At 38.7% G+C, this 144,179-nt stretch overlaps 1 protein-coding gene across 11 annotated transcripts; it reads left to right on the forward strand.

The window, feature by feature from the left end:
- Positions 1-24,393: 24,393 nt before the first annotated feature.
- Positions 24,394-80,864, forward strand: CYRIA (CYFIP related Rac1 interactor A). Of its 11 annotated transcripts, none has more exons than XM_054279345.1 (13): positions 24,394-24,495; positions 40,406-40,456; positions 42,261-42,329; positions 60,880-60,959; positions 68,779-68,900; positions 69,807-69,912; positions 71,516-71,652; positions 71,737-71,814; positions 72,086-72,202; positions 72,297-72,376; positions 73,740-73,866; positions 77,564-77,634; positions 78,803-80,864. In XM_054279345.1, exons 4-13 carry the CDS (start codon positions 60,890-60,892, stop codon positions 78,864-78,866), a joined length of 972 nt encoding a protein of 323 aa, XP_054135320.1. In that variant the 5' UTR covers positions 24,394-24,495; positions 40,406-40,456; positions 42,261-42,329; positions 60,880-60,889; the 3' UTR covers positions 78,867-80,864. The 11 variants fall into 11 exon arrangements, with proteins under 11 accessions (XP_054135320.1, XP_054135316.1, XP_054135324.1 ...); XM_054279341.1 differs by lacking the exon at positions 60,880-60,959 and adding an exon at positions 61,146-61,225; XM_054279349.1 differs by lacking the exon at positions 60,880-60,959.
- Positions 80,865-144,179: the final 63,315 nt, after the last annotated feature.

The following is a 144,179-nucleotide window of genomic DNA, read 5'->3' on the forward strand; positions in this document are numbered from 1 at the left end:
TTTTCTGCATTGATGAAGGAGGAAAATAGAAAGAGGAGCAAATGTCAACACAGTGATGTGTTTAAAAGGTCAGAATTAAACATGGAGTTAGATCTGCCATGGGACAGGACAGCAGTGCACTAAAAAGGGAATGACCATCCCTGAGGAAGTGTCCTGGAAGTTCTGCACCAGGGCAACAGCCAGGAGTTTTCACTGGGTTTGCCAGCAAGGGCACAGCTCCCTCCACAGTGGCATCAGGGACATGAAAAGCCATCCTCTGAACTCTACATGGACTCCACAACCCTGCCCAGCTGCCAGCGGCTCTGCACTGGCCCTGAGGCATGGAGATGTAACAGCTCCAGCCTCTTGAAAATCCCCTAGGCAGCTTCCAAGCCATTGTCAGATCCCATTGACAACAGACCTCAAGGCTCTTCCTTCTTGTGTGAAAACAAAGCAAATATCTGATATTTCCCTGATTTTACTTCATAATATATAATATGACTGGAAACATGTAACTTGTAAATATGGACAATATTTGACTTAATTTTAATTTTGATCAATATCTCAAGGAATATTCCCAAGGATTTTTGTTAATACTGACTTTAAGCAATTAACAGATGTGATTCTTCTGCCAAATGCTAATTAAGGTAATAAAGTTAACAATCTGTACTAGGACTAGATCTCGAAAGGATGTACAGAAATTCTCCTTAAAAATCTGGTGCTTTTCCTTTAACAATCCTTCACACTCACGTTATGATGAACCCTATAGGAATTTAGAGGAATTTCACAGCAGTCTGGACCCCAGAGGATGCCATTAAGGAGCCTGCAGAAGGCCTGTCAACAACTACTCAATGCTCCCTCTCACCCATCCACCACCTAAAACTAATTAAACTAACTATGAACAAATGTCAGTGAAATCATAATATTTGCTGCAGGATGATAAGTCACAAAAGAAACAAACAAAGAAACAAAAACATAAAAAACCAAACCAAACAAAACAAAATAAACAAAAAAATTTTAAAAAACACAAAAAACCCCCATAAACCCCCCATAAAACACCAAAGTAGTTGTTAGTCACAGGGAAATATAAACAACAACAAGCTTTCCCTTCTTCTCCTTCCTCCTTTTCTTCTTCTTCTTCTTCTTCTTCTTTTTCTTCTTCTTCTTCTTCTTCTTCTTTTCTCCTAGTATATTTCATTTTGTTTGTTCTGAGCACCATCTGCTGGATGTTGCCAGCTTGCACTAACATCCCTGCCGGAGTGAGAACAGGTTATTCACACACACAGGCTGAGTGAGGCAGACCCTGCTGTCACATACAGACACCGCCCTTCATATAAATATCCTCCCAATCCTCATATAACATAGGCAACTGACATATGTTTTATAATTTATTTTTAAACACAGAAGAGGCACGCAGTAGGTCATGGGTCGCCTTAGTGTTGGAAGTGCTAAAATAAATCAGTGGTCAGTGGTACAGCGGAGTGCTCCTATGTCAGGCACTAATCTGCTCTTACCTCCAGACAGGCACAGAGTGTGCCTGGACAAAGACAAGCTCTAATCCTAATTATCAGACTCATGTTTACTTGGTGCTAAAAGGTGTAAAAAGAAGAGTTTAACCTTCCACTTTTGTTTTAGGCTTGCCACCCTGCCTTGTGACCACAATCTGATGTGTTTGTTCCTTAGAAAATTCCAACAGAATTTTTCTAAAATGTTTCTCCAAAATTTCACTGACTCTAGTACCTCCCCATTAGAGCCTATTAGACTTGTATAAGGAAAACACAATCTGATCTCATTTGTAATCCTCAAGACACCTACTTTAGAAGCTTTTCAAACTATGTGTATGTAAGCCATGATATTAAAGTGCCCACAATGGTCTTTATTAGCTGCAACTTAATTTATTTTTACATTAATTTTGCAAACATTAGGGGTTTTGGCAGGTGTTCATGAAAATCTTGGGGGAAATATAGCAATGTTGTACATTGTTATCTGTGCTGAGTCACTAAAATACAATCATTATCTGTGTGGACCTGATACAGTTATGAAGAGAACAAAACACTTTTGAGCAGAAAAGGATCCTTGACAGAGCTATACTTTGAAGAGGGAATGAGATAAAGAAGGAACCCTCTCTTCCAGAATTGTCTTTTATTTTTTGCCACAAACCCCCTGATTTCTCCCTGAAAACTGAGGCAAATGGAGATGTTGCTAAGGGCAAAGGCAAAACTAACTAGTGCAGAGGGAAGGAGCAAAACAGAACATCTTGAATCATATTTGAGAGGAATTCTATCCATGTGCCCTAAAATGCAAGCCACTTACTCCATAAAGAGCACATGCAAACAGAAACCACTTCAGGACAATTTTCACTTGTCAGTTTTCCTTTGGCAGCACAGGATACATAGGCCAAATCAAATATACCATCTACAGTGTTTACAATAAATAAATAAATGTCTTCTAGTTTGGATTTTATTGGGACTATATGAAGAATATGGAGATCTAGGTAATAGTATGTGTCTGCAAAGGGTACATCAAGAACGATCATTGTATATGTTAAAATACCCTCATAATCTCCTTAGAGACTTTCTTTTCTGAAAGGAAAAAGGTTATGAAAATGTTGCTTTTCTTTTTTTCCCCTTCCTTAGTGCCATTGTGATTGCTCTAGCATTCCAAAAGATAATATGCAGGGGTTTATAAGCAAAGAAATAGATTGCTGGGGGTCAAAATAAAAAAAAAAAAAAAGATACCATTTTACGCTATCATCAAAAGATGAAATCAACAGCACTATTGTCAATAATTTACTCTAGATGGCATAGCACTATTGCCACTGTGATCCAACTGAAGTAGAAACAAAAATATTTAAGATTTATGGAAAGATCGAGGAAACTGATGTTCTTATTGTCTGAAAATGTTCTTGCAACGTCTGACAATATTAAAACACATCTACTGAGGTAAAATCAGGGAGTTGTGCCATAATATAGGTTGAAATGGATCATTGGAAGTCATGTATCCAGCTCCCCACTCAAAGTAGAGCCACTTGCAAAGCTGAACCCAACTTCGAAACCATAAGGTGGTCAGGGCTTTGTCAAGCCTAACTTTGTATCTAAGGATCAAGATCCCACAGTCCCTCTGAGCAACCCATTCCAACAATTTATCAACCTCATTACAGTAATTGGCTTTGTCTTACTTCTTAATTGGGATTTTAGCTGTCTGCAGCTTGTGCCCACTTCCCCCAGCAGTAGAGGCTGTGCATCTTTAACAGGAATCCAGCTCCATCCTCACTGTAAACACTCACTAAACTGTTGGAGAAAAAGCAGCTTGTTTGCTCTTCCATGGGCTGGACAAACCCATGTCTCTACAAGTGTCTCCATGTCTCATGTCCCAGTCCCCCAGTCATCTTGATGGCCCTCTGCCATACTCAGCTCAGCTAATCAGTGTCTTCTTTGTGCTGAGAAGCACAAAATTGGACGCAGTACTTTCAAGGCAGTCTTGGGACTGCTGCACTGAATAGCCAGCAGCAGTCACATCCCTCTTCCTGTGGTCTCTACTAGTACAGTCTTTGATGTTCTTAGGCTTCACTGCAGTACACACAAACCAGCTGCATATAAACCAAACACTGCTGGGTGTTGTGTTGCTCTAATATAATTGTAATGTTGTTGTGCTGGACTGTAACTGAATTTCCAGAGGAAAATGTGTCATTAACTGCAGTTGTTATTTAATTAATAAAGATAACTTGTAAGCCATGTTATCTATTTTAAAGATAATGTCTTAACAAAGTTCTATAAGCTGGAGAATCCCTCCTAAGAGCTATACAACAAAATACCATGTGGAAGACACAGCAAATGCAACTGCAATAGAAGCACACACCCCTTTGCACTGCTGCAGTCAGTTTTATCCAACGCTAAAGAAGTTTGTAGAACTCCTACAGAGCAGATAATTATTACATTATGCAGAGGGGAGGAACTGAAGCATAAATAAGCAACTGAACTAATTTTTAAGTCCGCATTTATGGCCTAAATGACCTCTTACTGAGTGGGAGTTTTAGGAATGATTTAATTAGAGGAGAACTGGGTCAAGGCTAAATGCTTTTGAAAATCTCAAGCTACCTTTTCTAACTCAAGGTCAAGCAGAGAACAGAAGTCAAAAGGAAGCTCCACTCCTAATCCTTTAATTTATTTATGCATATCATACTCATAAGCAGTGAATCAGATTCCTCCTACCCAGATTCTAACATTCCCATTGGGAGCAACACAGAGTAAAAAAAGGGGAAAATCGGTTAGTTCCACAATTCTGGGGAATAAAAATAGTCAACTAAAGAGTGGATGGATGTAATAGTAGTAGATAGTGGGTTTTTTAGCCATTTTTAATTCAGATATTTAGTGTTAATGTACAATACATTGGTATCCAGAACATTTTTCACACATTGTAAATAAATTATACCCCACAAACACCATTTTTATCAGGGCAGCCTGTCAAGCTACCTTCTCGACCACATATTTTCACAGCATGATAAGACATTTGCTTATCTTCAAATCCTGAAATATCTTTTAGAAGTTGTAAGGACTTTTTCTTTCTATTTAATGATATGAATTTTTTTAAGTGAAATAAAAGATCTCAAAAATGTTCATGGGTGAACAGGGAGATTTTATTTTATTGTTTTCTTAGACAACACTTCAAGAATAATCTTAAAGACCTTAAAATTAGAGGTTTTTATCACAACAAAAATTAACACTCTTGAAAATGTCAACATTTTATAAAGTAATAGAACATAAAAATCAGGAAATAACCATACAAGTGATGAATGCCACAAGATGGCACTGCTTCATGCCATCGGCTCGATTTTATGCATCCTAAAACTACTAATAGATTAACAGAGATGATAAAATAAAACCAGCAAAAACATACATGTATAGGCTTATAAATATAAAATTATATTAATAAAAAAAATTAAAAGTTTGTTAAATAGAAGGTTCCGTAGAAATAGGCTAGAACTCATTCAGCAATGCCTCATATTTGCCTCAATATTATCCAGAGGTGGAGAGGGCCTGGAAGTAAAGAACTCATTAAGATTGCCTAGTATTAAAGCTTTCATTGCAAGACTTAAGATTGAGGAAATATTTGTCCTCACAGCATTCCTCAACCTTTTTCTTTCCTTTGAAAGATAAAATTCATCTACACCAGTGTCTCTACAAAACTTCTCTCTTTCACTGGTCAGAAAAAGTATTTTGCAGCAGAAAGGAATTCTGCAGTATGGGCACTTAGGCATTTGTGCAGTGTGTGTGTATTGACATTATTGACAAGCCTAAGAAGAATTGTACCCAAGCTCCCCAGAACAACAGTGTGACTCAGAGCACCGTGTTTCCATCCCAGAGAATAGGAATTTGTTTCAAGTTGGGAGAAAGGTGGATCAAAAGAACTTCTTGGGCGCACCCAATACATTCAGTTTGGTATTGTTGGTTGAAACTTAAAACAGCTGATGCCTATTCAGACCTAAAAAGTTGTGCCTCTTCTATTAGTGGGCAGCTCCATAAAGGTCAAGTAGCTTTATTACTCACATTCCTTCATGAATGTCAAGATCAACTTTACCTGGAAGGTCTTGTCCTAGAGCTTCTTTGCATTTCTCAGGGAACACTGTGTTCCCAAAGGCCTATGGATGAAGGCATTCATTCCCACTGACTTCACTGGGAAAATGTAGGCCATTAAATCTTTGCCTGGTTAGCAGTCTTTAGTTCTGCGTACAAGTCCAGCTGGGCAGCATGTCACCCAATTAATGTACAGCTTGTCTTTATGTCAATGCAGGGGAGGGCAACTTTCTCTCTTGTGGGAAAATGTCAATTTACAATATTTTTCAGGCATGTCTTAGGAAAACATGCCTAAGACCTTTGACTGAGTTTTGAGTTGCAATTCATCACAAGTAGAGCTGTGTCTTCAAATAAAGCCAAAGATAAAAGGAAAATCTATGCTGCATTTAAAGTGATGTCTGAAATTCTTTCCTTTTTGGATTATTTAAATATTACCCATATTTTTTTCTACCTCTGTATTTGGAACATATAGGAAAAGAAAGTATTTAACTACAAAATGTGTATGTCTGTGTATAACAGTATTACCTCAAGTATGAAATATCAAATTTGTTAAGCATTGCTAGAAGCCTTTCTAAAAGGTATTAATTTGCTATTCTAAAACATTTCCTGGCCCTTTCTTAATAGTAGAACCATTTAGGTTGGAAAAGACCTTAAGATTGAGTTCAACCATCAACCCAGAACTGCCAAGTCCAGCACTACACCATGTCCCTAAGCACCACATCTACATGCCTGCAGGGACAGTGACTCACTTCCCTGTCCCAATGTTTGACAACTCTTCTAGTGAATAGATTTTTCCTAATATCCAATCTAAACCTAGCCTGCTGCAACCTGAGGCCATTTCCTGTCGCCCTGTTGCTTGTTACTTGGGAAAAGAGATTGACACCTGCACCACCACCCACCCTGGTAAAGTGCACTGGCACAATCTGTCTGGAAAAGCTATGACTTCATTGATCAAAGTCCATTCCTCTCTGCTATTGGGGAAAAAAAATGCAGGCATTATTTTGGCAGCCTTCATGGAGAAGGAAAGCAAAAAAAAACCAAAAAAGGGGGAGTAGCATCAGAGGTTTGGAATACTTTAATCCATTATGACAGAAAGAGAATAATAAGTGTGAATCTTGGCAAATGATTTCTCAGCTCAGATCTTTATGTGTTTGCTGGGAAGGGAGGAGAGACAGGAGGGGGAAAAACAGACAGTGTTTGGAAGATTGGCTCAGGACCCTGAAATATGTGTTTGTAGAGAGTTCCTATTCTGCAGATAGTCCAGCCTTGTCATGTCTCTAAGCAACAAGATCTATAAAATGCACTTGCAGTAACAGAGAGTAAATGGCCTCAAATGTGCATAAATTTTAAGCCAGATCTGAATCTTTATTTCATGATTGCTTTCTTGTCACAGTAAGTAGGGGAATAAATATTGTCATGGCTTTAAGACCTTCATAAAGCTTATTATTTTTCAATATTCATATAATCTAGAAGTATTCATATTCAGAGTTCTGAGTAATGCTCAAAATTGTGGGCAATGCCCTTTACCTGAAAAATTAATCTCTTAATATTTTTCAGAGGATAGTGCTGGCAGAATGTAGAAATCTCTGGATTATGGAATATTCATTTGTGTTATACCTTTATGTAAAATACACATTTTTTCCAGCGCTTGTGATCTAAATGACTGAAACATTCATGTAAATAGTAATAAATGCATACTCTAAATCTAGAAATAAATTGAGTTGAATCATGGAAAGAAAAACATTTCATAATTCTGTTACAAGTAAACTTCTAAATTGCCACATGCAAATATGAAGTATGTTATGCCTATTCCATGTATATTTATATATTTACATAATTATATTTATTTTTTAATAAAAAATGTCACAAATTAGACTTAAATCTTTCTGGTAATTCACATTCATTAAAAACGGTACAAGAAACAAAATAATATTTTAAAATGGAAAACCAATGTTCTGAAGATTAGGAATAAACCAGTATTTATTAGACTCGAAAATTGGAGTTTTTTCTTTTTTTGCACCTGCATTAAGGTAACTGGTAACATTTCAACATGACTGAATAAGTCTACTATAATTGATTGACTTTTACAGCACAGAAACAGCATTCTATAGCACAGAATAGAGAGAAGATAGTAACAGCTCAAATGACATAGTAAAAGTGTGAATTTTGTCATCATTATAAAGTTGGTGCTATTGAAAATAAGAAAGTTTTATTTATTCATTAAATATGCCAAGGTATGTGTTTAGCAACAACATTCTGACTGGGAACACTGGAGTTCACTGTATAGCCAATACAATTTGCTATATAACTCTATCTAGAACAGTACAAATTAGCTCAGCTGGACAGGAAGCTGGGGAGGGTTCAGTGTCTGTACCTCACTTGATAAAGTCTCTTTCATTGATAACATCCTCTGGACTGGATAGTCTTGTCAAACAATATTAAACACCAAGCACACTTACAGACTCCTATAGAAGCATAGGTGCCTCCACCTTAAGCTGAATTCCACCCCAGATGTATTTCTAGAAGACCATTAGAGAGCTGATGTGATTGTTCACACCTTGATTTCTGGGATTGTTAGATAGGGGTTAGTGTTGACTTGGTCCCTACCTGCCACTGCAGAATGGCCTGAATCACCTTTCTATTTGACACATCTCTTCAAGGCTTCTAAATGTGCAAGGCATCCAAAAAAACAGTGGATATTTATGAGTGAGCAAGTGAACAGAGGATATTTTGAGTTTCAGTTTCCCTTTACAGAACAAAAATGGCTCAGCAAGCACCCAACATCTATAATTTTCCTGGCACCGAGTAGCTTTAGTATCCTTCTTTCTCCCCACTATGTCTTACATAGTCTGGTCTCTGCTTTCAGATAGTTCAAATGGCATTCATCTGTCCTATTTTACACACTTTTATATGATCTGATCTCATAGAATAATTTTCTAGTCAAGGAAGCTACGACACATTTTTAGACTGCAATTAAATGTGTCCTAAAGTACATGTTCAAAATAGGTCAGATGAATCACATGCCCATTTCTCCTGATTGTTTATACAGGATGGCTAAGTCAGGTGTACACATCTAAAGTCAGGTCAGATGAATCATGCAGTGTGGTATCCCTCAAGGACAGAATTGGAGGGAGGAGCTGCATTCCTTCCAAAGCGACTTGTTACCACAGTGTTGTCAGAAGTCAGAAAGATTAATTTCACTTGCATATTTGTATGAAGTATGATCGTCATTTTGCATGTTACTGTTTGTAAGTCTCAACAAGTGAAAAGTTTTACCGTGGGAAAATAGGTATATCATCATCAATATTCAAGTGAACATTTTAAAATTATTTGGTTTAAAAAGAAGAAGATAATAATGCTTTCACAGCATTAGTCTCAAACATATGGCACAAAAATTGTTGGCTTTATGTCTTTCTGCCATTCTGAGCACAGGAGAACAGCAAGCATTTTATGCAGCACAAGGAGGACCAGATAGACAATGACTTACTATGCATAAAACCTAGCAGTGAAAGGTCCATGGCTCACATAAATTAATCATTTAAAAAGGCTTGAATTTACACAGCTGGTTTATACCAGAATAATTATGATTATCATGTGATTATTTTGTTCTGGTACTAGGAGTCCTAGACCTAAATTTACTCTGTCCTCTAAACAAAGACTCAGAGTTGAATGAGGCCTTGCTGGGATGAATATTTTAGCAAGTGCTTTGTTCAGCACAGAATAATCCTCTTCACTTTTGATCCAATTCATCAAATCTTCCTTTATGCAAATACAATTCCTAGTGAAACTGGATTGTACACAGATCAGTGGAATTATGGAAGTTAAAAATAACTGGCAGCATCTAAAAGTTCAGCAAACAGGAGCAGAAGAAAGAGTAGAAAGCAGGGATGAAGGGGATGAGGGAGCTTCACTGTCAAACTGGCTTTGGTGTCAAGAGAATGCCACATGTTTACTGCTAGGCAATAAATTACTGCATATGGCCATGACATATGCATATGCAAGTTGATAAGCTCAAGGGGCTGAACAACCACAAAATGACAGGAAAGTTGAAAATACCTTCCTGATGGAGTTGAGGACCCAGAAATCCTTAAAGGAGGAAAAGACTTGGAGGACTAAACCTGAATGTCCTTCAAAGGCAGTTCAGAAGAACTTAATGAGTTCAGATTTGTGCCAGTTCTCGTGCAGCATGGAGATTTAATCCCGAGGGAAATATACACATATCCTTAGCCAGAGCACTGTGAAGTATCTATTGGTTAGTCAGACAAAGGATGAGAGAGATCTTTAGAATCTAAATATTGCATAAATGTTACATAAATGTTATTAGAATTTACATGAAAACTGTGTTTTTTAAGCCTTTATGGCATTATTGTTCACTCATAAGAAGGCTTATATGCCTTCTTAATAGAAGGCTGTTCATTTTAGCAACTCCCAGTTGGATGACCTGATTCTACATCCCCAAAGCTTGGAACTTGCAAGAGGTGGACACCACAGTAATGGATTAAAGTTATGTTTAACACCTTGCTATTTCTTTCACAATGGAAAACTGAGAGACCCAGAAAAAAAAGCTTCATAGACAGCAAAAAGAGATAGCAAAAATAACCTGTGGTTTGCAGCAGTCAGGGAGATGTGAGTCTTTATTAAAAGGGATGTTATGTGCCTTAGGAATTCTTTTTGGCTCTACTTTTAAAGCACATTGATGAATATTGTAACATGGCATTTTTTGTTCCACCTCCATGCATTCTATATTATCTATAACTATTGTGTCTCTGGGAAAGTTGTGAGTATTAAATTTATTTTGCTGTCTTGAATTTTGCATCCTAGCTTTTTTCACAAAAAAATAAAGGGAACAAAGGGAAAAAAACCTTTGAACATGTATTCATATGAAAGACAGTATCTATAAAAAAGATCATCTTGAAATAAACCAGTAGACCTCCCAGGAATGTTCTATTACAAATATTGTCACAGTTGGAATGAATACCTCTTGCAGTCTAAGCCTGCTACCATAACTGGTCTGACTCTGTTACAAGGCATCCCAAAGGGAAAAAAAAAAAAAAGGAAAAAAAAGGAAAAAAAAAGTAGCGACATTTTAACAACGTGCGATGACTCTTAAGGGCTGTCCTCATTGACTATGGCACAAACATCTAATGTTCCTGGTGTCACTTTCTACAATCAGCACTTTAGTATGTGCAGTAATTTTTTTTTTTTTTTTTAAGGAGATCCTATTTCACTAGATCTTTTGTAAGGGCTTTTTAGAACTGGTTGCACAGAAGCTGCCAAGACCCATATTTGCCAGTTCTTTGAATAGTTCAGCCTTCTCTCAAGTGACCTCTCTGGTCGCAGTTGGGCCACCAGCCCTACACTCTGTTCCTTTTCTTTTAGTACGCTTATAAACAAGGGTAACTGCAAGTGTGTATCTATAAAGAAGAAAAGCCATACAAGGTTTGATCAAGAACCAATCTGTGCCTTTACAACTGCCTACAAACATTTGACTTGTGACAGACTTCACACTACATTTGAATATCTGTAGTGCCACATATCTGAGGCAAAAAGTGATGAAATGCTCCTGCATGCATTTGTAGGTCTGACAGAAACACTGGCCTCTGATGAAGATTTAGAGCAGACATGTACAAAAAAGGGCCATTGGATTTTTAACTGTTAAGAAAAATAATTACTACTTTCTGACCCGTGGGAAGACAGAATTTAGGAGCTTTGCTTTTCTTATAAAACTTTTTGCTTGAGCCTAAGAGACATTAAATTCCATTAAAATTCATGTTTCTAACAGAAATATGCTGTTAAATAATTATAACAGGACTGCTTTTTTCTGGCCTTGGCCTTGTGGCACCATGGCAGGGACCATGACTGACCCTGTTCCCCCATCCTGGGCTCTGGCACTGGGGAGTGGTGCTGGCAGAGCAAGGGCACCCTTGGTGCTCCCCAAACCACCCCCTGCCTGCACCCTGCTGCTCATGACACTTCATTCATTTGAAACACAGAAATCCCCAGCCCTCCCCAAGGTGCCCTCTGCAGAAAATGAAAGGAAGAAGCTCAATATGCCGTGTCCTTTGCAGGGAACCTCCAAGGGCAGCTTTGATCCCAAGGAGAGCCTGGGCTGGCGGGCAGAGCTCTGCTCCCACCCTCTGTGGGCACCAGGAAGGTGCTGACAGCTTGTGCTCATCACCAGGCCAAAGCAGAAAGCCTCTTCCTGGTTCCTAGAATGGACTTGATTTGTAGATCCTTGCTCTAAAATTATAGTAATTTTAAGGAAAGGTTTAAACCAAGGCCGTAGGAAGCACAACTGATGAAATATTGTGGTATCTGTGAAATAAAGTGGGGATTTTGAGAACTACTTTCCAGATTAAGATGTCTAATTTCAGCCTCAGCCACAAACTTGCACTTACCACTACGACCATCACCCATATGTTTTGAGGTGACAGCTGCTACAGAAAAAAAAAAATATTTCTATAATCACAACACAATTTTGTGAAATACATTGTGAAATTTCTTCTTTTTCTTTCCTTCATAGCACATATCACTGCTATAGCTATGTCAATTATCTCAGCCCTTTATTGCTGTTCTTAGCAACTTATCCAGGCCATGATAGCCATTATGACTTGCTGAGATGCACATAGCACAGCACAGTACTAATGCTCCAGCTGTGAATGGGAATCAGGGATGGAGTCACATTTTTCCTTACTGCATGCAGGTAGTAATTAAAGCTACCAGAGATTTTCTTCATTGGATTCTCCCATGGCTCCCTGAAGTTCCACTCCCAAACTTTATTAAAAAACAATCTGTTCAATGTTTTTCTGTGCAAGGCATAAAGTCCCCTTGAGAACAATTGTTTGTGTAGTGATGAGCTTTTACTGTGCTTTAAAGTAGTTTTAATATTTCTGTATATACAGGAACACACGTCACTGTATACATGCAAGTACTTTGTTTGCAGTTTGGGTTTTATCAGCCTGCACTAACATAAACATACCCTTGACAGTTATGTGTCTATGTAGATACAGTATCATAACATTTTAAGACTTCAAAGATGAATTCTCGCTATTAGAGGGTTTTGGAGGTTCTGTTATATGCACAAGAAATGCACAACCAGAAGAAAAGGGAATCAGAACACTGTTTATTTAAGAAAATCTAATGAATACTGCAGTGTATTTTCATTTTTTACTTTACAACTTCATGCTTCATGTTTTCTAAATAAAATCTCCTCGTGGTATATTTGTGACTTTTCTAAACACTGCAGACGAAAAGTTCAGTGCTAGCTAACTTTGCCTTCTATCACTTTTTTCTATGACAAGAACGTGTGCACATGTGTTTCCTGCTTGAGGTGAGATTCATATTTACAGGATATGGAAAGTTAGCATGACAAAAGTAATGACTGTGTAGAAGGAAACTCACTTTCGTTAGCAGGCATCCTATTTACTCTACTGTCACCTCCCATGATATGCCACATGCCATTTCAGACACCAAAGCTCTTTTAGTGAAAACTTCCTGCACAGAAAATGGAAACTTTGGAAAAAAAAAAAAAAAAAACAACAAAAAAAAAAAAACACAAAACAAAAAAACTGAGTAGTCTGCCCTGGGAAAAAAATGTACCAGTGAGATCTTTCCTCAGATCTACCCGCCCAGCTTCTCCTGAGCCCACTGATTACATATGAACTTGATCACAGAGGATTATGAAGAATTATTTGGTGTAATTAAAAAAAGCCCACTTTTTTTTTTAAACCCACTGCATTCTACTCACTGAGAGGACTGGCTGTCTTCAAAATACTTTTTCCAAAACCTTTCAATTATGACTTAGGATAATTTTTCTGGCAGTGGCTGAGGAAGGATTCCTGGATAGAGAAGTAACATCCAGTGGCATTGGACAATAATCCCCAGCAGCTATCTATAGGATTACTGTGGGATAAAGAAGGACAGCAGTAAGTTTGCACTCATAAATCCTCATAAAATGGACCCAGAGACACAATCACTGTGTTGGAGACAACCACATGCAAGCCAGTGGCTGGATTCATAACAATCTGGGAGAACTGCAGGGCTCACAGTTACCCTGCCTACAGATGGGCACCACAGGAGCAGGAAATTTAAGGGAAATAATTTTCCATGGATTTAACTCTCCTACAAGTCCTCTGCGCTAAAAAACTGGGCCCAGTGTGATTGCAATTCAAAACACTGAAATTAATATAAAACCAGGAGAAATTCCCATTAATTGGTGCAAAAACTACTTTTTGTAAAATATTTTTAGGCTTTCTAAAAAACAATAAGAAAATAACTATTAACTTGAGTGCTGCAATAAATGGCAAGCTTTGCATCTTTGTTTTAAAAATGAAAGATTTGGATGCTTATTTCATCCCAGAATCACCTGCAACCATTCTTTTGCAAAGGCTATACACTAAAATTTAAAAGGATGTCATGTACCCACATGATAAATTATATCCTGTGAAGCAAGATTTGACCATAAGTCAGCTCATATGAATGACTGAATTTAGAATCATGGAATAATATTCTTCTCTGCTCTGTGATGCATGAATTTAATTTTGCTCAGTGGTACGGATCACTGAAAATGACCATTTCCAGGGTTATGGAAGAGCTTGCCACCAATCAGAAACCATTGAGTGCACCTGAATTTAGGAACAAAAAGGCTGAGAATCAGCATAAAGATGTGAAGTTCTAGCTTTGGGAAAAAAAAGTGTGAATGGTTCACTAGTTACTAAAATAGATGGTGTGTTACAACAGCAAGAGCTTGTAGACGTTACTTGTGTAATAAAAATATGGGTGGTAGCAAATTATATTGCTGTGAAGAGCAGATGAGGAGAGACGCCTACTGAAACCTGATGCTGCCTTTGAACTTTAAAATTTTGACTTAATAAGCTTTGCAGTGGCGCTGCTTAGCAAAGAGCTGTCACGAAGGGCAGATTTGTTTCACAGCAGAGTTGCTTTATTAAAAATCCTCAGCATTTCCATAAAGTCCTGATTCAGAAACAGAAGGAGGAGTTACACTGAACTTGACTGCTGACCTGACAGTGAGAATGGAGCTATTGTGCCCAGGACTGAATATGCATATCTGTGCTTCTCCCGAGCTTCACAGGGCAGCTCCCCTCCAAGGCAGAGGAACCCTTTAGAGATCTGAAAGCTGCTGCTGCCAGATACTGAAACCCTGTAACAGACACTAAACTCTGTAGGTTTCATGGCCATTAAGAGGTTAAAATACAAATTTTAACCTTCTCCTTTTTTTCCCTCTGTTTGCTGTAGGGTAATCAATGGAGTGCAGGCCATGTGCAGCAGCGTGGCCCATGGCGTCATCTTTGTGCTATTCAGCAAACTCCAAGCTAGATGTCCTCAATTAATAGTGAAGATTGTCAGGGAAGCAGAGCTGGAAATGCTTATTTGGTACTGCATGAATTGAACCTGCTTGTTTGAATAAAATACTAATTACCTCACTGACTCCTTTGCATTAAGCCTTCTCTTTTTGCTGTGCTTTACTTGGTGGGAAGGAGTTGGTACAATTCAGCACAAAATGTGATACAAACTAATGCTTGGGAAGGAAAAAAACTCTAATGGCACATTAAGTGTTGTCAATTGCATGGCTTTCTCTATTATTGCTGAGCTTTCAGGAAAAAGAAAATACCATCTGTAATCATGGCTGCACAAATAGAACACACAGAAAGGAAATTCATTCCCTCATCTTGAACCTCAGAAAAAGGCAGGGCTCTTTTCTGCTCTGCATGTGTTACTAGGAAGACTAGCATGCAACTAAATCACATTTTTCCCCCAGATTTTGACTGAATTTCAAGCTCTGCGATGCAGATAGATATGCCTGGGATTTGATCTAGTAATGATGGCAAGAAAAGCTATTTTACTTGACTTCTTCTGTGCCATCCTTGAGACAGAGAAGCTGTCATCTCTAGGAAATTTTTTAATCCTTTTTCAATTTTCATCCTGATGGAAGGTGTGATGCAGTTAAGCATTTTCTTGTTAAGGCTGCACTGAGACAGAGCTCTTGGTTCTATGGTTCTAATAGATCCTTCTTAAAGGGATACCAGCAGCAGTAACCATTTATTTTAAGCAAAGACATGCATAAAATACACTGAAAGACTTAAAGAATATGCTTCATTCCATTTTTAAGTTTCATTTGTTTTATGCAAAATCAATTGTTCTATAATTCAGTGCTCAGATGCTCCTCTAAAAACTGAATGAACAGAATTTTTGTCATGGAAGAGATAGTTTTCTATTGCCACCTATTAGTGCGCTAGAACAGACTGTTGGCATAACCTGTTGTCTGAAAAACACTATTTTGCAATGAAGTGACAAACAGAAATCACTCTACAAGGTAGAACTGCAGCATGTCTAACTGGGACCACTGCAAGAGCAGTGCCACTGCAACGAGACCCTCTGAGGTCTTGTCACCAGGGACGAGAAGCTCCTCTCCCCAGAATGAAAGCTCAAGGCAACATTGGAACATTGGAACAACATCATGGAAGATGGCTTTGTGGGCTTTGGGATCAATGGGTCTCCAAAGATAAAACAGGGAGGGGGATGAGATTAGGAAAGGTGATGTTATTGGGTAAACAGAAGAAAGTGAGATGGCATAAGATATTTATTTCTTAATCATAGCATTTGATGGGGAAAATGAGGCAAAGTTTTACTGTGTTGCTTATCTCTATTAGGTGAGAACTAAAGGCAGCTCTCTAAGGCCCTTGAGAAGGTTATCAAGAAGAACCATCCCTTCTGCATCCCTGGAATTTTTCAAGGCCAAGTTGTATGGAGTCCTGAGCAATATGGCCTTGTGGAATTAGATGTTTTTTAAGGTCCCTTCCAACCCAAACTACTCTGTGATTGATTCCAACAGAGGGACAGGCTCTCCTGAGTGGTGCATGGCAGGTGGAGGAGTTTCAACACATGTATGTTGAAAACCAAAGTTCAGATTTGTTGTAAGGCAGTGTCCTCAACACGAGGACAGTGACAAGCAGAACAGCTTTCACACAAAGGTTGTGCACTTTACTTCCTTGAGGGTTTGCAAGATCCAGCTGGATGAACACCAGAGCAACAAGGTCTGAGTTGACCCTACTTGGAACACGGTGTTGGGCTAGAAACTCCCTGAGATCCCTTCCAACAGGAATTTTTTTATGGTCCTTTGAGGCTAAGATTTTTCTATTTTTTGTGGACAGAGGTCTTTTTCCACACATATAAATGAACCTTCCATTTATCCTTATAATTGACTCAGAATTCACTACTGTTCATTATAAATATCTGTTTGACTGCTGACTATTGACTTTCCATAATTACTGGTGTATTTACCTTTCAGTTTAGTGAGATTTTATTTCATTTACATATAGACTCAGTGCTTGCAAGAAGAGATGTAAGGTTATTTAGAGAACACAGAAGAGCATGTTCAGCTTTTCTAGTTCAGATGCCAGAAAAGGCCAGAATACTTTACAAAGAATAAGGATATTTATTTTTTAAGGTAGTTTTAACATCATCTAGCCAAAGGAGCTAGATGAGCTATAATCATTCTAATTCCAATAAGACAGAAAAAAGAATAATGCACTTTTTGGAAGTGAGGAAAGCATTATTTCAATGTCCCTAACACTTCTGTTGTTGTGCTGTTGGTATTACATGCTAGACAAATGAGAGTCTAGGCTTGGAAAGTGTAAATTGTAGAGGGCTTAAATTGTTTTCATGTTTTCATCTCAAATGGAATCTAACAGTACTGATACACGTATATTTTCTTTGAATTTTTTCACTCCTTTTTAAAGAGGTGGCATTCCTGATTCTTCAGATTTTAGGTGAAAAATAATTATAAGGATGTGAGGATTATTTTGTCAAATGACACGTAAGACAGAGTTTTAAACTTATCTTCCTTATTCTCAGATAAATAAAAAGAAGAAAAAAGAGAAAGGGCAGTCTCCTACTGGCTTGCATGTAGTATAGTTCTACATTTTGGGAAACATGGATAAAGAGAAAGAAGGGCCCTGTAGAAAAAAACTTACTAGATTTACACCAAGTGATTTTTTATACATCCTGATACAGCAAAGAACAGACAAATCCAAGTGACTCTGAAAAAAAGCTATAGCATGTGCTTTAAGTTATTTGCCATAGGAGAAGAGCCAAATAATTGTAGGAGAACTCAGTTTTTTAAGTTCCTTGAGTTTGCTGGGCACTAAGCAGATGCCCACTCCAGGAACAATCAGCTCATCTCTCTCCACACTGTGCTGGAGCCTGACACATCTACTCATATCTTCTAGAGCTGACAGGGTGAGCACATCTTAATGTGGTTGTCAAAATGGAGTGACCCAGGAGAGAACTACTTCTTAAATTGTTTCATCTAATCTGTCTCATTTTGACTACAATAGCAAATCACCCCCACAAATCTTTGGAGACAATAAACAGAGGCAAGCTGTGAGTGGTGATGTGATGGTACCAATATAATGGAACTGAGAAGATGACATCCATTCACACCTTAATGCTCCTGCAAAGGAGGGTCTGGATCCTGCAAATCCTTTCCAAATAGTTAATGCAAGACAGGGTATTAGATCATATTTGGTTTGATGTATTCCTTAAACAATGGTGCTGCATACATAAAGCATTTGGTAAAAACAGTATTTAAAGCTGCAAAGTTAAGATTTTAGGAATTAGGAAAAATCAGAATCAAGATTTTCATGTACATTTTCAGTTGGGCATAGTCCAGTTGGACACCTACCCTTCTTTCTGGCTGAAAAGCAGAGGCTTGGGGAATTGGTTTATAAACAACAGGCATTCATGTATATGGATTTTGCAAAAGTTGGATCCACACTGATATAATATGGGAAATTCAAAGCCTGGCTTTTCCTATTACAAAAGACTAATTTAGCAACCCAACTGTTACTTCAAAAAACTTGTGTAATTTCCTATAACAACTGCTCATCACTTCATACATCTTCAAATTGGAGTCCTGGCCTTTTAAATTACCTACAAAGATTCAGCTCAATTGAAGTTTGGTGACTGCAATGGAGCAAAATTAGATGGCTGAAGTTTCCATTTCCATCAGCTCTGTCCTCCTCTCCTTTGAAAGAGCCTCCTGCACTCAAGGAAAGCTCTACAGCTTATTTCCTGAAGCTTATTCCAAATATTGTGCTGGTCAGTAGCTATATGAATGTAAATTGAAAGAAGGGTCCTAGGCCGCCAAGAGTTCAGTGGCTCAGGAGCTGCTTCAGAAACAGTTCTCTTGCTATATGTACATGTAACTCTGACATGAGCACAGGAAAAGTGACTGAGGACCATTTCAGTTGTCTAATTTGAATTTATTCTGGGTATAACTGAGTCCTACTGGTCAGCTGAGGAAAATAATTTTAGGAGTAGAACAACAATAGCTATCGTGTTCACTGAGGAGTAGCTGTAGGGTTGTGGTTCAGCTTACCAGCCATGCTGCTAGAAAAAGCTTCATTTATTCTTGTTGCTTTGAAAGGAACCACATGGGCCTGGCTGTTCAGAGTATTCAGATTCCATGATTTTGATCCAGGCTGAGAGCTCTTGAGGAACACTAATTAAAAAACCCAGGAAAGAAAAATCAATTTTTATAAATATGCTGCGTTTACAGGGTATTATACATGGTACATTTCTATAAACAAGCTTTGTTCCTGATGAACTCTATAGAGCTTAACAAAAATTTTAAAAATTTGTTTTGAAATACTGTAATATACCAAAGATACACAGGTTTCTGTAAACTGCCTTCTATACCAAATGTAAAAAAAATAACTGACGCATAGCCACCAAAACCAGGAGACAGCTCTCTGAAAAATGTCCTTTCAATGACATTCACACATGATATAACACATATATATAGCACTTCATATTGCTGTAGATGCTGTGTTAGCTTCTCAAGCTTTCAAGTCAGCATTCCTAGGTGTGGGAATGTTGGGAGCCCTTGATCCTCTGCTTGTCTGCATAAGTTCTATGTGACTTTGGTGAAAAATACAGGATTTTCAACACAGAAAATAACAGAGAAGAAGCAGGGCTGTGGTTTGGGATAATCATGATGGCATAGGACTCAGGTGGGGTTGCTGCTTGCTTTCCATGTTTGAGTGAAAAATATGTGAATCATGCCACATACACATTTAAGCTAGATAAATACACTGAAGAAAATGTCTAACAGGTTATTTTTTCAAAATCTAACTCACATAAGTTCCTAATCATCTATCTATAGCTCTGAACGATGGAGGTTATCCATCTTGTATTCTCATGATTCCTGCAGTATTGGTTACCTCATTTGCATAAAATGAATAGAATAAAATTGTTATGAATTGTTACGAATCCAAAAATATACCGTTGCCAGGATACATCTTGCTCGATGCAAATGAAAATGGGTTTGTGCCGACCAGCTTAAAGTAGTTTGGAACTGAGACATTTTCTTATTAACATTAATAGTGATAAATGAAATATTACATATCCAGTGAGCTATTGAAATTATTAATATTTGTTTGGCAAAAGGAATTTTACTTCAAGCAAATCTGAACTAATGGCTGTACAATGTAATTCTATTAAAATACCCTGAGGTTTTGCTGTAGAAGCAGCATTCCAAGTGAATATTCCATGCTTGCTTCTTTATAAACTTTTGAATTTAAATGGTAAGTTTTTTGTTAATTGTTTTTATGATTTTCAGTGCTACAGCCTTAACAACAAGCATCTATCAGTGCATAGAAACACTATTATTATGCTTTGTCCATGCCTAATATGTGGGTAGTCATAGTTGACAACCATAACAAAAAAGAAGTCCTAGGATCTAACCACATTTCTATACAATGACACTGACAAACTCTTATTTAATGTATATTATTCTGACTTGCTCGAAATGACAAAAATATAATTTATTTTTATTTGAAGCATTATTTTTTATACATCCCCATTTTTAAGCTGTACGCGTGCATATCAATATTTTTTAAAGCACGTGCCAGAAGTTAAGCTATATAACTTTTCTGAGTAAGTTTGTTTAATTTGCATTGAATGCCTAATGAGGATACTTAATGCATAAAATAATTACATGGTTTTGGTGAGTGGTGTGGCTGCCCTGACCTGCCGTGGCTGGTCCCTTGTCAGCAAAGGGCTGGCTGCCCATGCCTCTGCCAATGTCATGTGCCACTTGATACCAGAGAGAAACTGGGGGTTACTACAGACAAGGCTCAGTGAGAAAAAAAACTCTTCATGCTGAAGATACCTGAGACAACTGAGATGAGGAAGTTTATACCCCCTTACTAATGGTTGGTTCTTTGATAGGAGAGAAAAATACCGACAAAACCACAGCAGCACTGTTCTTTCATAGGAAACAATTTCAGACACAATTTGGAGTTGTAAAATTATAGATTAACTCCCTCCTCTCCTCTCCTCTTTTGATTTATTGTGTCTTGGAAGCTACTGGCTTCATTCCTAATTTTCAGTCACATAGCTGAAAAATAAGATTATGTCCCTAAATTATAAAATAGCACTGAGGTTCCTCTTCACAAGTTGCCATTGCAAACAATATCATTGGTACTGTGAATTATACAAGTGATGACAGGACCATATTGAATATTCATATAATTTACTTCATAGAATATATAATTATCTTTTTTCCCTCTGTTAACCACAAAAATAAAGGGCTTCCAGACTGAGGAAATTATTAAGGGGCTGATGGAATGGGCACTGAAATTAAAGACCCTCTCCTTTGAATTTAGTAATTTCTGAACAGAGCTCTAAACCTTTCTTTTCATCCAAATGCTCTTTGTAATAACCTGTTTCCTTTCAGTCTGCACAGACCTAAAATGAGCATTAAGGAAGATTTCCCTTTATTCTACAAATAAACTCCCACATGTAATACTGGAGAAAAGTGCTAGATAAATACATTAGTTCTGCTTAGAAAGTTAAACATCAAAAGCTGAAAAGTCACTTGCCCATCTGTTCAGAGACTGCTGGTTGCATCCAGGTGATTTTGAATGCAATTCTGCATAAAGCAATGAGTTTCAGGACTTGAAAGGCACCATACTCTACAAAAGACTAAACAGCACTGTTCCAGGTAGATAAAAAATACAAGTATTTACCAGTATTGCAGATGACTTCTATGAATCATTCCTGTTTAAAAAAAGAATTTATGTCACCATTCAAATTTCACCAGATGTTATAAGACCAGCACCTAAAAAAATCCAGAGATTGCTGCTATGCTCCAATGTCCCAGTTGAGCCATGACAACTGGTTGTGTCATAACCATGAAATAAAATGTGTAAAAATCCCCTCAGATTTCAGACTGCAAATCAGTTTGGATGGGATTCAGTGTGAGATTCAGACTTCTAAGTTTTGGATGTCTGTCAGCAGGTGTCTTTAGCTAAGTGACTTAAATTTCCACTGCAGTGATGACAGATTCACGTAGGTAGCAATGGGCATTCTGACCTACATCTACAGGTCACAGGACCTACAGGTGCTTCTGGAAGATGAGTAGAAAATAAGGCAAGATACCCAAGGGTAACTTCAAAATCTCTGGATGTTTGTGCTTATCCCACCCGTGGATCAGGACTGGGGTAGCTTTCAGCTGTGATAACCAGACTGTTACTGGCTGGCCCATTGCATTGCTCACCAGAGAAGTGATTTTAGATGCCTACCTGCTTCTTGTGACGTTGAAACTACTTCATGAAAGCACCAGACCTGGACTTTAGCACTGCCTGTAATGGGAGATTAGACACCTAAATAATGTCTGAGAAATAGGGGTGTCTGCATTCCCAAATTTAGAGGCACAATTCGCCAGTGTAAATGCAAGCACATCCTTTAACCTGAGAAAGTTTAGGTATTAGTGCTTGAGGTATTTAGGGATGGGGTTAGCAGAGATAAGACATAAAATCATGGGTATCCTGAATCTTTTCAAAGAAAAACTGACTGATATGTGAGATCACTCACAGAGTCTATGTGATAAGAAATTACCGAGGAATCTAATCCCTACCCAATGTTCTGCAAACTGATTTTGTCTCACACAAGCACCAAGATAACAGTTTCACACAGACAGCTGTGGCCTGGCTACTAAGCCAGTAGGCAGTTAAATAATTGTTTCCTGGTCTCTAACATTATCATCCAAAGCTGAGAATCTGAAATCTATCACTCGCCTGCCATTTCCCCTACAGGCTGATCAACTTCAGTCTTATGGTAGTATGTGACACTACATGTAGATGTTCTACAGTTCATTTCACCAATATCTACCAGACCCTTTATTTGGCAGGAGTTAAAAGTTGGATTTTTCTAACTCCTAAATATTACCTGCATGCAGAATAAAAATATTCTTCTGGCAAAGTCCTTGATGTATTCAGTACAGACAACTTGAGAGCATACATAGCATGCAGTCATAGACTTAGGATATTTCCAAAAGATGGGTGACAGCTGCCTCTCCTTTTGTAAAAGCATCCAGTTCAAGACACAACCATTATAAAAGCAGTCAGAATGCATGCCCCAGAAAAATAATTAAAAGGAGACATTACGTTGCTAGCTGGGAATCTGAGGTTCAGTTCTTTCTCCTGGTTCAAGTTTTCCATGTGACTGTTCTTCCCGCTTGAAAGTGGAGCAATGCTATTTACTTCTTTTAAAAGGTACTTTGAGACTTGTGGGTAAAAAATGCAAGCCAGCAGCTCAGTGTTCTACTAAGCTGGGTGCTGTAAGGGTAGCTATACTAAATGTGGTACAGCAGCAGAGACACAGCCTTTTAATAGACTAAGTATGTCACTTGAATTATTTTCTAACTAGACAATTTGGAATTTTCAGACCAAAAAAGAACAATTCAAGGACATGTGGATCAAGCCTGGGTAAAGGGCAGAAGTTAAATCATGAAAGTGATGCTGCTTTGGACTGCTTGCTCAGAGGGAGTGACAGGCCAGAAGGTCAAAGCAGCAGCAGCAGGTCCTACACGTTCACAGCTCCACCAAACCACTCCACTTCGCAGCGCTCCAAAACTTGCCTTATTCATGAGAATCACACCTCTCTGAGCACACAGCTCTCCTCAACATATTTGCCCGAGGCAGAACGCAGCTGTGAACTCTCGGGTTCACTGGCACGGAGCTGTGATGGCTTTGTGGTCAGCATCACAGCATTTCTCACATTTAAAGAGCTCAGCAAGCAAAGCCCTTTGAACAATTGAGCAGGTATTTCTGTACTGTACTTCTAATACTGCCACTTTTTGTTTTGTTTCTCTTTTCTTGCTTTCTCACTCTAAATGACGCACAGACTGGCTTTTGGGGAAGGGAGAAACCAAGCGCTGCACAGCCATTCTGGCGACTTTAACCTCATTTAACCCTCAGCACAGCAAGAGGAAGTACAAAGTATTTTCACGAGCTGTGAATGGGCTCAGATCTAGTTTTGACGTCTTGAGGAAGCGCTGCCTTCTGCAAAGCCAGAAACACAAAAAAAAAATGTATGTGAAGTTCCGAACTCCAGGGTTCAGAGTCGCAGAATCACACAGAAACCGTCCCGTCCCACTTCCCCCCACCCCACAACAGAGGCCACCGGCGAGAGGGGGATGGGATGCCTGCGGAACGGGGAGGGTTTGGGGCAGCGCCGATGTCCCCGGGCGGGGCGCAGCGCGGGTGACAGTCACACGCACCCTGCCCTGATCCCGCCGAGCGGACAGCCCGGCGCCCCGACCCGCCGGCTGGGGAGCCAGGGGGTGTCCGTGTACGGTCCGCACGGGGTGGGAGACCCATCCCTGTGTCCATCCCCATCCCCATCCCCATCGGAGGGCGCCTCGCCCCGCGGCGGCGGGAGGCGGGTCCGGGGGAGCCGCGCCCGGGGCGGCCGCCGGCGGGAGCCGCACGCAGCCACCGCGGGGCGGGGCGGCTCTGCCAGCGTCGCGCTGGGCCGGGCGGGCTGGGCCGCGCCGCAGCGCCGGCGGCTGATTCGGAGGCGGCGGCGGGGGATGGACGAGGGTACCTGCGGCGGCCAGCGGCGACGGGCGGCCCAGGTAAGAGCGGGGAGGTACGGCGGAGCCCGGGGCTGCGCGGGGTGGGGGCTGAGCCGCCTCTGCCGCTCCTTCTCTCGGCGCCCCCGCATCGCGGCGGGGCGGGGACGGCGCGCTGCAGCCCCGGAGTCTCCCCGCTCCCCTCGCCCTCTGAGCCTGCTCAGCCGCCTTTGTGCCCGCTCCCCGGCCCCGAGGCGCCCTCCCCGAGACGCCCCTGCCCCTCGCACCGGGGGGGCTGCGGGCGGTGGCGGGAGGGACCCGGAGGGACACGGCCAACTGTTGCCTGGGAAGCGCCGGCCCCGGAGCGCTGCCAGCGGCCCCGGGGCGGGGAGCGGCGGGGGCTTGCTTCGCCCCCAGCCCCGCTTGGAGAGGCATCGGGTGCGGTGCGAGCCCGAACCGAGGTTCCCGATTGGCCTCGCCGAGCCGGGGAGGCGCTTCCCCGGCCACTGGGCTCTCCCCGGTGGACGTCTCCGGGTTTTCGGTGCCGGCCGGTGGGTGCCGGAGCCGCCGCGGCTGCAGGGACGAGCAGCGCCCTGGCGGAGCCGGCCGTGCCCGCGGCTGGGCCCGGGGAGCCCCGCGCTGGCCCGGGCTGTCGGTCAGACCGCGCGTCGCTGTGCCTGCCTGCGCTGAGTGCGGCGGGGAGGGCGGGGGGCAGAGGGAGATTAGGCTTCAAACTTTGATTACACCGAAAACTTTCTATTCCAGCTGCTAGTGATTGCAGGGTGCCATAAGGGTGGTGTTTCCAGAGGGATGTACCTAGACAGGAGATGAAAGACAGGCTCTGTAATGCTGCATTCATCTCGTTTAAATTGCTGTCCATGTTGGGAGGTGTTACAGCGAACAGATAGCACGCTTGTATCTGTTATTCCTATTACTATTTTTCTCGTCATTTGATTCCAAGACCGTTTAGTTTTATTTATCTTTATCTGGGGTTTGTTTTGCTAAGGGCTCAGTAACACATTGTGCTACTGTGTAAAATCGAATGCTCCGTAATTCGCTGGCAACACAGCGAGGCTCTTAACTGCACAGGCTTTCAGTGGTGCTGCTAATAACTTGCCGAGGGTGGTGATGTGAGTTGATTTCCAGCCTGTTCCTGGTCTCTAATTGCCATACAGACCATCTTTACACTGCGTTTTTTTTACCAGTTCTAAAGTCAGTTTATATGTGTTTGGGGAAAGGGTGGGTTAAGGGGGACAGAGATATCTTTGCTTTACTTCTTCTGTTTTGATCATCGCCAAGGCCATAAAAAAATTAAAATTACTTTGGCAGTGGGGGGGATTTGGAATGAAATGCTGTCGTGACATGAGGTTGCCTTGTGGGCAAAGATTTTCACATGCTCAGCACAGCTCTACAAAAATACCCCAACTCCTGTTACACAGGGAAGAACTGAGCTGATACTTCCTTTTTCTCTGTTATAGTAACTTTCATATTTCTATAACATGTAAGGAAGACTGTTACATCAGCAATATACTTTTTAAAAGTAATTTTAAAAATAAATCTTGTAAATTTAAGTCTCTTTTCTACTCTTCTGTAATACCCCCAATCCTTCATCTCACCAGGCCCAAATTAAAAATTAATTATAAACTCCTACTGTTTCCTATGGTACACTTTAAAATAAATGTTTTAATGAAAATAAATTACAGGTTATGGGAATATCATGAAAGGTTTGACTTAATTTTATAAAGAGCATAGAGTAGCAACCATGAATAAAATTCTAAGAATTTTATTCTTCAACTTAAACTGCTGTAGTATAGTTTAACTGCTGGTCTTTAAAGTTTCACTCAGTGTAAACTATGGCAAGTATAAGCAAGGCTCTCTGAGTTACTTACATGGTTTCTCAAAGACTGTGCAATATTTTGCTGTATTCTGTTCTGCACTTCTTCACTACCCTCCTGTGCTGCTTTTGCAGTGATGCTTTGTTTTTTCCCCCAAGAACTTCTGCTCTTAAAGACTGAAAATAAACCACAAGCAATTGAAAAGACAGTGTATATCAGTAATTAGAATAAAACCCCCTTGATTAAGTCAGAAAGGAAAAATGGTGATCATCTTGGATACTGTTGCATAATTACTGTCGTCAGATGTCATTTTGCCATGACAGTGAGTCTATAGTGAATTTTACAGTGCTGAGAAGATAATTCATTGTTAGTGTGCTTAGCTTGTCCTCATGACATCACTTTTGACGCTGTTTTGTCAGGCTGAAATATCTGGTCCTCAGCAGTATGGCAGCCTTACAAAGGCATTGAGGATTTGCATGTGCAGTATGTTGCTGATTTCCACATTGTGTGATATACAAAACGAGCTTAAATGCTATATGTTATGTAGATGAATAACCATTTCTGTACTTTGACAGAAATAATATTTTGTAGGTGTACAGGTACCATAAGTAAGATCTGTTTATCATATTTTTATCTACTTCCAAATGCCATTCCAATTAGAGTTTTTGGAGAAAGTAGAATATTTTTTGTAGAATTACTGGCATTCTTGTGCACTAGATGTATATTACATGCAGTAGCACATGAAGTTAATCATTCAACTCACATTTTATACAAACTAGAAAAATTCTATTCTATGTCTAAGCCCTGTATATGATCCAGACACCATTAAGTCTCCTGTTAAAATCCCTGGAGACAAACAGGGTATTTTTTTGGGACCTATAATGTCAGTGGATAGGGGTGTATGAATGCTAACAATGTATGTTAATTTGAAGCAGCCAAACATCTTAGTGTTTCCTCTGTACTGAATTCAGTATGTCTTTGGATCCATTTCAGTATTATCAATCATTCTTTTAGCAGTGCTTTCTACTCATGTTATCTAGGAATGCAAAACAGTAACACTAAATCAGAGAAAACAGTTTGAGAGGCATGAATTAAAATGTTTAATATATGGGGCAGTTTGAGAGCTGCAAAAAATGCAGTCATAAATTTGAATTTTGTTGTTTAAATTAAAATTGTAATAGAAGCTGCTCTGCACTCGTGTGAATGATGACAAGAGCAATCTGAATGATTTGAGCTGTAGAGGTCTTAATTGTTATGAAGTACCAGGAATTTGCCATTCTTCTACTTAGACAGAATTCTAATTCCTGCTTTCAATTAAAATGAAAAACGTGTCTTATTTTCTACCTTTACGTACTGCTCAATACAAGTTCTTGATTTAAACTGGTAGCAGCAGCTGATCCTACAGAAAAAAATAACAGTAATAGGTATAGGACATAACCTTTCAGGACTGACCCAGTGCAGCACTGACACACAAGTGCTTGAAAGATATTAATTTAGTATTGTAGGTTTAAAATGTTTAGAAATGATGCCAACATGAAGATACCAGCCATGAGATTTAAACATCACTCAACCTTAACTCAGGAATGGTTACTTTGGCATGCTAACAACTGAAATACTCTTGTCTAATTTATGAATTTGTCAATAGACTAGAAAACTAGAGAAAGCTATGAGGGGCTTCTTTGTGTATATTACCTTTTTTTTTTTTCTGTCCATGACAGTACTTCTGTAGTGCTTTTCATTGTGGACAGGTTGACAGATTTTAACATGGTTTGGATGACCAGCAGTGCAAAAGGTGAAGCTAATGCATAAGTTCTAGTTTTATCTTTGAGTAAATCTGTGTAAGGAATTTGCAATGTTTATAATGTGTGAAACACTAATTTTGAAGGTTCCAGTAGCAGTGCAGATTGTGGTGTTAAGTGTGCCTATCAAAAGTGCCAGTCTGATTTGGTTCAAGTCTTGGGTTATTAAATGTGATTAATGAACCTGTGTTCCTCAGGCCTGGTGAAGAGCCTCCCTAACATCCATTCAGCATGGGAGTTGTCGTGACTACAATGTGGCGTGGAGCATGCTGAAATGTTCAGTTTGATCCCATTTGTCTGTGATGAGCTCAGGATGACAGAGTGCAAGTTCTGACAATATGAAAACACTGTGGAGGTGGTTTGGTGTTTTTAAGGGAATGTGTAGATTTAAACTGACATTTTAGATAAAAGTCATTCTGTACTGTCCTGTATCTCTCTGATACACATAGGTTTAACTTAAAGTTTAAATAGTTGTTAGAAGCTTTCTTATATATAATTTATGGGATTTGTCGAGAGGGGGAAATTCTTCTCTCTGCTGTATTACTGCCTGAGTTCATAAATTATTTGAGTGGCCTATTTTACAACTAGATGCCTCAAAGCTGAGGTTGATGGTCCTAAAACCCATGTCTGAAAGCACACTTTTCTACATTTTTTACTGTGAAGAAAATGAGATGCACAGTTCTGCATCCATCCATAGCTGTTAACCACTGAGACTGTTCTGGAGAGTGGAATCTCTCTCCTGCCTCACTGCCTTTGGCATCCAGAGATGGGAATGTTCCCTGAGGATTAGAAAAGCTTGTTTTGCTAAGAAATAAGTGTAATCTATATACTCAAACTTGAGTAAAAGCATTTGCAATTATGTTAATTTCTCTCCTCTTCATGTTTTATGGTGCATTAGTTGCATCACACATTCATTAAGTATGACACTTTATTCTCTGTCCTTTTTAGCTTTAAGCACCTTGAGCTCACATCACCCTCTTCCCAAGAGACTGAAACAAGCAGAGTGTCATAAGCTGTCCTTTATTTCACCTGTAACCTCTGGAAAAAAAAAAATAAAAACAGTAATTAGGCCAGAGGCCTAGACTCCTGCCCTGTGATTAAGGCATTCAGGTGAGAGAAATCTGGTTTCTATGGGTGTTTCATTCTTTAATCCAGTAAATATTTTTCCATTTCAAAACTTCTGCAGGAATAGTCTTAGGACAGACAATAGCCTGTGGTTTAGGGCTCTACCCTGGTGTGCAGAGATGTGGTTGGGAGGCAGTCTCTCAACCTGAGAGGAGCCTGCCACCCACTTCTACTTCCTCTGTGGTTGCTTTCCTGATGCTGTTAAATAGCTCCGTGGTGCTTGAGGGCATGCTGCTGCCCTCTCATCCGAAACTTCAAAATTGCATGACTCCTGTCCTCAGGAGCTTGTGAAAGGAATGTATCTTGCTTCTAGAGAGGCCTGAGGGTTTTACAGCCCTTTTTAATAACATAGGTACCTCTTGAGCTTCCAGGAATAGGTGACATCAGTTTAAGGTACAGCCTTCACAACTTTCTTACCTATTAGGTTAGGTGGCTTCCTGCTTGCTATCCCAGTTATCTTACTTTCCCTTCTATACCCAAATTTGTTGCAGCCATGCTCAAAATTCTCTTGTGAGTCCAACTTGGTTTCTAGACTTATATGTTTAAGTAAATCTAGGAAGAGTGTAGATTTTGAAGGGATGAAGGCCAGACTTTGGCAAGACTGAGGACTTCTGGAGAAAGTCTTTTGGTTTTAGGATGCAGTTTGAGTCTGGTTTGATTCAGTTGTCCAGTGTAAATGTTTTGTCCTGGATGAGATGCTTTGCAACAACTGTTGCATCTATACTTGGTTAGCAGGCACAAGGAGGCCAGAAGACCCATGTCCTGCATAGACCCATGTCCTGGAGCACCTACTGGGATATTTCAAAACAGCTCAGTATTATTTGCCTCTGCAACTGAACGGAGCCCAGTAGTGTCCTAGGAGTGTTGTTGCCTAAGCTGTATGTGGTTATTCTGAGAAGTGGGAGGAAAGGGTTGTTTTCATGTTTTTCAAAGATATTTCAGAGCAAACCTGATTTCTGTTTTATTTTCTTATTGTGAGTGTATTTAATACCTAGCTTGATCATTATAATTTTCATTTTGCAGCTGCCCCAGATAAAATCTGGAAGGTTAGCTTGAGTTAATGGCTTTCTGGAAAGAGGGGAGAAGGTTCATCTTCTGGTTTCTCTCATGCATGTTAATAATGGTATGGAGCTGTGGGGCAAAAATTCATTACTGGTTTTTTTAGCTGTTATCAGAATGTTGAGTGATGGTGCCACTTACAGAGCAGAATTGGTTTTGGAGAAGAAGGAAAATTCTCTCTGCTAGCTGGTCCTTATGATTCTATCTCCAGTAAATTGATTCCAGAATTGTATTTAAATAGCCTCCATGGGAGACACACAGTAATATTTATTTCGTATGGGTGATCTCTTGGTCCTAATTTTTCAGAGGGGATTGCTGTAATACTGAGGAAACTGAGGAGGAAGTAATGGCAAGGGGAAAATTCGATAACATTTCTCAGAGTTGTTGAGATCTGTTTAGCTTTGAGAAGGCTGGATTGTTAAATTTGTTATGTTTTATTTCCAGGAACAGTCTAATTTTGTCTCAGTTGTACTTAGTCCCACCCACATACACACAGTCTGTACTGTATTGCTCTGTAATTGCAGTATTTTGCTTCAAGGATCATCTGTAGGCAGTTGGCGACTTCTTCAAATCCAGATTTCATGATGGACGTTGGCATCTTTAGAAGCTTCTGGAAATAAGTCTGTAATCCTCTCCCTAAGAATGGGATGGTGGCAGAGGAAATGGGTTCTGATATCTTGTAACTCTTTTCCTTATTTTTTTATTATTAAAGCATAAAAACCTTGTAGGACTGACTGGAATGCTTCCCTCTCCCTAGGCTGTGCTGCAGCAGGGCTCTGTAATACCAATTACTGCAGGGATGGTTTTGCTGTTCCAGATGAGATCATGATGGGGGTGCTGGAAAATGAGTCGCCCTTAAAATGTATTTTATGCTTGAATACATTACAGATTGTGTTATAATAGTGAAATACTTAGGTCTTTGGGGTTTATGTTTTTAGTTAGTGAAGGTGTTAAAAAATCCACTTAGAATTTTTTATCAATGTCTCTTGTATTCAACAGGAAAACAGAAAATATTTCCTGATCTTGGAGTATTTTGGGACTATGTTGCCTGTAGAACTGATTTGTATTTCTGTAACTAGATAATCTTCCTGCTTTTATTTATTTTATTTTTTCCCAGAAAGACAAGGTCATATCACACATATTAGAGGTCCTAGATGTATAGATAATATGTTTGTCCAGTTTTATACTGTGAGCCTGAAAATGATTGGGATCTAACTACTTATGCCTTTGTTTTGCAGAGATTTTGATTCATTAAGGCACAGACAGTATCATGTTGTCCTTTACTGAACTAGAAGTAAAACTGCCAAAAAAAAATCCCCTTTTGTTCTGCTGCTGAGGAACACTGTGGGCTGCCAAATCCTGACAGTCTGAGTCACCACAATTGTAATAAAGTGTTTGTACTTTGTCGGTTGCTGTTATTCAGTGTCTTCTAATTTATTCATAAGGCAAAGGGACACCTACAGATTTTAAATACTACTTTTTAAAGAAATAGTCAGTGTTTATAAAGAAATAACATTTGTCAATAGAGAATGAAATACACTGTAGTTAACACTTGAAAGCTTCTAAGGAGTAAATAGTTAATCTTTAACAATAAGAAATATACATGTATACATGTATTTAACAAATTCCATGTTTCATGCAAGAGTGGTGCTAGACTTCAAAAAATGATGGGATCATTTTAAACTCCTTACTGAACTCTGTTGTTTTGGCCCTCTGATCTGACCTTATAATGATCTCATAACCAGAGAGACTGCTTCCTTCCTAAAAAAAAAAAGCCAAAAAAAAAACCCAACCAAAAAAAGTTTTAAGGACAGGGCCTGTGACCCTGGAAATGCTTATCTACATTTTAGCTTTGAAGTGTGTGGGTTGTGACCCAGCAAGCCTAGCTCATGTAATTAAATTCAGTTGTTTTCAGCATCACTTCCAAACAAAGTAGTCAAGTTCTAGTAGTCAAATTAAGTTGTAATAGTCACATATAACTCAGAATGAGCATGCATAAAAAGCTGGAGGAAGGCAGGGTGGCTCTGACGCAGTGGTGGTACCTGTAAGGCTGACAGGTGTGTTCCAGTACCCACAGCAGGTGTTCTGTTCGTGACCATGTGCACATGGTGGTTCTCTGGCTGATGGATCCTGCTGCCTGTGCTTGGGTGGGAGGTGGGAGTACTTACAAGTTCTTCATCCCATCACCTGTTCATGGAGAGGAGGTGGGTTTCTGTATAATTTCTCAATACTGTAGCTGTTATGGATGTGAGTCCTCATATTGTCTAGTATCAGTTATTGAGGCAGAAACAATGATTCCTTTCTTTCCATTGACAACATAACAATAAGGCTTTTATGCTCGATACATAGGGAATTTTGTGTGTCATTTACCTTTCCCTACATTGAGCTAATGAAATTTACACAGTTCTCGCTCCCAAAAAAAGCACCAAATTGGCTAAACTGGATTATTAATTACTTTCCCCGATTCTATCTTATAGAGCTGCTGGTGAAAAGCACCGGCGTGGGTGTGGGTGGTAGGCACTGGTGCAGTGTGAAACATGGAAATTCTTGCAGCAGAAAGTACTATAATTTTAATTGCTGCTCAGTGTTATACTATCACTACAGCAGTTTCCCAAAGAAGAGGTTTGCCTGCTATTGACAGGACATTCACACAAAGGAGGGAGATGGTAGATAAGCAAATGCAAATATATTGCATGCCTTCTATCCTTTGGTTTTTAATACATGCTGTGGTGAAGAGTTCAGTGTGAAACACTCAGTGACATGTAATTATATATGCATTAAGTGGATGTTGATTCATGGTGTCCCTCTCTGAGAGTACCTATCCGTAATGCACTGAGGTAGGGATGCGAGAGGAGCAGCACAGCTCTGAGCTGCTTAATTCATGTGGCACTGCAGTCCCGCTCAGCTGCTGACTTCCTTTATCCTTTTTTTTTGCCCATAAAAGGAGAAAAGTGCTGCCATATGACTCTCTTTAAAGAGAATCACAAGATGAGGTTGGGGCCAGAGGGAGGGAGTGGTGGGGGGGGAAGTTATTCAGGTAGCTTTGTTTCTTGTACATGATACAAAACATTCTGCTTTCTGTGTTTATTTCTGTGGTATTACTAGCAAAGTATGTTGTATTTCCTTCAACTGACATTGCAATCAGACATTTAATTCTTGTAATAACTTCTTTTTTTTTTTTTTCTTTTGCTTTTCCATGGATGAGAGATTCTGAAGGGAAGGGATATAAATGAGTTTGGAAGGAGATAACTTCAGTTCTTAGGGATTAGGCTGTCCTCCAAACTTGCAGACAGTTTCCTGCTGGTTGTTAAGGAATGACTGTATGTGGTATTCTCCCATCTTGTGCCAGTGACTGTAGGTAAACATGCCTGAATTCATTGCCTAATTTTGCACTGTTAAAAAGCTTCATCTCCAGTTTTTCCAGAAAGCAGACTTATTAGGTGATTCTCTGAAGGTTTGCTCAGAGATCAAATCTCTACCACTCTGTGCCTTACAGAAAGTCCTTGAGCTCTCTTACTATGCAGTCTCTCAGTGACTCTCTTTTATAATAAAGCAAGAATTGCCTGCGTTCCTTTGGCATATTCTGACAAAAAGCACAGCCCTCCCACTGATGAGGGTCACAGTTTCTCCACAGAGCAAAGGCAATTAGCAGCTCTGAATGAGTTCCACCCAGTTTCTGGCATGGGTTACTGGATGGTGTTTGATAGGCTACTGATTCTGCATCAGAGTGCTCAGCAAGCACCAGGATGGTCAACTCTCAACCATGCTGCCAGATAAAGTCCTGTGTGTGTTCAAAGCCATCACAATACTGTGAGTCAATGATTCACAGTATTGATCAGTTTGGGTTTAGTCAGCCTTGCTGTTCCCTTTATTTACTGATGCTGTGAAGTGATTTGACGTGGCACCATACAAATCAGCTGTCTCTCTTCTTGTTCAGTCCAAAACAAGAAGTTTTAGAAATCACAGCAGAATATCTGTGCAAACCAGACTTGGTTCTTTGACAGTTATGGAGATCTTCGACCCAAACATTTCCTTTCATACAAAGTGAAGCATTTTGTTAAGGAGTCCAAAGGGATCTGGAGAAGATTGAGATCTTACTAATGAACAGTCATTTCCTACATTTCCTAACATCACCCTTTTCTACTATCACTGTAGGTATCCTGGGGAGAGAGCAAAGGGACCATACTAATTATGGATCTAAAGTAATCTCTTTTTCTCTAGCTGTTGATTTTTGGCTTTTTTTTTTTTTTTTTTTTACGTCAGAGCTAGGATGTAGGCCAAGATCTATGAAAAACAGATGTCTGTCTCATGCCTACAGTGTTATCATCACTGGGATTTAATAAATTTGTTAGTTCATGTACGTGGGTGGGTTTTTATTGTGTTGTAGACTTCAGGTAGTTTTTCTTGAAAGATCAGACAGTTTTGTGGTTTATTGGAGTGATGATCTTTAGTTGAGTGTTGATGTCATTGCTGAGATGTATTTGCCATCTTTTCATCTCTTTGGAAGACTGAAATTGTACCTGTAGTTGAAAGCACTACAGTTAAAGTATTCACAGGTAAATCAGAGTTTGGGAGTTCATCTGGGACTATTAAGTTGGAGCAGATGGTTATTAGGTAGATTATTAGGTGGACTCACTGGACCAGATTGGCAGCTGGTATTGCAACAGTTATAAATGGGTGCTCAAGATTTTACAGAGTAATAAGCAGTTTTGTCAATATTGCCGTGGGTTGACCCTGGTTGGATGGCAGGTGCCCACCAAAGCTGCTCTGTCACTGTCCTCCTCAGCTGGCAGAGAACAGAAAATATAATGAAAAGCTTGTGGCTTGAGATAAGGGCAGAGAGACAGATCCCTCATCAGTGACAGTCATGGGCAAAACAGTCTCCACCTGGGGAAATTAGTTTAATTTACTACCAGTCATATCAGAGTAGGATATTGAGAAATAAACCCAAATCTTATAACACCTTCTTCCCACCACACTCGTCTTCCTGTGCTCAACTTCACTGTCAATTTTTCTACTTCTTTCCCTCAAAAATGAGAGAAGAAGGAGAACGGAGGTTGCAGTCAGTTCAGCCCACATCTGCCACTCCTTCCTCCTGACATTCTTTCTCTTCTCCAGCATGGGCCCCCTCTCACAGGAGACAGCTCTTCATAAACTTTTCTAATTCGAGTCCTTCCCATGGCCTGCAGTTTTTCATGAAGTGTTCTAGTGTGAACCCTCCCAAGGGATGCAGTCCCTCAGGAACAGGCTGTTCCAGCATGGGTCCCCTATGGGGTCACAAGTGCTGCCAGCAAATGTCCTCCTCTCTCCATAGGCCACAGGTCCTACCAGGAGCCTGTTCCAGGTAGGCTTCCCACAGGGTCACAGCCTCCTTCAGGCACCCACAGCTCCACTGTGGGGTCCTCCATGGGCGGCAGGTGGATCACTGCTCCCCCATGGTCCTTCATGGGCTCTGTGGGCACAGCTGCCTCTCCATGGGCTGCAGGTGGATCTCTGCTCCCCCATGGTCCTTCATGGGCTCTGTGGGCACAGCTGCCTCTCCATGGGCTGCAGGTGGATCTCTGCTCCCCTGTGTGTCTCCATGGGCTCTGTGGGCACAGCTGCCTCTCCATGGGCTGCAGGTGGATCTCTGCTCCCCCATGGTCCTTCATGGGCTCTGTGGGCACAGCTGCCTCTCCATGGGCTGCACCAGGGGCTGTAGGGGAATCTCTGCTCCGGCACCCAAAGTACCTCCTGCCCCTCCTTCTGCATTGGCCTTGGCAGGGCTATTTGTGCTCATGTTCTCACTTTCTCTTCAGCTGCTCTTCTGCAGCAGATTTTCCCCCCTTCTTAAGTCAGTTATGCCAGAGGTGCTGCCACCATCACTGATGGGGTCGGCCTTGGCCAGTGGCAAGTTGTGTCATCCCATCCTGTTCCCCTTCACTGCCCTCCCCACTACCAAAACCTGGCCACGGAAACCCAGTACACAGTGCCACTGCACTTAAGACTCCAAGGTGAGGAGTTGGCACTGAGGATGATGATCTGTGGGTCAGCAGTTGTGAAAGGGTTGTATGTTTTTGTATTGTCAGAATGATTTTTCAGTCCCCTATGACACTACATAATCACATCTATACAAAGTTTCACACACAGTAATTCTTGCCAAGTATAATATTTATGTCCATATTTGCACCACGGTAGTTGTGTTTTCCTTTGGAAAGTTTTATATGCCTGTCTTTACAACAACTTCTTGCTCGTGTTCCTTTTTATGCAAAATAAGGGTAAATGCTTTCAATTCAGGTTTGCATGAATTTTTAAAAAGTAATTAATTTGAGAATTCTGACTTAGATGTAGAAAACCAAATTTTTGAAGACATATATAACTTTGTGAATTATTGAAATAAACCCACAGATTTGTTCCTAAAACGCTGATCTTGTAAGATGAATTTCTTCCTTGCCCATCACTCCTGTGTGGGTGAAATTTGGAGAAGCAGAATCTCAGCTGTGCATTGGAATGCAGTTGATAGAGCTATGCCCATTTTATACCAGCTGACAATCAGGACTAATGTTGTACTGGCAGCAGTCCAGGCTTGCCGAAATTAAGAAATCACATGCTCATGTTCAGTCCATCTGAACCCATTAAAAAGCTCCAAAACCTAGAGAGTGCAGATTTTCTCGTGTGCTGCATATGATACTCATTGTGGAAACGCAAATGCTCAGATGTTACATGATTTTGTGATTCTGTTTCCCTGATTTGAAAGCAACAGCCACCTAGGCAAGGGTGATCTGTTAATGCTGAAACACCTTTGGCCGTTTATGGAATTAACTTCCATATTAACTAATAAAAGTGATGTTCTCCAGAAACAACTGAGTACTGTATTTGTGATGCATGTTCATAGCAGGAACTAAATAAGGAGTGGGTATGGCATGCAACTCTACTGTTACATTTTTAGTCCTGCTCATGACACAGTTTTGTTCTATGCCAGCTAACAATCTCCCAGATAATGCCCAAGCATAGTTCTGGGGTTGGGAGAGACGATGGACTGTTTCCAAAAGTCTGTTTGGTTCTGGCTGGGCTGTATGGAGGAGTAGGATTTTAGTTGTCCAGCTACAAGCTGTAACGTGTTTGCTGGTTCCAAGCCCAGAACGTGGCTGTGTGCCCTGGTCTGTTTTATTTTTTGACGTATATGTGGCCACAGATCCTGCTTTCCAGGAAGCTGGGATTCAGCAGCTTCTTTAGGGGGGCAGTAGCAGCATTGTCAGTGTGTGCTTAGGAAGGTAGAAGAACAATTCTTTCAAGCCTGGAAGTTAGAAGCTGTCTGGGAAGCTGGAAAAATGAGCCAGAGCAACTTGAAATCATGGAATAATTGAGTTTCATATTTGTTTTATAAGACAAGCCCCAGAGAATACACAAGTATAATCAGCTGTTTTGAAAGCACTTATTTAATATATATATATATATTTGAAGAATTATGGCCTGGCGTTTTAAATCAAAATTAATAACCTGAGTATTAAGCAGATGGCATCTACAATGTCCTCAACCAGAGGATGTAAATCCTGACAGTAGAGTAAAACTTATCCCTAACCTAAGCTTTGCTTTCTGTTAGCTAAAGGAGCAGTGCTAGTGCAAACCTGAGTTGTCATGATCCTTAGCTTTTCCCTGGAGAATCCCTGTCTTCAGCAGATGTCTCAGCCCTCTTCTAATTGTCTGTTTGCCTCCTGTCTAGGAGGTGCAAGTCTAGCCTTCTATTTAGCAAGAACTGTGGGGTGTGAAGTTTTGAGTGTGGGTGTTTTTTTTTCTTTAAGCAGTGTTAAAGCTATTAGCATCCTAATGACTTAACAGTGTCTGGTCTGACAGACAACTCGGGGGTTGACTCTAGTCCGGGGCTCAGCCATCTGTCTCACCACCTCGCTCCTACAGGACATGAGGAATAGCTCTTGGGATGGCATGGGCTTCTTGTCATGTGTTCCTCCAGCTGGCTGTGCTCCAGCGATCAGAAACTGACCTCCCAGTGCCCACACGGACAGTGCCATTCCTGGGCTGGCAATTCCTGCTGCAGTTTGTGCTTTGAGGGTTGTGTGGGGTGAGCATCAAAGCTCAGGTCAGGATGCTCTAAGGATGAACTGCCCTGAATTACTCGGATTGCCGTTGCCATCTCTTGCATTTTTCTGCATAAGATAGAAATAGTACCAGATTGGTAGTAGAGTTTTTAATGAGTCTGGTTTTTTCAGTTTTTACATTGATAAGTGTGTTCAGTTGCTGCTCCTTTTTTTGGTTTTGTATTTTAAATCAGAATAAAACTCGTTGCTTTGTTTTGGAACTTGTACTTTCTACTTCTTGAGTAAAGGACTTCTAAAACATGAAATAATGTTGTGGTTGCGTAGTTAGGATAGAGAGTTTGGCCTCTGACACACACTTCCTCTCATTTAACTCTCCTCTTTTGCCTTTGAACATTATGTAGTCCGTTCTGTAATGTAGCTTCTCTTAACTCCTTATTTCCAAATAGAATTAATTTAGCATCTCTGCTATTTATGCTTTGTTGAATACTGATCGTACAGCCTTAATTATTTCTTACACAGCAGGAAACCTTCAAAATAGCAGCTGTGTTTTTCCTTAAGTCAAATTGGTTGTGAACTACGACTGCTCAGATCCCTGGGAGGATAATAAGCTTTACTCCCAGCAGGTCCCCCAGACTACTATGCTGAGGGAACTGAACTGACTCCCGTGTTTCATTGTATAAATGCATTTTAACTAGAGATAAATTGACTTGCTGTAGCTTCCCAAAATAGTAAAAGAGAATTTTCTCTTCTGTGGTTTGCCTCCTTGCTAATACACTTTCCTTTGAGCAATATTTTACTAGAGTTTCAGGGTGCCTTATTTACTTCAGTCCATTTTTTGTCAGGCTGGTGTTTAAGAAATGATCACTTTCCTTTCTTTCTGACTCCCAATTCTCCCAAGAACAAGAGTGGTTGCTCATAAATACATTTCTTCATGCTGTGGTTAAGTCACAGTGCTGTAAGAAAGTGTCTTGATACTTAGTTTTTTTCTGAAGTTATTAAAGTGTTGTTCCTCTTCCCTCCCTCAGCTTTCCTGTGGAAAACTGATACCAGTCTTGGGCTGTTTATCTCCACTTTTAAAGGAATATTTTAAAGATACCAAACTGGAAACCAAACTTTTCAGAGTAGTTTATCCTCCTTCCCACCCATAGCATTGGCTTTGGCTTTCTCACTCAATGGCATCTCTCTCAATCCAAATGTGATACCTCAGTGAACTTGCCTTGCAGCCCATTCCATGCAGTTATTGCTCACAGATAATAAATGGTTTTTGGCATCTGTTTGTAGTCTTTTTTTTAATGCCCATTTTATACCTGCTAATCACATTAACCCTGTAAATTACACTGACATTGTTTTTATATCCCATTTGATTTTGTGTTTCTTTTTTTTTTATAGTGAACGAAATTTAGATATCTGAGAAATTTTTTTAATATATTAAAAAGCAGACTTCCAGAATGCTGTGTTTGATTAAAAATCTAGTTCAGTCCTAGCTGCTACCTGAGTTATGCTATTATGAGGGATAGCTATTCTGTATAAGTTGCAAAGGTTTTGTAGTTTTATAACTCAGATGAACAGGAGGTTCTCCTTGATAGTTGCTGCGGTTTTCTTTCCAAAATTTAGTTGGTTTTTTTTTTTTTTACATTTTCTATATAAATGTAACAAGTGCTGGAATTCCAGAGTCTTTCAGACCTGTGATTTTTGTTGTTGGGTCAAGAGGGAAGGGGACATGTTTTCTTACATCTTCAGGCAGTAAATGCTGTACTAAATAGTGGTATTTAGAGCTGATTTGTGCAGCCCTGTAGCACTGGAGGGTCAGGAGTTGTCTCGTACTCCATCACTGCTCTGTGGTTAAGGGTGGGTGTCTGGGTTCTGTACACTACTGCCAGTCCTTTCCCTGTCCTGCAGCAGTCCTTCACTACCCCGGTGTGCACTAGTGTGAGATTAATTGAACTTTGGCTCTGGAAGCAATGCACAGTAGAAGACGCCTTGCAGAGTACTCTTTGCTTTTGAAAAAGTGGAAGTTATTCTCCATTGAAGGCATTTAAGTAACTTTTCTGATTTTTACTCATTAATTAAAGCAGTTTCATTAATAACGATCCTTTTAAATAAATTTTAAAATCCACAGATTGCAGCCTCTGTTTAAGTATTGGGAAGGCTCTGGATCATCTTCAACAAGGTAAGAGTCAACTCTGGTCCTTTCATCCTTTCAGACTTGCACAGAACAGCTGTGGAGCAGATTTGAACATCATCAATGATAAATGAATGCTCAGCCCTCATTGAATACCATCCTTTATGCAGTTTTGCTGTTGCACCTCACTGATGCTTTCAGAACGCTATCTGGGCATAATATTCTCGCCTTGAGGTTTTTATTTGTTTGCTTTTCTTGTTATAGAACAACAATTGAGAATTCTTCTTCCCATGTACTTTTTTCATTTACTCCACTGTTTGTTTTGAGTAATTTCACTGTTATTATTCTGGTCTGTCTAAACCCTTGGGACAGAATTGGCTTAGGCAGAGAGCAGGATTTGTTCACATCCCGTTTGAAGTCCTGGTTCTGTGATTTTTATGGGTCTTCTACTACCATTTTTTTTTCCAGATCTTGACTGAGTTCCCATCAAAGCGTCTGTAATATGAGTTGCAAATACCATGCATTGCTACAGAACTGGAGAGAATTTGCAGCCAGAAGCAAAATAAATCAATGCGAAAAAAAAAAAAAATTGTTTTTCCCCTAGAGAGAGGGAGTTCCCTGACTTGACCAGCTACTAATTGGTACAAAGATCTGTTTACACAGAGGAGCAATTCCTAATTAGTTCCCTGTGTGGGTGTTCTACTTGGGAAATTAGTATTACATTTTGATATAATCTGCTTTTATAATGAATTGTTACAATTTGCAGTAAGGAATGTATTTTTAGGGAAAAAACCCAATCTGTACTGTACCACATGAGTTTCGAGAGATAATTCCTCTTTAGGCAGCAATCAAGGTTACTATTTTGAAATTAAATGAATAAAAGTCCATAATTAGATTAAACCAAGTTTTTAGTCACATATTTATAAATATAGCTGCAGAAACACAACCATGTGTTTTTCAAAGCCAAAACCTAATGAAGCTGAATTAAGCTGATTTATGGACGGGATGGCTTGACCTCTGAGGCTATGAGGATAGTGAAACTCAATATTTGGGAAAAGTGTTTGGGGAGCTCTATTACCATTATTAAGGTTGTGGTTGAAATTGAAGTTCGCTTCCAAGCTTTTCTGTAGTGGACTTATTTTACTTATTACTTTCACCTTTATTCTGGGAGCAAGCTTGCATCTCTCTTAAGTTATTTTATTTAGAGAGTTGAGAAAGTAGTATTAAAATAGCTGTATAGAACCTTATGAAGCACCTGGTCTCCTTGTTTTTCTAGTGACGTCCCCTGCCCCAACACTTGGAAAATGAAATTATCTCTATTGGGCATTTAAATTACATTCTCTATTTCAGTAGTTTCAAAAGATTGGAAAATTAATTTCTGAACTTAGAACTGCTTAGAACTGGACTTTTTTCATTATAAATATTGCTTTAAATAAATATAGGCTTTATACTAAATTGCTAAATGTTTTGGAAATGTATTCCGTTTCCATGATTTCATCATTATGTCTTTTAATTCTTAATATAATGCATACCACTATCAGTGCACATTATTTTCCTTTGGCTGTACCAGTCTTGGCAACAGCTCGTTATAAAATCTAACTTATCTGCTGCATCTATTCAGCAGAATTATATGATATAAAATTTAGTTTGAATACCTGATTATTTCAACCCAGCTGCATTTTTTAATGGTATGACTACAAAAATTTTTGGGAGTTACAAATCTCACTTTCAATAGAATAACCTCCATTTCTCATGGAAATTTCTTTTTTAAACTAGAAAGTTTTATTGCGAAATTGAGATAGGGAAGAGCGAAGCTGACCCCAAGTGTAATCTTGAATGTTTTTCATGACAGACGGACGTTGAATGTTTAGCATCGCCTCTTTGGATTTTTGCATGTGAATTGGAACCACTTTATTTCTAGGTAAGACATAACTGTGGGTTTGTGTTAAGTGCCCTCTTCCTTTTATATGTGAGTTGTGAGAAAGCTGAAGAGTGCAGTATGCTGGACTTTGCTTTATGCACTGTTTATGTGTTTGTTGAATGAGTCCAATGTAACTTGAGATTTTAAGTGCTCATTTGTCCGAAATGTCTATGTTCCCTGAGAGAGACCACACCAGCCACTCTGTATGGTCAATACATGTACAGGAGTTTATTTTGTGATCAGGTGTATAGTTGTTCTGTTAGCTCATTGCCACCTTGCGGAGTTAGCTGAGTGCTGTCTGCCCCTTCTCTTGCATCAACACCTTCACTCAGCAGGATGTAGTGGTTTAGGGAATTTGCTGCTGAAAATCTGTGGGATTGCAAAGGCTTCCCGGAGGATTACTCTTCTGTCAGTTTAGGCCTCTGCATCAGCTCACTGCAGATTCACACAAGTACTGGTATCAACACAAGGGAATCAGTGCCAGTACCTGCAGTAACAAATCATTCTATTTGCTTTAAACTTCTTATTTCTCTCTGCTCCGAGAAAAGGATACATGAAAAGGACTATTAAGAGGTTGTGAACAGCTGCAAACTTCAATAGCTGAGGGGGAAGCAGCGGGGTGATAGAAATAAACTAGAAGGTTTTGATCTGTAGATGTAATTACAAGAAAATTTGTCACTGGAAACAAGCTACTTCTTAGTGAAATACTAGAGGTTGTGCTTTCTACAAAGGTTATAGGGACCAGAAGGGACATCTCTGTCACATTTCACATGCAGCTGAGTTGTGGTCAGCACTGCACCAGGGCTGCAGGGCTGAGAGTCACGGACATCGGTTCTGGTTGTGACCCAAACAGTGCTGTTCGCCAGCCCTTCCTGGATTCCTGGGAAGTGTGAAGCAGACAGGACATCTGACCTGGACTGCTTGCAGCATATAACACCTAAAATCTGAAAGGCAGTGGTATCTTAACCGTACTGTTGGTAGTAAGGCTGTGCAAGATGATTGCTTTGATCCAGTGGTTTCTCAGAGAGATGGAAGCCACTGAGTATGGACGGGATTCTCTGAGTTAACCCTGCTTTAGTAACAGTGAATTCTGTCATTAATTCACCTTGCTGTGAGGGGCATCCAGCAAGTGGTGCTGTGGGCAAAAGACCACAAACACTTCCACTTGCAGGTGAAAACAAGCCCAACACAGCAGCAGCCTGACTGGGTTTCTGTCAAAGCAGGTTCACAGTACCCAGGTGGAGTCAAGGCAGTCTGTCAAAATAAAGGTGTTTGCTGATCATGTGGAGGTTTGTTCAAAAGAAATAAAGCCACCTGCAGAGGTGGAAGGTGTAGAGGTTCATCACCTTAAGGTTACAAAGGATGTGGAACCAGCATAGCTGAAAGACAGCAATATTCCTGTTTTATTTCAGTGGATGGGTCCACAAACCCAGGTCCAAGGGAGGAGGTGGATGGGAGGGGTGGCAGGAGAGACTTAAGATGAAAGACTGCAATCAGAGCTTTGACAATTTCTACAGAGTAGAAAATTATTCTCTGTGTTTTCAACTACTGATGTGAACTTGTAAGGACTGTATACACAACCAGCAAACCAGCAAACTTATTTTGCATATTTTACTTTTAGGTTTTACTTTCTCTGTTAAAAGAGCTTCCAATCTCCTATTTGGTTACAGTCATATGGGAGTTGAAATAGGAATTATGCAAATGACATACCTATTAAATTTTATAATAGCATTTCAACTAAGATTAATGGCCCAGGATGATCCTGATCCAGAGAGGAGAGAATCTGAAATCCAGGTGTTCAGCATGGACTTAACCACTCCAGTGTCTGGGACTGAGAGGAGGTGAAGGGAAATCTTAGAGACAGGACAAGTAGAAGGAAAAGGAAAAATAAAAAGAAAAATGGTAGGAGTGGAGATGAATACTCTTGATGAGACAGAAGAAAACAGGAAATGGGGAGGAAAAAAAAGGGAGTGAAATAAGGAAATAAAGATTATGGACTACTTAATATTATTCCGTATAAAGTTAATACTACTATAGCATGATTAACTGTTTGTATTAAGTTCATTGGTAGAAGGTAATAAACTGGTTGGAATTACACCTGGCAAGAAAATTAGTTAGTTTTTTTTTTTTAACCTGATATATGTTTGAAGTCCTAACTGTTGGCTGTTAGACCTTTTACAGTTAAGATTTTTTTTCAAAATGAAACCCTCAAATAGGACTTTACTGATCTTAAAAATATTTTTTTTCAGACTAACTAAATACAAGATACTTTTTTTTGTTTCTAAAAGGAAAAGTTCTGAAAATCAAATCTTAATATAAAAGTGAAAAGCCAATACTAAATTCTAAATACCAGTACAGCAGAAGCAATTTTTTGTGTTCTGAAGTGTGAGCTGTTTGAGCTGTGCTGGGAACTTTACATGATAAGGTTTTCATTTCTGTCAGTGCAAAGAGGAAAATTGAATCTTGTAGACTGTTTTTAAAATGGCCAGTATTCCTTACTTTTGAAAAATGTGACATGAATTATTGCTTTAGTTCTCCAGAGTTTTAATGTCCCTATCAGATTAAATAATAGTATAACTGTTTTCAGAAGTGTTTTGTGTATACATGTATATGGTGATCTATTACTGTTGGTTTTTTTTGAAATGACCTTGGGAGCAGGAGAATATGGGGTGGGAAGGGAGTAAACTGTTTTTCATTTTCAATTTCCTGTTTTCTAAGAATACTTTGGAAAGTTTCTTAATTAAATAATATCATAATAGACAGTTGGAAGATGAACTGTGATTATATTCAGGTCTTTACATGTTAAATATGTTCTTAAAGTAGTAACTGCTTGACAAGAATTAGGCATCATTTTCCACCAAAAGTAGTGTGAAGTGTTTAAGATGAAGTTAGCAATGCAGGGAGAACAAGATCAAACATTTAGCCTAATCCAGACAATTAAGTTGGATGTCTAAAGCAGTCTTCACTAACTGCTTAAGGATTGATGTTGAGTGCCAGAATGAATAAATGAAGTTGAATCTCTGGAGTGAATTTGTACTCCACACACAAATGTGTCCTTAGTTTACCTTAGGCCATGATAACTTACTAACATCTCAGGTATCTTGATAAAAAGAGGAGCACTGTGGTTGTAGAATTTCAGAATGCATTTCAAACATTATTTTAGAAAGTTATTAAAAGTTTATAAACAAGTTGATAATGTTTCACACCTGCTGCCGTTCAGTTTTCGAGCCTGTTTTTATCTCACAGAGTATCTTGTGCAGACATGTTCTGTACGGTTATGAGGAGTACCACGTAATGAAGTTTTTAACACAGACCTCTAGTTAATTCATTGCCAGGTATTTTACAGATACAATGCATAAATGTGTTTCAGAGAGAACTGTGAAGAAAAGTACTGTGGTAATTGTCGGGATTGCCTTGTATTGTTGGGCAGATGTGCTTTCCCAAGAACTGGGCACACTCTCAATCTGGAATTCAGCTTTATGCCAGATTTTGGTCGGTAGTGCTAGACTGTGACTCAGAACCTAAAATTGAAAGGCTTTTCCTGAGTTTTACATCCTCAAAGAATGATGGTTTTCCAGCAGGCGTTAATTATGAGTTGTCTGCTAATTTACAGGCACCTCAATGAAACTTCATGAAGTTTTTGAAATTAAGGGCAACATTTTTCAAAAGTAGCAAAAGACACAAACTCAGTTAATTCTTCTGAAACAAAGGCTCAAATTCTTCATCCACAGGAAAAAATAAGGCCTTGTACTATCTCTTTTTTAATAAAAAGTCTTTCAAATACATTTTTTTAATGAAAAAAATTGCAAGCCCTTTTTTGCAATGTTCACCTTCATTAACACAACTTGCTGACTTCCTTCCTCAGCTGCAGTTCTTCCTACACTCAGAGGTCAGCAAAGAGCAAGATCAACAAGCCACACATCTGGCTCTCTCTCTTTCCAACTGGAACAAAGAAACAATTTTTTAATGGCTTTTTGAGTTAATTGTAAACAATTTGGTTTTGGAGTCGCTGACTTGCAGCAAATGTTTGTCGTAGGCGGATGTAGGGAAAAAGGACTATGTCCTAATGCAATTCCTCTGTGGCCAGTGAGGAGAAAAAAAATCACTTAAAAATCACTTAAAAAAAAAGGAAAAGGAATGTCTTACTCCTTGTAGCATTGAAGTATGCTGAGAATTTTGAGTGCATATATAGGATATTTCGCAAGCTTAAAATATATACTTTGATGAGGCAGAGAGATGGAAGTACTTGCTCATTTAATTTTTCTGTAATCTTGTATACAGTAGTACTGATTTTTCCACTCCCTTTATATTCATGAGCTGTTTGTGTATGAACAAACTGACAGTGATAAAAGACCAGAGACAAACAATAGGAATAGGGGAAAGCTATTTTAAAATGAGCATTCTGTTCTAATACTTTTCTCTGGTGTTTATATTGTTCCTAAAGGCGTTTTTCCAGTAAACAATTTTCAGAACCCGATATTTACCGTTGTTAACCATTAATTAATATTTTGAAAACAAATTCTTAATTAGTGTAGTCATTTTCTTACTTTCCCAGTTGTCATAATCTTTTATACTCCCTAGAATCAGGTAGCATCAGTATATCTAAATTATTAGAATTATCTTTTTTTTTAAAGGCTTGTGTAAAGTAAATATTTGGTGTGACTTTTGTACTTTTGCACTTCACAACAGGCTTGTTGATTTACAGCACTTCTGAAACCCCAAATACTTTTAAAAAATCTTGCTGTAGTTTTATGTGTCTTAATTTGATGTCACAATGCCCCCATATTTTGGTTGCTTTGTTTAATGCATTTGTCATGATTGTTTTATTTTTAATCAGACCATCCTGTTAAATATTTGCAGATGTCTTGATCTGAAAAGGAAATTGCCAATGCTGTTTGGAATTATGCCAAAGCTTATAACAAAATTGAATAAAATGAATCATTCAAAGGAAATGTTTCCCATCAATTTGTTTGTGGGAGATAAAGTGTTCTGTATTATGATTATTTTTTTGTCAAAATTAGGTGTTTGGGTTGCTAATGCCACTTAGTGGATATCTGCCTTAACTGCAGCCTGTTCCAAAGCCAAATCAGATGCCAGACAGCTCTCTTAATTTGTATATTGGAGTTTTCCTCCTGCCTAGAATATGTTGACTATAGCATGTTTTCAAGAAACTTAATTATCAGGTACATTTTAGGAAGTTTCTTACTGCTAGTTCATTTTTTAAATTAAATTTGTTAAAATGTCGGAATTATTTATTACAGAATTTTGAACTTAGAGGAAAAATAAGGATCTTAATTGCATATTTAATGTGATTTGAAACATTAAACAACAGTCTTGATCACTTTGCACTGATTCTTTAGGTTAATGAAATATTAATTGATAGTAAGGTGATAATTTTGGTGGTTTAGGAAATGCTTTGCTTTAGCCCTTTTGGTTGGTGACTGGGCAAACCTGGAACAAGCTGATAGTTCAAGAACTGATTCGAAGAAAGTAGTGAGTACCTTTTGTTTGATGTATCCAAAATGGGAGTGGGATAGGCTCTGCTGTAATTGGACTTTTTCACACTTCAAATAACTGGTGAGAGCAGGGTGCAGATAATGCCCAGGTTGGGTGTTTGATCCCCCACATGGGCCATTCACTTCAGAGCAGGACTCGATGGTCCTCGTGGGTCCCTTCCAACTCCCAATATTCTGTGATTCTCTAATTCTCCTTTGGAAGATCTGAAAGGTGAGATAGACACCAAATGTGTGTTCTACCACTGTCAGTGAAATTTATCATTTCCTGAATATATTTTTTAATAAAGATTCTTTTTTTGCTAAGTAGTAGTATTAATAATTTGGTGTATTTGATACAAAATATAATGTATAAAATTACATCTTTTATCTGATATACTTATAAATCAACATACAATGCGTATATACATATATAATCTATATTGTATAATTTTTTTTCTAATGTTAGTGTTTAAAAAAAAATCTAGTCTATACAAAAAGATATCCTTTTTGCAATTTAAAGGCTGTTTCTTATGGAAAAAAAAATTTGACTTCTGAAATGTGTATGATTTAGGTCTTTCAATTTCTTTTTAGTCCGTGAACTCTGTTCTTTGAACTTTTTTTTTTACTTCAGTAAATTTCCATTATTTTCCATCAACCCTGATAATTTTCAATCACTATGTATTTTTTACCTAATCTCTCGGGCTTTTCTGTATGCTCTTTTTATTAGTAAATCAGTTGAATAATTTGCAACTAAAATAGTAATTGGCTCAGAGGAAGATAAACCACAATTCAATTTCCAGACATGTTTTACTGCTGTATTACGGGCTGGTTAAATTAACAATGAAGATTGAAAGACAATGCCAAGACTTTTGGTGTTGTGAGTAACAATATTTTTTAGAAAATTTCTTATCTTCCATGTTTACAATGAAATTAGGAATAATTGCAGGATTTTATCTGCCTTCTGCCATCCTCCAGAGAACTCACATTATCATAGGTTATGAGATAATAGGAACCTGAGCTGTAGGATTCTTCTTAATGCAGCTGAAGTCATCCAGGCATTCCTGCTGCCCATAGATGACTCTCGGTCACCAAACAGAAAGCTTTGGTTAAGTCAATGGGTTTAATCTTTTGATTTGGTTACAGTTGTATCTAACTTTTTTTTCTATAATAAGCAGCCAGTTTTGAGTTCTTGGTTAAGCAAGCTCATTTGCAAGTCCCTGTGAACATGCATGCAGTCGGTGTTTGCATGTCTGCACATTTACTTTTTACAAAATTTAAGTTTTTCAACAAAGTTTTAAAATGTTTTTACATTTCCTTTTTAAAATAGTTATTTATAATTTGGAATGTTCTCAGAAACTAATGGATGGTACCTTTTCCATCCATTTTAGATGTGACTTCTGTCATCTCTAGGTGTGATGGCAAGTTAGTTACAAGTGAAAATGAGACAGGGTTATGCAAAAGTAAAATTGTAAATTTTGTTCTAAACCTAAGTATAATATATCTTGTATAGTTCCTAGTTCTAGAAGGCATGATTTGTCTTTGAAATGGGATTCAGCAAACGCAGTAAGAAAGTCTTGGATGTGACTGCTTCCCTCCTTTTCTGGTAGCAGGTAACAGGCATTTTAAAATTAGAGATCTCATCATGTGTATCTCTTTTTTTCAGACTACAAAACCATTTCTTCATTCTCAGCTTCTAAGCTGCTTCTTGAATTCAAAAGAAATAATGTTAATCCATCCTTCTTGAGAAAGTGTAAATAAAGCCAGTGTTTCTGTACCAGTTGTACTGGTGCCAGAGCTGATGTGGCACATGGCAGATGCCAGGCGGTGATGCCCTGCTGAGAACCCTCACCAGCCTCGGGATCTCACCGTGCTAAGCCTGAGCAGCCCCCATGTGTGTTCCACTCAGCCTTTGAGTGGAAATGACACTTCTGATCATTTCAGATGCAGTCACAGTTACTTTTAAGCTAAATTCTGAGTTTCTCCAGGAAGAAAAGGAAAGCAGTATGATTTGGTTTCTAATACAGGTATTAGTTCTGATATGTGGTTATTATATTGTCCGGATTAATTTGGATTTTGTTTGAGCTGCAAGAGTAGAGGAGAAGGTCCTGCCCCGGAGCAGAACTGCTGGCTGACCATGCAGAGGGAGGTTGGTACTGTTGGGCTGATTTCAGCTGCTGTGAGGGCTCCATGGCCTTTCTTTAGGTGGGAAGGTGAGCTGTGGAGACAGTCAGGGAACTGATGCACCTCATGTATAAGGAAAGGCTGAGGGAGATGGGGCTGTTTAACCTGGAGAAGAGAAAAGTGAGAGTAGACCCCGTCAATGTGTGTGAAAGGGAGGGTGTCAAGAGGATGGACCAAGCTTTCTGGTGGTGCCCAGCAGTAGGACAAGAGGCAATGGGCAAAAACTGATGCACAGGAAGTTCCACCTAAACATGAGAAAGAACTTCCCTGTGCGGGAGCAGAGTGCCCTGAGGGGCTGTGGATCACCGTGGGGAGCTGTGGATTGCCCAGGGCGGCTGTGGATTGTCCTGAAGGGCTGTGGATCACCCACAGGGGCTGTGGATTGCCCTGATGGGCTGTGGATCTCCCATAGGGGCTGTGGATCTCCAATAGGGGCTGTGGATTGCCTTGAGGGGCTGTAGATTGCCCAGGGAGGCTGTGGATTGCCCACAGGGGCTGGGAATCACCCTGACCGGCTGTGGATTGCCCAGGGGGGTTGTGGATCACCCACAGGGGCTATGGATTTCCCGGAGGGGCTGTGAATCACCCACAGGGCCTGTGGATCACCCACAGGGGCTATGGATTGCCCGGAAGGGCTGTGGATCACCCACAGGGGCTATGGATGGCCCGGGGGGGCTGTGGATGGCCGGGAGGGGCTGTGGATCTCTCGGAGGGGCTGTGGATGGCCCGGGCGGTCTGTGGGTTGATCTGCCTCGCCCGAGCTGTTCCAAAGCCTGGGGCGGTGCGGTGGCGGCCTTGCGGCAGCAGGGGGCGCTCCCACGCCGTCCCGGCCGCGCTCCGCATTCCATGGATAATGGATCGTGGATAAAGGATAATGGATAGTCGGTAATGGCTGAGGAATAATGAGCCTCTGCAGGCCTGTGCGCCTCCCAGGGTGGGGAACCGATGGACATGGATGGGTCTGGGACCAGCCGCCATCCGCACTGGTCAGTCAGCAGTACATACATACCTACGGGAAAGTGAGAGTAGGGTAAAAAGTCACTACCGTGCATCCATTTTACTGTCTTAATAAAAAGTTACTGTGCAAATTTCATTACTATACTAGGAATGGCTTCCAGGAGTGATTGGAATTAATTACTGCAGAGCCTGCCGGGGTCAGTACATGCTTTCAATTTTCATTTACACTTACAAGAAATCTAATTTTTAATTAAAAGGATGGTTTTAATTTTACACCATCCATACTAGTCCTTCCCTGTTTGTCATTTCAGGCAAATGACAGAATTGTTAATATACTCAGAAAAGTTTTAGCAGCTCATGTTGAGGCACAAGGCTTGTTTGCCAATCAGTGTAAGTAAAACACATTATTTGAAAATAGATTTACTCGGGAATGTGCTTCTTAAAGTATTAGGCACAATGCAAAATTAAGAATCTCTTTGTGTTTGCATCATTAAGAGGGCTAATGTGCTTGTCTATTAACACAATTTTCAAGGCAGGTTCTTATGCAGAAAAATGCCACAAACCCATTCTGCTCTGTATGCCTTAATGAATTGAGTCTTTAATTTGAAAGTATGTGCACTAACACAATAATATGAGGAGGATTTTAAAAAAATGACACAGAATTAATTAAGAAAGAAAGGAGGCATTTTATTGAAATTTATACTTTTCAGTAACTCCTGCATACTTACAGGTTAGATTAATGTTTTGGAGAAAACCTTTTACTGTTCAATATTCAGTCTCCTCCTCCCTTAACTTGACTGTGAGAGCAGACATTGAAAAATTCCAGAGTTTAGCACCTTTCTAACCTGCCTTATGTTTAATTTATAGTCCAGTATAATGATTAAATATTTTTCCTTGGTCTTTCTGCTTACCAGTCTGTCTAGCTCTGTGGGATTGATTTCTTTTTATCATTGAGTGGAATAATTTACATTTGTATTTATGGAATGTCTTCTGGATAGTATCTCTAGTTTATTAAAGTATTTTGAATTACAATACTATTTTCCAGAATATTTTAATTCCCTTTTAGCTTAGTGCATATTTTAAAAGGATATTTTCTTCTTCTCTACCTGTCACTAATTAAAAGTATTGAACAAAACCAGATCTATACAACAAATACTGTTTAAAAATACCATCATCTTTTTTTTTGCCAGTAAACTGCTGACAGCTACTTTTTCAGATTTTCAGTGTTCTAGTAAATTTATTGAAGTAAATAACATTTTCCTCATCTGCAGTGCTTTGTCCAAGTTCCCGCTGTATATTTCTTCAATTCTGCCCTATGCTTATGCTGGTGTATTGATTCCTGAGCCTCAGTTTTGTCTCTCTCATTCATCCGAATAACCTGTTGTGTATTTTCTGCTGAGTTTCTTGCACTCCCTTATCCATTAAATCAACTTTCCAGGAGACCTGTCCTTCCAGGTACCTGAGAGTACTGAAACTGCTTTTGTGAAATCAGTTTAATTTGCTGTTTTCTCCTTGTTTAGTAACCTCCTCTATTTTTAATTTCTCATGTTTCCATCCTTATATTTGGTTAATTCTCCCCATAACTACCACAAAAGTCAATAATAGCCTTTCAAAAGGACATTTATTACTCTAGACACCTGTAGAGATGCATGGTTAATTAATGCTCCTGTTTCTTTTTTTCCCCTCACCCAGACACACATAGAAGTTTTTGTTTTATCTTTTTCTGAAATTTTAAGTGCATCTTAAAAGTATACATTATCCTCCAATTTATTTAAGGTGGATTTTGATTTTTTTTTCCTAGTGGAACTCTTGTTATCCCTCAGCAGCCTTGTAACAGCCTTGTAATAGGTCAGCAAGTTTTCTTATTTTTGTAAGGAGATATTAAATAGGACCACTATGACAAATTTTTAAACTAAAAGCAGCAAATCCCTAGAAAGATCCACATTTCATTTCTAATTCCCCAAATCTTGAGCTGTTGGTAACTATTGCAAGCCATAGCTGTCTTAATTCCACTAAGGTCAATATCTTTGATTGAATTAATTGTCCTTTTAGTATTTTAAGATATTCTTTACCTTCTTTTCCCTTTTCTAGGAAACCATACTTGTAAAGACTGCTCTGATCCATATCTTCTAAATTATTACCCTCCAAACCATACATACAGAATGGCAAAATGCATTATATCCTACATAGTGACATATTCAGAGCAGATCATTAGGAAGTATGCACTAAGAAATCCAGTCCCTGTAGGATTTATGTTTGACTTACTGAGATTAGATGTGCTGTTTTGGCATTTATGTGTTAAAATGAGAAGTAAAATAGAAGAAGAAAGCTAGCATGCAAAGACTCCTGTTATCAACTGGCACAAGAAATAACTGTAAAATAAAATCACTTTGAGGAAAGTTTTTAGCCTAGTTGCCCAGAGAAGTAGAATATGATGGTTTTCATCTTGTCTTTCAGACACTTGCATTGGATTTTCTGTGTGTATAATAAAAATACTCTGTGTGGCATAGGCAGAAGACTGAATGATCAGCAGTCATTTATAGGTGGAAAGGACCAGAAACTTTTTGTTTTCTGTTTCTGAATTTTCACTCAAAAGTCCTGCTTCTGATTCTAATTCTTACTTGATCTAGCATCGATTTTTCACTCATTATATTCACAGATACTGAAACCAGGTACCTTCTCAAATGTTCAAATCATTAGATTTCCAAAACTGAATGGATTCTAAGATGGCGTATTTCTTTTCCCACTATGAATTTGGTGGGAGATGATGAGGACAAGAAAACTTTTAAGAGGAAAATTATAGTGTGGCTCTCTTACAAGATATTGGAGGAACTAAAACTCCACTTGGAACAAAATATAGTGATTTTATTTTGAAGAAAGAAACACACAAACTGTCCAAACCTGTCCTGTGTCTTCTAAAGGTGTCTCCCTGCTGTGAAAATTTATAGAGGCTCCATTTGTTGTGTACAGAGGAATTGTGTCCCTGGTTTGTGTAAAGCATCTGTTCAGACTAGGTTACTCTAGTTAATCTCTGCTCAGGCAGAAGGATCAAAGTGCAGCTTTCTTAAATTCAAATGTAATTTTACTCTAATTGCTTAATTGGATTCCATTCTACGTTTTTGTTGGTGTTTTTTGTTTGTCTGGTTTGTGTTTTGTTTTGTTTTTTATTATGACATATGAATCAAAATCCAGATATTTTGGATGCCTGGTTTTCATTCTTTCATGATGGCTGCTCTGACATTTTAGACTCTGAAAATATACAGGAGTTCTGTTCAAAGTAAATTCAGGTGTGAGGGTTGGCATATAGAAAAATCCCCCTGCTGGATGAGTTTTAGGTTCATCTAAGGTGATTTTTTCTTTTTTTGCTTTTAATTTTAGAGAAACCACAAGCCAAGCTCTGTAATCCTTGAAGCTTCAGGCATTAATGTTGGCCAACTCTTTAAACATCTTATGATTACTGAAAAACATTGTTGTCATTACAACCCATTTATTAAATCCCTTTGACTTGCATCACTTTTTTGTAGGTTTTAATTGTGTCCTGCAATCTGCATATCAGTTAACACCAAAAGCTCTTGGCTAGAAGTGTTCCTTAACTAGGAATTTTAATAAAATGGTTGTTCAAAGAGGGAGTGATTCTTTTATCTTGAGTTACTTACACCTTGAGCAACTTTCTTCTCTTATTCTACTTTTCACTTCTTTATAGCTATTTTCTGGCTTTGAGTTTTGTTGGGGTTTCTTTTTGTCTGTTTATGCTTACCTGCCTAAGGAATGTGTGGCACTGATTTTTCTTTGCTTGTGTGTAGGTTGCCACTTAATGCTCTTTATGTATGTTATTTCTATTATGAAAACCTTATAAATCCAGTGTTAAGAGGCCAGCATTGGGGATGATTTCATTTTTCTGGAAAATGAATATGACTTGCTTTCTGAAAAGAGTTTGGTTATGTTTGTGTATGTGCCTTTCTAGAGAATACTGTATATACTTCATTATCAAATATCTTTGGAGGTTTTGTGCAATTATCACCTCAACACAAATGTATGGTGACTATTTTTACTTTTTTCTTAGTATAACTGTACATTTTTAAAGTTATTTTTAGAATAAAAATAAGTTAAAAATATTAAAGAAAAGTAATACTATTTTTGCAAACTGATTGTATTTGCAGAACTGAGACTAAATATCAGTTATATATTAAATGTATTAATTATCAAGTGTTATATTTTTCTTCATCAATGCAACTGCCGTTTATAAGATTTAAACACTTAGCAGTAAAACAGCTGAAGACAGTAATAATAGCATATCCATGCAAATATTCTCAGCTACAAGAAAATTGAAGAGATTATTAAAAAGAAACCTACTGTGGAATTTGATGGGAAGAAGTAATAGAAACATAGAATCATTTAGGTTGGAAAAGATCTCTGAGTTTATTGAGTCCAGATGTTGACCTGATCCTGCCAAACCCACCATGTCCCTGAGCACGACATCTACAAGTCTTTTAAATACCTCCAGAGATGTTGGTTCACCCACTTCCCCAGGCAGCTTGTGCCAGTGCTTGACTGCCCTCTCAGAAAATAAATTTTTCCTAATATCCAATCTAAACCTCCCTGGTGCAACTTGAGGCCAATTTCCTTTTGTCTTATTGCTCGTCACCGCTTTCCTGGTCCTGCCAGCCACGCTGGGCCCAGCCTGGACCCCAGGTTGTTTTCCTCTTGGCCACTTTCCAGCTGCTCTTCCCCAGCCTGTAGCACTGCAGGGGTTGTTGTGACCCAAGGGCAGGACCCAGCACTTGGCCTTGTTGAACCTCACACCACTGGCCTCAGCATCAGTCCAGCATCTGTCCTCAGCATCTGTCCAAATCCCCCTGCAGAGCCTTCCTGCCCTCCAGCAGGTCAACACTCCTGTCCAACTTGGTGTCATCTATGAACTGAGAGTGCAGTTGATCACAGAATCATTGAGGTTGGAAAAGAGCTCCAAGATTATTGAGTCCAACCTCTAATTGAACACCATCATGCCAACTAGAGCCAAGTGCCATGTCCAGTTGTTTCTTGAACACTTTTGGAGTGGTGACCCCACCACCTCCCTGGCCAGTCTGTTCCTGTGTTTAACCACTCTTTTCCTTGAGGTATCCAACGTGGGCCTCCACTGGTGCAGCTCGAGGCCATGTCCTCTCATCCTAACGCCAGTTGCCTGGGAGAAGAGACCAAGCCCCCCTGGCTCTAGCCACCTTTCAGGCGGTTGTTCAGAGTGTTAAGGTCTCCCCTGAGCCTCCTTTTCTCCAGGCTAAACACCCCGAGCTCCCTCAGCCGCTCCTCAGCAGATCTGTGCCCCAGAGCCTTCCCCAGCTCCCTGCCCTTCTCTGGACGTGCTCTAGCACCTCATGCCTTTCCTGATGTGAGGGGCTCAGAACTGGATACAGCACTTGAGGTGTGGCCTCACAACTACAAATCCAGGTCCCTGGTAAATATATTGACTGGGACTGGCCCCAGTACTGAGCCCTGGGGAACACCACTGGTATCCAGCCACCATTTGGATCTAACTCCATTCACCACCACTGTTTTTTACCCTGTGTACCTGTCCAGGCCATGAGCAGCCAGTTTCCCCAAGATAATTTTTTGAATCTTGCACTTCTGCTGTTTCCTTACAAGCACTTAAACAAACTGTATGAGTGAATATCACAGGGATTTGAAATCATACTTTTGATCTGAGAGGTCTTGAGTTTTTTCAGATTCTGGTATATTTTTGAAACCACAATTAATTATTCATGCAGTAAGGTCAGGTCCAGTATCTTAATGATGCTGATGTGCTTAGTACATTTCCCTCAGACTGTGGACTGGATGCCTCCTGTCTCTACCCACTTAGGTGTGCCACTAGAAGTCATCATTCTGAATCATCCATTGCCACTCCTTAGCTTGGGAGCCTTTCTCCTGAAACTCCCAGTGGAGCTGCTCATGAAAACATGCAGAAGCCCTGCTTTGGTTAGGATGATCTAAATGGGGTTAAGCAGTAGGTATTTGCTTATCCAGCTCATTTTGACAAAAGCCTTTCAGACCATGTTTATGTGAGCAGACAGATTTAGGAAATATTATCTGGCAAAGGAGCACTGATGAGCTGCAAAGGCTTGAGCTGGTGAATGTGTCCTTTTTCACTAACACAAAGTTTTAAAGCTTTTTCTCTCTGTTAAATCTTCAGTGTACTGCAGTGCTGCTGCTGGTTTTGGATTGGTACTGATTAAATTAGTCCTTTAAGAGAATAAATCAATCAGTACTTCTCTAGCAGTTTGTATAGTACTGTAGCTGTTACTTGAAAGGGGTACAAAACTCCACTCTTGAGAATTGGGTAGTTGCTTAAAACAGTGTAAACCAAAATTTAAAAGAAGTGTTGATACACTGAACACGATATTCAGTCTTCAGTTAGTAATACGCAGTTTGGGAACACTTACTATATTTTCAAAAGTGGATTTAAGCATATAATAGATATATTTCAGTATACTTTCAGTACATGTATGTAAAATCCATGGCAGATTTGTGGGGTTGAATTCTGATTTTTTGGTGGGGGGGATAGTATTTTATATATCGCAATTCAGAAATAAACTGATTGCTTTAGTGGGATAGAAAGAATTTATTTTCCCATACAAGGTGATGCCTCTAGAATGTTGAAACTAAATCAGTGGAATTTTAGGAACACAGTTATTTGTTGGAAAACCAGCCTGTGATATTTTGTTCAAAGCTCAAGTTTTAAAACCCACTACTGGATAATGGTAAATAAAATGCTAAATGTACCTTCCTGTTCATTGCTGGATTATGGTTTATTTATGTCTCTGTGCTACTAATTAAATGTTGAGCATCAAAAATTAGGCAATGAGCTTTAAAATGTCAACAATAGCTTAAAAACTATTTTCTATATGCTTATATAATATCTTCGGGTAAGCTTTAATGGTTTGGAAAACAATAGGGAAAAATACAGACACCGTTGTCAACATGTCATAGTTTTTAAAGCATAGTTACAAGTTGGAATTTTAAGGGATTAAAACACTAAAGAGAAGCTGCTAACATTTAGTGGTGCAGCATCAGCAATATTTTTATATATGCATTGAGTCTCAGTTCAACATTTAAACTGATTTTACAGTAAGTAAAATAAAATGCTTTCCGGTTCAATGAAATAGAGTTTTATGCTACTGTGTTAAACCTTTATGATTTGCTTCTGTACATCAGCTGTTATTTGCATTTCTCTTGCAATCACAGGATATATATATAGACCTGCTCAGAATATGTGCTGTTAGTTACTTTGAAATCTCATTAAAATTATCCTGGAGGTGACTTTCAGTTCCTGAGGTTTGGAATATGTTATTAGAGTTTTTGAGGAAGACAGTTTGAAAGAGCCAAGTACTGAGAAGCAGCAGGCTATGCAGAATAAAATAATACAGTTTGAGGCAAAGATTTGCATTTTATTAGCACTTCCTTTAAGTTTTGCCTTTTAATTTGAAACTAAAATTTAGTGTTGAATGATGAATTACACTTGAAAGTGAAAGTTTCATGGAACCAGATGTTGCTTTTAGTTTTGTTTTTTAGGAAACCATTAAGAAATTATATAAAAAATAATTAAAACATGTTTAGTAGCTGCCTCAACCATATTTTCCTGGATGTTGATGTTGAATATGACTATTTTGGGGGTTGGTGTGCTTTGAAAATGGGTAGTGTCAAACCAGAGCCTCCAGGATCACTGGAAAATGTCACCTGCATGAACATGTGTGAGTATAATAAGTTTGTGGTAGGCTTCTGTTCCGTACTTGTGACCTGAATAGCTGGATCAGTTTCCACAAAGGGATTGAAGGAGAGGGAATAATGTAAAAAACAAGCTAGGAAATGTAACAAAAGTTCTGGAAAAGCACTCAGAAATCTCCCATGCTGAGATGTGCTGTACTTGTTTAAGAAGGATCAGAGGCAGAGCTTGGGCACATGACCCCAAGCGACTCCATGCAAATGAGGGAGCGTATCCTCAGGTTTTTGGCACAAAGGCTTCCTCGCTGTTCGAAGCATGCTATCAGCTAAACCAGTTCTGGATGCAGTGCAAGCTTTGGCAGCAGAAGAAATGCTTGGGTACTCTCTGAAGATTGAAGGCGATGAGGTAAGTTATGGCTTAAAAAGAGCTGAAGGTGAAGAATCCAAGCTGAGTCAGTCATGTCGTTTGTGATACTATTACATAATTTTTTTTTTCCAAGGTTATGAAAAGGAAAATAAATGTGTGTACTTTATCGTGTTTCTCCTAGCTGATGCTGATGAAATGTAGTATACCAGTGTGATGAAAGTATTAAATTATTGAAGATATAAGTTTTAACACTGTATAAAATCTATTTTGCTCTGTTTGCATGTTTTTCCCCTTTGTAGGCTAATCAGAAAGTCAAACTCAGTGTATAAGGTGCTGATTTTGTTCTGAGAGTAGAAGTGTAAATATTTTTCCTGCATGTAATGAATGTAACTGAATAATGGAAAATGTTTCTTTGTGTTTCAATTTTGTATATGCAAGATGTTGCTAATTACGAAGGGCTTGACAGTCTGCTCACTGGATTTGTTCTGGAGAGAAAACTTTGAAGAAGTATTTAATGCAAAACAAAGCCATTTATTTAACAAAAGCCTTGCTTACATGAAACTGCATGTTCTGAACAGACTATTGATTAAATTTATATCGTTTTATGTTATGACTGTGGCTGCTTTGAAATCTCCAAGCCTCACATTACTTTCCTAGGTTTCACTGATGTAGAAATACATCCTTTATATGCACATAGAAATTGGGGTTGATGATTCTTTTCCTACTGTAATGCTTGTGGGAAAACTTGAAAAAAGCTTTGTCTCCTTATGTGGAGTATCAGCCATGTACATGCTTAGAATAATTTTTTGTGGTCTGATTTCTTAAGTGGGAAAAGAGTTAAACTGAATCACAGATGAACATCAGATGTGATCCCCAAGAGCCGTGGTTTAAAGTAATGAGAATATTTCTCTTTGAGGCAAAAATCAGTTTTCAATCTGTGTTTTAAATCTAAAATTACATTTTTCTACATCCCTCCAGGCAGATCTCTTTATCCTGATATGTGCTTTTCATGGTTTAATTTTTCTGTCTTCTGAGAGAAAGTTTAAGTTTGACCAAGAAAGCTCTTCTTCTACACAGTGTTGGAATAACTTACCTTCCTAAAGACTGGACTGGCAAAAGAACCTTTTTTCAAATCCCTTCCTTTTTATCTTCTGTAGAGACTTGCTTTTTTAAGAACTGGTCACTTTTCCTTTTGGAAGTTGTTCATAACTTGAAATCCAAAGAATTCCAATTTGATAAAAGATAGGAATAACAGATAAAAAATAGGGTTCAAACCTCCCCTTTTTACTCTCTTTCTGTTTTTAAAGTGCATACATACACTTTTAAAAGCTAAAAAGCTTTTTAACTGTCCTTTTTGGTAGATTTCTGTAGTAATCTTGTTAAAATCTTACTGACTAGAAACAAGTAGATTTTTTTTCCTTATAGTGAGTTATTTTCTTAAAATGACATGGATTTTTGCTGAAGATCTAAGAAAAGTGTTAAGATGTCAGTTTTTAATTTGAAATGGTATTAAGTAATCTGGAGTCCAGCAATTTAGAGAATTAACAGAGATATAGCTCTGAGTTTATTTCTCTTGCTAAGTGAATAAATTCATAAATATCTGTTTATACACTAGGATGTTATCCTGATGTTTAAATTCCAATTTGTTGAACAGAATTATTTCTGTGTTTATCTGAGGTCTTCCTACACAAATATCACAGAATTGACCATCAAAATGTTTCTCATGGTCCAGAACTTGCCAAAATGTTGAATTTATGATGCAGACTGTGTCAAGCTCTTAGCTGTAGTATTCTGAGTTTACATGTATAACTGTTTATGATTTTGTTGCATTTACTAGGTTTGCTGGGATGGGTAATCTTCTTAAGGTCCTTACCAGGGAAATTGAAAACTATCCACATTTTTTCCTGGATTTTGAAAGTAAGTTCAAACAATTACAAGACAATGAGAAAATCTTTTCCTTGACTTAGCAGCAAACTGTGGAAAAACTTAAAATCTGATTGCTTACAGTGTGTATTTTCCAGCACAACCAGTCTGTCCAAGTCCTTGTCTCTAAAATAATTTGTTCACTCAGGACTCCTTTTCTCTTCCTTTTCTATTTTTCAGGAACCAAATGGGAAATCTTTTAAAAGTTCTCACTTGCACAGAGCTTGATCAGGGGCCAAATTTTTTCCTTGACTTTGAAAGTGAGCAAAGCTTCTTGCCTGGCTTGCCTTCTTTGCTTATTTCCTAATAAACTGCATGTGCTTATGCATCATAAAGCAATTCAAAAGGGATTTGCAAACAAATTAAATTACACTTCAGTAGAATATTACTTTCTGATATTTATAAAACCATACAAAATTACTTCATTCTGAGCAGAGAAAAGGGCAGAGAGGCAGATATGCAAGTAAAACCCTATCTTGAATTAAATTCAAAACATTTATGAACCATTGTTAAACTTACATATGAATGAACTCAACCTCAGCTTTCTTTAACAAATCAGGGTTAAAAAAAATTATGATTCTTGAATGCAAATACATGTGGAAATAAAAAGCTGGGGAAAAAAGTAGTGGAGGTGGAACTATTTTTGCTTGGTTTGGTGATGATTTAGCTGGGTTTATAGTTTCTAAAAAGTAGTGAAATGGTCAAAGTGTATGTGCTTGATTGCATCTCTCTAAATGATTATCAGTTATCAGGCATGGTTATCAGTTGCAGAACAGTGTTTCCCATTCCAGTTCTCTTGTCACATCCATATTTGATCCAAAGCTGTTTTCACTTTTGCTGACTACAGTTTCCCTGCATCTACTTCTAGACACTGTCACCAAATCCTTTAATATGGGTTAAATCTGTCTTCACCACATACATGAAATGTATTTTATTTGAAACACAAACAGTGTGTGACTTTTTCTCTCTTAATACCTGTGTTCTAAAAAGAAAAAAAAAATAAGCAAACCAAAAAGTTTTGAGAAAATCTAGTGGTTTTAAAATATTTTCCTTTTGTAGCATGGTTTAAAAGAGCATTTCAGGTGATTAGACACATATTTTGTCATCTTTAAATAGTTTTGTTCTTTAATAATTTATTCCTAAATTATTTTCTGAAAGAAGTAACTGGCATGTTATAAGCATGTATGTCTGTGTACATTCAGAAGCACTGCTTCAAAAAGTCATTTAAATGCATATTTAAATCTGATGAAATTGTTCAAACATGCATTCTTAGTTGAGAGCTAGAATGTATGACTAGAACTGTGCACAAACCTTAATCTTCTCATCTAGAGCTTAATTACCTCATTATGAAAAATTAGTTTTAAAATATGAAAAAAAGGTTAATTGGTTAGTTTGGGTTTAGGAGGAGCCCTATCCCTTCTTCTCTGTCTATATAATTTGTAAAACTTTGCTGTCACCCCAGGATGTCAAACCTCTATCCAAACCACCACTTAATTTTTTTCTACCAAACTTTTGAGGGCCTTGGCAGTGCTCTGTGGCTTTGCCAAGCTATTGTGAAAGCTTTCAGCTGCCCTGAGCTTACAGGTTTAATCAGCCCCGTTGTGTCCTTGTTGGCAAGAAAGTGTTCCTGACCCAGGCTGCAGGCTTGGCAGGAACAGCTGCTCTGGCAGTGGGGAGCCTTGGTAGAGGTGATGGTGAGAGGGGGAAATACCAAATTTGTTGCCTTGGCAGTGAAGGTTGTTTTTCTTTCCAAAAGCACGTGGCCAAGAACTGAATGAAGTACCCTGTCCCACAGGAGGTGCCAGTGGTTAGGGCACATTACTCAGGCACACTTACCTGGAGAGGAACAAAACTGTCAACTCCAAATTTCAGAGAATTTCATACTTGTAAGTGAAAGTTTAAAAGTTTTTTTCACAAAGTACAGTCCCAGAGGTTTTTAGTGGCACAAAATCTGTATTGGCTCAAAGGGATGTGACTAAAACAAGGGCTGTGGATTTGTGCTTTGGTCTCCTGTAGCTGGCTATTGTACAGTGGAAAGGGACACTCTGAGTGAGTGGACATGGAGCAGAGTCTGGTGTGGCCTTGCTGGATGTGTGGCTTTGAGCTCATGGGTGAACATGGTCACTACACTTGGCCATTCAGAGGATGACAGGTGTGCTGAGCTGATGTGTTTACTGTATTCATTATTTGTATCAGCATCTTGCTTTTTAGTTTCTGTGGGCTTTTTCATTAGCTGGCTACTAAAAAAAAAAAAACAGAAAAAAGAAAAGTTTTACATCATCTCTTTTCCCCTACTTTCATGCAGGTGTCCACATTGTCACTTGCAATCCTTTTTGACACCTAACATTTTTCTTCAATCCAAACTGGAAATCAAGTTTTGCAACTCCATGGTCACACTTGAAAAACTTGAATCCAGCATTAATTTCACTTAATGTTGTATAGCAAATGCAGTTCTGTTTGCTCCCCAGTACTCATTTAGAGTTGGGCAGTTTTGCTGGGTTTGTGTGGAGAATAACGTTCTCCATGCAGGTGGAAAGGCCTTTTCTTTAAAGGGGTATTGTAGAATTAATGCATTCAGCCAAATTACTCTTTTTTAAGGTCTAATGAAAGGTTTAAATAGAGAAAAATAATTTCATCCTTATTAGAAAGTGCACCATTTTGCTTTTTACACTTGGATCTTGATGGGAGTATTTTTAATCAAGCTACTACCTCTTGGTTTGATTATATATCATTTACTTTACCTTAATTCCTTCTTAGTGCTCAGCTTGAAAATCATGTTAGGAAAAGTGAGCGCCTGGCAAGTCTTGAGAGTGGCAAGTCTTGAGAGTCTGTGGCTTTCAGGATTTCACATCAAATTCTCTTGAAATGGATTTGTCAGTTTTGTCAGTTCAAGAGCTGTTTTGTACTTTAAATGTTGACCTTATTTAAATTAGTTGCAGATAAATTAATTCTGGGTATTTGAGCTCTTTCTGTACCATCTTAAAATTGCTCTTTTTTGCAGAAAATCTATTGTCAAATCACTGCCATTTCAGGCAAAGTAAACAAATAATTCCACATGAATTCTTGGAAATAATTTGAAAGTTGAGGCAGCAATTTAACTTGAATCTAAAAGACTATGCTTATAGAGTATTCAAAGATGTCCTTAAGTGACACCTACAGTTCCATCCTCTCCTCAAATACTTTTTATAAGATGTTTTTTATCCTTAATGTGGGCAGTTTTTTTTTTTTTTTTTTTTACTCTTAGCTAGGTGGATTTCACTTGAGCCTAGTTAAATCTCTCTCATCCCCTCCAAGAATCTTATTTTCTAGGATTCCCCATATCCCCAAAAAGATTAATGAAATTTTCAGTTATTATTCATGTACCATTAAAAGGGTCTATTATTAGAATGTGTCTGGCAGCAGAGCAACTGCCCACTTTTCACATAATAGGCTATTAATTAATACTCTTGTTGCTCAGGCAGCAAGGCTGAGGATATAATCTGGGTCCAGCCTGTGGGAGGTTGCACTCAATTCCCGAGCTGTGGAATGCCTGAGGCAGAAACTGCAGCTCAGCCAGAGAGGTGCTGTGTGTCCATCCCCCATCTACCACAGAGCTGAACCCAGGCACGCATCTCGCTGGCACAGCACCCTGCCTGGAGCCAGAATTAACAGTTTTGTGAGCTTCACTTTATTCTAGCTAGTTCAGACAGAATGAAATTCAAAAATCCCATGTAGCCTGGATAGGGTACTGTTTCTATCCAATACTGGGGATTCGTTGATGTATGGAGTGGAGCAGGTTCTGGTACCCTCAAAAGTGCATTACTCGCTGTAATTATAATGCTTTTGCTCATTTCTGAGATTTTCTTTTAATTTTGTCCCAGATTGTCATGGTGACAAATCTGAAATAGGACTTTAGCATTATGCAGTTAAATATGTGAACTGCTCTCTAACTTGCTGGCTGAGGAATTATTTGCCATGTTCAGCAGTGGGCAGGACAAGAAAAGCTGAAAGCAGAACCCATGAAAGCTCTTGTTTAACTCACTTTCTTTTCCTGTGCTGTGGAGGCCAGAAGGGCATGGTATTTTTACAACAAATATGATTCTACATTCACTGAAATGGAAGAACTAACCAGCCTCAGTAGGCATCTTCTTAACCACTGAAGGGTGGAATAAAGTTCTCAGCTTTTGTTCTGCATTTCAGATTCAGAAAGGGTGTGTGAGTTGGAAGTGCTTCTTGTAGTCCTGTTGTTAGTACTCTTCATAGTACTGTTCTTTCTTCATTAAAATTGATTACTGAAGTATTTTTGTACTTCATTTGGTATTGGTAAAGGCATCACATCCTTTCTATATTTAGTCTTATCGTATGAATACTAATGTTTTACCTATCTAGAGGTTTCTGTGTTTATTTCTAATGCACATTTGGTGAAGGATGAGGTAGATAGCTAACCCTAACTAACTCTGTTAGGAGGGTTTTCTGAAACAAATGTCAGGTGTTTTGCTAAGAAAATAATCATGACCCCACTTTCATGCCCTAGCATTCACCTGAAATTCTTAATGCATCCACAAATGGACAGTATTGGGTCCAGGTTTCCTCTTGTTCTTTTTGAAGTCTGAAGTTCCATCCAAAACATGGCATAGGCCATGTGTAAATTTGAAAAAGAGCACGTGTTCATTGGAATGGATGAATTACCATGTCCTGGTTATTTCTGATGGAGCCAGTGGAAGTGTATTTCTTTCCAGATCTAAAATTTTCAAATTTTGCTGGTAGAATCTGTATATGGGAGATTCAGGTCTCATCTGACTCTTGCATTAATTTGATACAGAATTCATGTAGTTGTTTAGTTTAGGGTTCACATCAGAAACATCTGTCCAAAGGGAGGTAAAAGGGTTTTCTATTTTGTCTAAAGACAGAATGCTCTGATTGCTAGTCCTGAGCATTCTAAAAACTCAATCTTGAAATGCAGTGAGTCTGGCCATTATGGTAACTTGCTACTGAGGGGGTTTGCATTCACATGGGTTGGCCAGTGGGAGTGGTTTTATTTATGAATGGGCTCAGGTTTCTGAAGCTCTTGCTGCTTCTCTGGCAGCGTGGGGATAAGAGGTGAGCACGGCCAACCAGTGATTCCACACCATGGTTCAGGACTGGCATTGCTTAATTCAGAGCAGAGAAACAAGCTTTGGTTTCATTGACATAGCAAGCCAGTTCTAAAAGTCAAAATATGTCATGAAGTCGTCTCAATTCCTTTTAGTTGTTGCTGCTGCCATTATTATTATTGTTGTTGTTGACAGTAAGATGAAATTGTTTTCAAAGTGATCCATTTCAGTTATTTTAGCTGACCATTTTTGGTAGGATCTTCTTGTAAAATCCCTTTTGAAAAATGGCCATGGTCTTATCAGAACATCTATTTGCATAACTTCTATTTCATAAATAAATGCATGTTTAAAAAAAAAAAAAAAAGAAGCCTGAATCATCCTCCGTACCTTTCTTTTTAAGCTAAATACTTCCAACATATATGTAAACTGCTTCTGCAAGTGCAAGCTAAGCCTGCTGCTCTGGAGCCTTTGCAGCCCTCTTCCTCTCCCTTCCCTTTCTTTCCCTCTTCCACACACCTACCTGGCTTTTGCTCCTACTCTATCTCCAGGTGCTGGGATACTACAGAAAGCTCAATGAGTTTCAAATATTCCTCCTTCCACCAACTTCCAAAAGATAAATTGGGAACTTTCGAAAAAGACTTACAATAAGGGATGTTATTAAAGGCCTTTTTGAAGTCCCAAAGTGCTGGGCAGTCTATAGCATTTGCATCCCCCTTAAGCACTAGTACTTTTAAAGCAAATAAATTGTAAAAATTAACATAGAAGTACCTTGTTAACCAACAAGGTTAAACAAGATGCTTCAGGTTACCTGCACATGCAAATTTGACATTCATGAACTGCACTAACAAGTTATTTATTCTCTCTTGTGTTAGTATTCACTGAAATGTTATTTTCATTATCTTAACTAATAAAATATAGATACTGATTTTTATGTGACTCCCACCTTCCCCTGCTCTGTTGTTGTATGGTGTGTAACTGTTTCTCAGGATCACTGCTTTCCTTCTTAAAGTCAGAAGAGTTTTCTGTTTTGCTTCTTTATCACAAGATGGCAAACCCCTTACGGTGTGTACCTGAGATTTCTTGCAGCTTGAGGAAAGAACCAGTCTAGAACACTGTAAATTTAAAGTGACTGTTGGGTCAGTTCAATAGCCATGTCCCAGATGGGATTTTCCTGTGGGGAGTTTTCCCCTTCGATGCTCCTTTCCCATACTTTTTGAAGAATAGTGGAATTTTTTAGTTAGATGAAATATTTTGACTATAAAACCCAGCTAAGTAAGCCCAGTTTATATTTATTTTAACTTTTTAAATAAGAGAAAGGAAAACTTCCAGAACAAAAGGAAAGTCCAATCAGTATTATGTGCCCAGTCTCTTGGAACTCATGGTACCATAGGAATTTGGGAAGGGTTTTAAGTATGAGTTGCTTTGAAGCTACAGACATTTAAATCTAATTAACATTTGTGTCCTGTTTGTGCGAGGTCCATAGGTAACTTCATACATTTAAACAAATTATCCTAACCTGAAACACCATGGAGAGAATGCCTGTTTTCCATATACTCCAGTGTGAACCAGTTCATTTGTTTCTTATGTGGACTGGATAAATTAATCCGATACTGATACATGGGTAGAAAATTCTGTCAGTTTTCTTAAGGAGAGTGGGACAACCTAAATAGAATAGGTGTTTTTAATATTTCTTGTCTATTAATGTAGCCATTAATACAGTAGCTCATCCTAGTTGTTGAGTTTTGAACTGAACTTACCTCACTGCTTTTAATTCAGACAAATAGTCTTTAAGTTCTAAGATTCAACTTCAAGGTGATTTTTTTCTTTCATAAAAATTAACATTCTACCTTTAGAAGCTAAAACGAATCTAAGGGAAGAAATAGTTGTGTCTCCGTAGAGCTCTCATTGTCCCTTCACATATAGACTGCAATCCCATATGTTGGTCATCCCGTCTTTGGTCAGTGCCTGTCATCTTTATGTTTTAAAGCAAAAGAAGACAGAAAATCTCTACCTTGTCTAATGTGTCAGTGTTCTGGGGATAACATAACTCCCTGGTGTCACACTGCTGTGTAAATCCCATAGGAAGAGATTTGAATAGGATAATTGATCTAATTTCAAATGTCATTTCTCTCAACAGTAAAGGTCTACAGGTCACTCACACCCTGAAAACTGATAACTGGCAGAGCTGGATTTATTTTAGTGTCAGGAATGATCCCTGACATACATAAGAAAAAATTATTTTTAATAGCACTCTATCTGTTTTACAAAAGGAGAAATAAATTACCCTGGTTGAGGAAGCCTGGAGGGAAGTCAAAGTGGAGCAATATCCTACTGCTCTATCTATTGAAAGGCCTGATTTTATCCCCAAGCTGCAAGAAAAGTGAGCAATTCTTTGTAATTGAGCCATGGAGCTCATGAAAGAGAGGGACTGATGCATTATCCTATTTTCCAATAACATTGCTTTATGATACTGCTGCTCTTTAAAATGCTGCATTATGAGAAGAGGCATTATGAGCCAGAGCATACAAAAACTGTACTGTTCTTCCTTCCTTGCTATAAAAAGCAGAAGCTTGGATGTTAGCAGAATGGCTGTATAATTGTATATTTGGAAAAAAGCTACATCAGAATGGAGTTACACATACTCAAGCTGCATATGGTATTGTTAAGTAGAACTGTGTAATGTTGCCATTTGTACTGCAGCTTCCTTTTGACTTTGTGCGTTTTGCTTTTCTCTTTCTTAGATGCACAGCCCACGGATGGAGAAAGGGAGGTCTGGAACCAGATCAGTGCAGTTTTACAGGACTCAGAAAGCATGCTTGCAGACCTTCAGGCTTACAAAGGAGCTGGACAAGAAATTAGAGATGTATGTTTGTTAATGACAGTTCTTTAGAAGCAAAATCAGGCAAAACTCGATGTGTTCCTTGCTTCTGTTCTCTATCCAAGCACATTCTGTGAGCTGAAGTGAAAATCTCCTTAAAATGTACTTATAAAATACATACCAGGTTATGGATAACATTCAGTATGAAGCTCTAGCTTGAAACATTAAATGATAGCTGTTGGAACTTCTTTGAGGTTTTGTGTTAGCAATTAGTTACTGTTTTTCACTTCAAGAGACACCATTTCATATACCTTGTTTCATGTATCTCATGGCAGAAGTCAAATTTGAGGACATGGAAGAAGTAATACTCAGGTGTCAGAAATACATGATACAGATAGTTCTATTCTGTAAGTGGAATAATGAACCTCAGAAATTATAATTTCACATCCACTTTAGAGGCATCTTATTCTCTGAAGCTGGTCCTGAAGTACACTTCTGAACTGTAACTTAGAATTTTTCTCAGATGACCAAAACTTTTCCTGCATCAGATTTGTGGGTACTCTTAGTGTGACATGTTGCTTACTTAAAAACCTCAACATGTTGAAGTGTTCAAAAGCATTAAAACCTGAAAAAAAAAGACAACTTTTGCAACCACTAGTTACACAAAAGGTTTTACCTGATGTTTTTACAGTAGTTTTGCTCCCAAAAGAATATGTTAGAACATATTTCTATGTGTCAATGGTTCACTGCAATGATTTATTTTGGAACAGTATGTTACAGGGGGAAAGGGAAGGTGAAAAACATGGTATTTTTTTGAATCCTATGCAATGTAATTTCTCACAATTCTTCTGTGTTTTACAATACTTTTTAAAATAATATAGGAAAATTCCAAACCATCCCCTGCTTGTTATTTATTTATCACAGTTCTTTACAGTAATATTTTCATTTCAGGCAATACAAAATCCCAATGATATCCAGCTGCAAGAAAAAGCATGGAATTCAGTCTGTCCCCTGGTTGTAAGGCTAAAGCGCTTTTATGAGTTTTCACTCAGATTAGGTGAGCCCTGTTCTAGTATCTCCATTTTATATGTTTTTTATATATAATGAAAGAGGAAATTTTGTCTTTCCACAACTTTTTAAAAGACTTCTAGAGTTAATATTATTTCTGCTTGATATCAATGAACATTTAACAGTAATTGCATTTATCAAGGCATCTCTTTAATCTTAATTTCATATATTGTTAGTCTATATTACCTAAATAGCATACAAGCAAAAAACATGATAAAACTACGCTGTTTTTCTCTATTTCCTGACACATTTCTGCACTTCTCTGGTCCATATTGGATTAATGCAATTTATTTTTTGTAATTTGGATCCCCTGGAGCTTTAAAGGAATGTAAGCCAATCATATTTTGATGTCGGATTTTGGTGCTGTCTAGATGGTCTGGGAAAAGCCCAAAGATGGCCTTGGGCCCCCGGGGTTCGAAAGGACGAGAGGAAGCTTCAGATTTGTTCTCGGTCTCGGTGTTTATTAATTGCTTATCTAAAAGATTTTCTCTTGGCCTGACAGAGTTCTGCTCAGCAGTCAGCCATGGGCACACACTGAGAGCCCCTGGGGCGGCCACCTATCTTTATACCCGGAGTTACGTATACAATATTTATCATTTTTCTCCAATACCCTCTACCCTTATTAACCAGTGTTCCCCTAGTAAGGTCCAATCCCGGAGTGCCAACATCACCACAGAAGATGGAGGCTTAGAGGAAGAAGAAGAAGGAGAAGGGCACGCCCCAGTACCTCCATCTTGCCTCTCTAGACCCCCCTGTACAGGGATCTTAAACCCTGTATCTCACACTCCAATTAACTTGTCCCTTCACCATTCACTCCAGTGAAATCCTCCCGTCCTCATACTGATGTCATCTCCCATGTGGGATCAAAGTCCAGCCACCAGACATTTCTGGCAACATTCCAGGACTCCCGAGCCCCCCAGTTCTGAGAGACTGAGATCCCACATTTTGAGACTTTCTAAAATGGGGAAAGTGTATCAATAAACTCTCTCAGAGGGTGAAAATCCAAAGTTGGATGTGTTTTACACTGGCTTTGTCATCCCAATAAACACAGAAGGTGATGTAATTACTCTTTGAATTAGGACACTGGAATGAAAATACATGTATGAAGAGAGAGGGCTCCTAGTGCAAGTGTTTTTTTCTACAACATCCTCTAACTATGTCTTTCACTTTTTGAGTTATGCTTGTAATTACAGGCACAGAGGCTGATTAATATTGCTATCACTGCCCAAGAGTACACTTTTAGTAACAGAGATGCCAGAATAATCTTTATACTGAGCTGATGGCTAATTGAGGAGGATGAAAGTGTTGAATATCCGAATGCAAGAAAAATGCCTCCTCTAGAATTTTTGATAAGGATCCCAGATAAAGGGTGACAAAAATGGAAAATAATTCAGTCATACAAAATGGAGAGAAATGGCAGAGCCTGAAGAGGCAGGTGTCTTTAATTAATGCTTCTCACTTCAGAATAGTAAAAAAAAACATCTTTAGGGCTTGGCATGTTTGGAGGGTTTCTTTCCTTCAAAGGCAGTATTTTTAGATATGTAGTTAAAACTTGGTGTGGACTGACTACAATTTGTGCTTCTTTTATTCAGAGAAAGCCCTGCAGAGTTTACTGGAATCCTTGACATGCCCTCCGTACACTCCAACCCAGCACCTGGAACGGGAACAGGCTCTAGCAAAAGAGTTTGCAGAAATCTTACATTTTACTCTTCGTTTTGATGAACTTAAGGTTAATAAAGTCTTTCAGTATATGTTGATTCTTGCTGTGTATTTTGAACCAAAACTGATTATTTCCTCTTTCTCTTCCTGGAAGATGAGAAACCCAGCAATTCAGAATGACTTCAGTTATTACAGGCGGACAATAAGTCGCAACAGAATAAACAACATGCATGTAAGTAAATAAACTCTGATGTGCTGCATGCAGTGAGGTATTTATCAGGATGCATTTATGCCATTTTTGGTAAAGTTTTTGCTTTTGATTCAGTAGCTGTCATGTTCTTTCCTTCACACTGAGTGTTAATCAGCAGTCCGGATGAAGTGATTAAAGAGGACTATTCAAGTAACAATCTGCTTTATGACATGAGCATGTAGTTCATCTTTTTCTTGCTGCTGGCAAGATTTTAAAGAGCTTTACTGACTATTTTTTCTCCTGTTTTTATCAGCTAGACATTGAGAATGAAGTGAACAATGAAATGGCCAATAGGATGTCTTTGTTCTATGCAGAGGCCACACCAATGCTGAAAACCCTCAGTAATGCAACGACACATTTTGTATCAGAAGTACGTAAAGGGGAAGAAAGGTCTAACACAGACATTCTTGATTTTAATTTTACAAGATAGTTTACTGAACACTGCCTTTTTCTTACCCTTCCAGAACAAAACATTACCAATTGAAAATACAACGGATTGTCTAAGTACTATGGCCAGTGTTTGTAAAGTCATGCTGGAAACGCCGTAAGTTTTATCTTAAATCTTGGGGGGTTTGTATGATAAAACTTATATTTTAATTAGCCACCTGGGATAATACATTATTTTCCAAGTGAATTCCTGTATCTTTGCCTTAAGTTGGTACTTCTTTTGTATAAAAAGTATGGCCTGGTGTTAGAATGCCATGCCTCCTGTTCTTACCACCTTATGACATCTTTCATTAGGCAGTGTTGAGTTCTATTGGGGAGAGCTTATATGGTCAGCCTGCGTTTCACAAAAGGTTAAAATATAGTGTAATAATCGTATGCACTCGCAGGCTTCAGTGTCTGTGTCTTGTCTAACCAGGGCAAAAGGCCTCCTGCTTGCCCGTGCTGCTCAATTATTAGGACACAGAGGGCAAGATTTTGCCACTTACAGGCAGTACTTTAGCAAATACACAGGGGCTATTTCAAGAATCATTTAAGTGGATCTTTTTTTGGATGCAGCCATCTTATTCTAGATAGGAAAAAAGTCAGCTGTATGAATTTTCATTCATATAAATGTATTCAGCTGTACAATTGTGTTCATATCTGCTAGTGTAGGCATAGCCAGTACGGTTCTTTATTTTGCTATGCATTTAGTGGAGTATATTTTAAGTTAGATATCTCTTCAACGGGAAAACACATATAAGGTAGAGTCAAGGTAGTCTTTCTGCCTATGAGTCATTTGTTCGTGGAGCCATGTAAAGGGTAGAACTCCTGAGGTTTGTGCTTGTTCATGAAGATTCTGGAGTTGTGAGTCATCTAGAAGATTATCTGATATTTAATTCTAATTGTGGGATAATGAGGCATTTTCACATCAAAACTTCTGTCACCTTTAAGTCTGTTCATGTTACAATGCTGTGGAAGAATAAAAGTTGAAGTTACTGTAGACTGAGAGGTACTCCAGTACACACACAGAGAAAGAGAGAGAGAGAGCATGACTGGTAAAATCCATCTTGGTGAAACCCTGAACTTTCCAGCTGCTGAACTTGGGTCCCACTGGACTATTCCAAAGTAGGAATTTAAGCAAAAGCAGTGGCTTTCCTTTGAGGTCCTGGCATGTGGTGTTTCTGTGATTAAACTGGAGTGTTTCAGATCAGTCTCCATTATATTTCATTAAGTTTTCTATGTAGATTTTGAGGATCTCAGCTGTGCATGGGTATGATGAGAGATTTACATCTATCTACTCTCTAACCATTCTTGTAAATTGGCACAGGCTTACAGAATTCACTGATATTCAGTGTCCTACTAATGTGCATCTGCAACCTTAAAATATACTTTTGGTTCAGATTTCACACACTCCCAGTATAGTTTTTTAAATTGTCTAGTAAAAGGTCTGGAATGTTTATTTCCTTTGTTCTGTCTTGCAGAGAGTACAGGAGTAGATTCACCAGTGAAGAGACCCTTATGTTCTGCATGCGAGTGATGGTGGGAGTTATTATCCTGTACGATCACGTTCATCCTGTGGGAGCTTTCTCAAAGACATCAAAGATTGATGTAAGAGAAGCCTTTCTTTAATACCCTGTAGGTTTGAGTACTAGTCTGCAGCTCTTTTTCAGCACAAGCTTATGCTTGGTAGAAATAATTTTAATTACTTTTGAATGGCAATTTAGAATTTGTCTTCACTTGTGCTCTTCAATACATCAGTTTTGACCAGCTTTTTTCCTTTTTATTTTTTTACAGACACAGATAATAATTTTTCTTAGTTACCTCTGCTTTTTTGCCAACTGTATAGTTAGGCTAAAATCATTTTATATTACACTTAGTGTGGAATATGTTCTGTGGTCATAATTTTTTTTTAATCATGTAGTATATTGATGCTGAAATGCTCATCTTTGGCAGTAGTTCTCTTGTAAAAAGTAGATATTCAGTGTTGTCTCTGCTTTGTCTGACATCTGAAGTAACAGAACTGAAATGTTACTGTTGTAATGTTGATAATGATCCTTCAGTTTTATCTTTGGCATGGCCATTCACAGAGACATCAGTCTTATTTTTCCATTTTAGAAATTGCAGGCACACATGAAAAGAGTACTCTTGTCTTTTCTACATGTTTTTACAAACCTAAATCTCACACACCACTTCTTTCAGCAGAAATAAGCTTTTAATAATGAAAAAGATGCCAAGTCTTTCGATTTACATGAGAGACTTTTTCAAAAGAGAAGGAAAAAACCAAATATTATTGCTCTCCATGACACTGGGTCTTCCTTAGCATTTTACATCTGCGGATAGCAGAATTTTGCCACGTCTCCTCTTTGACTCTCTACAGAGGGAAAGATTTTTCACAGAGGTGAATATATTTGCTCAAGGTCATGAAACAGAGCCTGGGGACTTGAATGCAGATTTCTTGAATGCTGGTTCAGTCTCTTGCCTACAGAGGCAACACAAATGAAATTCTGATAGGATCAAATGTACATTGTGTGTACTTTGTTTCTCACATTTATCCTAAAGCCCTGTCATCGTGCAGGAAAGTTAGGTAGGTGTAAATGGGAGGCAGGAGACATACGACTCAGTTTTAAAAAATGAGTACATGGTCCCAAATCTTGCTTTGCGTAATTAGCTCCATGATTTTTTTTTTAATTCAAAAAATCTCCTAACATTTCAGAATATGAGTTTGTTTTACTGTGCGAAACAATTTTTTTCTCCAAACTATTCACTTCAGCCATTCAAGCCATTTCAAGATAATTTCAGGGACAGTGGAGTATATTACCCTTTCCTTACTCTTTCAAGATTGGAGGCTGTATTTTAAGCTCTTAATGACAGTCTCCTAGCTTAGACATCTGTCTTGGTTTGAAAGACAGGTGTCTGCCAAGGAAGGCAGGAACCTCCCTTGGAATGGAAAATATGACCCCTTCTCTCTGAATTATTATAACTTTGAAATTAAGTGCAAGGCAAAGATACGGGGAAAGCAATAACAGTTCTTTACTAGTATGTATGTGTATAACAAGGCAAGCAAACAACAACAATGGTAGCAAAAACAAACAAAAGAAAAATCCCAGAAAACCCAACAAACAGTTCCTGCTCCCCAAGCACTGTTCCCTTGGGTGCAGTTCCGGGCACGGCCGGCAGGGGCGCTGCTGGCTCCCGGTGGGCAGGGCGGGCGCGGTGATTCCCCCGCGGCTGCAGGGGGCGCTGTGGGGCGGGTGCGGTGATTCCCCCGCGGCTGCAGGGGGCGCTGTGGGGTGGGCTCGTGAGCACACGGCAATGGCGGGAGGGTAAAAAGCAATCTGTTCAAAGTGCCCCAGTGGCTCCTCGGGAGCGGCAAGCTGGAATGGCAGGAAGGAGCACAAGTCCTGGCGTGGTGGAGGGAGGAGTTGTATGAGAAACTCTGCACCTGTAGCTGGAACTGTGGCGTGTCCCGACAGGCAGGGGGTGCAGGGCTACAGTGCAGCTGAAAGAACTGAGGGGCCGGGCAGCCACAGCCTGGCTCTGAGCAGGGCAGGGGAAAGGCAGGCTTGGCATCCTGGGGTTTGCCCTGAGGCACCCCAGCAGATGGGGAAGAGTACTTTTTTTGCTTAGGTGGGGTGTTAATAAGGTCCCAGTGCAACAGCCTCTCTTCGGAGCAGAGCTCCGCTCCCAGTAGAAGAAAGGCAGCAGGAGATGGAGCCTTGCAATGGTGATGAATTCTCCCCACAGCGAGTACAGCCTCTCTCCCCTCTGAATGCCCAGAGTACAAGAGAGCTGGGGGCTGCACCCAACCCCTTTTTCCCAATCCAGTTTTCGTTGTGTCTCTGCTCTTCCCAGAGAAACACCCAGGTAAAAAGAGAGAGTAGCCAGCTGCTCTCCTCCCCTGAGCTGTGGCAAGTTTTGTCTCTCTTGAGTATGCAGTCATTATTGTCTCCTAGCAACACATATGGGAGAAAAATTCCTTGAGAGAAAGAAACAAAAGGAAGAATCCTAAACCCCAACATTATCCTACTTGGTTTAGGTATTCTGATTCTAACAGAAATGAAAAAAAATTGTTTGAATTTTTATCCCCTTTGACTTGGTCTGGTCTGATCAGACCTGCTGGGGCAAGTAAACCGGTACTGAGTGATGTGCACATAGACTTGAGCTTCTCTAATTTAGGAAAAATAACTGTGTCACTTCAGAACACATGGTGCTAGCCTGACAATCTCATCTGATCTGGTATTTGCAAAGCTAGTTACACTTTCCAGGTAGAAATGAACCAGCTGAGCAGTGAGCAGTGTTTGTTGGGCTGCTCCCTGTTAGGGATGCTGAGCTACATTTTCTGACTAATTTTTGCTGGGACACTGACTTAAATTAAATGTTTCATCATCTGCTTCCTTAATAAGGCAGAGGTGCTCTTCAGCTGCAAAGAAATGTCTACATGTAGATTTAGCACTCCAGTGTGACTTGGAAAATTAAAGGATTCAAATCTTGACTCAGCTGTCTTTGTCTGTCATTTTGAATAAGATGGAATTAATCTAGGTTAATTTCTGAATAGCTAGATTTGATGTCTTCGTAGCAGTGGGAAGAAAAAAGTACTACTAGGGAAGATATATTCTGAAAAGGTTAGAAGAATTCCTTGTTTCTCTATTGACCAGCTAGGGAGTCTGTACAATGGGTCAAATGAGTTCTGCTCCTGCTTTCTCTGCTTCATTTCCCCTTTTGTAAATTAGGACAGAGTTTTAGCCTGTTTTTTACAGTCTCCACAAAGATGTTCATTCAGTGTGGTGTTAAAATCAACATCATGGACTTCTTAGATTAAATTTTTAACCACTAGTTATGAAACAAATAATAAGTTGTCGCTGGTTAGGTTTACAACTAAAAACTGAATACTGAAAATTATTTCCTTGTATGCAAATATAAAAATAAGTCAGAGTTGAAACATCTCTTCTTAGAGTTAACAGCAATGACACAGAACTCACAAAATCTTTTTTTTCAGCTTGTATCAGATAGTTTTGATTTTTGTGTTTTTTACTTGGCTTGAAGAAGCAGTGTGCAAGTTAAAATATAGACACTTGATACATAATTTACACTCTACAAACACTTATTAAAGTAGTTATTTTCTCCGAAGTTGTTTTTAACTTTGAGATAATTTTTAATAAGGTGTAATGCTTTTATTGTGTCATGTAAAACAGCATTAACACTCAGTAAGAAAAGAAACCTGCCTGTATATGGTGAATTTTTTCCTTGTTTTCCGCTAGTGCAATTCATATATTATTGTTCAATAGTGGCATGCTTCTGTTCCCAGATGAAGGGATGCATAAAAGTTTTAAAGGAACAACCACCTGACTCTGTGGAAGGACTTCTGAATGCTCTCAGGTATGTGTGATTCAGCCGTAGAAAAAATTGTTTCCTCGCAAAGAGGAAACAATTCCTCTTTGTTTTTCTCCCAATCTCTTTATATTTAAGATTCTTCACTTTAGAACATTGCTTTAATAAGATTATCCTCTCGGGTTTCCTCTTCATCACCTGGGGTTTTTAAATATTAATTTCTTCCCATTTCATTTCATTTGAATAAACAATAAATGTTAAAATTTTAAACAGTATATCCTAGCTAAGATTTACTATATAAAATACCCCAGAATCTATAGAACATTTTAGAAATGAAGTGTCAGATTTCTGTTTCTCAAACCCTAAGTACTTCCCTTCTCCCTCTCCCTTTCCATCTCAGTAAGACTTTTTTTTGTTTTGTTTTTTTATCTTGCTAAATTGCTCAGCTTCAAGAAAACAGCATCCTAAATCCCAATCCTGTTCATGGTGCTGTCTTGGGAAGGAAGGCACAGAGGGGTCTGATACTTCTCTGAAGCTGACAATGTTGTTGTCAAACCCAAGTTTTTCAGAGCTGTTTTGAGTTCTCTAGCTGTTGAATGCTTGGAAAGAGGGACAGGTGCACTTCCACACTTGCTTATCATATCTTTTGAATTAAAGTTGATGTGGAGTTAAATGTAAAGGTATCAAGTGTGTTTCCAGCTTACGTTATAATCAGTCTCCCTATTAGCATAAACAGTGGAGAATGCTTAGATTTAAATGGAAAAAAACACACTAAGGCTCTTCAGTCCTCTCAGAATATTTAAGAAAACTGATTAAAGTCATAGATTATGTCAAAATTCAGTCTAGATTCCTAAGTGATTTTAGTATTTACCATATTTCTTACGTCTTTTCATTATTTTGCTTATTTTGAAGCTTTTAACTAGAAAAAATAAGAGATAATTTTGACCCAAGATTATGACAATGTCATAGACAGATACCAGACAGGATTTAGCCACAGTTCTCCACCTTTTAGCAGGGAATAATTTATTGCATAGGGTATTTAGAAGATAAAGAGCACCAGATTCTTGCCAGTTAAATTCCAGTGATCAGTAGAGGAACCTGTAAATTCCTCCTTTGTGTAACTGAACTGTGCTGATTTCAAAAACAGGCTCAAGTGTTCAGACTTTTCCTGTCTCTGTTCATTTTGTAAATTATTGTTTTAACTTGTAATTTCTAGGTTCACTACAAAACACCTGAATGATGAATCTACTTCAAAACAAATTCGAGCTATGCTGCAGTAGTACCCACAGACAAGTAGATGTTTGTATTGATCACAGAAGATGTGTATGTTTACATAATTTAATACAGTTTGATGTTAATACTTGTGTGTATTTACATAACCATTTTCTTCACATTGCTAAAATATATAAATCTGTTCATAACCTGACTGACTTTATATAGTACAACCTAAGTTCTTATTCCAGCCTTTATCTTTTGACTTTTAAAATACTTTTTTACTTAGATACTTCAGTTAAGACAGTTTATCTGTGCATTTTAATCCTTAAACACCTTCTCTATCAGAGAAGTTGTAGTGAAGACAAAATGGAAATCAAACTGAAATGTCAAAGGTACCACAGATAAGGAACTTCAAAGAAGAAGAAAGTTAATATAAGAGAAAGCAAAATTCATTTGGTATGTTTTGAAGAACATGTGCACAGTTTTTTTGGTCAGTTTTAGGATCTTGTCAAACTAGTATGAATAGGAGAATACCTGAATGTTCATTACTCACAAAATGCATTGTCTTTCCTGTAATAAGTGGAGATCCACCCAATTTTATGGATTATGTGCTGTCTGGCATCCAAAAATGTATTTCAAACAGGTAATTTTACGTTTTTAATCAAGTATAACCTGTATCTTTCAACAGCCTAGGAAATTAATGTCCTTTTTCAGATGCAGTATAAATGAAGAGAAAATATGCTTAAAGATCATTGATAGATTTTGAAAACTCTGTATAATTTTATTAGATTTAGAAAGGAAAGGGAAAATACTAATGCCTTGACTTAACTGGAAAAGGTTTGTCAGTGTAAATATATCACAGTGAACATTAACTACCAGACAGCTTTAGCCAGTAATTTTTTGGCTGATCTAAACTAGTACACTCTTCTGTAGCAAACTTCCTGGTGTCATATCGGCTGCATCAGACTAGGGATGGTTTAAAATTAAGAGCTGATCTTTTCTTAGGAACTCCATTAAGTTCCTGGTAGTGTTATTCATTAGATGACTCAGAATCAACACAGAAATATTTATCAGCTGACTGCTCTTCACTGGCTTTTGAGATGTGATTGATACTTCAAAAAGTTAAGTTCCTTGCTGAGTTGTTTGTTCTTACTTTCTGGTAAATGTTCCAGTTAATGGAATAGAAATACTTTGCCAAAAGCAGCAAAGTGCTCATGCTCTGTTATGTGTGTCTACTGGGTGGTCTGCAGTTGCTGTACATATTCTTGCAGAGGTCACGTTCAGAAAATGTGTTTGATTTTGTGTACTTTGCTTGCATGTATGTGTGGAAACTCCAGTGCTTGTGCACAGATTCAGATTTGCATTTGCTTATCCCCATATAGATAAATCAGGGTTTGTGTGCTTTCACTGGAATTTTCATGCACATCTCTTCTAAAAACATTACCTTAAGACTTCGAAGATGCATTTGGTCTGCTGGAACTCGGCTGCACTGTGACAAACTGTGTCTTTGAACTCAGTCCTTAAACAGTATTAATGTCACAAATTCTCTGGAGTAGGGATTAACTTGAGAGCTTATTTCTGAGCAGAGCAACCCCTGTGAGGTTTCTCAGACCTGATCAGAACCCACAGGTGCCAATGTCATGCATGTCCCGATGCTGGACAGCACCACAACTCCTGCATTCATGTCACAGCCCTGCAGGTGCAGCAGCCGGTTGCTATGATGTTGTTGGGGAGAGAGGTAGAACTCACTCACATTAGATCTTTTTCTTTTTCTGAAAGCAATGACCACACTTTTTTTTTCACAGTAGCAAATCCACTGTTTACAGGCTCCATTTTTAATGGGGGGACATTTTAAAATGTATGTTAGGGAAAATCCTGCTTTGTTCATAGTCACTTCCAGTTAGGTAAATTAGGTGGATGACAGGCCATTCTCTTGAGCTTTGGTAACTGAAGTTAATATATGCTTACCTGCAATTTTTTGTCAAACAATGAAGTCTTATCTTTAAGTAGCCCAGAGAAAAACTATTTGTCACTTGTATAATAAAAATGTAAACCTTAAAGCATTCTGTGAGTTGTCATGTGCTGTTTGTGAAGTCACGGGATTTCTTGGCCTGCTTTGATGTTTTTGTACAGAAGTTTGTTTGAAATAATAAAAAATTTGGTACAGTAAGATTTGGGACTCCCTATATTTAGTGACAACATAAACAGGTTGAGAAATACCTCATTTAAAGTTTTGGTTCATATAGTAGGTTCACCTTTATGTGTCCTAAAAGCACTTGTTTCACTTGTGTACTACAACAGTATAACCTCACATCACTTAAAAAATCCTGTGTTTTTCTGACATATATTAGCACTTGTTTGTCATCATGGCCAGGGGGAATTGTTGATACTGCTGAGGGCATGAATCCCTTCTCTGACTTTTATATCTTCACATTAGTCATCCTGACCTGTGGGGGCCAGCTCAGGTTGTGTTTATAATCAATAAGGTTACCAGAGGATTATTAATTTAATTGTAAGATAAATTCAAATTAATAGCTTTTGGAAGAAGGGCCATATAGACTAATGGAGATCAAAGTTACTGATCTCCATTTTGTCAATGCTTCTTCTTATTTTGTCTCATTGTTATGTAAATGTTTGTGGTATGATAAATATTTAAGCCTCATAATATTCAAACTTCAGAATGCTCATAAATAAGTGTAAATAGTTTGATTCAGAAGAGCCCTAAAAATTTTGCTAGTTTTGTGGTGGAAGAAACTACTATTTTAAGGTTGTATGAATTTGAATGACTATGATTTGTCACTTTGAACAATAGAATGTGTTTGAAACATGATTTATGACTTCTAAGCTTTCTGCTGCTACTGAGTGGCTGTCATGAAAGATAGCTTCTGAAATTGCATTTACAGGTCTCTGGTAGACCACGTCACTCAGATAAATTGTCTTACATTTTCCATGTGTACTAAAATTTACAAACCAACAAGAAGTCCTCTCTGTGTTGCTTTCTCTGTTGTATTTCAGCTAAATCTGAACTGGAAGTAGGACACAAATGTATGCAATTGCTTCCATTTGTACATTGGTACTGAATTAAACAATGTCGGACATAAATTCTTCATATTAAATGATCTGTCCTCCCCCTCCCCCATTTATTTCTTGATATTTCTTGATCAGTTAGGTGCAATCAATATATTCCTATGACAATACAGCGTCATTTCAGTAGATTCCCATTTGGGAAATGGTGCATCACATTTTCATACCACATCTGAACAAAAGCAGTACAGATGTCCATTTCTCAGTCTGTCAAGGTCCCTCTGAATGGCAGCACAGCCATCTGGTGTCTCAACAGCTCCTCCCAGTCTTGTATCAGCTGCAAAATTCCTGAGGGTCATTCCGCCCCATCCTCTGGCTCATTTATGAAGGTGTTAAATAGTATTGATCCCAGTACCAACCACAGGGGAGCACCACTAGTGACTGTCAAGATGCATTTTGTGCTGCTGATGACATCTCCTTTGAGCTTAGGGTGCAGCCAGTTCTCAGTACACCCCACTGCCAGTTTATCTCATCCAGAGTTCACCGGTTTGCCTATGAGGAAGTTAAAGTGCCAGAAGCCTTGAAGTCAAGATAAACAAGACATCAGCCGGCTCACTCCACATTTATGGTGCATCCCATCAGGTCTCACTGATTGTGTAGGTCTGGCTTGTTTAGGTGTTCCCACCCTGATCCGTGATCTGCCCAGAGTCAAGTCTCTCTTGCTTCAGACTTCCTGGTTTCAGAGGCCTGGGATTCCTGAAGGCAAATCCTACCATTAAAAGACTGAGGCAGAGTGGACACTGAATTCCTTGATCTTTTCTGTATTCTTTGTCACTGGTCCCATAGCCCATTTAGCAGCAGGCAGACATTTTCTGTAGCTTTCCTGTTTATGCCAGTATACCTATAGAATCCCTTTTTTATTGACCCTGATGTCCTTCACCAAATTTCACTTCAGAAGGTCCTTAGCTTTCCTAAGTCCAACCATGCCATCTTTGCTTGGTTTCATGCTTGTCAGGAAATACCTTTCTTGAAGTTGGAGGTGGTGGTCCTTGAAAGTAAGCCAGTTCTCCTGGACAAATCTCTCTGGGGTTGTATTCCATGCAATGCTTCCAGCCAGCTCCCTGAACAAGCTAAATGGAAATTCCCAAGCCTTTTTTGTAAATCATCTTGTGGCTGTGTAGTCAGAAATATGCTTTTAATATTTTTGGACTTTTAGAAGTGTTCTTTGAACGTCAAAGGTCAAGAAATACAAAGTCTTGCATGTCCAGAAGTTTGCTTGTAGTTGCAAATAGTTGGAAGAGGTAGAAATTTGGTTCTTTTTCTTTAAAATGTAGGACACTAATTACTGTTTCCTTGTCTCAGATGAATTCCCTTATCCAAAATTACAGAATCTATTACTTCGTACTGTGCAGCACACTAGGTAACACAGTGCACGTGAGCAGGCTGAAGCAGTGACATGAATTTGAATTGCCAATAAGAGAATAAAACCCAGTTTTGATTAAAAAGCCAGGGTAGCAAACTAGTATTTTAATGTAGCAGTCTGTAATGCTTCCTGGTACAGACTAATAAATGTGAATTCCTGGCTGCCACATAATCCAGATTCAGCAAACACAGAAGTTTTTCATATGGATTTGAGTCAAATATAACTCAATGGACTTCAGTAGAGCTTTTTCTGATTGACACAGGTGTAAACAATGCCCTTTGTCTTTTCTCAGTCGTGGCCTTTGACCCAGGTTGCTTATTAATGAGCAAATTGAGTCTTCTCCTTGTGAGGATCAATGGCGTAACATGATAGTCTTGCAGAGATCTCCTGTGCTGAACTGCTTTGAAAATAAAGCTAAAATGAACAATGTAGTAGGTGTTTATAGAAAATAAGGATACAGTTAAAATACAGGCCAGCCAAGCACTGTTCCCTAGTTTAAGAGGAAGAAACATTATTTTCCAGCACATATTAATTTGGGTTCGAGCTGGAATTAACATAACTCTCTTGTCTTGCATATTTTGGCTGTTGGCAATTAAATATGTAGACTTAGTTATTAAGAACTTGACATACCTTTTGACATTTTAAAATTGCTCCCAGAACTTTAAGGTTAGACTATTTGTATGTGGCTTGAATCAAAAGTGCTATTACAGCTTGTGATAATTCTCATCCTATGAGGATCCATTTCATGTAAGTTGGAGATTGTTTTGGTTTTGTTTTCTTTTTGTTTGGTTTTGGTTTTGTTTAGGCAACTTTTTTGTATTGCATATGAGGCTGTGTTTAACTACAGGCACTTTGACTATTAAACTCAGGCTTAAATAATGTGCAGCAGCAGAGCTCAAAGGCTCTTTAATAGAAACCTTCCCAAACAAGATGCCTTCTAGGAGACTTGAATTAGGTGTCTAAGATTAATTTACTGAACAGGTAAGTGTGGTTCTAGTTGCTGAGATAGTGAATTATATCAATACAAGACTGAAGCAGGTATTACATCTCTGGGGAAATTTTTAGTTTGGGGAAAGAAAAGTTGTGGTATGTAACCAACCTAATTAAAGCATTTTGTGGAGATTTTTTTGTGTATCAAATTAAATGAACATATTCTGATTAATTTTGAATTCCCCATATTCAGGTACACATTCATAGTAATATTTATGATACTTATACAATGAAAGTTTTTTTGTAACCACTGACTTAGCCTGTTTGCAGCTGTGTTTTGAAACTACAGAGTGAATGCCACATTTGTTTTACACAGCCTGTCAGATTGGCATTTGCTTTATTAAATTTGAAGCTTAAGATTCCTTTTGTTCAGTGGTTTCAGATTCACATTGAGACCCACTGTTCTGATTATATGTTGTACAATTGTAATTAATTTAGATACACAGATAAGACCAAATTTTTTTCTTTATTCTTGTCATTTACTATATAATTGACCAGAGATTTAAATGATGCATGTTTAGGTTAAATAGAATCAGCAAAAGTAAATGCATGCTACATGAAAATTACTTTAAATTATTTTGTTGAAAAATATTACTTCTGAGACGAGATTATTTTATAAACAAGTAAAAGTATTTTTGTATTTTGTTTTTTTCAAATAGAAACTGAGGGTTTACTGTTACAGATATTGCCTGAGTATGTGAGTAGTTTAAATCAAGAGGTACAGTGTAACTGAGCTGAGAAAAGACAACAATTTTGTTAGAGTTTGATATAGGTGCCCAAGAAACTGATCTCTGTTCATGTTGGAAAGTTAGAGATTTCTCAGTTCTTTCATACTGATTAAATTAGAAGAAAAAAAAATCATTTGTCTTTGACCCCAAGTACAATTTGAAATGCCATACTTAATAAAATTTAGCCAGTCTAACAAGGAAACATTGTGGGGTTTAGCTTTGAAAGGCACTGGCTTCCATTTAACTCAGATTATTTTCATGCCAGGTACTAGTGAGAACATTACCACGTGAAACAAAAGGCCCAGGGAACAGCAGGGATTTGGCCTTGCCAAAGTCAGCGTGGGGTTTTGCATGTATGTGAAAAGTTCAATTATCCTGGGGCTTTCATTCATTTGTATCACAATGGTATTGGAAACTTCTGCTGGAATAATTCTGGGGCATCTTCTATTGGTTTTATGGGTCAAAAAGCATAAAAATGAAAGATAGTGTTCTAGACATGGCAGTGTCAGGTCATTTATCTCCCTGATCTTAAGAGCAAAGTGAAACTAATTCATGGTCATAATACTGGTATCAGAGCTCCTAAAATGTCATCCTCTCACCTTCTTTTTAATGGCAGTAACTTTTATTTTTTTTAAATTCTCTTTTCAAAATTAGAAAATGTATTTTTGCCTCCATTTGAAATAGATCAGTTCTTCCACAGCTTTGCTTATATAGATATTAACCTGATATGCTGTTTGAAGCACAGATTTTTTTATCCTGCCTGACACAAATATCTTGAAAATACAGGTGACAGGTGTTACAAACTTACTCATGTGATATTTCAAGGCAGAGCACTTGGAACACCCATAGGTTTTAAATGCTTGAGGTAGCAAATTATACCACTTTCGCAGTCCTCCAAAGACCTCTAAAGACCCTTGTTCTTTGTGTTAGGGTAGACTAATTTGTCCCCAGAAATCATAGAATGGTTTGAGTTGGAAGAGACATTGAGGTTCATCCAGTTCTGACCACCCTGCAGTGCTCAGGGCCTCATCCAACCTGGCCCTGAACACTTCCAGGGGTGGGGCATCCACAGCTCTTTGGACAACCTGTTCCAGTGTTTTACCATCTTCACATTAAAGAATTTCTTCCTAATACCTAAACTGAACCTACTCTGTTTTAAGCCATTCCTGCCTGTCCTGTCACTTCAGGCTCTTGTAAAAACTCCATCTTTTTTGGTGGCTCCCTTCCGGTGCTGGAAGGTCACATTTAGATCATCCCAGAGCCTTCTCTTTTCCAGGCTGAGCAATCCCAACTATCTCAGCTTTTCCTCACAAAAGACATACTCCATCCCTCAAATAATCTCAGTGGCCTCCTCTGGACTCACTCCAATGGGTCCATGTCCTTCCCATGCTGGGAACCCAGAGCTGGATGCAGCCCTGCAGGTGGGGTCTCACCAGGGCAGAGCAGAGGGGCAGAATCCCCTCCCTCCCCTGCTGCCCACGCTGCTTTGGATGCCACCCAGGACACATTTGGGTTTCTGGGCTGCAAGGGCTCATGGCTGGGTCATGTCCAGCCTCTCACCCACAGCACCCCCACGTCCTTCTCAGCCAGTCTGCTCTGGATCTGTTTGCTCATCCCCCAGCCTGGAGTGACACCAGGGGTTGACCCAACCCTGGTGCAGCACCAGCACTTGCTCTTGTTGCAGCTCATGAGATTCCCATGGGCCCCATTCTCTGTCTGTCTGCTGTTGCCTGTGGAGAACCTCGGTTATTGCCTTAAATGAAATGCCAGCTCTTATCTTCAAGAAAGGCATCAAAGCATCTCAGTGTTCTCAGTATCTGAAAGTTTTTTTGCTTTGAGCAGTATCTGTTGCTATCCTGTTCTGGGATTTCTGCAACAGCAAGAGGGAGGCAACACAAGCAGCATTATGAAATAAATGACATGGTTTTCATTCTAATTTAGTTTTATCTTTGAGGATCTGATTCAAAGTCTGTTTGAGTCATTAGCTTTCAAATTGCCAAGCTGAAAATAAAAAAGGTCAAGCAAAACTTCTTCACTCTTACAAGTTGTACCTTTTTCTTCATGTGTGCTTATAAATCACCTTCTCTGTCTAGTAGCACTCAGCTACCTGACAGCATCACCAGCAATGCTAATTTCCTCAACAGGGGTCAGCAGTTCAGCCTTACTGGGTTACTAGGAACTCCTTTGACTTACTCTCTCTGGTCTCTTCCATCTGTATCCACTTAGAATAAATGTCCTCTAAATACCACGTTTTAAGACATGTTACCTTACATTTGCCAAAACACAAGTTTTTGCTCTGCTGCAGTAGTGGAGAGTTACCCAGCATTTCTTTAGTAAGGTCTGGGTGCAATTCTGCACTCATTGTATGTCTTAATAACAAGAATCTTAATTGTAATTGCAAGTAATTTTTAATTCTAATTACAAATAATTGTTCAAATAGAACTATTCAATAGATAATCAAAGCATTTACATCAGCCACAGTGTGCAGCAACTCATAAAATCGCAGAGCTTTTTTATCACATAGATTATAGAAACAACAGCACTTACTAAAATAAAACTAAACAATAAATATAAATAACATCTATTTATATTATTATATTTTGGGGATTTGCTTGCATTTTAAAATAAATATATTCCCTATTTTATGCCCATTACTATGTTTGTTTTCTTTGAGATATAAGGAGTGTTTACTGATAGAGCAAAGTCTAAGTGTGAATTCTAGAGCACACAGAGAAAATATTTGCTCCTGAAACCAGTCCAAAACTTTTCCTCATCCTAACAAAGAATAGTAAACATTCAGCTCAGCTGGAGATTTCAGCATCGAAACAAACCATTGTTCAATAACAGCTTTCAAAAAATATTGATATTTTGCATTGGAATCCAAGAAATTTACACACTACTGACTGATGGGAAAAAAAATTACTAAAGAATTCAAAATTGAGCTTCAACTTGCATTCAGTAGAAAGACTGCATGAATCTTGTCTGACTTTGGGCCAGCTTTAAGCTGACTTGTAATGATTACCTTTGTTTTGATCAGATCAAGTGCAGCTAAACATACAGCTCATTCTCAAAATTTATTGTGATGGTGTAAGTGAGAATTTTTTTAAACTAAAGTTGGGGGACTGGATTGTTTAATAAGAGTGAAATTGCTTTTATTGCTTGTATTTTTCCCTGAGTTGGACTTGATTACTATAAACTGCAAACATGCTGCCAACCCTGGGCAAAGAACTCTCTGCTGGCATAATCCCATTAATATAAGTGTCCTAGACATAAAAAACAGCCTTTATCACACATGTGGTGTGTTACATGAAGCAAAGGCTTTCATGCCCTATTTATACATCATGAAATGCAAGACAGCATAGGGAAGGACAGTTTGGCCCTGAGTTTAATCTTACTCAGCAATTATCTTTTCTGAGGTTTCATTGTGAGACAGATTTCTCCCTTATTGCCAGTCCTACTCTGGCAACTTTTTTTCCCCTGTACTTAGATTTCATAGAACTTTTTTATTTTACTTCTACTCAGATCTGCTTTTGTCTTATAGAGAAAGAAAACTAAGAGACCAGTCCGTTATCTCACATTTCAGTTAAGTCTAACATATATTTGCTTAGGGGTAAAAAAGGTTGAGGAAAAAAGGGAAATGTCAAAAATGAATAATAAATGGCATATAAACAGAAGCAGATTTTCTGTGATATGTTACCCCTGATAAACTTGATAATGTTTCCCAAATGTGTTGCCTTGGTTCAAATCCAAATCTACTGGTCAGGTTTTACGTGCTATTTTTAATTTTACTGCTTAAAAAACCTTACATCATCTTGTAGGAATTCCCTCCTACTGCATAGCTGTATCTAGTTATTTGTAGGTTAAAATTCATCTTAATATAGATTCATATAAAACATGTGTCACCACAGAGGCAGCAAAAAGGCAGATCTGGGTGGGTAAAACAAGCTGGATTTGCAAGGAAACTCTTTTTTCTTTTTAATGAAATATGTTTTCCTTTGAGGTCACTCTGCTGTTTGATATTGTAGACTCCAAGGTCTTTCCATTCAGTAAACTTTCCTTGCCCTTTAAACAGTGAAATCAGAATGTGAGAGGTGAATGCAAACAACCAGAGACAGGGAGACCTGGAAATATTTAAGATCCACAAAAAGCCTCTAGAACTAGGCAGTGAACTTGAGACATTGCAGAGCAGTTCAGCTCTTTGGAATGCTTAAAAACAGAGACTGTTTCCTGTAAGCATTGACTTGGTAGAGGTACTCTACTTCTACATTGATAGTAGTGGAGATATTTATAGAGAAATAAACTTTCTCAACATAAAATATTAAAAATGTGGAAGCATTAAAATGGATGGAGAAAGGAAAGGAATTATGCTTCCAGTGGCACAATACTGAGATGAGAAAACAGAACCCTGGTAACAGAAGAGCTTTGTAGTACTACTTGCTGCTCAGTCCATTAGCTAGGGTTTATTCACTGTTATCCTACAGCAAGTAGGAGATATCACAGAATATTTGGAGTTGGAAGGGCCCCACAAGGATCATCAAATCCAGCTCTTAAGTGAAAGGCCCATATGGGGATCAAACCTACAATTGTGGCATTATTAATACCCTGCACTGACCAGCTGAGCTGATCTCATACACTGCAAGTAATATCCTTAAATATTGATTCCATGCTTCCCAGCTTTAGCTAATTGCAATATCTTCAGGTAGATTGGGCCTGATGAACTTCATTGTAAGGAATTTGATGAATTGGGTTAGCACAGTGTGTAGTTAGTTCCAAATGAGAGGTGTCATGTGCCTGCCCTTAGAAGTCAGGTGGGGGTGTGAAAACAAGCCTGCATAGATAACAGACTGTGCCAGACCATGTCCAAGCAGTAGTTTCCTTAAGAGAAGGAAGAAGCACAGAAGAAGCAGCAATATCAAGTTCATTTGCCTCCATGAGGTTTTTGACACTACCCCACACTGGTGGCCTGTAAGCAGCTAGAGCAATGTGGTCTAGATAAATCTAGACAGGATAAACAAACAGCCTTTCTGGAATGCAGACATTCCAGCTCTAAAGGACACAGGGTGAGGACTGAGAGGTAGTGATGGAGCCTTTTGTGTAGACACTTTGGATCGTACTCCAGGTAACTGTGGTTCAAGGAGACAGAGCTGTTGGGTGGGGGAAAAAATGGTTCATCCAACAGGTTTTGTATTTCATTATACTTTTTATGTAGGTATTCCTTTAAACAAACACCATAATCTGTTCATTTGTACAAAGAAAAATGTCCAATTAAGTGGTTAATTATTAGGTGGTATTTAATAAAAATGTAGCTAGCTGAAATACAGCCACTCCCATGGAGTCTAAAATGTGAAGCACTTAGATGTCATCTCTTGTACCTTGTACCCTGCCAGAACACCATAATTGATTTAAAATGTAATAGTCCTGACTGACCTTTATGAATGTTAAGGCAAAATACTAACATTCTAACAATAATATTTTTAGAGCTTCAGTAGAAATTAATGGATAAGATCTCCTTGTGCTGGGTCTCATGAGGAAAGCCACCATTCTGCCTTTATTTACCAGTTCATAGAACAGGAATAATTATGCAAGGCTGGATAATTTAATCAGTGGGTTAACAGGGCTTGCATGAATACCCTGGAGTCAGAGATTACATTTGTTTTTCTTCCTTATTTGACTGCCCTTTAACTATGAGTGGTTTGTGAAAGCCATGAATTTTAATTAAATATAATCTGAGAAAGGTGAAGTGTAGCATAATTGAATATGGGTAAAATGTTACTCTCATTCTTATATTCCTGCTGTATAATATTTATCAGCAGATAGTCAAAATAGGTAAGACAAGAACAAATTAAAATGTAATTGTTATAATGACACATTTAATAAACATAGATGCCAAACAACAGCAAAATTTTGTGACCCATTCTTTATCTCGCTTCCATCAGAGCTTGATCTTACCTGGGGATGAAAAGACTCCTCTCTTTTCAGCATAAACTGTTGAGAACAAAGTTTTGGCAGCAAACTTAACTATTAACACATTTTATGATCTCTTCGTTTTTTTTTTTTTTTTTTCCTTTGGTTAGGTTTGGTTTGTTGGTTTTTTTGTTTTTTTTTTTTTCTCAGTATGGATGTGAGTGAAACCAGGGGCATGTGAGTTACGGCTGACCCTGGCTGAATGCTGAGCCGTGGAGTCCCCCACCCTGTGGCTCCCTTTGCTGCCAGCAGCCAAAGGTCTCAGGATCTGCTTGGAGGAGCTCTCTGTCCCCGGCAGGGCTGACCCTGTAGTGTGTTCCTGTGCTCTGCAGGTTGCTCTTCCTGCTGAAAGGCGGGAATCCGAGCTCTGATACATCCTGCAAAGAGGCCAAAGAAAGAAGCAGAACACAGCAGCAGTAAGAATAAAAGGAGAAAAATGGGCTGTGTACAGAACTGGAGGAGAGGAAAGCGGAGAAAGCCACAGAAAGGCCTCAGAGTGAGTTGGAAGAGGGGAAAACCACAGCTTTTTACAAACCACATTCCATGGAGAATGATGTGTGTGTGGCTCAGAACACGGGTTTCCTCACTCAGACGCCTGTGTAAACATGGCTGAGGAGCCCAAGTCTCTTCTTTTGCATATTGTTTATGTTTTTATGTAATTCTATTAGTTTTAATCCCATCAGAAGGCAATTCTCAAAAAAAAAAAAAAAAACCAAAAAACCAAACAAGCATTTTCTTTCATCTAAAAGTTAGGAAAATAAATTATTGTTCCTCTGGTAAAAGCCTAAGAAGAGAAATCTCTTCTGTTAGATACACATAATATTACTCCATTCATGGTGGGAAGGTAACATGGGCAGTGCAGTATGGAAATTATATATTTATATATTCCTTGTATCCTGTTGAAGCATAGAAGGGTGCAGGTACAGTTTTTGAGTATCTGTCTATGAAAGCAAATTCATATAAAGATAGAATGATATCTAGACAAGGCAGCTGAGATGTCTGCTGAATTGAACCCTTCCACAAGGTTTACACCTGAGTAAGGTCTCCTTGAAAACAGAGGAGAGATCAGTGTCAACTTTAATTCTGGATAAACAGCAGGAGAGACGTGAAGCCACCTAACCATGTCATTTAGGTTGTGATTTTTGCTTGGGAGAGCAGATTTTTTGCTTGTTTTGTCTCCTGCCTTGTTCACAGGGATTGCTACAGGTGTTATGTGCAGCAAGCATTGGCAGCAGGTTCAGTATCAGCTCACTAACTTGTGGGACAGCCTTCTCTCTGTTTTGCCCTACTACTTAATCATAACCAAACTGGAAATACAACCCAAAACCACACAGGTAGCTCTGAAGTACAGGATCAAGATGGTGCAATCAGAAGTCACCATGGGCATAAAAAATCCCCAAAAAACCAACACCCCCCCCCCAAAAAAAAAACCCTAACAAAAAACCCCCAAAAACCAGCAACCACAAAACAGAAAAAAAAAAAAAAAAAAACCAAAACAAAAAACCCCAAAACAAAACAACAAAACCCCAAAACAAAAACAGGGTGAATTGCAATCCTGTAAGTCGCCTAAAATGGACATCTGTATTTCTTAAGTACAGTACTTTACTCCTATCCTATTTAATCCTATTTGCAGTGAATATCCCACTTGTCAAGATTTTTAACTCTGTTTCTGTTTTTCAGTGTTTATTGGGGTGCAGTTGAAAGGTGCCTTTACAAAGTCTGTGGCTCACTGTTCTGAGCCAGGTGTCATGTCACTTCCCCATATACCATGTGCAATGTCAACTCCAGCAGGAATGTGTCTGAGAGAAAACAGGGGAAAACAGCACCATTTTTAGTAGCAAGATGTACCTGAGCCTTTTTGTTGCATTCTCAGTCATTCTTACATTGCTATTACTTACAAATGTATTGGAAATATTCTCTAGTCCACTTGCCATGACTTTTTTTCCTTGGGATAAGAAATTGACACCTACAAATCTTTTGTTACACACCTTCCTTCTGGCAGTGAACTACTGATTACTGATTTTTCCATTAAGAGATTCATTTAAGCTAATTATTTTGGATTAATATGGATGTTTTTGTTTATTTTGTTGAGGGTTTTTTTTTATTTTTATAGGCAGATATGCCTGCAACAACGTTCATGCTATGTTCCTAGGACAAGTATTGTTTTGCACTTCTAGGGTATCCTTGGACAGGAGCTTTATATGTGCAGAGATGTTAAATCAAAAAACTGTCCCTGCCAACTGTGAGGAATATATTGCTTCATCAGTCTTCAAGGATGCTGTGTCTAATTTTTAGGAAGTTTTTCTCCATATCAAAACATCTCCTAATTTGGAACAAGTCAGAATAGCTCTATTTAATGAGTATCTCTAATTAATCAAAGAACAGGATGTGAACTTACCTAGCACTGCATTCTAAGGCAAAATATGGACAGTTTATGCTTGAACCCTGTGGAATTATGTTGTCTGTAGAAATACAGGCTTCTATTTTTGGTCTGCAGTTATATAACTGTATAAAAAAGGCAAAAATAGAAGACAGGGAAGATTTCAGTGTGAGCTGAGGATAAAATGTAATTTTTACCCAATACTCCACTCTACCAGCTCTAGAAATTATTTTGATTGGGACCCCTGGATATCAGCAGCACCTTCATCTGTGCCAGGAAAGCTACACACACAGAACCTGCAGAATGGGTTTTAGCTGCACTAGTTTTGTGCAAAGCATGGAGGATTTTGGATGCATTGTTGTCTGAGGTCAGGTGGGAGGTGCTGCAGACTTTAAGTGTGCTCATGCACTCTGCTTTCTGCTTCTTGGAGATGGTAAAAAATAAGGGATGGGTACACCATGCTGACTTGCCAAACAGAAATACAATTTCATCATCACATCCTCTTTCACCAGCCTCTGCTAGAGTAGACAACAAATTCAGAAGGCTTTGTCTTTCCCAGGAAAAAAAGCTGCAGTGCCACTCTTTTGAAGAGATTTATCTGACTCTGAGGAGACTTTTTATTCAACTCTCAAAAAAAATTAAGAAAAATCAGGAGATGGGTAAGCGGTATGTGCAATTTCACTACAAGAAAACAAGGCTTTTACCTGAGAAGACCCCGGTTTTGGTGGAAAGAGATCTTACATGTATGGGTGTGAGCCAAGCTGTGATCTTTGGCATGGTTTATTTACAAGCACAGACATAGCCTGATGACACATATTTCCCACTTCTTTAATGTCCAATCTGCAGTTCATGTTTAAGAAACTTGAGTTGCATTTACCCCCTCTTCTCCATCAAATGAAATGTGTGTGGTGGGGATAGGACTGCTGTGGCTTATTTTGCATCGGAAAATAATGTAGCATTTTGCATGGCTGCCTCTGAGATGAGGGAGAATGACATGGCAGAGTTTGCATCCATATACAACAGGCCCATGGTAATAGTTAAGCAACGTATTTGGGTGTATCTGCCTTAGTTTTTTTAATTTATATCAGGGGATTGGAGTCTTTGAAGCAGGTCTCTGACCCATATGGTGGAAATGTCTTGGAGCACACAAAAAAACTACTTTGCCCTGATAACAAACCAGGTGATGTGCTCCAAAAGTTTGCTTCCACAGCTCTGGCTTCTCATGAGCATTCATTTCATGTCACCAGAATAGATCTGGTCTTATGTAAAACCTCCAAAATGTACATACAGATGCTTTACAGATTCACTTCCTTTCAGCCACAAAAGAAAATTGGTCAAATCCATTATTATTTGACACTGGTCAGAGCTTTAATATACACTTATTACAATGCTTTTTACCACAATCAACTAGACATGGTGGTAAAAAGCTCAGCCACTTGTCTGATCTCTCAGCAATCACAGGAAGACGTAAGAGAATTATACCAAAAACTAGCAAAGTCCAGTTCCCTACAACCAGGTGAACTCCTGCCTGTGAGTATCAGTGAGTAAAGCACACTACTATGCAGCAGCTTACTTCCAAATTATTTCCATAAAAATGAACTTCCCTTTAAAATTCTGCTGTTGCAGTGTTGAGTAATAAAACAAAGTCTCACCATTCTGTAAAACTTAGAATTCCTAGGAAACCAGTCTGAATTTTTGCCCATGTCTGGAAGTGTGCTTCACTGGAGGCAATTTCACCCAGCTGACTGAGCTGGGATCCTCTTTAGGATGATCTTCCCAAGGGGCCAAAACCCAGATTCTCTCCACTTTTTCTCACGTTCATCTTCTTGTTTCTAGCAGTTCCTTGTAATAATTTTCAAGTGTGCCTGATGGGGTGAAATAATGGAGAACCTTTTGCTGTCAGCAGCAACCTGAACTAATTCTGCTTTATTAGCATTGTGCAAAATAATTTCTTGCCAAAGTATAAAGGCTTATATTTCTAACAAAATCTTCTAGAAGTTGAGTTCATCATGAAGTACAGATATTTTCCAAATTCTGTACTGTATGCTTTCTGTCAGAAATATTTAACAGCTGATTGTAATCTCATTAGGCAATCTCAGTAATCCAAAACTAATATTTATGTATAGAAAATTACTCATAGCAAAATTTTTCATCAGTAAGAACAGTAAGGAACAAGTTGGAGTTTTAACAAATGGAGAGGGACTGTGCACATAAGGATCAGGTACTATAATTTATGGGAGCATATTATCAGGGCAATTAAAAATAAATAACTTTATTATGCAGGCAGCCAAACATTAATGGCATGATGTTATACCATATGGTAGTGTTCCTCAGAAAATGGGATGTTTCACAATTCCACCACGCAAATAGTTTCATTAAAGCCATGAGGAACACATGAATGACAAAGCAAGTGGGGTTTTAATTGTAATTTAATATTCTGACTATGCTCAGCACTGCTTCTCTGAGTCATAGTGAGGAGAGGTATTCCCAGGGTTTCTGTCCAGCTCTATTCACTCGTCCAAGTAAAATCCCCTGGACTGGATCCAGCAACTTTACACCAGTGCAAGTTCCGCCTGCTGGAAATGTCAACATCACCTGTGATTTCAAAGAAAATATTATGTGCTTGCAAACAGTTGTGCTCCAGCACCCCAACAGCCTTATTAAAGCTGATCTCAGGAATGCAGAAATCCAGCACCAGAAAGTGAGCAAGTTTAAAGGGAGGTGCAGGAGGAACCTGTAAGGAAGCAGTTAAGGAACTTCACCAGTGTCCCAAAACTATCTCTATTAGCTAATCAGTAAAATACAAATTGTTTAAACAATTTATAAATTAATTAGAACTACTCTCACTTTCTGCAAAGTATCACAGAAAATTATTCATAGATATCGCCAGTTCATGCCTTAAACTGAGCACAGAAGAGTGCTTGCATCAAATTCATTGAACAGCATGGAAATGCCAGCAATGGTTTGAGAACAAGCAGCCTAAAATAATCCTTTGCAAGTTATAGAAATAAAGGAATTAGGAGTTTTATTTTTTTTAATGTAAATCCATACAGCTTGCAGCTGATTTATTCAACAAGAAGGGTAGCATTTGGTATACTATGCCAATCATAACTTGAGTTTTTTGGAAGTCTCTCAAATACTGTATCGAATTCAATTTTTTAAAAATTTAAATTAAAGTATCACTGCCTAAAATGACTTTACTGCACTGCTTTTAAATGGCCTGTTTATATGCTGACAAAATTTAAATAAAACCTGTCCATCAGCAGTATCAAATGCTTAATGAAATTAGCAAGAGCAGGTCTGTGTGTTTTGTGAGGTAGGAAATTGCCAGACCTAGGAGCTAAAAGTTGTCACCAGGTTTCCCTTTCACCTTTGGAAGCCAAGCAGTTCCCCTCAGCTTTCAATCCTGTTGCTTTTTCAGTCCAGTAGCTGTTGTTCACCGGAGCGTTCTCACTCAGTGTCTCAGTGTTATTACCCACGGAGCAGCCTGCGTTCCTCGCTGCTCACCTGGAGTTTGGGTCTGGGAGCTGGGTAACGCTGCAGACGCAGAGGCCTCTGTCAGTCAGTGTTCCTGTGTTTCACTGAAGTACTTTTGGGTATTGACTGCTACTTGGGCAGTACTGGGTACATTGGGCAAGGTCTATCAGGAGCAAGCTCAGACCATTTCTGGTTGCTTCCTCAAGCTTCTTTTTATGTCTCTGAATCATCATCTACAGGTGCAACTACTCCAGAAGATGAGCATTTAGTCCCCTCCCTAAAGCCCATTGAAGATGAGCATTTAGTCCCCTCCCTAAAGCCCAGTCCCCCTCCTGCCAAATCCGCTGTGCTCAATAACTCTGTTTGCAGAGAAAGCTCACCCTTATTCTGGTGCATTAAAGAGGCCATGGATATGGTATTTCTAGACTTGTTTTAATGACAACAGCTAGAAATAGTCTCAATTTTGTACACATAGCTCTCCATTAAGCTCAACTCTTTTTAAAGATCAATTCTTTTCCATTCTGTCCTTATCCACTTCCAAGGCTAATTAATTACATTATCTCTTTTAAAATGTTTGTACTTAATCATTCATGACCCTTCTTGTCTCATTATCTGAAATATAATAATAGAAAGTGAGTGAAAAAATCCAGGTTAAACTGCAGGGTAGCTCCTGCTTTCTACTCAGAGATCTTTTTTAGCTTAAAAGTGGCACTACTGCTGCGCTAACAGAATTTTTAAAGCCTTAGGTTTTTTTTTTTCCTTAGTAAGTATGAGTTTGAAGTACTTATCCAAGAGAACTTTAGATACTTCAGAGCATCAATAGGGCTACAAAGATGATAAGGGGAGGGGAGCATCTCTCTTCGAAGGGACAGCTGAGGGAGCTGGGCCTGTTCAGCCTGGAGAACACTTGAGAGGAGATCTCATCAATGTCTGTAATTATCTGAGAGGAGGCTATCAAGAGGATGGACCAGGCTTTCCTTGGTTGTGCCAAGTAATGAGAGACAACAGGAAGAAACTGATGTACAGGAAGTTTCACCTGAACATAAGGAAAAATTCTTTACTGTGCAGGTGATCACACACCAGAACAGATTGTCCAGAGAGGCTGTGGATCTCCCTCACTGGAGGTGTTCAAAGCTACTTGAGCACAACTCTGAATGATGTGCCCCAGGGAACCCTGCTTGAGCAGAGGTTGGAGGACATGACTTCCAATGGTCCCTTTCAGCCTTAACTATTCTGTGATCCTAGACAGTTTTGAGGGAAATGAGTGAATCACAGAGTTAAATGTTTCTGCCACTGGAGAGCTAAACAAGCTGCTGTAGAGGTGTGGATATGGACTGGACCAGAAAGTCTTGACCTGCTAAGGAGGTTAGACAGTTTCTGTCTTTTGGACAAGAACCATATATGTTCACAGGCTAAAATCTTCTTGAGCCAGGACTTGTGAAAGACTGGATTCTATGGTCCAGTGAAGGATGGAGCAGGAGTAATCCACTTCTTGTTCTCCTGTTCCTCTCCAAGTGTCTCCCTTCATGAGCCTTGAGTACAGTCCATAACATTTGTGCAGCAGTCACATCTGATGGCAATTACAGCCACACAAGAGTACACGATGGATGAGAAGGCCACCCAGTGCCAGCAGGGACCAAAAGTGTGAGGGGCTGATGGCAGCCAACACCCAGGGACATGGACCAATGAAATTTCCACAGACTTGGATACCCTCAGCAGACACACAGAACATTGCGACACCCGGACAGCAGTGTCACACCCCCATCGCTTTGGGGCAGATTCTATTGCATTTCCTATTGTCACTATAGTGCAAAGGTTCTATTGTCATTACATTGCAAGGGTTCCGTATTGCCAGAGTTCCATACCTCCTTGATGTTTCTTGTAGGCATCTCCTCCAGGCACTGACTCTTCCTTGTCCTCACAGCAGCAACTGACTCCAGTTCCCCTCAGCCAACCAATCCACTCTTTTATAACACTCTGCTGATTGGCTGCAGCTGCGGCCTGTTAACATCAGGCCTGCTCCTAATCCTTAATAATTAACCCAGATGCAACTCTTTAGGGGTAAGATTCCTTTCTATGCTACCTTTATTTACTTATGTTCTATCCCCCTACATTTCCTTCCCTGCAATTCCCTCACTGCCATGCAGCTTTGGAGCTTTGCCACAGGCCCTGAGCATTTCCCCATCGTAGCCAGGGCTTCGTGTCTGGCTCAGCTGTGCCCACAGTCCCCTGCCCCGGTGGTGGGATCGCTGACAGCATGGACTCTGCAAAGCTGCACACAACTCCCTGCAAGCTTTTAGTTATCTGTTAAGCACAGAATTAATTTTTAAATTATCTATTAAACACGTGCTAGTGGAGTGTAGGGAGTGGTATCTCAACACTACAGGAACAAGAGTCTGCATCTACCATTCTTCAAGGAGCACCTTGTCCCGGTAGCAATCTGAACAAGGACAACCTGTTCTGGAAGCACCAAGAGTGGTGATGAGTGATGTCCCTCAGGGTCTGTATTGGAACCACTGCTGTTAATACCTTCATTGGTAACATTGGGATCAAGTGGAGACTGGGAGAAGAACTCATTGAGAGCAGCCCTGCTGAGAAGGACTTGGGGGTGCTGTGGGTGAGAGGCTGGACATGACCCAGCCATGTGCCCTTGCAGCCCAGAAAGACAAATGTGTCCTGGGCTGCATCCAAAGCAGTGTGGGCAGCAGGGGAGGGAGGGGATTCTGCCCCTCTGCTCTGCTCTGCCCTGGTGAGACCCCACCTGCAGGGCTGCACCCAGCCCTGGGTCCCCAGCATGGGAAGGACATGGACCTCTCGGAGTACTTTCAGAGGAGGCCTCCAAGATGATCAGAGGGATGGGACACCTTCCCTGTGAGGACAGGCTAAGAGTATTGGATTGTTCAATCTGGAGAGGAGAAGGCTTTGGGGAGACCTTAATACAGCCTTTCAACACATAAAGGGAACTGATAAGAAAGATGGGGACACAACTTTTTAGTAGGATTTGTAGCAACAGAACAAGGGGTAATGATTTTAAACTTTAAAATAGAGCGTAGAGTCAGGCTGGAAGGATGAGGATGGTGGAACAATGAAGCAGGTTACCCAGAGAGGTTCTAGATGCCTCGTCCCTGGAAGCATTTAAGGTCCTGTTGGACAGGGTCCTGAGCTACCTGATCTAGTGGAAGATGCACTTTTGCAGGGGGATTGGACTAGATTACATTTAAAGACGCCTTCCAACCCAAACTATTAAATGGTGCTAAGAGCTCAATATTGTGGATACAGTCAGCTCATGCTGATTGACCTGGGAGCCCAGGACAGGACTTTGCCTCTTTTGTGCTCCCAGGATTCAAGTCTCCAAGGAGCTCACACGGAGAGGAGAAAGCGAGGCTGCAAAAGTCCATTGATATAACAATGTACAAAAAGCAAAGGCTATTTGCATAATCCATGCTTTCTTAAAAGGTCTTGAACTATCTTGTATGGAGAAGCATAAATTTCTAGGAGAGAGCTAAGAGTTCTGGAAATAAAATACAATCATGTTTTCAATCAATGTTACACCTGCCTATCACCAATATGGTATTGTAACCAAACTGGAATTTAAATGCTATGAAAAGCAAGAAATGTCTTTTTCATGTTAACATTAGCCTCTTACTATTATTTCATCACCAGCCAAAACTGGGGGGTTCTGTCTCACTTTAAGTCATTTTGCACTAATGTGCAAAGGAGTTCTTGGTTAATGATTCTTTGGATTGTTTTGTTGTTTTTATTTTTTATCTAGAAACCTGTTACCTTTGACATTCCTCTTTCTGGAATTTTTCCAGTGACTTTAGTTTGTGCAATATTCACTTAATGACATGCTTTTTGAAATCCCACTGTAGAGTTTTCATTTAGAAGCTGTTGGAAAAATCAGATTATAGTGGGAAACAATCAATAAGGTTGACAGAACGCAAGTAATGCATATATAATAAGGGAATATGATGCATTTTCAATCAGTTTTTACAAGAACCGGGGAAAGAACCGGGACTTGCAAAGAGATTTCTACACTGCAGGTTTTCTCAGTGCAACTAACCCAACCAAAGGTAATTTTTGTCATTAATGCACAGGAGGTCTGGATGCACAGGTGTCACAAACACATGTGCTGTACTCTTGTGTTTGTATGCTGCTAGCTTGAATTTAGCTCAAGGTGAGATTTTGCTTCTCTTGGCCCATAAGAAGACTCAGTTCCTTAGAACAGTGAGGCTGAATTGCAACTGCAAAATACCAAAATAAGAACAAATATGAACAACACCAAATCTCATTAAAGTGCCACCCATGAAACGTATTTCAGGGAAGGAATTTTGAAAGCAAGGATCCAGGATTTCTTACACCTGGTGGCCCACAGAAACTTCTCCTCTCCTAGCATTTGTGTTCATAAACTTTTGATGATCACTGTAACATAGCAACATAGCATATTTTTCCTCCTTAGCAATAACATTTTAAGAGTGTTCAGTGACTTCTATCCCCTGAGATCACACAAAATGCCAATTACCTGGTAGTATTCCCACTCCCTGCTCCCAGCTGGCTGGTGTTATCTAAAATCAAAATATTTCTTGTGGATAGACTCCATGTACCATTTTCTGCAGTAGCAAAAAAAACCCCAAAAAAACCCCCAAAAAACCAAAAAACAAACAAACAAACAAAAAAAGAATTAATCCACCCAAATCCAGAAGACCCACTTTTCAAGATGTCTTTGTGTGCATAAACTTGATATTGTTTAGAAACTTTGTTGTGCTACATATTGAATAGGAGAAGAACAGATGTTCTGGTGAGAAACAAGGTCTTTTGGTGTGATATACAAGCTACTTAGGTGGAGGTAGAGCTTAGAAACAGAGCTACTGAAAGTAGTGGTCAGCATTTACTGAGGCTGTTCTCTTGACAGCTGAAGAATATCTTTTTTAACTCAGGAGATATTTGCTAGTGCTTTTTCTGTGAAACTGACAATTGACATTGCATTGCAGAAGTGCATGAGCAACTTTGATGAACCTGACTCCTGATTTCCATGTATCCCCTATGACCAGAGTTTCATGGCTTAGTGTCTACCAGCTGAGTGTCAGTGGCTCACATTTTGTGTGTGCGTTTAGTTTGTAGCAAATGTAAAAGGAGTCTCACTAGACCTCAGTGAAAAAGGTAATACTTGTGTGTTATCCTTGGTGGCAGCAATGGGCTATGATTAAGTACACAGGAGCTGCTGTGGTTCAGCTGAGGCAAGGTAATTCATTAATATTCAATAACCTGATCATGTGTCAGAGCCTTCTATTCTCTTTAGCTGCTTTAAAAAGTCTTAGGCAGGGATTGGACCTTGGGAAGGACCTTCCACTTTGCACAGGTATGATTTTCCCAGGAGTTTAAGCCTGCAGCAGCTGGAGGGTGTTCTGCTCTTGAGATTTTGCTGTGAATCACATCTAAGTAATAAAAAAAATTCAAATCCTACCCTGGCTCGTGGTTGCTGCAGTAAATCTGTAAAAATCACTCCTGCTGAGCTGTATGGATCCACATAGGCCTGTGCAGAATGTAAATCACATAATCCTGAGAAAGCTGCCAGGGCTGCAGAGGAGAGAAACTGCATCATGCACAGAATATGCAAGAGTGTGTGGAAAGACAGACTCTTCCCCCCACAGGTGATTTGTGAGAGTTAACACTTGGGCTGTGAGATATTTAACCAATGCCTTCTCCTCCCTCAGATTGTTTGGTAAGGGCTAGAGGGGAAGACACAAGCAGCCACCTGAAGTGTAAAAAACACTCTGAGCTGGGGGTAAGGTGGGGAGGCAGTCAAAAAGAAGTTTTACAAAGTAGATTTTTAAAAACAGGCAGTTAAACTCAGGATATTATACACCTTCTGTCAGTTAAAGTGGATTTTTGTGGATATCAGCTCATGGCACTTAACTGAAGGTATGCCAGGAATGCTGAATAGGTCGGCTGGGTGATGAACTGACATGTCCTAAAGGAGTGAGATAGGATGCAAGAGCAATACCACCATTAAAACATGTGTTAGGCCATGTCAGGACAGAAAATTATCAACACCTCCTATTTTAATGGTCCTCAGTCTGCACAGCAGCAGTGAGTGGACCATGAGATGTTTTATTGATGACACCGCACACTGTGAGACAAACTCCGTAAATAAAGATTTTCAGGTTTGCTTTATGGTCTTTCCAATAAGGAGTAATCTATTTTTTCAATAAAATAAGAATTATTGGCAATCCTATAAATTATAACAGATGCCTGAAATATTCCTTAGCTAATTTAGCATTAATAGGAAGATAATTACAAAGCCAATACATATCTATTGATTGCTGCAATTGTGTTTACTGACCTTCATCATCTGTCTACTCTTACATGCACACACAAGTCTGCCAGATCTTTCCTTTTTTAGTCTTAGAGGAGGACCAATATTAAGGATATTGTTAAGGTTATTAGGTATTAAGGCTAGAGGAATTTCTGCATACAGGAAACCAATTTCAGTTGTTTAGAAGTTTTCCTATTTTCTTGGCTATTTTTTTTTTTAATCCAAGAGTCTGTCTTGTATGGGATTCAGTGCATATGTACAGAAGTTTTTATTGAAAATTCTTCAGCTGTTTCTGAAAACTAATATATGAGTTTTAAGAAAAATGTGTTTTTATAGCTGTTACAGAGAGGTGATTTACTTTAAGTGATTGAGTTACCCACATGCCATGAGACTTTAAATATGGAAAAGGGGGAGACTGTGCATTTTACAACATCTTGGTCTTCATCTTCCCGCAGCAGCAGCACATGTCACCACATTTTTCCTGTAAAGTCATTCTTTTTCTCATTTCATTGTCTGCACTTTTACAGACCCACATGTTCTCAGGCCAAGGCTTTTTTTGTGCATGAGTGGGAGCTTGGGCAGAGACCTCCCAAAGGCCCAGCCCAGGAAGCTGCTTTGACCTCTGTTTCTCTGCCCAGACTCGGCTCCTCACATCCTGCTCACAATTTCCTCCCAGTCTCCTGCCACAAACTGCTTTATTATTATTGTTATTTTTATTATCATTATTAGGTTGTTTTGTTATTTGGGTTTTTTTTTTTTTCACAGAAACACAGTGCCAAGTTCAAACCCTCTTTTCATATTCCTAAAGCTTTGGTGTTTGTGAAATTTATTGTGGATTCCTTTTCCCTACATTTTTTCCCCTCAGTTTTCCTGGGATCTTTTCTTTTTCTGAGGCACATTTGACCCTGTCTGGATGCTTCTAAATTCCTGCAGTGTGATGCTAAAACAGCAGCCTTTTCCCTATAGGGAACTAAAAATATTGGAATGAGTGATGAAGCTCCTTGAAATTTCACCTGCACACCTGCTCAAGGGTGAGGCTCCATTTTCTTCCTCAGGGCTCACTCACACCTCATGACCTCATTCAAAATCCTCACTCAGGTAAAACTCCCTGAAATCAATGGCTATAGAGACTAATTAGGAACTTCTGGATTGGAACCAGACATCTTGTTGGAAGCTAATTAGGGGTGATTCAAAGTTGATTGTCTGCAGAAAATAAAATACGCATTCTTGACTTTCTTTTCTACTCCTCTGAGAGTGGCTGCAGAAAAAAATGTTTGTGTTGGTGTTGTGTTTTACATGTGGCTGTATGTAGGTGGCTTCTCCTTGTGACTCTTCAACACTGCTGAAAACTTCATGCAAAAAGAAAGAAACAAATGATAATAAAATTTTTAAAAGGTGCAAACATTCCCAGCATTCTTTCAATGACTGTGTCTGGGCTGTGTACAGTTCCTGTAGGCACAAGAATTACTGTAGAGTTGAGATTATTATTGTAGAAAATGTGTTCTCTGGTAACAACAAAAGAAATTAGTTTGTACTTAGGATGATGTTGTAGAAGCCTGGGTGCTGATGCCAGGCAAGTTGGCTTGAGTATTTACACTACAGTCTGAGATATGTAGTTTGTATGAGAAATTTTCAATGAACAATACCAAAACACTAAAAACATTTATAACTCATTTATAACTTTATTTTTTCTCTCATTGACCTGTAGAATTTAATTCATGCTGACATTCATGGAGAGCAGCTTTCAAAAAATAAGCACAGAATAGTAGGGGGTTTTGTGCAATATATTTCAGATGTGGTAATCTTTCTGTGACTCCATTTCTTTCCTTGACCAAGTGGGGGTGTTCTTGGCATAGTATTTCTCAAGAGTACAATCCACTAATATATGAAAATTCTCTGCTGCCACCTGAGAAGAGTTGGTTCCAGTCTATGTTCCAGCTCTGACAGCAACCAGAACACCACGTTGATTGGAACTAAGAAATGGTCTTGTTCTGAAAGTCTTAGTATAACAAAATCCACAGCCATAGTTCTGGAGCAATGCATTATAATTAAAATAATCATTGGAAACAATGTGAAATAATTGCCTGACAAAAATGTTCTGTTTAATGTTTAAATCTCTAGCTGAGGGAAGGTTTTTTATTTGTTTTGTTGGTTTAAAATAATGGAACAAAATAAGAATTCTGCAAATAGTTTCCTGTGGTCTATAAAAAGTTAGCTTTTTTTCTGAACTCAGTTGTTTATCCTATCTCTGTGAGGGACTAAATAGCTCTGGAATTATATTAATCTTGACTGAAGATTTACAAGGGTGTCTATAGACTTCTATGCTTTTGTACCATTATACCTAAAAAGAGGAAGGACCCTGTTAGGGTGAAAAATGGTACAAGATTTCAAGTCACAAAGAAGGACTGTGACCAAGTCAGGAAATTAAGTCAGGGTAGTGCCAAATATAACACCATCTTTTCTATTTTCTTGTCACTCTTTAATGACTACTAAAAATAAGAGTTAAGTAAGTAGCTCAAAAAACTGATCCACTTGTCCCACTGCCAAGGAGAACTGAGCATGAAGAAAATTAATTTTAATTTTGCAGACTTTTACATTAGAGATGTGGACTTTCTCTTAAAGGGGACTTCTGCTTCCCAAAAATGAAATGGCTGTTGCATGAAATATCTGCTCCACAGTCAAATAATTGGGATAGCCAGCAATCAGCAGTCATGGCCATCATCATCATCATATAAGGTGAGAACTCTTCAGCTTACAGGGACAGTGAAAATGTGATGTAAAAGTAATTAAGAGGCTAACAATGTGGATGGAAGGAATTAATATTTTCTTTTACAAACAGGAGCTGTAGCTGAAGCTGTTTTTCCAAACAAAGCATAAAGTTAGATTTCATGTTCCCTTTGTCTCACACAAAGCCAAAAGGTGTTTGTCTTCAAGAACACATCTGTACTCACTGTCATCTCAGCAGACATCATCACCTTGACACAGGCATGTTTCAGCTTTTGTTATTTAAATCACAAGCCAGCATTACCCAGGAGATAATATCCTAGGCCCATGTGGTGGTCCCTGCAGTAAGCAGGGATTACACTCCACTTGTGTACATACAGGAATCTGTGCATGTGGGTCTGCCATACTGCTCATCTACATCCCAAAAACTCCGAATCACTTAACTAGTTTCAACCCAGGATAGCAGTAGTGAGCAGGAATTAAGTATCCAGTTTTGTAGGAACTGGTGGCAGAGCAGGAAAAAGAGGTGTCACTAGTGGTCTAATCAAGTCAGACCTTCCCTGATTGTGAGGTTGCAGTGTGCTCTCCACCCACGGCAGAATTCACACAGAAGACAACTATTATGACTACCCCAACCACAGGAAGAGTTTTAATTGGTACTCACAGCAAAGAATCCAACCACAAGGCACAAATCCATTAAAAAACCCCAAGCTTCATTAGATCTGTTGCAGATGGAGCTGCTTGTCTCTACAGGAACCACCCTTTACTTTATTTGTGGCAATTTCATCAGACTTTTCATGTTCCATTTCATTTGAGCTAATCTCTCTCCATCACAGCTGGCCTGCTGAGCTCTGAGGAACAGATGGATGTGGTCCCTGACTGCTGCTTGGCAAACCTGGCTTGTGTCGTTTCAGTGCTGAATGATTCTGCCACATCTGCTCCCTTTCTGATCTCTGCGCACTTTGAGCTATATCACGGGGCAGCTGTAGATCAATGAAGGTTTAACATAGAGCCCTCTTATATTTACAAGGGAAAAAAATGTCTGCAACTCCGTTATTTGTCTTCTTTTTCCAAAAAGACCACCTCCAGTATGCCAATGTTTGCTAGTGGAGACAGTGAGTAGGTTTTGGCGCACATGTACTTCTCCCTAAACTAAATCCAGTTGTCTGAGCAAGCTTGGTAAAACCTCCTTTTATCAATAAAGTATTTTTTCCTGTCTCTATAAACTGCAGATTTTCCTCTCTGTGAGAATTGCTTAAAGGATTTCTCTCTACAGAGAAAGGCAGGCATCTCTGCAGGCAGACATTCAGGCCAGCTGTTTTTAGGACATATTGTAGGTATTCCTTCACAGCGCCTGTGCATATTTCTAATGTGCAGGAGGGGAGTTCTTGATGAGTAGCTTTGATTAGGTATCTAAACTTGAACAGGGTTTAAAATGTTACAAAATATTACTCCAAATATATGGACTATAACCTGTGACACACATAACATAAAGCAGAACATAATTTTCAAACCTCCTTTCTCAATTGGAAATTAAGTGATTTTTTGGTGACAGCCCAATCCTCATTTGAAATAAACTGGCATCAGCAGCCATCAAAATCAATAAGATCATGTAATAAAACAGCAGCTAAGGATGTGGACTTAACAGTATATTATTTTCACTAGATAGAAAAACCTTGGGAGGCAGCTGTGGCCTTGAGAAGAGCCAAGCAAAGCCAAACTTTCTCTATGCCCATCTCTATCAGCAGGGAAGAAATGCTGACACACAAGAAAGTGGCAACTCAAATGGACAAGAGGCCAGTGAAGTCAGTCTGTTTCCACCCCAGAGAGGACAACAAGATACAATTCCCCATGATGACAATGGATTCATAGAGGTGTTAGCATGAGGGGCCACGTCATGTTATATTTGTAGTGCTCTTTACCTATGGAAGGAGGAAAACCCTTAAGCTGTCATCCTCAGGTTCAAATCAGATGAGCTCCTTTAACTACCAGATTCTCAAAGTCCTCTAAATGCTCAGGCCCTTTATACAGGTTACAAGGAAAAGCAACAGTTAATATTTTTTCAAAATTATATCTTATCCTTATGGGATCTAATCAATTCTTTACATCTTTAATTATAATAAATCCTCTTTTATATTAACATATAAGGATTTTTGATTCAGATTACTTTCCTTATAATTATGAAAATATTAATATCTTTATCCATTTTAATGTAAAATTCTACAGTATATTGGAAGTACATGAGATGAGATTAAGTACTACTCCAGATTTTAAGACAGGCTAAAGGAGAACAGCTGTAACTTATTGAGGTAGCTGAAAAAACAGAGAAAACTGCCTATCCCCAAACAAGTTTGGCTGCAGATTAATACGGTTTTGCCTTGGAAAACAGGTCTTGCAATATGCAAAAGCTTCCATCACATTTTTATGTCACACAGGGGCAACAGCATAGAGGGCTTCAACAGAATTTGGGGCAAATATCATCAGGATTTTCTGAAATATTTCATCTCTAGGTACAGTTCTACAAGTCCTTGATTTATGTTAGATCTGACAGGTTTGGTGACTACATTGGAGCATATTCCATTTTGTGTGATGCATGATATTCTTTCATAAAATCAGCTAAATGGAAAGATGGGACCACAGTATTCCTATTGCCTTTGAAATTTTTGAAACCATAGAAAACAGAATTTCTTACTTTAATTTTTTCATGTGAATATCAGGGAAGAGATGGCCACTACTGACAGATGTGCATATTCCTGGCAAGATGCCAGGTATTCCTGTTTGGTTACATTGCAGCACTGGCACCAAGCCAAGGAATCAGCAGTTTTGGTTTCCATGAGGAAAAAATCCTTCCCAGTGAGTTTCTATGTGATGGGGTTTTGATGTGATCCAGGATGTTTCTGAGGTCTCTAAGTATTTTCTGTGTGGTGAAAGGAAGGGTTGTGAGGAGGAAGGCCCTAAAACCTGGCAGTCAGGGTGTTTCTGGAGGTAACCCTACCCCTGCTCTTGGCGCGCTGCCCCTCACTGCACGCAGGGAAACTCTGTTCAGTTAATGTTATCCATAGCTGGGGACTTCAGAGAGCTGTGACAAATGCAGCTGATTGATTGCTTTTCTATTGCTCTGTTTTCCAAGTGCAGACCAGCTGCTGGAAGATGTTACATTAATTCTTGCTGTAAGGCACAGCTCTTAGTCTGAGGTGCTACTTCAGCCTTTTCTGGGAGCATGGGTTCCCCCAGACTGAAACCTTGGACACTGTACAGGGACATTTGATTCATTTTCTTTTTGTTTTTTAAGCAATAACTGTTAGCATTCAAATTATTCTCTGCTTCCTGCCATGCTCCCTAAGATAAGAGTGGTTCAAGAATGTGCGTTTGTGGTAATTAAACCGTCCTGGAAGTGCAGTGTCAGGAAATATATGGTTCTCTACTCCTTTTTTTCCCCTTTTCATTTTTTTCCCCACGTTTGCCAGCTACTTGCCTATTTATAGAAATACATCTCATCATTTACTTCAGAGCAGTGACATGGAGAAGGAGATATTTAGAGGAAGTCCATTTGCTTCACGAAAACATCCATTACCTTTATCACCCATGGAGACCAAAAAAGAATCAATTACAATACTTCACTTGGGAATGACTAATTGAATTGTGAAATATACTGACACTCTGAAGTCACTGTGGTGAGCTAAATACTGGCACTTGTAAAAGGCAGGAAATGTAGATAAGATGCTGATTCCATTGATTTGAGGCTAGAATGCATTTTCAGTTTGTGTTGATGCTCTAAGCTTGTCTAATTTCCACCAAGTCTTATTAATCAAGGGTCAGGGAAACAGCTCAGAAGAGAAAACTGCAGACGATTTGCACCTACTTGGTGAAATTAGCTCGGAGTGCTAAATACACCTCATCCCATCCTGCAGTCGGAGATCAGCTGTCAACTCCATGTTTAATCACAGAACCACTTCAATTAGTCATTTGGCTGGCTCTGCTGGGGCATCTATCTTATGTCCTCTGCCATCATGCTCCTCCACACTTCGTAGCACCTTCAAATCCTGCAGGAGAAGGCAGAGAAATGAGGCAGAGCGTGGTGGTGTGTGGTCTCAGATGGATCTGCTCAGTCCTGCTGCTGTTTGGTTGTGTCTTGAATTAATGCACATTGAAAAGCTTCACTGGATGTTCCAGAGACTGGAAGTTCATCACCTGTGGTATTGAACTCTTAGGAAGATCCCTGGCACAGCTTTAGCTAGAGCCATCCTCCCTATCCCAAATGCCTCAGAAGCCATCACAGGGCAAATACCAATTCCAGGAGGCCCTTTGGGTGAATGGCTTCCATTTGTGTATTCGTGCTGGGTGCAATGTTCTCAATTCAGGTTTTGCTTTGTCCTTTGACCTCAGTGGCAGAGAATGTTTTGGCTCAAATTTAATTTACTGGTGCAAACATTGTTTCCATGCTGCAATAAATAAATGTTCAAAATAAATACTAAAACTTGGGAAATCTAGCCTCAAAAAAATTAGGTTTATTTTTATATACTGCAAAATTAATCAAATAATGTGCAAATAAAAGTCAGTTAATTCAAATATGAAAATCTGCAGATGGATATAATGTAATTACTATGCTTGCTTAGTAACAAGCATGGGGTTCATTTCTGAGCGGGACTTACATGTCCTCTGGGGATTTTCTCTTTCCCATTCCCCTGAGCTGCAGGAAGGAAGAAGGGGTGACCTTCCTGCCCCAGTGGAGTCCACCCTACAGATCCATCCAAATCAAAAGGTACCTTTTATTTCTAGGGCTTTCTGAAAAGCTTCTGAAGAGGAAAATGCTTTGGTCTTTGCAATGTCCTAGGGGCCTGATCCAAGCACTTTGCAAGCAAAGAGAGTTGCTGAGTTTGCTACAGAAGGTGAAATCTCAGCCATTGAAATAAATGCTACCATCCCCTTGATCCACTGAAGTTAGGATTTATGTTCATTTCTTCTTCAGTTCATCATATTGAAGAATTCTATCTCCTTATCTCCTAGCTTTAACACTTTGAAATAACAATAGTTCAGGATCATGATTCAGTGTAGTCAATGCTTCTTTTTCTTACAAAGGAAATAAAAGAACATTCCATAGGTACAGTTAATTTAAACTGGTCCCTAATTTATTTTTTCTAATATATTTGGTTTAAACACTAGAAGGGTTGGTCTTGTTTACAAGATGAAGTGTTAGAGTCTCTGGATTCTCTCCCTGAAATTAACTCAGTCTCCTTTGTATCTAAAGAATTTGTGATCCATCATGGTGTCAGGAACGAATGTTTCTGTGAGAACTGATCAGGTTATTCACTACAGCAGAAGAAAAAAAATTCTGGAAAGAAATGTGGGGTTATGACCTGTGATCTGAAAAATAGAAGCTTTGAAAGGTAGAAAGGAAGAGGTTGTGTCTACTACTAAGCTCAAGATGGAGGTAAAGGGAAGGGAGAAAAAGAAGGAGAGGTAAAAAAGGAAATCTACTGCATATTTTTAGTCCATATTTACATTGCAAGATGCTTTGATGCTGGACATCTCATGAGCAATGGCTTGCCTTGCCTTGCCTTGCCTCGCCTCTCTCATGACTTAAGGTAAAGCTTTCACATAAAACATTACTTCCTAGCTAAACTGTTTCCTTAAACCTCATTAAAATAACTTTGAATAATGAGAATATGATTTTGTGTCAGATGATTTTTGATCAGTTATTTCTGCTTGTGAATAAGTTGCAATGTGTTTATTAATATAGATTCAAAACTAAGAGTTCAAAAGTGTAGTTTGAGAAAGAGAACTTCAAGAATACAGACTTACTAAATAGAGGTGCAACACATTTCTGTGTTCAAACACAGAGAACATAGCAATTCTGTATTTTAGAAACAGGTTTTCACATATGGTGTAGATGTCTAAATGTACATGTCGTAGAGCTCTTGAAATCCAACAAGTTTAGAAAATTGTGATGTCATCCTGAAAAATCAGATTTTTTTACAAGGGGGTTCTCAAAATGTATACAAGAACAATACACATTTTTTCATTTGTGTCACATGCAAAAAAATGACACTCACTCCAATATCATTGCCAAGGGTTTCCACCACATATTTCCAGTGCACCTGTTACACAAATGAAAATTGCACTGCCAACTGAAATTTTATCTGACCATGTCCACATTCAGTACTAAAAGCTGGCTTGCAACTGAAAAGTGAAATACAAGAGCCTGAGGATGGGACTTGAAGAAATGCTTTCACAGATCCCCAGTTTTTCCATGTTTTCAATTAAGTAGAGGATGAGCTTCTTAGATAAACCTAATTTTGTACAAAAAGACAGTCATGAGTATAGATAGAGTGTGGGAAAATGAGTCTGGCCAATGAACTGGAATGAGATGGACAGGAATGCAAGCTGTAATTCTTGCAAAGTCCTCTGGCAACATCTAGTTAGGTTTATCACAATACAAGAATGATATTTGACACAGTGAAGTCTTTGTTTGTGCTCTCTTCTTGTAAATCTTTACACTAGCACCAGTTCACAGTATTTCCATTTCCTGAAGAGTTACCTTTAGTAATTCCTTATGGGAATTATACCCATGTTGCTGTCAATATATTTTACATTGTCCTTAAATGATGACAAGTGTGCAAAGACCCCAACAACTGGTTAGAGCCTTGACAACTGCAAAACAAAGATGTTCTGTGCTGGCCTAAGCTTGAGAGAATGAGAGAAGTGCTGGAACCAGCCACATACTTTGGGATTTTTCCAGCTCTGTCAGAAAACCCTTTTTTTTTTCTTGTTTGGCAACAAATGGCACTAATGAGAACAATGAATCTCAGTAATTAGGTTAAGAGGCTTAAACAAACAACTTAACTAGAACAATGAAAGATGAAGATGGGAATATAGATTATTGTGAGCTTATTGTCATTGTAGACTGATGAAAGTTTCGTTAGCTAGCTGACATTTATATTATTCATTTCATCACAAAGTTCATTCCAGACCTGCCCATTTCTCTATCTGCTGTTTGGGTTTAGGAGCAAAAGAGAATTGGGGAAGTAAATCTGAGAGATGCTGGAGGTGAATTGACTGCACAAGTACATTCAGCCAAATAACAGCTGTAGTTTTTTTCAGGAAGGGAGCTCAGTCCATGAGTTAACATCTCATAAGTTTTTGGAGAAGACGGTTCAAATCCCTCCTATTCTGCTCATTTTTTGGTCTTCAATAATTCATTTGAAGTTTCCTATTAGCTAAAAACTAAGACATAGAAGGTACTTAGGTAGGGAAACAATTCTGTCCTGCAGGAGTGTTGCAAAGCTCATGACATGCTCAGATAACAAGTTCCTTTAAACATCTTATGAAAAACTGTAATATTTTGCTCATTGGCTTTGGCTGAAACCTGAAGCCTTTGCAGGCAGGCTTGATGTTCTTTCTCTGTGACACTTTCCAATGGCTCTTTACCTGTGAAGTTACTACATTTTTTCCAAATTTGCCCTTTTTTTAGCTGCATGGTCAGTCATGGCAAACATGTCTGCAAAAAGAGTTCATGTGTAGAGCCATTCGTAAAGAAATGAGGAGAGGCACTTCACTGGAGTGGGAACAACTTCAGTCTTCAGGACAGAAACTGATGTAATCATAAAAGTCAGTTTTGCTGATAAATTTCTTCAGAAGCAAGTGTAGCTTCTTTCTACATTTTCAAGCTTTCATAGTGGTGTAATAGGATGTGTTAAGTGATAATAAAGGTATTAAAATATTAAATATTAAAATAAAAGTATTTAAGATGAAGAATATATATCTCAAATATTATTTAGCATTTTCTTCAAAGTGTCTTCAGCAGGGTTCAGTTTCTAAAGGCAAAACCAGCTTGATGGTGAGGAGGGATTGGATTGGAAATTTAGGCTGATAATGCATTTTGCTTTAATGCATGTTTACTACATATCTAAACCTTCTAATGTTGCACATCCAAGTCTCTCAATTATTTATAAATAAAACTTGATTACATTAAGAAGTAAGCAGTTGGGAAAAAATCCCCAAACACAATACAAAATATGTAACTTGCATGCTAAAAAATACTGAAAAAAATAATGTGAGAAACTAAAATTAGGGAGGAAAATGTTAGCGTGGTAAAATGTAGGTTTGTAAGGTATGCTGGTATAAAACTATATCTGAAGATAGAGTGATATTGGAAAATATCAGTGTCATGATGTTGGAAACAATTATTTTAACAATAGAATAGTTAAAATTCTATTCTAAAATTCTATAAAAATAGCTGGATTCCTAGAAATAAAATACAGATGCTGTACTTCTACCATACAAGAACAACAAATTTTTTTGTGGCTTGTCATGGTCTAAGAAAAATACAAAACAACTTTAAGTAGAATTAAACACTTCTAATTCACTGGAAACAGATGTTTTGCACACAAATTGCTCTAGGAAATCTTTAATCTTTAATCCTCATTTTTAACAAATTCTGGAACACAGAATTCCAGCAAGGAAAATTCCAGAAGACTGAAATTGAGTTTGGAGTGAACCAATACTTAAAATCTGACAAGATGACTGGGGTTCAGTGTAGGTCAATTAGTCTGACATCTGTTCCAGAAAATATAACAGAAAAGCTGGGAAGAGAATCAGCTGAGAAATAATTAAAGGATAGAAATAAAATTATTTCCAGACAACATGGTTTTATGAAAAGCAGATCATGTCAAAGAAATCTCACTTTATTCTTTGATGGAATTGCAAGCTTGTTTGAGTAATCTGATTTTTGTAAAATATTTGAATTTGGCAGCACAGCATGTTCTGATTTAAACATTGGCATCATATACTATTAATAAAGCAAATGTTTTATGAATTGAGAACTGGTTAAGTGATAGATCTTAGGAAGAGATTGTCTCCAGGAAATTATCAACAGCTGAACATACTTATAATGGAGTTTCATGGGGATCAGTAGCAGACCTGATACCATTCAACGACTTCACTGATTATTTTTGAAAGTAAATAATTAATCACTTATGATAACATTTGTAATTAAAACTGAGAAAAGAAAAGCAAGTTGGTAAAATAGTACACAAGGATAAGGTAATGAGGCAAGATGATCTTTTCATAAACAGGACCCTGAAAAAGACCTAGGGATCAAAATGAAGGAGTGACCTAATGTGGGGTCTCAGCATGGTAAAAGTGCTGATAATTAGCTGTAATTGCAGCTACCTGCAAATGCAGCTCTGCTGTTCTCTGGCTCCCGGCTCTTGAATGTGCAATCAGCACTGGGGTGCCTGTGCTGCTCTTCCCTGCCCTTCCTCTTGTGCTGGTTTGTATGAGCTGAGACAGCTCAGATGCCTTGGATGCCTCTGCCAGCATGATGTAATTTTGCTCTTGATCACAATCACACTACCTGCACAGGGAGAATGTAATGGGTATTAAATAACCCTTCAATCTAAGAGGAAGGAAGTAACAAGAACCAACGTCTGGAAGTTGAAGACATGCTCATTTGAGTTAAAATGTATTATTGTTCCTATATACACATCACTGGAAGAAATTATCTGGGGAACGTCCAGCTTTAGTCAAGCCTGTGCCTTTGGAAGCATGTAATTTTGTGAAAGGGGGCGGCAATCCATGAGACCTAGGTGAAAAAAGCACTGTGTAACTTTCTCATTATTGTTTTTTTAAAACAGAGACCTGGTTGCAAGTTCTGTTTATTGCTCAGAACAGGTAGCTTGCTGACACTGATTTTGGAGGGGAAAGGGCAGAAATTTTATATTTACAGGCAAAGTAAATAATATGTACAGAAGAGTCTGTAAAGAAAAAGAAAGTTAATAATATAATACACTAAAAGTTAAATCTGAAGCTCTGCTCTCAGGCAACAAGCCTGCCAATTGAAAAAAGTCTTGGATTGCCCATGCTTAATGCTTTTCAGATGACAGAAAGGGTATGACCTTGAGAGGTCATCCCCTATCTTAAGTCAAGATCAACTCCACTGAAAGCTGATTAAGAGAAAAATGAAATGCCAGTAATGTTAAATTCACAGGTATAAAAAATGTCTTCCAGCAACAACATAAATGACTTCTAATCCAACTGAGGTCCCCCTATCCCAGGCATTGCAAGGAAATAACAGCAGCTTCTCATAAAACCTGTGAATATTTGGACGCCTCCAGAAGAATCCTTAAAATTCCCCAAATGTGTTGTTCTCTCAGAGACTCCAGGCTTCAAATCTGTGTATTGTAAATAGTTTGAGTCAAAGATTAAAGAGTGTCCTGACGCTGAGTAAGTCCAGGTAGTGTGAAAAGTTGTATTTCAACAGCAGAATGAGAACAGTGAGATCAACTACTGTTCCAAGTGACCAAACTTCTCAAAATAGAAAAGACTCCCTGTTTTAAAGTAAATTTCATAGAAAGATTCTATAGTCAATACCCTAATTTGCTTGTAATTCTTCTTCTGCCCATTTCTGAAACTAATCCTTCTGGATTTCAGTTCCTGTAGAATCACTTATCCCACCTGACCAAAAGATTGTCAGGGATCTTTAATTTAAAGATTATTGATTTGGAAAATCACAGTAGTTTGCAATGAAAGAGTGATATTGAAATTGTCCCTGCCCATGGTGAGGAGGTTGGAACTGGATAATCTTTGAAGTCCCTTCCAGACCAAATATTCTATAATTCTATGAGTCTATGATTCTATGAGTCTGTGAATTTATGGGATTAAATTGATAAAGACAAATTAGAGGAATTTATATAGTCTCTCTAAAGTAGGTCAGATACTACTTTTCTCAAGTAAACCAAACTCTAGAACCGCATGCATCAGAGGAGAGGAACATGCAAAAGGTTTCCTGTAGAATATCTAAGTATTCTGGTAGACTTAGGTTCTATTAACCCTTGTTACACTGTGTTACTTATGTGATCACTAAATTTCTCTTTGCTTCAAGGTAGAGAAGGTATTGGCTCATTATGCTAAACCTTGAAAGAAAACCTTTAAGCTGCCTCAGGATGTGCTCAGCAAATGTGTTTCTTAGTTTCTGCAGTGTGGATTGGATTAACTGCTCTGCTTCTTGTCTCTGAGTTTATCTAAAATAGAGTTCTTAATAATTGGAACACTACTGTTGGAACACTACTCATGTTTCACTATAAGCACAAGCTTATATTGCTGTAACTTTCTAAAGAGTTACTCTGGCAAAAACTCACATAACAGATTCATTTACAGGAGTGAACAGTAGCAGCATATTCTGTGTTTGCTGGCTACCCTCATCTGAACACCTCCATACAGCACTTCTTCATTGCCTGGAACTGTAGATCACTGTGCTCAATCAAGCACTGTGTGCTGTACTGTCCTCTTTCTCGCCTGGGGCAGGAATTGACCCTGAATTTTTAACTTGAACCATTAAATGCCAAAGGTGGTGTAGCTGCAGAATGACAGCTTTTCCTCTGTACCCCCAACTGCCTCATTGCACTCAGCTCTGCAGAGCTCTTTGAACTCACGAGTTCTCTTTGGTGCAATGCACAAGTACAAAGAATAGAGGCTTCAGCTGTGATTTTTCATACATGAGCAAACTTCAGCAGTCCTGAATGCATGAACTTTACACAACATGATGTGTTTGATTAATTTAATATTTATTTAAACACTGTAATAATATTTTGTCATTGAAGATTCCTATTATGGGCTTAGCTACTCAGATATAGCTACTGCAGAACCAAAAAAGAACTGCCAGCTCAGAAGGTGAAGGAGTGGATGTCAAGTGAAGGGCCACTGTCCAGCAGAACATGAGAAAAGAATTAACACATTTTGAGAGGACAGCGGCTGGCCTCTGAAGGATGAAACACAGTTCAGTGTTTCTGTCATTGCTCCAGCTGGCTGACCTACAGATTGGCTCCAGACCTGGGAACAGCTTGACCAGTTATCAGCCCAGAAACAAATGCTTCAGCAACTGAGCATGTCAAATAAAAATGTGAGAAAGAAAGAAAAATGCTAATGAGATTTTTTTATAGAATTTTGTGAGTGAAATATAGAAATAATGAAATATCACATCAAAATGGGTAGTGCTTGGAAGGGGAAAAAAGAAGAATTTTTTTTCTGCGTTTGGAAAGGGATAAATTTAAGAATTTAGAAAGTAGAAGATATCAGATAAATAAATAATGAGGCCCACATAAATGAATAAATTTTACAGGCTTACATTACCAAAGGTACTAAAAAGAGTCTTAGTAATTATTAAACATACTTTCTAATTACCTAGGTGGCTGTTTATATCTGTTTATTGTGGAAATGCAGAATCTCATTCTAAATCTGAATAAAGTGGCATATCTACCAGAGGAACATGCAGCCCATGCAGAGGGGTAGCCTCAGTCTGCAACTGCACAAATACATCTGTTCATGACATAAGTAAGTAAATGAGTTCATTATGGGAGGAGTAATTAGCCATTGGATAAAGGTGGAGCATCAGTTTGTGCTCTGTGTGCTCGAAGACTGAGAGAAAAGGCATAGATGTGCTTATTTCTACGCACAGTATGTACATCTTTATTAGCTGGGTAAAAATCTATAGAAGCTCCTCTTTCCTCCATTGCTTGAGTCACTGAAAAATTAACTGTTGAGAAATACAATAATGCAGAATATTTCTCAGCTGTTTGGAGAAGTGAAGAATACAGGAGAAAAGTGAAGTGTAGACTCAGCTATGAATAATGCTGAAAGGCTGAATGTGACAGGAATATGAGAAAGGCAAAATATGCCAATTCTGTGGTCACAGGAAGGACTGAACACCAGTTTCTTAGTGAGTGGAGGTCTCATGGATGTAGGTTGGCCATTGCTACAACCTGAGTGTTTCATTCAGAATACATAAAATATGAATGTGTAAGCAAAAAAAAAAAAAAAAAAAAAGGACTTAAACACCTGCAGTAATAAAGGCTCTTCTGCAAAAATACGTTAAGACGTTTCAATATTTTAATAACTATTTCTGGTAGTCTTTTGGGTAACAATATAGTTTGATTGCTGGCCATTACCTACAATGGAAAATTAAGAGACATCCAGTATAGTTTTACTGCAATAAATAGAATTTGAAAAAAGCAAACTGTAAGGCTGCAAAGCAGATTGTTTTCCTGAACTGCTTTTCTCTCTGAAATATTTTGTTGGCATGACATATACTGTTTATTGTTTTACATGTCTTTATAGCCTTCAGCCTCTCTCTCTGTCAACACATTACTCTTCAGCTTCATTGTGCTCTTCTGTCTTTGCTGGTGCCGTGGGAACACAAAGCAAATGATTCTTCTGTTCTCAGCCAGAAATTGTTTTTCATTATAATTTCAAGAGGGGCTTTGAAGTATCTACTTAGGCTCTCACAGCTAATAAGAGACAAGGCAGTTGCTATGCTACTTGTTGATTAAATGAAACCCAGACCTGATAACATGTGAAATCTTCCTGAGGGAGGTGTTTCTCTTATGGAGATGAGTACCGAGCAGTTAAGACCTGAAGTTGCATGTCTAAGGTTAAATGCCTAAATGGTCATTTTAAGCTCTGAAAGCAGCGAGCTGGCTATCTGGAGTCAGAGTGTCAGTGGGTGTAAAACATCACTGACACTTCCTCAGCATTTGGGAGCTAGGGGCTTTGAGGACAAAATGCCCATTTTTTATTCCGAGCATTAAAAATCCTAAATTTTCATTTAAGAACTAAATGAAAAAAAAATTATTCTTCTGACATGAAATGTGACAGAAAATTCTAATGACACCCAGGAGAAGATCCTGAGCTCTGCCAAAACCAAGATATCACATTTAAGGCCATAAATAACATGCAATATGTATGAAATAACATTACATACTTGCCACAGTTTGAAAATGAGTTTATTGTGAAAATCCCAAAATACCACTTACGTTACTGAAAAAGAGTATAGACCTCTAAATTCAAGACATCAGTCTTATCTAAAGCCCTGAATCTGTTTAGACATTGGAAGTTTCTTAATGTATGGGGTTTCTTATGTATATGTTTCTTAAGGGGTATGTTCTACCCCTTAAGTCAGATTTAACACATGCTGAGAGCACCAAGTGCAGAATAAAATAAAAGTGAAAATGAGTTTCACAGTGAAACACAACAAAAAGAGGTTCCAGAGCATTAATTGTCTTGTATATTTAATTTGAAATATCATACTTCAAACTGCAACACTTTTTTTTTTCCTTTGCTGTTGGAAATGGGCAACTGTGCAGCAAAAGATGTAAAAGGCGTGAGACCAAAAAAAGAACAGGCAAGAGAAAGCATAATTTTATGGCCCGGTGATTTAAGCATTGTTGGAAGAGAACAGAACTGGTTCTGCTCTGTACATAATTTTATTTTATGTGTGTTTGTCTGCTTCAATGGAAATGCAGGAGCAATCCTCAGCAGCAGAATATAAAATGATATTACATCTTGTCTCACTTGCTGTATTTTTGGTCCCACACTGTGGTTACCATGTGAACTGCTTGAAGAGCGGTGAATGTACCTATCAGCTTGTGTTTATCCTCTTAGAGTAGAGATATGAATTCTGTTCCCTTAAGCTAAGAAGGGCTTTCTTCTGTTCCGGTTATTGCTAGAAAAACACCTGATTTTGTAGCTGCTCACAAACAAACAGGATAGCAAAGATCTGCATTCTGGCTTAACTGAGAAGTGAACATCGATTAGATGAAAACATTGGATGGCAAAATTTGAGACAAAGAGAGATGAACATTTTTCAGATACATTTCTATTTCCATCTGGAAGAATCAGCCAGCTGCTGTCAGCACTTTCCTCTCCCATGTGTGTTTTCCACCCCTTCTCCAGATTGTCTAGATTTTAGACTGTTGCATCATAGGACTTTCTGGGAATGGGGTCAGCAAGATGTGTTATCTACCAATGTATTTCATGCATATGCTATGTTAAAATTTCAATGATTGCCTAATGCCTTCCTCTGCATACTAGAGGAAGAAGCAACAGTCCCCTATCAATCTGTTGCTAGACAGTAAAAACAGAATTTTTCTGAAAATTACAGTTTTGAAAGAAAAAATACTTTAGAGGTTACAATAATAGCACATTTAATCTATTAATTTGTGATCTCTGAAAAGGACAAGAAAATAGGGAGATTATCCTAGGGCAGTAGTGTCCACAGATACTTCCCACTTTATACCTTTATTTGAGGTTCATAAAAGGAAAATATGTGCTGGGATAATTTTTTGTTAATTGTGTCAGATTTCCTTTATTGCACATGGCAATTTCATCCAATCTGTGCACTGAAAAAAAGAAATCTTGTATTTCCAAAACAAACAAAAGCTCCAGTTGCATGGTAACCAGCCCACATACTAAGCCCTAGAAATATCAGATCCAGAGGGCTCAGGACTTTGCCAAAGAAACAGAGTGATTTAAATTGATTTCTTCATATGATAATAACAGCGTTTTTAACCACTACATCATAAAAAATGATGCTGTAGCCAAAATCTTTACTGTCACTGAAGTCAAGGGGGTTACATCATTGGCAAAGGGGATTCCAGTTCTTCCCAAGCAGTTTGTCCTGGGGCAGCCTGCAGAGGGAAGTTTGCCTCCCTCACAGAGGGCAGGTCTCACCAAGCCCCCTGCCTGTTCTGTCAGAAAGGAACTTTACTGTAAAGACACTCTGAACTTTAGACCCACAGAGTAAGAGGGCATAAGAATAAAGGGCATGGGAGGATGAAGAAAAGGCCCTCAATGTTTGACATCCCTCTCATATTACAGAGATAAAAAGACACATTTGCATGACTTTTCTCTGCACATTTCATGTTAACCTGATTGTTTCAAAGGCTATAGTTACTTTGGCTCCCCTAGTGATGTGGAGTCACTGGAGGTATGTTTCAAGAAGCTGGAAGGAGCCATTAAACAGGATGAAGTGCCTTGCTAAGGATCATAGGGAATCATGGGGTCACCCCAGCCAGCAGCTAAGCTCTGTGCAGGCACTCACTCAGTCCTCCCCCCTTCCCCAGCAGGATGAGGAGGAGAATCAGGAACAAAGAAGTAAAACTCACGGGCTGAGATAAGAACAGTGCAATAATTGATACAAAGTAAAATACACTAATACTACTAATAACAAGGAGATGGAGAGAAAATATCCAAGAAAAGCAAGTGATGCATGACACCATCCACTGACCAATGCCCAACCCATCCCTGAGCGCCAATTGTCTCCTCTCAGTCAATTCTCTCTCAGTTTATTTATTGCTCTCTTAAGCAAGAGAAAAGAAAGTCCTAAACAAAAAAAATTCTTCACAATTCAGTTTGTAATACATCTTCATGAATAGCAAGCCAAAAACAAATTCTTATTCATAGTGTGTGGGTTCTCCATAATCGTGAACTTAACAAGTGAGCTGACATCAAAGTAGTCATTGAGATTTTCTTGATTTTCTGCCTAAAACATCAATGTTTCATTCAATTATAGTTTTTGATTCATGGAAATCCTCAATCAAACTTTAATGCACAGACCATGGCTGGTAGGATTTTGGAGTAAAAGGGTAGCATCTGTGGCAATGGAGGTGTTGTACATTGAAATCACTATTGAGTGTTCAATAGAGGGAGCTGGAAATACCTGACACAGTGCAAAATTTCAAGTAAGGTAAAGATCACCGTCATTGCTAAATTCATGTTTGAGTGGGAAGGATACACTTGACTGTCACTACCAAACTTTGGACTCTGTTTTGTTTCCAAACTTGATTCATTGTGAACAGTGGAGTCAGAGTGCCATTTTTCAGCTGTGTTCTCAGCCTGAACACACGTACACACCAAGGCACATAGTGCTCCAGGGATATGATTCCTCACAGGTGTATGAACTCCAGGAGGGTTAATAACTGGGAGGACTGGCAGTTCAGCAGACTGACAGTGGTGAATCTCTGCTGAAATGAGCTGTATTTTGTTAACACCTGTTGATTTGCACTCTACACACCCCCAGTTCTGTGAGCAACACTTGGCCCTCACATTCGCCAGTTCGGTCTGATACAGCTGCTTGTGGCAGCCCAATTCATGTGGTCTTTTTCGTTGCCCCTCTATCTCTCCTTGTCCCAAGTCCTTTACTCACTGCCTTTTTGACTCTGTGGATGTGACAGAAAGCATCTCTTTTCACATTTTGAGGTCTATAAGTTTGTCTCTTGATTTAGGTGTTCTCTCCCTTGCTAACCACAAAAGCACCAGCCAGCCACAACCCCAGTAATACACCTAGGCTTGTCTAATCTGTCTGGACACAAATCTGGACATCACAAGGGAAATAGTCTCTTGTTCCTTCAGGTTGTCACTGAAGGATCTGTGGTACTTGTACTCCACAGGGTGAACTATCAGACTTCTAATGCTCTAGTTTTAACTGGTATGGTTGATTGACCCGAAAAATAAATGGATGAAACAGACTCTTTGATCTAGGTATGATGCTCTTGCAGCAGATTTGCTGTTGGAATGAGACAGGATTCAAGAGAACCAGCTGGAGTCTGGTATGTAGGATTTTCTGGACTAAAGCCAGGGAGCTTAGCTAATAACTCAGCAAGACAGGCTGCTCCATCTTCTAATTGGCTGCCAACTTCAGGCCCTGAGTGCCCAGTTATTCATGCTGGGACCAGCACAACTGAAAAGGCATTGGTACAGATTTTATGGTTGGTTTATTCTGTCAAAAATTGTAGAATTTCTCTTTGCATATTTCTCTTTGCATATAAAACACAGGTTGCAAGTGGCTTGTGGGCTGCAGGACCTCTGACTCAAACCATGCCCTTGTCTCCATTTGAGCATCACCATCCTTATAAAGGGCTGGTGTGAAGTTCTGTGTTGTTGTCTCAAGAAAAGGCCTGAGGCCCAGAAATCTTTTTGTGTTGTCTCTGCCTTTAAACCTGAGCTGGAGATAAAACAACCTAGGTGATACCAGGAAAGAATATTCTGTTCCACAAGTGTCTTCACTATCAGTGTTTGTGAGTCACAAACAATGGGGAACAATATCTGATTGCAAAGGATCCTTCTCTTACACCTGTCTGACTTGAATCTTTGCCTTTGGACATTTTGTTTCAGAATTATGGTCTGAGCTGAGCCTCACAAGCAGAAGCCTATAAGATCTTTTTAGACAATATGAAATTAAACACCTTGCAAACAGGTGGCCAAATCTGTAGAAAACCTACATCAAAACCAGTGCCCTTGTGATGTTCAGGCTGGCAAAGGATTTGGGGGAATACTGGCTTAGGAGAGATGTATTTATGTCCAGGACACTGAGGTGAAAAAAAAAACAAGATTTAGGAGAGAAACACTGGTCACTCTCTAAACAAGGGTTGAGAGCCTGGTTCTCAAAACAAATAAAAGAGAGCTTATCAAGAATGATTTTTCTAGGGGGTAAAGTGCTGGCTGAAAAAGGCATGAAACTCTTCTAACAGGAAAAAAATCTCCACTTGTTTGCTCCTAAATTCAGTTGAACAGAAATTTGTGTAATCTGTAAATAAAAGAGACTGGCAAGACACCTGAGGAGAGCACTCACACCTTCTGTAAACTGAAACTAGCTTCAAGGCTCAACTGTTTTCTAAGCAGGAATATCAAAGGAGGAACTGTAGAGAGTCCCTTATGGAGTGGAATTCAGAAGAGACACAAAGTCCTTGAGCATCAAACAGAAAAGGGTATAGCTAAATTATCCCTGTGGAAAATCATGGCACTGCAGAATAGAGAAATGAAAGAGCAGGAAAGCCCCCACAACAGTGGAAGACAAGCAGAAAACAACTACAGCTGTACATGAAATTATGTGGAAAATAAGGGAAGAAGGGAGGTCATGTACTCTAGAAGAGAAATTATGCCAAACAGGCAATATGTCTGGGCAGCAGGGATGTTGGGGATGAGACTGATTTTGTTGGTACAGTGGAAAAAGGAGCAGCAGGACGTTAGGGTGGGAAAAGGGGTGAAAGAAATGAAAGGTGACATGAAGGTTGAAAGTCTGAAAAGAGAAAGAAAATGTTTCAACCTCCAAAGATCCAACTGTGATTATGCAGCTGTCAGCCCTGCCCCTTTAATTAAGTAATTGATTAATTAAAATAAAGCACTTAATCTCTCAATTTACATATTGTGCCTCCCACTAACCAGCACTGACTGTGGGGTCCTCATCAGAAAGCTCCTTCCTATTTGAATTCGTGTTGGTTCCCAAACATATTACTTTGTAAATAGGAAATGACAACATTGGCTCCGTGCCCCACTATCGTCGCAGCCCTGCCATATGTCAGTATCATGCTAAACATAGTAAGCAGAAGACCCAACAATATAATTATTGAGGACATCTGTCAGCAGCACAAGCTACATCTGGGATTAGTAGCTGTAATGCTGGAAAGACCTATAAGAAGCAGGAAGGAAAGTCCTTTTGTGTTGGCTTGGATTTTCAAGAATAGGAGCCAGATCCTCAGCTGGTGTAAATTTAAGCCATTCAAAGAAGCTAATGAATCCAGCATCAGCTGATACTAGCTGAGGATCTGACACTGAAAACGAGGCCAATATCATTAAGTATGAGGTTTAATATTTTCTGTGTAAAGGTAGAATGCCTCAAAACATTCTGAGTTTACGGCATGGAAGATCATTTATTAGTAGAGCCAGCAGGTACAGACTGTCTTTTATCTCAGATCTGAAGGACTGTGGACAAGTTTGGAAAGCTCATGAAGAATATTAAAAATTCTCTTTAAAGTTCTTTGTACGTGAAGCATGCGGTAATTTTACATTTCAAAGAATTATGGGTAGAAAAAAAAATCGTTTTGAGCACATTTAATAACACTTGTTAAATTTTCTTCAGCCACGGCAGAGTTTATCTTGTAGTTTGCACAGGCAGACTGTCCTGTGAAACCAGTGACACATACAGATTGTACCTATTTATTAATCTGAGGGCAAGCTCCTGTTGGGAAGCCAAGTAGCTGCATTAATGGAATGCTCCTTTTGAGTTAATATCCCCTGTAGAAATCATATAGCCATGTCTGCACCACGCTGTGCTCATTCTAACATACTGTAGCTCTCAGCAAGCCTCAGTATTTCAAACCCCAGGCTGTCCCAATATTGGTTATGTGGCATCTGGGATGGAGGCTACCTATGCTTAAATACATGGCAGAAAGGCTTCACTCCATGGATCTCTACACAAGCCCTCAGGACTTGCAGTCAGTTCCCAGCCCTGTTGTTTGAACACCAAGGGTCTGGTGATGACTTGGATCATTGCCTTCAACTGAGAAGCTGAAGGAATTATGCCTAAGAAATGTTAACAGGCAGATTTTGAGAAATACCTAGAAAAGTTGCTTTCTGAAGAAAGTGTCCATGGATGTATTAAATGAGAAATAAAGGAGAAGAAACATTCATCTCCCCAGAAAAAGCTCTTCTTTCATGTGTCACATGAAACTTTTCACTCCTTTATATTCTGTATTGACGAACAAGGGTGTCTTTGCCTTGAGTCAGGTTTGTAATAAAATGAACTCATGCACTGATCTCTCCCCACTTCTTAATTTTTTTTTGCTTTGCAAGATTTCTTTGAACCATAAATCCATAACCTATATGTAACAGAGGATTACAATAAAACAGCAGATTACAGAATTGATAGAATGTAGGGTTTTGTTTTTTCCTTAAACTGAGAAAAATCTTTCCTTATGTCTGCAAATTTAGGGGGGTCTAAGAGAGTTATGCTGCTTCACCTCACTCATTCAGCAGGAGATTCATGAAGACACTTGTGCTTATGGATGTAAAAATGTGTGTCTGTACATGAGCTGAGTGTTTCAACTCTTCCTGTAGTCAGCAAAGACTCATCCCAGGAAGCCTGTAGGTCTGCAGAGAGACCCAGCTGACTAAAGGGTCTGCTTTGATGCTTTGAATTGCCTTGCTAAGGTGTTTATTGCTCTCTTGTGATTGTAGAGGAAGCATATGGAGCCTAAAGCCATAACTGAGTGCCTCTGTACATCCCCCCAACACCCCCTGCTCAGGCTGGCAAACGAGGTAGCAAATTAAACGAGGTTAGAAATATTAGTTATTGTGATGAGACGTGAGAAAATAATCTGATACAAACCCGTGACAACACCCAAGCCATCAATAAATATGTTTTCATTTGCATAACACCTAAAGAACATTTTCCTTCCAAAGTTCAATTGTGTCCTTCCTAGACTGGACAGGAGGGAAAAGCCCTGAAATGCAGAGAGCTCTGTCTTGCTCCTGTTGGTGCTTTTCAATGGTCCAGACATTGCTTGAATCTTGTGTGAGTGTGGTGATGAAAACACATGATCATTCACTGACTGCATGTATTTTTCTGTCAAAGGCAGGATCTGAATGAGTGGTGGCTTTGTTTAATTACATTTTCATAATAAAACAGAAAAAAAATCTCCTCTAAAATTATTTCAGGCCTCTGATCTCCCACCAATACATCCTCTCCTCTTCTCATGACACAATATCTGAGAAAATTTTTCCCTTGGGTAGGAAAAGAACAAACAATTAACCAAGAAACAAAAAACCCAACCCCCCAAAACCAAACAAAACCCCCAAACAAATCCCCCCCAGTCCCTGCCCCCTCCAAACCACCCAGCCAACTAACTAACCAACCAACCCCCCCTTCTCCAAAAAACCAAAACCAACCAACCAAACAAAATGTGACAGGTTATTTAGACGGCATGGAAAAGTTAAAAATGGAAAAGTTAAAAAAATTAAAACTGGAAATTTTTTACTGTTTGATTTTCAGGAATTTTTGTTCTCAGATAAGTGAGGAGAGCTGGTTTTTATTTATTTTTGTTGAAAGGCAGGACAATGCAAATATCTTGAGCCTATGGTCTGACCCTGAAAACATAAATTTTTCTGCATCAGTAACCCTATCCACCTCATTGACAGTGCTTACATTTGGAAATCTCTGTCTTGAATAATAGTTTGCAGGATTAGTTCCAAGTGGGGCTAAAGTGAGACTGAGGTACGTACCTTTAGCTTGGGGGTAGATTTCATTATTACTGCTAGGGAAAAAACACCCAGTTCAGAAAACTACTCTATTTCTTTCTAAAAATAAAAGATGGTTTCAGGAACACAGACATACAGAACGAATAAGTAGTTCCTGTCTGATTGCAGCTCTGGAGTGAATTGTGATGGTCAAATTTAAAATAGTGCTTGGATGAAAAGGAGTCTATAATGGAAACCATGCAGGAACTTTAACACCACCAGCAGTGCCAGCAGAGAGCTTGTAAGAATTTCAGTCATATGGGGAACTGTGCACCTATTGGATGTGTTCACCAAAAGATTAACTCCAAAATCTACAGCCTCAATTTCCTGAGTTTAACTGTGTTTGAATGATCTGTGAGTTTTAGGGTAATGTGTATTTAACACGCATCTCTGTAGGAGCTATGGACCCATACAGTGTGTCTTTATTTGCAATGCTATAGACCTTACAAGCATTCATTTAGGTGTAGCTTATTTAATTTTTTAATGGGCTAATTCTTGTTCTTTCAGGAGAGTTTTTCTATATACAAAGCAATTACTTAAACTAGTGTTTGTTTAGCTCACCTAACCGGAGCAGTCACGTAATCTTTGGGCTTTTTCATATCTTGCCAGCAATTTTATTAATAGAATCGGGCTGTTCCTGTCTGAAATATTCTCTTGCAAATGTTTCCAGGCAGAACAAGAATGTGAATAACCTAGTGTTCAGCAATGAGTTTTAAACAGATTCTTATTCTCCTGTCTGATTTTGATAAGGTCAATGCAGTAGCCATCACATAGAGCACACTTATACCATTGCAGTTGATTTTTGTTTGGGGCAGTTAGCTAATATTTGTGTTATTGCAGGGAGGATTTGAGAGAGAGATGGAGGATAGAGTTAGGAGTTTTCTCTGTTCAAATTTCCAAATCTCCCTCAAATAATTTTTTTTTAGTATCATGCTGCAAGGCCTAGCTGAAATTTGACTTCAGTTTTCTCAATGCTGTATCGTTTTGCTGATAAGATTTCTACCTCTCTTTTCCCTCATGAGGGCACATCCATACACATATACCAAACAACAAAGAAAACTTAGATTCCAACCTTTGTTAAAACCCAAACTGTACATCCTAGCCATTGCAACAGCTGCTTTTTTAGCTACCACTTTAACAAAGGCATTTAATGACTCCTTATGGCAGCTCTTTCTTTATGGAATTAATTCAGTTTAACCTTCAGGATAATGGCATTTACTAAAAATAAATGAATAAATAGCATCATTATTCTATTTTTGTATTTGCAAGAACAGAGACTGACTCTCATTTTGGTCAAAATCATAAAAAATTCTCCTGACATCAAAGGAACTACCGTCGTGTCAAAGTGCTGTAAGCTAATAAAGAATTTGACCAGGCCGTTTCTTACTGCATGGGAAATATTTATTGTGATTAAGTCTGTAAAAGTGAAGCACCCACAGCTCCTTCTGTGCTGTACATTCAGCATTCAGCCTCACCATTGCTGCATCTAGAGCCAGGGTGCACTAAGGCATGACTAACATCTATTATAGATTTGCTTATTCCTCTCCTTCCCAGGCAGTAATCATGTGCAGCAACTTAGAACACACCCATGTGCTTCTGCTGCTCCAGGTAGGGTCAGAGATGTGCAGATTGCTTTTCCAGCAGGAGGTGGTGAGTTTTGTTGTTACTCTGTTCCCGTGGGAATTTTTTTCCTACTTTGGGTCAGCACTGAGTCTCGTGCACTGACACCCCTACAAATGTTTTACCAAAGCAGCTGCTTCCTTCAGCTGGGAAAATTTTGATGTGCCAGCTTTATGTGTGCTTTCCTCTCAGGACGCTCCTGCTGGGATCACTTTGCCTTTACTTTTCCCTCCTTCACGAGAAAAAGAGGTCTTGCTTAAATTTTCACTTCCACTTTTAAAGTAAACTTCTATCCTTCAAGGGGAAATGTCTTTCTTTAATACTGCACCATACTGAAAGCAGCCCCTCCAAAGCACTGCTGGTTTCTACCTCATCAGTAGGGAGGATGTCCTCAAAAAGCACCACTTGGAGTTTGCACTTGTTCAAGCTAACCATCCAGAGGAATGAAATGCAGAGAAATGTAAAAAAATTTCACAGTGGGAAAAAAGGGAGATGGAAATCAAACAATGCAGAAAACTAAGTGTACAGGGGAAATTCATCATAATGGAAGAAACACATTGATAAAAAGGGTACTTAAAAATAGAGGAAAATTCCTCATTTGAAAAATATAGTGGTTTTGATAAAAGCTCATAAAAATTAAAATATAATTGCAAGGTACAGAATTTGAACAAAAAAGAAGCCTGAATGGTTAACATGCTGACTTTGCTCACTGCATGTATTGTTACTTCAAAGTGGTGTTGAACAGTGTTGCAGTCAAGACTCAGAGGCAAATAATAAACTGTTAAAGCACAGTTACCTGCTACACAGAATATTAGTTGCCAGCAGATTGGTCCCAGGTTCTTAATTTTAAAATGCCATTTTCATAGCTGTGAACATGCTTCATTTTTATAGCAACACATTGCCTTCAAATTGGATTGAATTGTTGCAGTGTTTTAAAAACTTGTGATCTGATTCTGCAATTAAAAAAATGCATGTTTTTGCTTTAAGTACAGCAAATTCCTTTAATTTTCATCTACAATGGAACACTTCAGTACAATGGGCTCTGAAGACAATTTTTAATGCTGACTCCTCTGCATTCTGGCTTCGCTTGTGGAGATGCACAAGCAGCCACAATAACAGCCTCAAACATGCGTTTCAAAATACACTGCTTTTATATTTCAAAAGAGATATGTCCCCATTTCTTTCTCATGTGTCTTTTGTCAAGCCTTTTATTCTTCACAAAGAAATACAGAGCTGACCTGAAAAAAACCCCACTTTTTCTGACAGAGTAGTCAAAATTATCCTGCCCGAGTAAATCTGAGAACCCTTTTCCTGGGAGCATGAAGACATATGTTTCATTTGTATCTCTCAGAAAAAAATGTGGGCTGGCATGCAAAAGAACATGATTATAACTAGAACTAGAATCTCACCAGTGCCTTGTCTTCAAGAGGCAGCTTTAATCTCAAATGGAGGCCTGTTGGATTAATTGAATGTACACAAGGGCTATAATTCTGTTGGGAAACTTGGTGCTGACCTGCTTCACCCAAAACTTCCCTGACCTGGAAGGCAGCACACTCCCTGGGTTTTGACACCCTCCAGTTGTCCATTCTGCTTGCAGGGTCAAAGTTGGTAAGTGTGCTGGGAGCTGATTTCCCAGAGTATCCCCAGAAAGAGAGAAAAACTGGTGTAGTTCCTTTTTTTCACTTATTTACCTGGAATAAAGAGCATGCTCTGTGATATAGAGAGCTTGCTCTCATCTGCTTTATTGCATTCCTATTACTACAGAAAGGTGTAAAACCCAATTCTTCATGAAGGCCTCTTTCCACCAGTTCACAGCTAAAGAAAGATGTAACTAAACAAAGTAGAGAAACAACTCAGCACAAGAAGGGCAGAGAGACATTTCTGAGGGAATGTAATAACTACAAATCTTTACACAAAAAAAATCAACCTCCTAACCAAGTGATGTCCTCCTTACTAGGAAAGGCAAGTCATGTGTCTTTGCAGGCAGAGTTTATGTTGCACCCTTACCCCTTCATCCTGGTCTCCTGTTCATCCATATGATGCTTGGGTCATGATGGCACTTCCTGGAGCAGCACACCTGTGTTTTCTTTGTATGGAAACAAGAAACCAAGGATGGGAGGGAAGAACAATTCACTGCCAGCAAGGCCAAGGCACACACTTGAGACGGGGACCAGACAGAGTCTAGACAGATTCCTTAGCTCTTTGGTTATTTTTAAAAGATTCTTTAGAACTAACCATTTGGTCTTTATAAAACATTCAAAATGTTGTATATATTAATACTCTTTGGGTAAAATATTAAAAGAAATTTTTTGCTGTTCTGTTCTGAGTCTGTTATTTTAATAAATGCAACATCTCCTGTTTCTTATATGATTTAAATGCTAACATAAAAAGCATTCACAAAAGACTAATTGGAAAAATACATGTCTGAAAAAAAGTGTTTTAAATTCATTTGAAGGATGTCTGAGTGTAATGCTATGTGTTCTTATTTATAGGGTTTTAGTAAATGAAGGACTTTCAGATGCTGACTCTCTGTTTCACATTCCTCATTGCCTTGTATAAAATAAACTCTCTTGCACTTTGGGAGGGGCAGACATTCCCAGGGCTGGACCCAGACAGGGTGATGGGAGTCTCTGTGCATACACAAGTGCTGCTGGCCACCATCTCCACACAGATCAGACAACAGCCCCACACACAGCAATGTGGAAAGCTGTAAAGCTGATCAGTAGAACTTTGGTCAGCTGCTTTAACAATGCTGCCTTTAAATCTTGCATTGTTAAACCAGTTATGCATTAAAAATAACCTCCATGAAAACAAGCCTGAAAGATAATGGCTTGGATAATGAGTCAATAGTTCCAGAGATTTTGAGAGATATGAGTGTAAGTCTGGAATTTATATACATTCCTGGTATTTTCCCATCTCAAAGGCACTGTAAAGCTGCTTAAATATAATGGAGTGGGGGAAGTCAGGAACACCAGATGATTCATGTAGGCTTCTGCCTCCACTCAACTCATATTTTAAACATCTCATTGAAGTTTATAATCAAATGCTTCTATAATTTTCTTTATGGTATTGGTAAGCAATGGTCCCTTTGTCTACAGTCTGTCTCATAAATATAAAGTCAACTGTTACTTCATGTTGTATTAGATCTAGGTATAGGAGACCTTTGTTAACCTAAATAATTTAGAATTTTCCTAGTTATTACTAATTTTCTCAGAACCCTGAAGTTAAATTTACATTGGAAAATTCATACATAGCTCTTTGCCAAGAGAAAAACTTGTATGGAAAAAGACATTTCCCATCCATATAGTTGATGAATATGTCTGATAAAGCAATTGAATAATATGTTATCTTTAAAAGATAAATGTTTTTACTCTATGAGTAATACTAAAGTTCAGGTAGTTTTAGTAGCAAATTTCTTTAGGAAATAGGAGGTACAGAATCAAAATGTTTTCTACTGTCATTTGTTCTATATTATTTTGCTCTGTTTGAACAATCTAGATGCCAAAATGCAACTGTCTTACTGTTTGTTCTCTTTTGAACTTTCCAACTTAAAATGTATATAACTTATCCCAATCACAGTGCTTTTCACATGGGAAAACTGTTTTTTCCAACCCTTTTTTTATTTTGTTAGAATCATACAGGACCGTATGATTGTGGAAATTGTGTCATTGTAGAAATTCAAAAGAGTGCATATGAGACACTTCAATGAACACCCCGTTACTGCATATAGAAAAGAGCAAAAATGAAGGAATTTCAATTAAATCCATGCCAGACTCCAGATCAGAGCTAAGAGTGATCCTACCATCATTCTCTATGTAGATATTTTCTTTTTATTCAGGTCTTCCAATAAAACAGAAAAATTACCCAGGGGAATTCACACTATTAAAAAGACATGGATCTAGTAGACCTTCTAAATCTCCTTCTTTACTGCTGAAGTGTAGATCCAAAGCAAACTTAAAAACTGGGATGTGAAAAGAGCTGTTAACTTGTAAGGTGATGAGGGACCTCATCTGGAGAGAGCTTCAGACAGAGTGCACACAGAACATCTGGCACAGATGTGAGGAGCTCGCTTTGTGGGCACTTGCAGCATCTGTTGTGCATTTGTTCCCACCAAGCCTGAAATGCATCAGGGTGGGCAGTGATCTCAGGGTGACTGTGTTCTGGCCTTTCAGTAGGCCTGGCCACCACAACCAGAAGATGCCTGATGAGCACCTCTGGCGTTTCTGAATGTCAAACAGTCTGGTCAGAGCCATTATTTTCTTGAGCAAATATATTTCTTCTGGCAGGAATGGTAAGAGGCAAATGTACCATTGGTCCCCACAATAAATCAGGCTGAAGGCTGATGTCTCCCTGTCTTGAGCTGGAGATGGCTCTGACTTCCAAGTGTTTTAACTTTCATTCACTCTTCCCTATACTATTCCACAAATGAAATAGGGCATTTGCCAGATAATCAGGAAATTATCAAATACATCTTATTGCCAAGGAGGTTTTTTTTTTTTATGACATCCTCTTGAATTGCTCCAATATCATCTCTATGTTGAAACAGAAATAAATCCATACTTCTTTCTTATTTACATTATAAGGTCATTTGTGAATTACAGTGCTGTCTTCCATTGTTCAAATACATATAGTTTAATCATCATTTCAAGAAATAGGCTCACTGTTTCCACAGAATAGCCATTAATTTTTAGAGTTCAAATATGAGTGACCAAATCAATCATCAGTTCATATTCTGGAAAAATCATTATAAAGTTTACTTAGATATTGTTATTTTTCAGTCAAATCTTGAAGACCTGTTATCACACTCCTTTGATAGCTCCTACTTGGGGAGAGTATAATTTGCATTTTTTTAATCACTTTTCATGTGCGGATTCCTTTAGTCCCTTTGAGATACATTGGAGGACATCAGAAAGGTGCATAACAATTATACATACTATTATGCCTGAATAACTGCAGGGTACTGCTAATCCTGCTGTTCAAATATTCATAGCCTTAACTGAAACACACTTTGGGTAACAGACGCAGCTCCCTTGCCCACCTCAGTTTGCATTTGTTTGCAGTACAATTTTGTGATTTCTCATTAGCTAGCATGTCTGCCTTCTGCCACAAACTGACTTACATTCCTCCCATCTGTTGCAAACCCAATTTAATTATCAGTCACTGCTATGAACATGGCAACAGACACTTTTGTGCATGGAGGTTCTGCCCTTTTCCCCATTGTCAGAATTTCTGTGATGTTATGTTTTGAAGTAAAGTTTTCATAGAAGGTTAGTTCAAGAGATCTGGTTTTGGAAACACTGTGCTTTTATTAACATTATGTTACAAATCCAGTAAGATCAATCAATAATTCAAATGAAATTTGGATTTTCATACTGATTTCTTCTATTATTTTCCTACTTGAATGCTTGCAAAATGGAATATTTTTTGGAGTATTTCTATAACTAATTTAGATATTTTGGAATTACTTAGTATTGATATACTGCATGCATCTCACCATTGCCAGTTACTGGAATTATCTGAACCAGAAAGACAAATAGAAATGAGAGATCACTAAAAATGAATTATTATTAAGCTAAAAGGAAATTAACTAAAACACAACAAGCAATGCATAATAGAAAAACAAAGCAGAATGTCTAAATGATGAAGAAGACCTAAATAATTTAAATAAAATTAAATATAATAATTTGGTGGGAAGACAAATAATCTCTATCTGAATTCTAATCTGTGTTAACTGATAGCCAGTCCTATGAATCAAGAAAAAAATTCTGAACAAAAATTCTCATAGTTCCCTTGTAGACTAGTCAATTTATGTGCTAATGGTGTTAAAAAAATTTACATATACTAGAAACATTTAGAAAATAGCAAGAAGAAAATGGCAAGAACAAAATCTTTTACCTATTGCAAATTGTTAATTTTGAAATAAGCTGTGAAAATATTAAAACTTTTTAAAATTTATCAGGCTTTTTGTGAACATCTGATGCCAGTTAACCGGCTGGATTAATTTTGCTTTTCATACATATCAACTTATACTCTCTGTACTGGGGTTATGTACAAAAGTTTTGGTAGTGAGGAGGTAGTGCAGGTCCCTCAGCCTGTTCCTGAGGGACTGCAGCCTGTGGAAAGCATCCATGCTGGATGAAGAAGCTCATCAAGATGTAGAAGTGGCAGAGATGAAGCAATATGGACTGACCAGAACTCCCATTCCCCTGCCACTCTGGAGGAGGAGACAGAATTGTAGGGAAATTGAGCCCAAAAAGAAGGGAGGAGTGGGAAGAAGGTGGTTTTCACTTTGTTTCTGCTTCTTACTATCTGACTCTGTTATTAAGTGGAAATAAATTAATTTCTCTAATTAGAGTCTGGTTTGGCTGTGATGGTAATTAGTAAATGATCTATTTGTCCTTCTCTTGACCCATGAGCTTTTCCATGGTATTTTCTCCTCCTGTCCTGTTGTGGAGGGGAGAGATGGAGCATCTTGTTGGGCATCTGGCAGCACCAAGGTGAACCCACCACACTGCCTCCAAACAATTCCCATATTTGATGTTATGCTCAAGTTTACAAAATACATTCTTCTTTCTGTTTGCTTTCAGAGAGAAAAATGTCCTGAGAAAAATGTTCTTCAGTCCTATTTTCTCAAACCATTTTTAATATACAGTAGGACTTCAGTTAACAACTTAATTGATAAAGTTGTCTTTTAAACAACATTGTCTTTTAGACTCTGCTTTGCTTTATCCTTTGATCAAACTTCATTTGGTATGGGAAGTCTCATGTTAGCTCTCTTGATGATTTAAAAGATGATAGGTTTAGATCAGATATAAGAAATTCTTGGCTGTGAGAGTGATGAGGCACTGGAGCAGGTTGCCTGGAGATGTTCTGGATGCCCTATCCCTGGAAGTGTTCAAGGCCAAATTTGAGCAACCTGGTCCATGGCAGGCAGGTTGGAAAGAGATGATTTTTAAAGTCCTTTCCATCCCAAGCCATTCTATGGTCCTATAGATTTTCTATGGTCTAGGTTCTATGGTCTATGGATTTTCTCTGGATTCCAGGCAACTAATTTTGGGTGAAAGCATGAAATAATATGATATTTTGCAAGAATTAATTTGTTATAGCATTTCTGAGCATGTGTGGTGCCTATGCTAAAAAAGCACTGTGAGGTACTTGAGAGGACAAGACCCACCCAGGAGGATTTTGCTAATCAGAGGATGCTAAACCTGGCATAATTAATATTCACGTTATCTGGCTGGAACATGCTTTGCTGTGCACAATTTTATCACTCCTAGCTGACTTTCATCTGGGAAAAAGCTGCTTGACTCATTTCATCAGAAAACTGGAGACATTACCTGGCAAATATCCAACATAAATAAATTGAGGACCAGGCCTGGGAGCTGTTACCATATCTGGAAGATAACTATTTGGTAAATGCAGGTGCATCCTAAAGCCAGGATGTGAAGAAGCTGTATACATGGCAGGGGACCAAGGAGGACATTGAGAGAGTCAGGGTATTGAGAGAACTGGAACAGCATCTGTAATGACTGAGCCAGGAAGGGGAAATCACTTATTGGAGAAAAGACAGGCGATCTGAAACAACAATAAAGTTTTGCAATTCTTCATTTTCAAGTAATTTTAATACTCTCCTTCTAATTTATTTGCCTTCTTTATGACCTAAACTGCTGCTGTGCTTTCAGTTTGTCTATGAAGTCCCATTGTTTGAATATGCCCAAACACAATGGACACACGTATGGGTCAGTCTGAAACAAGACTCTTTGTCTATCTACTAAATAGTTTCACATCACCTCCAAGAATCAATTACCCTGGATTTTCAGTGCTCACCCTTCAAAGCAAAAGCTTTCAATTTTCTTTGCTTTTAAATAAAAGTCTAATTACTTTTTCCCTCCTTTGAAGTGACTTGTTCACGTTTATACCTCAGGCTTCGCCTCTCCATTTATTGATAACATGATCATTCCGTATTTTAGATTGCTTTTTCTGGCAAGCTCCAGAGGATCAGAAAAGGCTTGCCATCCATTGAGAAAGAGCTGCTTTCCTACCTCTGATGCAAAGCAGGGCAAACCCGCTCTAAGGGTGTACTTGCTGCTCAGTGCCCCTTGGACATCCTCAGACAAGCCGGTCAGAATATAAACCTTAAACGCATGCGCATGTTAACCTCTTGATCAAAACTTTGGTGGAAAGAAACACTTCTATGATCAGGGTTTCAGCAAATAATATCCTTTAAGCTACATCTGATGTGATTATGAGAGTTGCAAACTCATTCCTTTTCATTGTTTGAATGAGCAGAGAAAGACAACATTTAAATTTATTCGTAAAAGTGAAAGAAAAGAACAAGTAGTTGGGACATTTAAAAGCAAAGAGAGACAAGGAGGTCATCAGACTTAGTTGACAATATTTGAATTTCTTTAGAAGCCTTTGAAAATCTAATCAAATTTCTATACGCAATCTGTTAAACCATTCTGGAGAGTAGAGATGGAAAAGACATCTTTTTGAGAGAATATCCCTTTTTTTATACAGATCTTGTCTGACATGATCTCTACCATTTGACAGCCATTTGGTTTTTGGTGCTGAGGCAGTTGCGTTTTGAAGGGACAGAGGTGTACAAATTTGCTGCTCTGTCTCAAACTGTATGGATAAATTTCAGCACCTCACCTATTATTCCATCAAATCTAAATTTCATGCAGAGAGCTTCCATTGAGACCCATGATTGGATTTTCTAATTCAGGCCTTGAAATATCTGTGTCGCACCATCTGGCCTTTATTTATGGGTTCGAGTAATAAAACACTTTTAAGGACAACAAATTACAATTATAATTGCTTCTTTTAAATTTTTTTAAATTTAAAACTTCAGTAGAAATCAATTTATTTCAGCTTAAACAGATTTTTGGCTCAATTGCAGTATTTCTGCAAATGGTGACATTGCATGTTGCAAACTGACTGTGCAGTGCTGACACCAGCAAGTCCAAATGCCAGCCAGTACTGCACACAATGGTAGTCCAGGGACAAGGATAGCAAATGAACATGTCTCTAATTAAAGTTCTCTGATAGGATTAATCAGTTGACATTTTGCCACATAAATCAATAGCTGGATTTTCCTCCCAACAAAAAGCCTAATTTTTGCTGAGGAAGCTGTTCACTCAGCTAGAATGTCAATGTTTTCGGCAAATGATTGATTCCCCCTATATTTTATGCATTCAGTTTCAAAATACAAACAACAGATGGCTTTCTCAACAGTCCTAAACCTAGATTTGATTGCTATAATCCACTCAACACTGCTGGAATTCACACCCTGCAAACTTAAGGTGATCTGCAGATCTCTCTTCTACTCCATCTCAAATATAACCTCTTCAAATTATCAGGTACAGTGTCAAGTGATGGAGGCCTCCGAGCAGAGCGGGGTAAGGCAAGGAGCATTGTGTCACCCTCAAAGCTGCCACAACACGGGAGCAATGGTCACAGCAGCCTCCTTCTTGGTAGAACCATTTTGAGAATGACTGGAAGAAACCAGACCAGCCTCCAGATTACAGCCCTCATCAGCTGGACCCTCCAATTAGTGTGTGTTACTCAGACCTGTTACTTGTTTGAATGGAAATTCTTGGGCTGGGCCTGAGAAGATTTGGCTTTTAATTAGGTAATTATAAATCCCTAATTATAGGCTGATAATCTTTTCAATATCTCTTCTTAACTTTGGCTCCAGCTAGACCAGATGACTCAGATTTATCCTCATCCTTGAGGAGAAAGAGGTTTTTCTTCCAGAGATAAGAGCTGCTGTCTGTAGATCATGGGTGATTGGGTGTAAAGATTACTACTATTTCTTAAGCTGCTTAGAAAAGGCACTATGGTTAATTTTTTAAAAATTGGAAATAGTAAATATGTTATAATGTGCTTTCTAGAACCAAATCTGAATCTGTATGACAGCAATACCAAAATTAGTAAGAAAATTAGTATCCATGCACACCACCTGTGACAATAAACAACATGATTTTTCCATGTGGAATGCAGAATTCCACAAAATTCAATAAAAAGCTCTTGTAAACAAGAAGAAAATTGGACACTTTAGATATGTAATTGAGAGGCCCTGCTGTTTCTTGAGTGAAAGCTGGCACTAGTGAAGGATAACAGGCTGTTAGACTTACTCAGGGAAGCTACTCACAGGATCAGTTTAGCTTCAGGAAAATACCAATTTCACCCCAAAACTGATGAGGAGTACCAAACCTACTTAGGAATCAGAGTAAAATTCAGAGAATAATCATGGAAACAAAAGAGGTTAAAAAATAATATTAAGGATTACTCCTTAGACAAAGTGACCTACGTTAACAAAAACTCATATTAAACAACTGACATAAACAACACGAAAAGAAAATGAAATATTTAGTTTTGGGTCACATGAACTATATCTGTTTGAATAAAACCTTGAAATATTTGTTTAGTTCTGAAAAGCTGGGTTTTTTTCCTCCTGTTAAAATAATGAATATGCTGATGCAGTCTACCTGCCTCAGATTTTAAAATTACATTTATTGGCATGAATGGTGGGACCTGCAATGAATTATTATTAGTATTAGTATTAGTATTAGTATTAATATTAGTATTAGTATTAGTATTAGTACTTAGACCCTTCTCCCCTCTTTTTTTCGTTAAAGAGGGTTTACTTTTAAATAGATGGGCAAGATTATCAAGCATTAAGATTGTTAAATAACTCTTCTGATATCCATCCTGATACCTAGTTTGTGGCAGACAAGAAGCTGGCCCAAATTAAGAATATGCAAAATCTACAACCGTTCTCATCAAATTACTAAATGCATTACGATCAAGGTTGCTTCCTGGTCATTACAAGAGCTTTCTTTTTAATTATCATTCTTTACTTTTTAATCGGTTTTGGACACATTTTCCTCTTTGGTTAACCTAGCTCTTACTGGGATGAAAAAGGCATTGTCCTCTGCTGGAAGAGTGATATGATGAGGAAACCACTTCTGCAGGAGACAAGCTTGTGGTCAATTCTGTCCCTGCGTACAAGCAAAAAAAAGCTTTCTGAAAAGGAGAATTTAAAATAAGGTTTTCATGAATCATTGTTTGCTGGACATGCCAGGGAAATCTAAATTAAGGAAGACATCCTTTCACTTAGTTAAGGAAAACCACAGTACATAATTCTTTCAGAAGCACACAATGGCAAACTTTGTACAATTTAGATAGTGAAAGCCAAGCCAGATTAGATTAAAAACTGGCTAGTTGTATTTTATTATTCTCCAGGAAGAGTTTTTTATGAGAATTGGAGGGGAAAAAATTAACTGCAGCAGAACTGATCAGAAATTTTTGACTGCATGGTTTTTCATTGGACAAGTTAAATGTTCAAAACCTCAGCTTTTATAGAAATTCAAAAGTTTCAATGGAATTACTTTTGGAAAGCTTCATGATGTCAAAAAAGGATTTCAGAGTTTGTTATAATTAGACAAAAACTGCAGAGATCAACAGGCTGGCCAATGTCCCATTGCCCTGAGGCACAGCATAACAGGCTTCCAACGTAAAACATGTATGACATGAAACATGAACACAGATTTGCTATATTCCAGGTAAATGTCTTAATGAAAGCGTACATATCTAATGCTGTTTTTTTTTCTTTCTGAAACAATTTTGTGATTATTTTTAGCTTAATTACACAGCTGGTGCTAAATAATCTGGTGGTGTGACATTCACCAGAAATACAGGAGGCTGAGAAGCATTTCCCAGCTCCAAGAAGGCCAGAACAGTAACTTTCTCTCCCCTGTTTCATAAAGACAGGGAGGTACCCTAATTAATCAAATAGTCATCATTATTACCAATTTCTAATAGCATAAATGAAGTCGTTACTATGTCCAAGAAGTCTCTAAATTCCCTTAATTCATTAGCTTATATCTTCTTACAATAAACTGGTCTTTCACCATTCCTGACACTTTTTATTTCTGAGAATTCTTTGAGATTTTATTTTTTTTTCTGAGAAGCTTTAAATTTAAGAAAGGTGAACATAGAATTCTGAGAGAAAGATGTTTACTGAAAACAAAACCATGATCTGAAGGATTATGTCCTGAGAAATCATGTTTTACTTGCATCTAGACCTGGAACAAAACTTTGTGGGAGCTCCTGGAGTAATGAATTATAAAGCCCTCAATGATGAATCTAAGGCCTACAAGTTAAGGTATTTTAGATTTGAATAAATATTATAGCGATGCTATCAGAAGTCTTGGATGTATTTGAAATATTATAGACCATGAATAAAGTGAATCCAATTTTGCATTTTAACAGTATTCAAATATATTGTTATTTCAGTTACACTTGAACTTCATAATCATTGTTTGAATCAGAAACAGCTATTCAGGAAGAGTGGCTTTGTCAGCTCTGTCAGTGCCCACATCTTCCACACAAGGAAGGACTGACAAGACATGAAAAAACAAATCCCATCATTAAGTTTTGATGATTCACTGCAATTATTTATTAGTTCATCCCTTAATTCCAACTAGCTCCATCTTTGTGTATTTCCCTGAATTGTTATAAAATTCTGAAAAATTTAAAATATTACTAGCATTTTACTTAAAGTCAGGTGAAGATTGGACCAAATTTTGTTTTCACTGAATACAATGAGTTAATTCATGCTTATTGCTAAGAATTAGAGAACATGCAAGTTCATATGGATGAGAAACAAAGGGGTCAGGCACTTGCATCTTCTTTACTCAGCCTCAAAAATTACAGTACACTTCTAGACAATTTCCTCTGAACGTTCTTGATTGGCAAACAGATTAATTCTTAGGCAGTCCCGTACACTAAATGGATCAAGGGCAAAAGTTGTGTTATTACATCTACATCCAATACATATCCATATTGGTGTGTAAGAGAAAAAATATTTGCAGAGAAAGTTGAACTCTTGATAGAGAGAGGAAAAATGAGGGTGTTGAGCAAGCCTTTTTTAGCGCTTAAGTTAAAGCAAGTTAAATACATGCTGAGAATAATAACTCTATTCTAGGCTTGACTGTGATAATCAATTAGCCAGTTGGAGAGAAAAGGGCAGTTATTATAGGAGTGGAATATTAGCAGAAGGAAAGTGATAAAGGCTGTCAGCTCTATGAGTTACAGATGGTGACATGAAAGTTAGCTCCTGCAGAACTGTAATCAGGGAACATAAAAATGTTTGTGTATGCCGTGAAAATAACATCTCTTTTTCAGTCTGTGCTTTTTAGAGACAGCACAAAAAATAATGCCAAAGCCATCTTTTGCAGATGTTTTAAGAGGTTGAAGAAAGAGCAATTACTTTGAAGAGGGTTTTCTCCATAATCCTTTACTGACTGTCTTTGTGAGCTCATTTGGATGCATAGCTCTAGTTTCACAGATGATGTTGGATGTATTAACTGAAGAATGTTGCATTCTAGCATGTACAGGTTTAAATCTGCTGGATTTAAATAGTTCTTTTAGCACTGGGGGCATTTTCTTCCGTGCCTGCAGGTTGATGTTGGCAGGATTTACTTATATAGAAACTAAGAAATGGTCCTGAGATATCGTAAGACTTTCATCATACAGATTGAGCCCTTAGCTAGGAAATCATGATTTTCCAAATTCTTTTAGGCATTATGGTAAGCACTGGATTTCTCTATGGAAACACTCAACAGCCAAAGCACAGAATCTTGTTTTCAATTCCACTAAAGCTGGTTCATAGCACTGAATCAAGTTTCAAATTGGACCTAGATATAATCACTAAAATGAAAAGTTGAATACATAAGTAAGGAGTGGAGCATAATTACATAACAAATAAAGATCGCAGAAACCAAGGTGATATGATAAAATGTCAGCTCTTGATGTATCAGTCTTGGTTCTGCAGGTCTTTCCATAATGGTTTATATCATCCAGCTCGTGGGAAATTGGGCGCTTCCTGACAATTGAAGATCATTAACACTTTGAAAATAAACACACGGATTTCTGTAGATTCTTGTTAGCAAAATATTAGGGCTCTTGCTCTGTGGGAATAGATTTTGATCTGACTTCAGACAGGGAGGCTCTTCAATGTGTCTTTTCAGCTCAAAAGAGACAAATGCTTAGTTTATATCAGATCATAAAGGAATCAGGATAACAAAGAAAAGAGACAATAATGACATTAATCTAATCTAAATATGGTTATCTGTAGTGAGAGATGTCTGTATCTAAGGTAATAACCTCCTCAAGCTCCTTTTATCATAAATGAAGAGGAAATTAGTAGTTTTGATACTCTAAACAATTAGCTGAGATGTCGATGCTCACAGTGTAAATGTTTACATTTATTTACGTCAATTCTACTCTGAATTTCTTTAATATGTGACATTTAAGTGATAATGTCATGCCCCTAAGCCTGAGTTGATTTCTGTGGGTTCAAACCAGCAAGGTACTTAAACAGTATCCTAATTTTAAGCAGATAAAGAGTCTTATTGAAGTCAGTGGGGTATTCACATAGCAAAGGTACATTCCAATGCTTTGCAAATGTGAGTAATGTCACACATATGTTTTTCTTGCAATAACTCTGCTACATCACTGCAGTGATTTCTCTGTACAGTGGAATGAATGCTTTCAGAAAGCTCTCTTAAATTTTTAGGATTTTGGCATTTTTATAGCAGATGCTGGTAAATTACTAAGATTCATATTCTTTCCTATGCTTCATAATAGCATTACAGTCCAATAAAATATAATTCAATGTTTTGACTACTGCATTAATTGAACACTAATGCTGTTTCCATCCCTTAGGGTTCAAAATATAATTCGAGACATGCTAAATTTTTGTCCCATGTTTCATGTAAAAAAAGATGAGACCAAATAGCAATATGTCACCAAAGCAGCAAAAGTCTTTTTAACTATGTAACATTTAGACATTTCAACAAATTCATCAATCATCTA

Source organism: Melozone crissalis, unplaced genomic scaffold (assembly GCF_028551555.1).
Source record: "Melozone crissalis strain CALT ecotype California unplaced genomic scaffold, PUWL_Pcris_2 ptg000027l_1, whole genome shotgun sequence".
Taxonomy (NCBI): Eukaryota; Metazoa; Chordata; class Aves; order Passeriformes; family Passerellidae; genus Melozone; species Melozone crissalis.

Excerpts from the sequence above, each read along its gene's own strand:
- CYRIA (XM_054279338.1), top strand. The coding sequence starts at position 62,740 with ATGAAGTACCCTGTCCCACAGGAGGTGCCAGTGGTTAGGGCACATTAC. Across the intron at positions 62,852-68,778 it reads TTTCAGAGAATTTCATACTT|ATGCACAGCCCACGGATGGA; the intron begins GTAAGTGAAAGT and ends TCTCTTTCTTAG. Across the intron at positions 72,377-73,739 it reads AAAGTCATGCTGGAAACGCC|AGAGTACAGGAGTAGATTCA; the intron begins GTAAGTTTTATC and ends TCTGTCTTGCAG.